We start from the raw sequence: 135321 nt of genomic DNA on the forward strand, positions 1-135321 counted from the left end.
GTGTTTAATTTTCTTTTGAGTTTTTTTTGCAGCTTTTTTTTATACAATTTTTTAATGTTTATTTTGGTGTTTTTTTGAAAGCAAATTGTATGTGTGTGTGTGTTGTTTTAGCAAAACAGCTGAAAAAAGCACGTGTCACACAGCAAACGCGGTTTTTATTGCTGTTTTTTTTTTGTTGTTAACAAAGTTTTTTCTTTGTTTCATATACCAAACGTGTCATCATTTTTGTTTGTTGGTAGAACATTTTCTTTTTTAGTTTAGTTTTTCTTATTGCCAACAACAACAACAAAACAATTACTTATAGCGTTTACAACAACATGTGTAAAGTAAATACTCTGTGTAAGTAAGTAAATTTTACTTGTTTTAAAGAGAGTAGTATAGTAATAAACAGTTAAACATTAATATGTACATAGTTGTTGTTTGTAGTTGTGATTTTTTTGGTTTTGATTTTGTTTGTTTTGTTTTTTATTCCTGTGGCAGACATTCGGTGTCAGTCGTCATTCAGTTAATGTTTGTTTTTATAGTTTTTTTCTTACTTGTTATAACAGTAAAGAAGTATGAGTAAATATCAGCAGACAGGATTAAAATGGTTAAAACCTAATTGTTATACAAGAAATTAATAAAATGTTTAAAAAATTTAATAATTTTTGAAGAAAATTTTTTAAATTTTAATAAAATTTCAAAAAAATCACAAAATTTTATTTATTATTTAAAGATTTTTCAAACATTTTCATCCATATTAGCGTTTTTTGTTTCCTTTCTATTTAGCCATTTAATTCAATTATTCCAAATTAATTGTTATAGATTTTTTCTGCCTTCTCCTGCCTTCCTGGGGCTGCCTTACCAAACTAAATCGCCCATAATGCAAAAGAACAACAACAACAACTAACCCATAATTTCTAATAAAGTCTAAAAACTAACTCAAACCTCTGTTCAGCAAACAAAACAGTTAATACAAATGCATTTTTATTTCAAATAAGGTTTTTCCTCTCTTTGTTTTTTTTTATACAAATTAATTTGTTGCTGTTGTTTTTCTTTTCAATTCTAATCAGTTTGTTTTTGATTTTTTTTTTTAATTTTCTACTCATTATCTTCATACAAATATAATTTCATCATTATTATCTCTAGCCTTTAGTCATTTGCAACATGTTTTACGCGAACATGTTGGTGGTTGTTCAGGCAAGTTGCGTTTAATAATTTTGTGTTTTGGTTTTTTTTTTTTGCTTTGGTTGTGAGTGTGAGTTTTTGATTTTGTTTTTTTGTTTTCTTTTTAGTTGTTTTTGTGTTTTGTTTTGGTTTTCGAGTAGTTTGATTTGTTTCAGAGATTCATCAATATATTTAGAGGTTAAGTTAACCGGAACCGGATATTTAAAAGCGTTGGTGTGTGTGTGTATGTGTGTGTTTAAGTGTAAACTCAAGAGTAGTTGGTTTTTTGCTGCAATAATTATTAGTAAATTGCAGTGTTTTTAAAGGTATTTAGATAGATTTAATAGAAAATTAAATAAAGTTTTAGTTTTGAATTTTTTTATAGAGGGAGAGTATGTATTATGGATTTGTGCAGATTTCCACCTACACAATCTAACAACAAAGATTTTAGTTTTGAATTTTTTATAGAGGGATGCTATTATGGATTTGTGCAGATTTCCACCCACACATTCTTACAGCAGTGTTCGTTGGTCCATATAGTTAAACTAAAGCTCTTTAGTTCCTAATTTAATGAAATTTGGAACCAAAAATGAATCCTATTGAAAAATACACCCTCTTTACAAAAATCGTACTGGTCTAAGGACCTCCGATTCTGCAGATTGGTAATTTGAATGAAACTGTGAAAACTGTTAACATATTGTTACGTCAAAAAATTACGTTGAGAGAAAAGAGATAAAGCATACAATTGAAACCTCAAAGATGAAATCTTTCAGAACTTATGATCTTTTCCCAGATATGGATTCCGAACCAAGAGAACTGCTTATCGTTTGAGGACAAGAACGAATCAAACCAATTGCGAATAACATGATCTTAGTGAAGCCCCTCTCTAGAGAGAGAGAGAGCGTTCTCCAACGATCGAAACAAATGTGATCAGCCGCGACAAAGTCTGGTATATAAGGTGGCTGAGGCAAAACTATTTTTGAAGTATTGAAACTTCTCGGCGAGTGTTATCATGTTGGAATCTAACGCTTTCTTGTCTGATCGGTTTTTCGTCTAATGATCGCTTCAAACGTATCAGTTGCATTTGGTATAAGATCTTCGTGATGATCTGGCCAGATTATTCAGCAACTCATAATAGATCGGACCCTTTTAAAGCTACCAAATACAGAGCATTGCAATAGAACCATAGTGACCATTTGGCTGTTGATCGTACTTTACATACGATCCCTTATGCTCCGGGTTATCGTTTGGTTCAAATATTATTTTCTTTTATAGTGTCTAGGCTGCAATTCGGATATGCAGCATTCTGACATGTTCTTTCAAGTTCTCTCCGCTTCAAATGGTACTCAATTCTCCAGCTTTAGGATGATAATTGACGCTCTCGAACGTTTTGAAATTACTGCTTGAGTAGCTTCCAAAGTTTTTGAAAGTTCTTGTTAAGTTTGACACTCTAATCTTCATGGAGTAATACCGCCAATTCGTGGCTGGGCAATCTTAGAGTTTCCTGTCAAAATCATCACTTATGAATCGTACAAACCATCTCATTCAAGTTGAAACCGATATCGCTTCGTAGAGCGACACTTTAGTGTAAATATTGGTCCTACACCCTTCTTAAAGTATATCAATTGGACTTTAGCCTAATTTTCTATGCTGATTAAGCCATGTCCGTCCATCCATCTGTCTTTCGTACGATGAAATCTGTTACAAGTAATCTTTTTGGTTCAAGGACGAACCCTATTGATTTTGGTTGAAATCTATCATGAAATATTCTGCGAAATTTTAAGTTATTTCTATATGTAAATAGGTATTTGTGTTAATTTACTGGTTCAAGTAAGGTAATTTACCTTTTTGACGTCTTTTTTGTTTCAATTAAGAGGACTTAATCCAGCTAACAAATCACAACGTTACTTTTAACACGTTTTGGTTAAAGCAATATTTTTAAACGCCATAACTAAATGAAATTCTCAGAATTATAATTAAAAGAAATTTTACACAGAAAAAAAAATCACACTAAATTTTAATACAAAATAATAAACAAAAAATTTAATTGAAATGAATAAAAATTGCACAAACACTCGCACATTATATAAACAACAACAACAAAAAATCCAATAATTTCTTTTATTTTGGTGAATCACGTTCAATTACAAGAACACTACTTACTCATTAAAATGAAATAAATAAAAATGTATGAAAAAAAGAGAGCTCAAGTAAAGCCAAGAGAGAGAGGAAAAAATCAACATCATCATTCAGCATCATTTATATAAAACAAAAACAAATCAAATTCAAATAGCAGAAGACAACAACAACATTGAGAAGAAAAAGAAAAACGAATTGATTCCAAAACAGTTTTGAACAACCACAATGATCTTTAAGTAGGTATTAATTCCTCCCAAGTGGTTAAACAGCAACAACAACAACTACCATTTCCTAAGGAATACACAACATCATACATACATACACACACTTACTTACTCATTCATACAACCAAACTAACAAACAAACACACATACTTGTTCTTCATACCACCTTAACATGACTTGTACTTCTTTTTTTTTACATATCCATCCATTCTTGTATTCATTTCAGTCTCACATTCCTTTTTAACGAGAGTGGATGTTCGGTTGTCTTCGTGTTCTTATTGTCGTCAATAAAATTCGAAAAAAAAAAAAATAAACAAGTGCGTAATTCGTGTGTTTGTGTAAATTTTGTTTAATGATTGGAAATATTTCTCTTTTTTACGCATACATGAGTGTAATTAATTAAAACGCGTCAGCTGGAATTCGTTTCGCGTAAATTTAACTTCTTAACCAGTATCAGGTTTTATAGCAAATTGTTTCTTTCTGGTCACATTTCTTAAAGCTTTTACATACAATATAACAAATATTTTGGGTTAGAAGATCTTACTCTTCTGGTGATTTTCTGTTTTGGGTAAGAAAAAGAGTGTAATCAATAAATTAAGCCTGAAAAAAGGGGACACTGTTTTTTTGTTTTTTGACCGATTCTTTGGAAAACTTACATGTAATGCTTTGTTAAGCAGTTATAAAAAATTATTGAAATCAATCAATTTATTAATTTGAATTAAACAAAGTGAAAAAATGCATAAACAATAAAAAAAACTAATAATGACTACTATGTCACATTGAAAATGGACAAGCTAAGAAAAGCTTATTAGTGACAAGTTTGAAAATATTGTCACTAAAACCCCATAAAAAAGTGTTGGTTATCAAGAAAATTAAACAAATTTATCAAAAAAAATATATATATATTATTATTATTAAATAAAAACAAGTCTGATGGAATTGTTCAAGATTTGAATCGCGCAGATTACTAGGGCCTTCGGAAAATTGATTTCAAATTACAGACGGTTATAGCGTAATAGACTGCGCTATATATAAAGACCCACAACATACATTTTAGAGTCGGAAAATAATATTATAGAAATTACAAATCTTCTACTGCAGGTGAAGATTAAAAAAGTCACTAACTGCTGTGACAATTTTGTCATTAATAACTACTTTAAAACAAAAATTTTAACAATTTTCACTTATAAACCACTTTTAAATTCAATCAATCATCTTTGCAAGCAAAAAAATGCAGACATTTTTTAAAATTAAAAAAATGACAATTTTGTCATAAAGTGACAAACTTTCAGAAAATCTAAAAAATTTACAAATTTTCACTAATAATTACTATTAATCCCTATTACCATACTTGTAAGCAAAATTGCTGAAAGTTTAAGAAAATTAAAAATGACAATTTTGTCAAAACGTGACAAATTTTAACAAAATTCTATAAAATTTTACAATTTTTTACTTATAATCTCTACATTTTTACATAATAAGTAAAAAGTTAAAAACTCTAAAAATTAAAAATGTGACAATTTTGTCATTTGTAAGAAATTTTTACTTATCTTTCACTTCAAAAGCGAAAATTCTGAAAAATTTACCAAAATGTTGGCAATTGTAAGCAAAAAGTGTAAAAAAAATCTACAAATTTAAAAAGTGACAAATTTGACATTTGTGACAATTGAAGAAAAAATTTGCTAAATTTAAGAAATTGAAGAAAAAATTTGCTAAATTTAAAAAAGTTTTCAAATAACTACTATTAAAGCCAAAATTCTGTAACATTTACCAATTATCGCTTATAATACCAATTAATGTCAAAGTTTTGACATTGTAAGTAAAAAGTGTAAAAAACCTTAAAATTCAAAAAATAACTTTTGTGACATTTAACAAGTTTCCCAATTGTCACTATTAAAGCCAAAAATCTGTAAAATTTAACAAATTTTACTAATAATCATAATTTAATCGAAATGTTTGACATTGCAAGCAAGAAATTTTAAATCAAATTGAAATGAAAAAAGTGACAATTTTGTAGTTTGTGACAATTTAAAAGAAATTCTACAAAAAAATACTAATAGTCATTATTAAAGACATATTTTTAAATTTTAACAAAAATTTAAAAAATTCTCAAAATGTATATTTTGTCATATGTGACAAGTTAAAAAAACGTAAGATCTTGAAAAAACGAATCTTTTTGGATTAAAACCCATAGTTTTTTTGCTTATAAACTTAATTCTGCTCAAAATAACTTAAAAAATACAAACATTAGTCAACTGACTATGTTGTCATCAAAGTAAAAAAAGTGACAATTTGTAATTGTAATTTGTGACAGTTTTACAGGAATTCTACAAAAATAACTAATACTCACTATAATAGTCATTATTAAAGACAAATTTTTAAATATTAATGAATACAATTTCAAAAATTCCAAAAGTGTCTATTTTGTCATATGTGACATGTTAAAAAAATGCGTCTAGATTAAAGCAAATAAAAAAAAATTAAATATGAATTATAAATTGTTTGGTAATATACATAAATTACAAAAGTAAGACCAAAATCCAAATTTTTTTTTACAATAATGTAATTTTTGTCATCAAGTGACAAGTTTAAGCAGTTAATAAACTATTGGTTTTACAGAAAAATAATGTATATAGGATCTATTCAAGACTTTCTAGGCTTTTAGAAAATATATGTTATAAAACTGTAGCTTGCATACAAAGCCAACAGCAGCTAGTCAAAGTAAAATCTTACAATTGACACATGATTTTTGTGCTCCAAACAAAATGCAATAACATTTAAACTTACTGAAACATTAATTATTTAGTTTTCAATACTTATTTTTCCTTAATTTTTGTTTTGTTTCAGTGTATTAACAATTGTCTTTTAATTTTAACTTCAATATTAATTTTAACTTTACTTAAGTTAAGTTTATTTTATCCAGTTTTTTTTATATGATTTTGTTTTTTTTTCATTCTTATACCGTTCATGTAGTTAATATTGTATAGTTGATTTTGTGTGTAATTGTTTGCCATTAATTACAACAACTATAACAACATTGTATGTTTATATTTGTTGTTGTTGTTGTTGTATAACCATAAAATCACCTTTTATAACAATATGATGACGATTACATTTCGTTTCATTTATTCCTTTTTTCACTCAGTCTACCATACATTCATTGGTCTGGCCTGTTTGTAGTTGTTATTACTGCTGGTTATGGTTAATTTTTATTTATAAGTCCTTTAGCACTTTTTTCTTATGTATGTAGTATATACAGATACTTGGTTGTAGGACCCAGTAGAAATTAAGAAGATATCGAGGAAGATATTACTTTAAAGCCGTAACGGATAATGAGGAGGGCAGGAAGCAGCTAGGAGGGAGAGAGAGTGAAGAGTCTCTTTGCATATTATTGGTCTGGAGCAGGCATCTGCATAAAGTAAAAACGATACAAGAGAATTCTTTGTCTGATAGAGGTCTTTGGCTAAGAAGCTTTTTACCTATTTCTGACCTAAACCAAGCATCAGCAGAGATCTCTTTGCTTATCTCTGGCCTAAACCAGACATTAACTGAGAGTGAAAATGAGCAAAAGAGCTCTTCTCTTTATCGATGCCTGGTATAGGCCAAAGCTGGAAAAAGGGCTCTTTTGCTCATTTTTTGTCTGGTTTAGGTCGGATATAGGCAAGATATCGTTAGTTAGTTTTTCACTCTCTACAGAGGTGTGTGGACTATAGAGAGTGATAAATAAGCTAGAGAGCTCTTTGCCTATCTCTGGCCTAAACCAGACATCAAAAGAGAGCGAAAATTAGCAAAAGAGCTCTTCTCTTTATCGATGCCTGGTTTAGGCCAAAGATGGAAAAATAACTCTTTACTCATATGCTGTGTGGAGTAAATCAAGCATCTAATGAGAGTGATAAATAAGCTAGAGAGCTCTTTGCCTAGCTCTGGCCTAAACTGGTCATATACAGAAAGATTAAATAATGAGCTATCTGGCTGTTTTCGATAGCAAGTCAACTTTGAACAAAAAAAGCTTCTTGTTTAAACAAACTGCAAACTTTAACACCTCTCATAAAGAGAGAGAGAGGGAGAGATTTATGAAACACAAGATCGCGTTATTAATAATGAGTCGTTAAACAGTCTTGTAGATTTTCCATTGGGTAGCTAAGTACCCGAAGATGAGTTGTATATATTGCTGATGATGGAAATGTATAGTGGAATCAGGAGCAGCAGCGACGACGACGACGACGACCAAGTATTGCATTGACACACCTTTTACTTAAACTTAATTTTTTTTATTACTCGCATTATTATTGTTATTCTTAACCAGAATTGAATTTATATTATATTATATACATACATGTAGATGTAAGTAATGTTGAAAGTTCAATACTTCCTTCTTACTTAACTTGAGTTTGCAATACATTTTTTATTATTTTTATAAGAGTATTTTCGCCCAGTGCCTGTTGTTAATGGTTAATGGCCTTTGATTAACAAGCTGGCTGGGATTCATTTTCTTCTTTTATTTCGGTAATGTTTTGTCTGTCTGTCTGTCCAAAACTTTGTACATATATAATGTATATGTATATGGAGTGTGTATGTGTCACCTTAAGTGACTTTAATTCATCGTACTGTGTATGCTTGCACTATAACGTGTCGCCGAAATGTTTTATTATTTGTACAGGTTTGTCTGTCCGTCTGTCAGTCAGTCCGTCTGTCCAACTTAGTAATATGTATAAATTCTTTGTTTTACTTCAACTTTTTTGCGTGTTAATCCTGTGGTGTTTCAGTCCTTAACGTTTTTTTTTTGTTTGTTTTTTTTTAGTTTTGTTTTTATTTAATAAATGGTAAATTTATATCTTAACATTTTCTACAGATTTATTTTAGCTTTTAATATTTTAATGATTTTGTGGGCAAAGGAAAATCATTGTTCAAAACAAATAACATTTTTGAAATAAATTGAAAAGTGTAAATACGAATTTGAAAGGTTTGTCCTTAATTGTAAATTGCAAAAAATTCAAATCTATTAATTTTAAAGAATTTTTAATGTGCTCTTACAGAACTTAAACCTTTCTAAAGACTTTAGGACATTTTTTACTTGAAATGAAATCTAGAAATCTGGAAAAAACTATTTTTGAAATCTGAATGGTTTATGAACCCCCGGGGTTTGGTTTCTTTCAAACACCTTTACACAAATCTATAAGATATTAAATGACATCCAGTCAGCCGTATAGATATGCAAAAAAACTCTTAATATTTTAAAAACAGTATTGTGGTTTAAATACCCCAGGGGTTTAGAAACCATGTTCGGTTTAAAGTTAAGAATCTCGAAACTGTAAAGTTATACATCAGGGTCTTAAAAAAGCTTTAAAAATTAATTAAAAATTATGTTCAATTTGCTAGCACAAGAAAAAGACTTAAGGCCCTCTGGGGTTTAGAAGCCATTTGCACTACTAATCTCTTCTAATGATATTTAACTAATTTTCTGATCTATTTTTTCTCTTTACAGGTAAATATTTTAATAATTGTATGATTTTAATTAAAATTGAACTAAAAAGTAAGTAAGAAAAACTTTAAAGAACTTGACCAGGAGTGGAAGTCACCACTCTTGTCATAATTTAAACCATCATAATTCGAAATTCTATTAGTAATAGGGAGAACAGGTGAACATTTTCTTTGAATTTTATTATTCACATTTTTGCATTTGTTGCCTTTAGATAAAATCACGTTTAAATAATAAAAATATTTAAGCGAATATGCGAAATGGTCATAAAATACAATAAAATGAAAAGGATAAAAAAGCATTCAACAAGGAAGTTAAAAAAAAATACAGCATTTATGAAAACACCCAGAAAAAAATTATAAAAAAAAATGTCCTTTGCAATAATATATAAATTTTAATCAATATTTTTACTTAAAACAACAGCTGCTTAAAAAAAAAAAAATTTTAACAACAAACAAATTTTTCTTTAATTTAAAATAATTTACTACCAAAAAAAACTCCACTTTATGTAAGACTTAATGTCATTTTAAACTTTAATTTAAAATTTTTTTCGAGTGTAGTTTTAAACACTCTTTTCCCCTAACACTGTTTTCCCTCTCTTATCTAACAGTAAAAAATATAACAATTGTTAGCATTTAGTCTCCTATACATGCTTAGCTCACAAAAAAGGGGTTAAATGTTTTCATTTTTCCGCTATTAAAATACAAACAATATGACCAAATATGTAAATAATTCAAAAAAAGGATAATTTCTCGCTTTTTACAAAAACACAACTTTGTTTTACAATACAACATGTTTTAAAAATTATAACAACAACAAAAAAAATTAACATTTAACTAAAACTGAAAAATATTTATGAGTTTCTTAGGAAATTTATTTAACGTATAATAATAATTACACGTATTGTTTAAATTTTTTGGTGAATTATTCCTTAAACATAGTAATAAAAATTGCTGCTACAAATTACAACATGATGAAACATATAAATTTTTGATAAAAAAAAACAGCAGCAGTTAAAGTCTTAACAAAGAAATAATAATAGAATTAGAAAAAAAACACTCTAACATTGTTAAACTAACAATTAATTCAAATTAAAAAAAGGAACAAGTAGCTAAAGTAAAAAAATGCAAATTAAAAAAAATTAAAGCATAAAATATAACTCAGTTGACCCAACTAACGCCTGAATGAAATGGAAATGAGCAATATTGTAAAGGAATATAATTCTAGTACAGTTCCAGATTAGATCTATTTCAGTTCTAGTTCAGTTCTAGTTCAGTTCTAGTTCAGTTCTAGTTCAGTTCTAGTTCAGTTCTAGTTCGTTCTAGTTCAGTTCTAGTTCAGTTCTAGTTCAGTTCTAGTTCAGTTCTAGTTCTAGTTCTGTTCTAGTTCTAGTTCTGTTGCAAGTTCTGTTCTAGTTCTGTTCTAGTTCTGTTCTAGTTCTGTTCTAGTTCTGTTCTAGTTCTGTTCTAGTTCTGTTCTAGTTCTGTTCTAGTTCTGTTCTAGTTCTGTTCTAGTTTGTCTAGTTCTGTTTCTAGTTCTGTTCTAGTTCTGTTCTAGTTCTGTTCTAGTTCTGTTCTAGTTCTGTTCTAGTTCTGTTCTAGTTCTGTTCTAGTTCTGTTCTAGTTCTGTTCTAGTTCTGTTCTAGTTCTGTTCTAGTTCTGTTCTAGTTCTGTTCTAGTTCCTGTTCTAGTTCTGTTCTAGTTCTGTTCTAGTTCTGTTCTAGTTCTGTTCTAGTTCTAGTGTTCTAGTTCTGTTCTATTCTAGTTCTAGTTCTGTTTCTAGTTCTGTTCTAGTTCTGTTTCTAGTTCTGTTCTAGTTCTGTTCTAGTTCTGTTCTAGTTCTGTTCTAGTTCTGTTCTAGTTCTGTTCTATTTCTGTTCTAGTTCTGTTCTAGTTCTGTTCTAGTTCTGTTCTAGTTCTGTTCTGTTCTGTTCTAGTTTCTGTTCTAGTTCTGTTCTAGTTCTGTTCTAGTTCTGTTCTAGTTCTGTCTAGTTCTGTTCTAGTTCTGTTCTAGTTCTGTTCTAGTTCTGTTCTAGTTCTGTTCTAGTTCTGTTCTAGTTCTGTTCTAGTTCTGTTCTAGTTCTGTTCTAGTTCTGTTCTAGTTCTGTTCTAGTTCTGTTCTAGTTCTGTTCTAGTTCTGTTCTAGTTCTGTTCTAGTTCTGTTCGAGGTTCTGTTCTAGTTCTGTTCTAGTTCTGTTCTAGTTCTGTTCTAGTTCTGTTCTAGTTCTGTTCTAGTTCTGTTCTAGTTCTGTTCTTAGTTCTGTTCTAGTTCTGTTCTAGTTCGTTCTAGTTCGTTCTAGTTCTGTTCTAGTTCTGTTCTAGTTCGTTAGTTCTAGTTCTGTTCTAGTTCTGTTCTAGTTCTGTTCTAGTTCTGTTCTAGTTCTGTTCTAGTTCTGTTCTAGTTCTGTTCAGTTCTGTTCTAGTTCTGTTTAGTTCTGTTCTAGTTCTGTTCTAGTTCAGTTCTAGTTCAGTTCTATTTCTGTTCTAGTTCTGTTCTAGTTCTGTTCTAGTTCTAGTTCTGTTCTAGTTCTGTTCTAGTTCTGTTCTAGTTCTGTTCTATTTCTGTTCTAGTTCTGTTCTAGTTCTGTTCTAGTTCTGTTCTAGTTCTGTTCTAGTTCTGTTCTAGTTCTGTTCTAGTTCTGTTCTAGTTCTGTTCTAGTTCTGTTCTAGTTCTGTACTAGTTCTGTTCTAGTTCTGTTCTAGTTCTGTTCTAGTCTGTTCTAGTACTGTTCTAGTTCTGTTCTAGTTCTGTTCTAGTTCTGTTCTAATTCTGTTCTAGTTCTATTCCAGTTCTGTTCTAGTTCTGTTCAAAATCACTTCTAGTTTACTTCAAATCCAAAGTTTCAAGTATTTTCGCAAAAAAATGCAATTAATTCCATTCTGTCGACCACTGTTCACACATACTTTCTGGCAAAAGCTACAGTAGTCCAAACTATGCATGTGTATTTCCATGAATAAGTATATTGTTTATTATTAGGGTTAGTTAAACTTGTTACTTGATGTTTGCATGACAACTAGTTATATCAATTATAATAACAAAAGCTATATTAAAAACCCAGTATGTGAATGTATTATTGTATCCCCATATACAATTTACATACAATAAAATACACACACACACACAAACATTCATACTCATAACAATTTTACACGAAAACAATTTGACTCATATTAACGGGGCAAAAAAAAAACATAGAACGACCTCTACAACTAGTAGTAGTAATACTTATTTGTACAATACAACAATTAACATAAACATAATTTTTACGGTAATAAACATCTAATGAAAATTAACCGAACTACCAGCCATTCAGCCAAACAACCAGTCAGACTCACCCTCCAGCCCCCTCTGTTTAATAACTAACACTAAAGCAACAACAAAATTTTAATAATCTTTCAACAACAATAATAGTAGCAATAATAACAACAACACTCATGACAAGAAGGAACAACAAAAAAACGAAAAGCGTTGACTTGTAACCCTGGCACCTTTTATCACTTATTGTCACTTGTCTGCATATAACCGTGGGTTTTGTAAGACCCAGCAGTTTTGTCTATTTTTAGATGGTAACTATTCCTTTGACTCGCATTATTTTACTCGTAGTAATCAAAGGGGTAGTGGATCGCTACTTATCTTTTTTTTCTGCACCACTCTCTTGAATTTAATAAGTAAGTCCACCTGAAGTATTTAGTAGTTGACCAAAACCGCTATCTTTGACTTTATTCCGAACTACAGGGCATTTAATGTTTTTGTTTGTCAAAACTATTGGTGTTTGTGTATTTTTTATTTAATTTTTAAATACAGAAATTAACATATTAGTACATGATAACTATTATATTCTTTCTTTCGTTTTTTATTATTTTTATTGTTATTACAAAAGGATAGTTTTAATGTTAAGGATTAAAAGAGGTTAGTTCGTAAAGTCCTTCAAAGATACTGAAATGTTCTTGATACCTTTAAATATTCATTGTCTTTTTAAAGCCTAAAGCTAGTTCGAGATCAGTTCTTGTTCAGTTCTAGTTCAGTTCTAGTTTAGTTTTAGTTCAGTTCTAGTTCAGTTCTAGTTCAGTTCTAGTTCAGTTCTAGTTCAGTTCTAGTTCAGTTCTAGTTCAGTTCTAGTTCAGTTCTAGTTCAGTTCTAGTTCAGTTCTAGTTCAGTTCTAGTTCAGTTCTAGTTCAGTTCTAGTTCAGTTCTAGTTCAGTTCTAGTTCAGTTTCTAGTTCAGTTCTAGTTCAGTTCTAGTTCAGTTCTAGTTCAGTTCTAGTTCAGTTCTAGTTCAGTTCTAGTTCAGTTCTAGTTCAGTTCTAGTTCATTCTAGTTCAGTTCTAGTTCAGTTCTAGTTCAGTTCTAGTTCAGTTCTAGTTCAGTTCTAGTTCAGTTCTAGTTCAGTTTAGTTCAGTTCTAGTTCAGTTCTAGTTCAGTTCTAGTTCAGTTCTAGTTCAGTTCTAGTTCAGTTCTAGTTCAGTTCTAGTTCAGTTCTAGTTCAGTTCTAGTTCAGTTCTAGTTCAGTTCAGTTCTTTCAGTTCTAGTTCAGTTCTAGTTCAGTTCTAGTTCAGTTCTAGTTCAGTTCTAGTTCAGTTCTAGTTCAGTTCTAGTTCAGTTCTAGTTCAGTTCTAGTTCAGTTCTAGTTCAGTTTCTAGTTCAGTTCTAGTTCAGTTCTAGTTCAGTTCCAGTTCAGTTCTAGTTCAGTTCTAGTTCAGTTCTAGTTCAGTTCTAGTTCAGTTCTAGTTCAGTTCTAGTTCAGTTCTAGTTCAGTTCTAGTTCAGTTCTAGTTCAGTTCTAGTTCAGTTCTAGTTCAGTTCTAGTTCAGTTTCTAGTTCAGTTCTAGTTCAGTTCTAGTTCAGTTCTAGTTCAGTTCTAGTTCAGTTAGTTCAGTTCTAGTTCAGTTCTAGTTCAGTTCTAGTTCAGTTTAGTTCAGTTCTAGTTCAGTTCTAGTTCAGTTCTAGTTCAGTTCTAGTTCAGTTCTAGTTCAGTTCTAGTTCAGTTCTAGTTCAGTTCTAGTTCAGTTCTAGTTCAGTTCTAGTTCAGTTCTAGTTCAGTTCTAGTTCAGTTCTAGTTCAGTTCTAGTTCAGTTCTAGTTCAGTTCTAGTTCAGTTCTAGTTCAGTTCTAGTTCAGTTCTAGTTCAGTTCTAGTTCAGTTCTAGTTCAGTTTTTTTCTAGTTCAGTTCTAGTTCAGTTCTAGTTCAGTTCTAGTTCAGTTCTAGTTCAGTTCTAGTTCAGTTCTAGTTCAGTTCTAGTTCAGTTCTAGTTCAGTTCTAGTTCAGTTCTAGTTCAGTTCTAGTTCAGTTCTAGTTCATTTTTAGTTCAGTTCTAGTTCAGTTCTAGTTCAGTTCTAGTTCTTCTAGTTCAGTTCTAGTTCAGTTTCTAGTTCAGTTCTAGTTCAGTTCTAGTTCAGTTCTAGTTCAGTTCTAGTTTCAGTTCTAGTTCAGTTCTAGTTCAGTTTCTAGTTCAGTTCTAGTTCAGTTCTAGTTCAGTTCTAGTTCAGTTCTAGTTTCAGTTCTAGTTCAGTTCTAGTTCAGTTCTAGTTCAGTTCTAGTTCAGTTCTATTTAGTTCTAGTTCTTTCCTAGTTCTGTTCTTTTTTAGTTCTAGTTCCTTCCTAGTTCTTTTCTAGTTCTATATTGTTCGACTGAATTTCTAGTTTGGTTTACTTGAGGCATTGAAGTTTTTTTTAGGCTAAAGTCTTTTTGAATTAGCCTCGTTTAGGTCGAGGGCGTTAATAATAATACAAACATATAAATTACATTAAGGCTAAGAATTCCATATCATTTCACTAATAAAATATTCCTATTTTATAACTGACATTAACACATGTTTTTAAACAACATATTTTGAACTATGCGAGCGAACAAAAAAAAAAGAAATTATGAATAATATTCATATTTTCTAAAAAGTTTTGAACTCTATAAACATGAACCCTTTAATTATCCTTCTTGTTTTTTTGTTAGAGTCCCTACAACGATGGACGGACGAATGAATGAATGAATGAGTGTATTTTACAGGTTAAATTATTTTGCTTAGAAAACAGTGGGCGTTTACAGTTCAGAATTCATAATGAAATTAATCGTAATCATAGTTAGTCTGCATGCAAATACTCACTTTTTATTTGTGTTATAGGAAAATGACCTTTTATTATTATTATTTTTTGTGGTTTTAAGAGGAGGTTAAAATGGTAATAATATTATTACTTGTTTTAATTATTTTTTGCTTTTGGTGTAGCTACATTTATATGTATATACATACATGCATACATACATTAATACATAGTATTAAAGATTTGTTTGGGAATGTGTAATTAACATGTAGGTAAATAATAATAAAAGTAGTAATTTTGGGTAATAAAAATTTAGTTACACAAAAGTTGTTGTAATTAATCCTTAAAAGTAGGGATTAACGCGAAAGAAAATATATTAAAAATATGGTAGAGTTGGTTATTTCAGCTTCATTCACAATTTTGAAAAGTAAACATATAAAAGTATTTAGTTTCTAAATAATTTTTTTGTCATATTCCCAGAATCTTTTAATACTTATTTATCTTAAACCTTATTTTTCTTCCTTTCAAAACACATTAACTTGTTTTTAAACCGGACTGAGAGAGAAAAAAGTGAAATCTCTTTTCTAACCATAAATAAAATTTGTTAAAAGTCATGCTTAAGACAATAGGTCTAGTCTATACTAAAAGATAGTTTTAACAATTAAACATTTTCTGTTTTTTTTTTTTTTTTTTCAAAAACCCTAAAAGAACAACTAAAAGTGTGTAACAACAAGTAAAGTAAATAGATTATATTAAGATTAAACAAAAGATTTCTGATCATGAACTTAATTTAGATACGGAATAATTTATTGATCACTAAAAGGTGCTCGCCCGAACGCACACACATACACACATACAGCAGACAATATGAATAAACAATAGTCCTAGAGTTGAACAAAGAAATCTGGGCGGCAACATTTACTAAACACTATTTAGTCTAAAATTCCTACATTTTGTTACCTGTTTTACAACAGATCTTAATAACAGCAGGTAATTTCTTTTAACCCCTAAACAATTTTTGACTTTTGTCACTTTTGTTTTTAAAACTAAAAGATTTTAACAACTGGAACATTTTTACAGAAAAAAAACTATAAGATCACATGTTTGTTTTAATTTCAATTGGCAATAAATTTAATAAAAATCGACAGTTTTATCGCTTTTGGGTATTAGCTAGCTATTGATTACCTCTAAACCTTTTAATAGTAAAAAGGCTGTACTATAAAATTTTAACTAAAACTCTTAGATTTAGTTTTTTACAAAATTTATTAAAAGCAATTGCCGCTCGCTCTTTATTGTATAACTTTTTTGGTTTTAGTTTCCATTTTCATTGTAATTTTAAAAATGAAAATTAGCACCTTTATGCTGTTGCATTCAATTTTAAAATTTTATTTTATTGTGAAGTCTTAAAGGTGATACATAGTTTTATTTTCTCTAATTTATTACAATTGTATAATTTCTGTTAAAATATATACATTTGGTTTAAAAACACAAGGTCAGTGTTTAAACTAAAAAGTTTAAACAATTTAAAACCAAACGGGCAAGTAATTTATTCATATTTTTCAATCGTAAATTTAACCCATTAAAGTCTATTTTTATCAGGGTCAAAAGAATTTTCTGAATACGGGTTCAGTTCTAGTTCTAGTTCAGTTCTAATTCTGTTCTAGTTCTGTTCAAGTTCTGTTTAAGTTCTGTTCAAGTTCTGTTCAAGTTCTATTCTAGTTCAGTTCTATTTCTGTTCAAGTCTGTTCTAGTTCTGTTAGTTCTGTTCTAGTCTGTTCTAGTTCTGTTCTAGTTCTGTTCTAGTTCTGTTCTAGTTCTGTTCTAGTTCTGTTCTAGTTCTGTTCTAGTTCTGTTCTAGTTCTGTTCTAGTTCTGTTCTAGTTCTGTTCTAGTTCTGTTCTAGTTCTGTTCTAGTTCTGTTCTAGTTCTGTTCTAGTTCTGTTCTAGTTCTGTTCTAGTTCTGTTCTAGTTCTGTTCTAGTTCTGTTCTAGTTCTGTTCTAGTTCTGTTCTAGTTTCTGTTCTAGTTCTGTTCTAGTTCTGTTCTAGTTCTGTTCTAGTTCTGTTCTAGTTCTGTTCTAGTTCTGTTCTAGTTCTGTTCTAGTTCTAGTTCTGTTCTAGTTCTGTTCTAGTTCTGTTCTAGTTCTGTTCTAGTTCTGTTCTAGTTCTGTTCTAGTTCTGTTCTAGTTCTGTTCTAGTTCTGTCTAGTTCTGTTCTAGTTCTGTTCTAGTTCTGTTCTAGTTCTGTTCTAGTTCTGTTCTAGTTCTGTTCTAGTTCTGTTCTAGTTCTGTTCTAGTTCTGTTCTAGTTCTGTTCTAGTTCTGTTCTAGTTCTGTTCTGTTCTAGTTCTAGTTCTGTTCTAGTTCTGTTCTAGTTCTGTTCTAGTTCTGTTCTAGTTCTGTTCTAGTTCTGTTCTAGTTCTGTTCTAGTTCTGTTCTAGTTCTGTTCTAGTTCTGTTCTAGTTCTGTTCTAGTTCTGTTCTAGTTCTGTTCTAGTTCTGTTCTAGTTCTGTTCTAGTTCTGTTCTAGTTCTGTTCTAGTTCTGTTCTAGTTCTGTTCTAGTTCTGTTCTAGTTCTGTTCTAGTTCTGTTCTAGTTCTGTTCTAGTTCTGTTCTAGTTCTGTTCTAGTTCTGTTCTAGTTCTGTTCTAGTTCTGTTCTAGTTCTGTTCTAGTTCTGTTCTAGTTCTGTTCTAGTTCTGTTCTAGTTCTGTTCTAGTTCTGTTCTAGTTCTGTTCTAGTTCTGTTCTAGTTCTGTTCTAGTTCTGTTCTAGTTCTGTTCTAGTTCTGTTCTAGTTCTGTTCTAGTTCTGTTCTAGTTCTGTTCTAGTTCTGTTCTAGTTCTGTTCTAGTTCTGTTCTAGTTCTGTTCTAGTTCTGTTCTGTTCTAGTTCTGTTCTAGTTCTGTTCTAGTTCTGTTCTAGTTCTGTTCTAGTTCTGTTCTAGTTCTGTTCTAGTTCTGTTCTAGTTCTGTTCTAGTTCTGTTCTAGTTCTTTCTAGTTCTGTTCTAGTTCTGTTCTAGTTGTTCTAGTTCTGTTCTAGTTCTGTTCTAGTTCTGTTCTAGTTCTGTTCTAGTTCTGTTCTAGTTCTGTTCTAGTTCTGTTCTAGTTCTGTTCTAGTTCTGTTCTAGTTCTGTTCTAGTTCTGTTCTAGTTCTGTTCTAGTTCTGTTCTAGTTTCTAGTTCTGTTCTAGTTCTGTTCTAGTTCTGTTCTAGTTCTGTTCTAGTTCTGTTCTAGTTCTGTTCTAGTTCTGATCTAGTTCTAGTTCTGTTCTAGTTCTGTTTTAGTTCTGTTCTAGTTCTGTTCTAGTTCTGTTCTAGTTCTGTTCTAGTTCTGTTCTAGTTCTGTTCTAGTTCTGTTCTAGTTCTGTTCTAGTTCTGTTCTAGTTCTGTTCTAGTTCTGTTTTAGTTCTGTTCTAGTTCTGTTCTATTTCTGTTCTTATATTGTTCTAGTTCTGTTCTATTTCAGTTCTGTTCTAGGTATGTTCTAGTTGAGTTCTAGATCAGTTCTAGTTCTACATCTAGAGAGGCCAAACTTTTAAGAATCACTGTGGTCAAAGTATGCAAAGCTTTTTAAAACTTTAATTATTTTTGGTATTACCTTATTATTTTTCTTTTTTTTCTGTTATAAAATAAAAAATTATTAATTATTACTATTAAAGCATAAAAATAATTAATAATCAAGGTACCTAAGAAACAAAAACGAACAAAAAGTAATAAATATTATTAATAATGGTATAAAATTTCAACTACAAGTGTTTCTTTCTTGATTCTCTTTTCAAAAAAGTTTCTTAAATAATAAAAATGATAATTTCATACAAAAGGAGAAAGCGTTTTAATTTAGAAAAATTAAAGTTTAATAATAAATACAAAATATATCTATAATTTCTATCTATTAGAAAAAAAATAACAAAAAAAAAATTAAATAAATTTCGTAGTAGTTAAAAAAGATTAAACAATATTAGTCTTAGTATAACATACAGCACAGATGGATTTTTTTAACACACACAGCTGGAGTTGAATTGTATTTATAGGAAAAGCAATGAAGAACAATGTTAAGACAATTTCTCACACAGTTTTCAAAATTATAGTAACATTAACAGGCGGTGCAGTGCAGCCAGCAGCAGTACAAGTAGCACATATGAAATAAATTCCCTACAAAGGCAGGTAGTTAGTTTTTCTGTACAGTAGTTGGGTTAAAGAAAAAAACCTTGATTTTTTACGTAATATTTAGAAGAATCTGTTATATTTGCTTATAAGACATTACTAGTCTATATAAAAGACAGATCTGGGTAAGCGACTTTTGTCTGGCTGTTGTGTGTTTGTTTGAAAGGCGGTAAAAATTGCGTAGACATTTGAAAATAGTCATAAAGCCATAAATCTTTTTTATTACTTCTCATTTTAACAGTGGTTTTTAGTTAAGGTTTTTAGGTCTTTGTAGGCGTAGTTTAGTTTTTATATCAAATGTAGGAAAAAATAACTTTATACTAATTTCTGCTCTATTGTCTTCAACATGTTTTTTTTTGGATTTTTTTCTTTAAATTTTAGTTATTCTGTATTAATTTCAATTTCTCACGTTTGTCCGTTAAGGAAAATTTATTGCCATCTTGGAAAGAGATAATAAAACTTACTTTTAATTACTGGAAATAATTGAACAAACTAATAAACAAGTACAATCTTAAACATAATTTGTTGTAAACAACTACAAGTTTGACAACCTCCAAACACTTACAAACTGTCAAAAAGAAAATACTATACAAAATTTTATGATCGCGGTTTTCTTAAAATAGATCATAACACACACACACACACGCCGTTGCTAGAGAGGGTGTCTTTTTTCTCTTATAAATGTTTCAAGTCATACATTTCTCTAGAAAAATTTTTTTGTGAATGACTGATTTTGAAAGTACTTAAGGGAAAAAAGGTCTAGTATATTTTACAATTAGTTTTGACATACGCATGTCATGTCATAATTATAACGGAATGTTTATTTTTTTCTTCTTTTATTATTTAAAGAGTAGGTAAACTGTCAATCATGTTTTCATTCAGCTTTGCAACTGAATACTATTTTAAATAGCCCCGATAATTAACAAATCAACACATTTTATAAGCAACAGTAACAGTAATAACTTTAGAAATGTAAAAAAAGAGTGACAGCTTGTGGTTTTAATTAAAATTTTAAATAGAAAAATTATTTTAAAAATAAATTTACATGAAATAATAACCAGCGATTAAAATAATTTAGAAAAATTAATTTGAAAATCATGAAATAAAAAATTATTTAACAAATTTATAAAACATTTTGTTAGAAAATTTTTCATTATGATTGCATTACTTGCTGAAGTTTTTAGTGGCTGCTACTGGAATTTGCAACAGCAAATAAAAACAGCTTTTGCAACGAAAGTTTTTCTTACACTTCTGATGATAATTTTGTTTTTAATTAGTGAAAAAGCGTAATATTTGTTAAAAAGCTTTTGCAATTAAAGCTAATTTAGGATGTAAGCAACGTAATATTGTTGAACTTGCTGAAATATTTAGTTGCTGCAACATGAATTTGTAACAGCAAACAATAACGCGGCTTTTGTAAATAAATCAAGCTTTTTTTGCTTAAAAACATTTAAAATCTTCTTAAAAAGCTGTTTGCAATTTACAACAACGATATAGAACGAAAGCAGGCTTTATTAAACGCTATGGTTTTGCTTAATCAATGTGTTTGCCTTAACAATTCTATTGGAAAAGCTACTTGTTTAAAAATCTTCAAAAATGTTTATTTTGTTTTAAGAAAACTTTTAAAAAAGCTTTTTAATTTACAAAAGCTTTCAAAATAACTTTTTATTTTATAAAAGCTTTCACAAAAGCTTTTTATTTTATAAAAGCTTTCACAAAAGCTTTTGTTTTATAAAAGCTTTTTCAAATATTTATAAAGTTCCGAAAAAGCTGTTTGCAATTTTCTACAACGATGTAGAATTAATCAAAGTTTTTACCATAAGAAAAGCTTTTTATTCAAAAATCTTCTTCAAATACTTTTTATTTTTAAGAAAACTTTTTCAAAAGCTTTGTAGAATTAATCAATGTTTTTACCTTAAGAAAAGCTTTTTATTCAAAAATCTTCTTCAATAACTTTTTATTTTTAAGAAAAAAAGCTTTGATAAAATTTTATCAAAGCTTTCACAAAAGCTTTTTGTTTATTAAAGCTTTTACAAAAATATTTTGTTTTATAACAGCTTTTTGATTTTAAAAATCTTTTAGAAAAAATTGTAAAGAAAAACTTTTAGAACAGCGTTTTGTTTTAAAGAAAACTTTTGCAAAAGTATTTTGTTTTAAGAAAGCTTTTATAAAGCTGTTTACACAGTTTTAGTAAAATTTATTAAGAAACTAGTAGTAATGGCTGCATGTTTAATAAAGCTTACGCAACAAACTTTTAAAAAAGTGTTTTGTTAAAAAAACTTTAAGAAAAGCGTTTTATTTTAAAGAAAACCTTAGAAAAATTATTTTATTTTTAGAAAGCTTTTATATAAGCTATTTAAACAATTTAATACAAGAGCTTTATGTTCTAAACAAGTTTTTTTGTTTTTTTACTCAACATGTGTATAATTTTCTAATTGTTTAAAGATAGCTTTAACAGGAAGCTTTTATTAAAATGTTTTGCTTTAAGAAAGTTAAAATCTTTTTGTTTAACGAGAGCTTTCGCAAAGCTTTTTGTTTTAAGAAAGCAAGATACTTAAGACACGCTTTTTGTTTTAGACAAATTATACGAAAGCTTTATGCTTTTATGAAAGCTTTTTTCTTTGTAGAAAGCTTATACAAAAGTAGTTCTTCATTTCAAAAAAGTGCTTAAAAACCTTTAATAAAATTTTAAAAAAGCTTTACCAAAAGCTTACTCTTCTACATAAGTGGCCTCGTATGATTTAAAGATTTAAAGTAATATTTACTTAAAAACTGCTTGCTGCAATCATATTCCGTTTACAATTTCTCAGAATCATTTACAATTCTTCATTAAAATCTATCGTTAAAACAACCACTAAATCCCCCCCTAATAACAATTTTCTGCCAAAGATAACAAAAATTCCCCAAATATAAAATTAAATATTAATAATAATTATAAAATAAAAGACACACTACATCTAACCAATAAATACATAAATAATTTCTTAATAATAAACCAGAAGCAAATGAACTTTCTCAAAGAGGTCAATGAATTTTGTTTCTATCTTTTCTACTAAAGACTAAAAACAACAAGAAAATTGTTTAAAATAAGCAAAAAATACAAAAAAAATGTTAATATATTATTTGTTAACAACAAATACAAGCCCAACATACAGTTAAACTAAACTCCAAAAAAAAAAAAAAAAAGAACAATATCAGCTTTAAGTCATAGCTTAAATTGTTGTTGGATGCTGCTTTTAGAAATTAAAAAAAATGTATATATAGTTAAAAGTTTTAACTTGTGATAGCATTTATTGATACATACCAGCAATTATGTTAACTAATGCTTTTTTTTTTGTTCAGTTAAAATCTATAAAAATTTTTTAAAATGAATATGAAATTAGGAGAAATACTTATTTATTGTGTTTTTTTCTTCTAACTTTTGCTTCAAGAATAAATTAATTACATTTGACAGTTAAAGACAAGTTTGAAGAAAAAAAATATGGTTAAAGATTTAATAATTTTTTATTTAAAACTAATGGCTTTGAGGCTTAGAATGAGGACATTAACTTTAAGTTAAAAGTTTATGGGAAATACGAATGTTTTGAAATGTCTTAATTAATAATTTTAAAAAGAAATTGAACTTATAACTCCTAAAGCTAAAACAAAAAAGCTTTATTAAGCTGTTGTTTAAGCTTTAAAGCTTTTTATATACATATATTTTATACACAACTTTTAATATGAATTAAAAGGTTTTTATAAAGCTTTTTTTATTAAAACTTGTACATTTTTGTAGTATTTAAGCTTATTGTTTTAATTTAGCAAGCTTTCTTTATAATTACAAACAATTTTGAAAACCCCTAGATTTATCTACACTGTTTATCCCCTTTTTTTTACAATTAGTTTTCTTTTGTATTTTAATTTAACATTAATTATACTTCTAGTTATCACAAATAATTAATCTTTAAACTTTCTTTCTAACTAAATTTTTTTTTCGTCTTTTCATATGTCTTTTTACAGATTTATGTTAATATAATATTTTTGGCTTTCGTATATAAAAAAGTTTTTGGAAGAGATATAAATACTACAAGAAACAACAACAACATCTACAAAACGCAGAACATATTGACAGCAAAAACTACAAAGAAAATTACAAATATTTTTTTCTGGCAAGTAAGTACAGTTTAATATATATACTAAATTAGTTAAAAACTAAAAAAATGATTCAAACAAAATTAAAAATTAAGAACTTGCTAAACTTTAGAGGTTTTAACAAGATTTCATGTTCAAAGAAAGCTTTACTGAAACTTAAAAAAACGAAACAAGTCTTAGAAAAAAGTTATTCGTTTAAAGAAAGTTTTTATTTTTGGTAAAATTTTACATAAAGAAATTTTGAGCCGAAAAAGCTTTTTTTATATTTTAGAAAAGTTTCTAGAAAAGCTTTATCAAAATGTTTAAAAACTACTTTTTGTAACAGTTTTTACAAAAGTGTATCGTTTTATAAAAGCCTTTAGTTTTACAAAAGCTTGTGCAAAAGCTCTATTTAAGTAGAAGCTTTTGCAAAAGCTTTACTGAATATTTTTCGAAAATAGTCTTAGAAAACATTTTTTAATACAAAAATGCTTTAGGAAATCGCCCCAAAAGTTATATGTTTAAAGAAAGATTTTAGAAAAGCTTTTTCATAATGCCTTTGCAAAAGCTTTTCTCTGTTTTTTTTAGAGTTTTGCAAAAGTTTTTACATAAAAAAATGTTGCAAAAAAGCTCTATATTTTAATAAAATTTTTCCCAAAAAGATTTTGTCAAAAAGCTTTATATTTTAATAAAGTTTTTGTTAAAAAGCTTCATATTTCAAAAAAGTTTTTTCGAAAGCTTTTTGCTTATAAAAGTTTTTACTAGCTGTTTTTGTTTTAGTTTTTGCAAAAGTTTTTTGCTATATAAAAGCTTTTTCATAAAGATTTGAAAGTTTTTCAAAGAAAATTCTTACAAAACCTTTTATTTTATAAAAGCTTTTACAAGATATTTTTATTTTATAATAGCTTTTACAAAATCTTTTTATTTTTGAAAAGCTTTTACAAAATATTTTCTTTGTATAAAGCTTTACGACAGCATTTTGTTTCACTAAAGTTTTACAAAATGCTTTTATAAAATAATCTTTTAAAGTAGAAGCTTTTTCAAAAGCTTTACTGAACATGTTTCTTTAGAAACTTAAGGCAACTTTTTTGTATTGCAAAAAAATCTGAGAAAACTTGTTTTTGTAAAAAAAACTCGGATGTTTGAAGAAAATTTTACAAAATATTTTTGCAAAAGCTTTTTCTTTTAAAAATGCTTTTCTCATAAAGCTTTTCTTTTTAATGAAGTTTAAAACTTTTAGTTTTAATATAGTTTTGCATAAGTTTTTTCTTTTAAAAAGCTTTTCTCATAAAGCTTTACTTTTTAATGAAGTTTAAAAAAGCTTTTCTCATAAAGCTCTTCTTTCTAATGAAGTTTAAAGCTTCTATTTTTAATATAGTTTTGCAAAAGTTTTTTTCTTTTAAAAAAGCTTTTCTCATAAAGCAATGAAGTTAAAGCTTTTAGTTTCAATATAATTTTACATAAGTTTTTTCCTTAAAAAAAGCTTTTCTCATAAAGCTATTCTTTTTAATTAAGTTTTGTAAAGGCTTTTACATAAAGATAATTTACCAAAAAGCCTTATATGTTAAGAACGTCATTTATAAAGCTTTTAAAACAGCGTTTCGTTTTACAACAGTTTTTATAAAAGCTTTTTCTTATAGCATTTACAAAGTCTTTTGGTTTTAATAAAGCTTTTGCAACATAGTTTTGTTTTAAAAAATGTTTAAAAGAGCTTTTGAAAAACCTTTTTAAACTTAAACATACCCTTTAAGGAAAGTTTTTATAAAAAAAAGCTTTTTGCTTTTTTAAATAAATTTAAAAAAAGCTTTTAAAACCCTTCTACTTAAACACAACTTTTACAAAAAGGCTTTATATTTGAGGAAAGTTTTTTATAAAAAAAGCTTTTTGCTTTTTTTAATACATTTTTAAAACAGCTTTTGAAAAACCTTAAACATACCTTTTACAAAAAAGCTTTATCTTTGAGGAAAGTTTTTATAAAAAAGCTTTTTGCTTGGTGTGTATTACGTTTTTCAGATAGTCAATTTGAACATATTGTTGAAATGAAATGCAATTTGGAGTACTTCATCATTTTGAATAAAACTTAAAAGCTTTTTTAAGTTTTTGCTTAGTGCTTTTAGTTTTCTACTTACTTAGTCTGTACTTTAAAATATTGTTCCTTAATTTATGCTGGAACGCAATTAAATAGTTTTTTTTTGTGTTCCCATCAAATCGCGTAATTTCATTTAATATTTTGCTTTTTGTCTATCTTAACATCTAATAATTGAAAATTTCCTTTAATAAAGTCTACAATTCAATAACAACGAAACGAAAAAAAAAATCAATTAACCAACAAAATATAATAAAAAAAAAATAACACAAGTACATATATAAAAAAATAACAGACATTTGATTAACTTTGCAAAAAAAACTGCTGCTCAAAAAAAAAAGATACTGCTGGACGGACCCCACTTAAATCAACAAAATTGTACAACAACAACACACAGAAAAAAAAGAAGCATGCGCCAGGCTGCCGAAAAAATATCAAAGGGGTACTTGTTTGAATTGTTCTATATAAAAATAAAACTGATTTCTTGTTGTTGTGATTTTTTTCTATAAAAGAACTTTAATTCAATTGTTTGCATCATGCGTGTACTTGAGTTTTTAATTCATATAAAAATTGTTTTTTTGTGATATTTTTTTTTTTGGTAAAGAAATCTCAAATAATAGTTGTATGATGCTGAGGCTGTGGCGCTTATTTTTTTAATTTTTGGAGGAATATTGTCGAGTGTACCACCAGCCTACAAAATAAGTAATAATAATAATGATGATGATGTTGTTATTGTTGTTGTTGTTGGTGTTGAGGATGATACTTTGTATATGGTGTATGTTTTCATTTAGTAGGAAGTCATGGGTTTCAATTTGGTATGATTTTGAATGAGTTCTTTTTTTGGGTAGAATTGGTTGTTGTTCTTTTCTAAAGAGTTTATGAACTTAGAAAGTCATAACTATAAATTTAATTTCTTTATGAAATATTTACATTTTAATGGGAAATTCTCAATATGGGGTCAAATGCAGTACACAGCCAACAACAGCTACAGTAACAAATACATATGTACACACACATATATATAAATTATTATGACATTATTATAAGTATGTAGTTGAGTTCAAAGCTAATTATGTATTATTGTTGTAGTTTTTACTTAGTTTTTTTTTTTTTGTTTTAATTATAAAACATTAAGTCGCTAGCTTCTTCATCAGACATAAAAATTGCCCACCCACTTACTTAAAACTTAAAAGACAAAACAAAACAAAAAAAAACAAACTAAAATTAAAAATTAAATACGTCCTTCAATTAAGCTGCTAGTAAGTAACCCAACCCAAGTGTTTTAAGTCTCTTTTAAATTTTGCTCTAGTAAGTAATTTAGCCAAAACGTTACATCCATACTTCATTAGAAGCTTTTAAATACTGTTTGTGTGTGTTTTTTTTTTAGTTTTTTTTTTTGCATAATAAATTATTATGTTGCTGTTGCTGTTTGCAGTTGCCTTTAATAGACAATTGAACATTTATTAATTTTTCCGGTTTTAATTTTATTTTTCTCCTTATTATCTTTTTGTTTGTTCATACATACAAATCTTAAATGATTATTGTGGAAAAATTTATTATAATTTTTTGTTTTTCTTAGGCTGTGTGTGTGTGTTCTATAGCCATAAACGAATTTCAATTCAAATATCAATTAGCAATTCCAACTACTTGATCAATATTCAATAATATACTAATAATAATCAATAATAACAAAAATTGTATATAGTTTGTTTTATTTGTTATTTTATTATTATTTTTTTCGTATGGCTTGACTTACGAATAAATGAGAAAAAAAAAATAAAATAACCAACAACAAGCAAAAGCATATGTTTAAAAGCTAATGTCATATAATATAAAGGCGTAGTATAGCTGTTACATTTGCTTTCCCCCCAAAACTGTATATTTTGAAATAGTTTTTACAAGATAAGAAACGGTTTTTACAAATCTTTTTGCTTAAAGACAACTTTTTAATAAGAGAAGCTTTTATAAAGCTTTTTCCTTAAAGAAAGCTTTTACTAAACTTTTCAAATAAAGAAAACTTTTACAACGCTTTTTGAATAAGGGAAACCTTTATGAATAAACGGAATTTTAAAATGAGCTTTTACAAAGCTTTTTATTAGTAAATGAAGCCTTTAAGAAGATATTTATAAAGAATGCTTTAACAAAAAGATTTTTGAATAAAGGAAGCTTTTAAGATGCCTTTTGTATAAATAAAGCTTTTTCAGTAAATTGTTTATAAAGCTTTTTGTATAAGTACAGATTTGGCAAAGCTTTTTGATTGAATAACAACTAACAACAATACTTTTCTAATGAATTTATAAGCAAGAATAATTAAAGCTTTATATATAAGTAAAGCTTTTCAAAGACTTTTGAACAAAGTAAAGTTTTTAAATAAATTATACTTTTCTAAAGAATTTTTAATGAATCAAACTTTTCTAAAGCTTTTTGTATAAAATTAGCTTTTTAGCAAGATTTTTAAAGCTTTTTTAAAGCTTTTTATATTGAGCACGCTTTTTTGAAACGTGTTGTATAAAGAAAGCTTTTCTTTCTTTTATTTTTCGTATAAAGCTTTATAAAGCTTTTTGTACCAAGCAAGCTTTTATAAACATTGCACAGACTGCAAGCTTTTTCTATAAAATAATCTTTTTTAAAGCTTCTTTTTATTAATTACTTTGTTTTTAAGCAAGCTTTTGCAAAAGGTGTTGTATAAAGAAAGCTTTATGAATTGTTTCGTTAAAAAAGATTTTTATAGAGAGTTAAGCAAGCTTTTATTAAGCTCTTTGTATAAAACAAACGTTTGTAAAGCTTTTTGTTCGTTTTTAGAGAGTTTTTATAAGCAAGCTTTTTTAAATAAAAAATAAAACTTTTTGAATGATACAGCTTTTAGTAGATTTCCACATAAAACAAAATTTACAATGATAAAAAGATGATTTAACTAAGCTTTTTGAATAAATTAAGCTTCTAAACTGATTTTTGAATAAAAAAAGCTTTAAAAATCCTTTTATATAATTAAAACTTCTAGAAAGCTTTTTTAAATAATGAAAGCTTTCATAATGCATTTTTAATGAAAAAAGTTGATACAAAGCTTTATGTTTAAAAAATGTTTCTGAAAAGCTTTTGGAAAGAATAAAGATGCTATAAAGCTTTTAAATAAAGAAAGCATTCAAAAAGGTATTTAAATAAAGCTTTTTGGACAAATCTGAAAATAAAGCTAATAAACAGCTTTTTTGATAAAGATTCTTTAAAGTTCTCCAAAGAATATTTTACAAAGCTTTTTTTACAAAAAAAAAAAAAATTAAAACATTAAAAAGCTTTTTGTTTCAAAAAGTTTATAGTAAGCTAATTGCTTGCAAAGATTTTAAAAGCTTTTAAAACAATTTTATTGAAAACAAGAAAATTCAGCAATTTTCTTTGAAAATAAAAAGCTTTTGAATTTTCATGAGCTTTTTGCTAAAGGAAAAAGTAAACACAATGCAAAAAAAAAGATGTTAGGCGAAGATTGACTTTTTAAGTTTAAACAAGGGCAAGGTGCCCCTTTTGTGTAATAAAACCCCGCCTCTGCAACTTTCTTCAAATTGCTCGGTACTTGTCTGCCGTCTACTGCCACAATACATACAAAGAATCAATATTAAAATTAAATGAAAATGATGAACTTATATCATATTTATATTCCTTAAGTAATAAAACTCTCGATATAATGAAGTCTTTAATTGAATATTGCGCACTTTATAAAAAAAACAACATTAAAGCACATTAAAACAAAAATTATTTGAACAAAAAAAAAAAAAAAACGTAACATACAACCCCCCCTACACACTCTAAACAGCATTACGACCACCTTCAATAGATTCATATGTGTATTTAAAGAAAATTTGTTTTAAAAAAATCACATCAATAGATAATAAAAATAATATTTTTAGTACAAAATATAAAATTGTGTTAATGAAAATGGTACTAAGGGAAAAAATAACAACACCAGCAACAACAATTTAAGCTAATCGACCATAAACACTCGAAAGAACAATACAGAAGCAACCAGAAATATTCTACATATTGAAAATTATATTAAGAATAAACCACATGTTTTTGGTTGATTTTTTTTTTTTTTTTTTTTGTAAATGAAAATTATTACACATTGTTACATGAACTCATACATGTAGACAATGTGCTCCATATTTACACATACTCACGTAGTCATTCGCCACCTCCACATTTACCGGTTTCTATTGTTTACCGCCTGCAAAGAAAAATATAATTCAAACATAAATAAAGCGGAAAATGTTGATGACAATGTTAAAGGTTTTCATTTTAACAGGAGTTTTAGATTTTTCTTACTAAACGTTTAACCCTTAGCTGCTCCAAGGAGCAATATTATTAAGTTTTTTGAGTAGAAAATTTTAAAATTTTTTCATTTAGTTTAAAAGATTTTTTTGTAAATTTAAAACAAATTTTGTTGAGTTTTTTTGTCAGTTATAGATTTTTGTTTATATTGTTTGTAGCGTTTTAGGGTTAAGAGTTTTCTAGTTAACATTGTAATAAAATCTCTAGCAAATTTACTTTTATTTTTCTAAATCCCTGATTAGCACTAAGTATTCATACTTTCATCTGGTCATTTATAAAAATAAACTTTGTTATTTTTTTAAATAAAATTTTCAACATTTACTCATATGCCATGACATACAGACATACATACATATCTTGGTTAGCTATTTATTAGGGTGGTTACTTTTAGGTCTTCTCAAAATTTCGTTAAAAAGTTTATGTTAAATCGTTGGTTGCTAATCAAGCCTATGGTCTAAAACAATTTTGAATTTTGTTAAGTTTTTTTTAAAACATACAATAACCTTTCCAACAAGTTACAAAAGTTATAAATATTTGGGAAATTCCCCAGCCACATAATGAGGCCTAAAACTATTTCCATTGAAATATTATTTTTCGAAAATGTTTTTAAAGAAATTGTAAAACTTCAAGTAGTACTTCTTGGTATATAATTAGCTATATAACAGAGTTTCAGAATCTAAAAGATTTTCTTCAATAACATTCTTATTCTGGTACTATTTATGTTCTAAATTTTGTGAAAATCGGGAAACGTAAACACTTTTTTCAACAGCTTCAGTAATTGCTTAAGGAAAGGAATTTTACTAAAACAATGTTATAATTTGACAGCTTAAATTAATAAAAATGTGTCCTGAAAATTTCAACTAAATCACATAAGTTTTAACCATATATTAAGCTAGTAGGTCAAAGGTCAAATTTATTTAAGAGTTTCAACAGCAGCTAACTGTCTAATAACGATTGTAATAATTTAGTTTTTGAAAGCAAAATTTTCTTATTTATAAAAACAACAAAATAAAGCAAAATTAACTAATTTTTAAAGTTATAAGGTCAAGGGTCAAATATTTTAAATAATTTTAATTTTTATAAAAAATTAAAGAATTTTTAGTTAAGATTAAACAAAAACTTAAGGTAAAAATTCTATAAAGATTAGAGCTACAAATATAGTCCAAGATATTTATTTAGCTTCGAGGTCAAAGGTCAAATTTGACAATTTAAATTAATAAAAATATATTCTCAAAATTTCAACTAAATAGGACCTTGATTTCCAGGTCAAAGGTCAAATCTGTTAATGAGTTGCAACAACAGCTAACTGTCTAATCATAATTGTAAAAATTTTGATTTTGAAAACAAAATTCAAAATTTTCCAATTTATGAAATCAACAAAATTAGGCAAATTTAACAAATTTTTTAAGTTACAGGGTCAAAGGTCAAATATTTTAAATAACTTTGGATTCTTATAAAAAAATTTAAATAATTTTTAGATATTTTTCAAAGGATTTAAAAAAACTTTGGGTAAAAGTTATATAAGAATTAAAGCTGCAATTATAGTCTAAAATATATATTTAGCTTCCAGGTCAAAGGTCAAATTTGTTAAAAAGTTTTAACAATAGCTAACAGTCTAATAATGATGGTAAAAGCTTAAGTTTTAAAAGCAAAATTTTCTAATTTATGAAATCAACAAAATAAAGCAAACTTTACGAAATTTTTAAGTTACAGGGTCAAAGGTCAAAAATTTAAAATCATTTTGAATTCTTATTAAAAATCAAAAAAGTTTTAGGTATTTTTCATAGGAATTAAAAAAAAAACTTTGGGTAAAAGTTCTATACAGACTAAAGCTAAACTAATAGTCTAAAATATTTATTTAGTTTAGAGGTCAAAGGTTAAATTTGACAACTTAAATTAATAAAAATATATTCTTATGATTCAAAGGTCAAGTTTTTTAAAGAGTTTTTACAATAACTAACAGCCAAATAATGATAGCAAAAACCTAAATTTTAAAAGAAAAATTTTGTAATTAATAAAATAAGGTCAAAGGTCAAATATTATAAATAATTTTAAATTCTTAGAAAAAATGAAAAAAATAGAGATATTTGTTTAAAAGATTAAACAAAACTTTAGGCAAAAGTAATATTAGAGCTAAAATTATAATCTAAGGCATTTGTATAGCTTAGGGGTCAAAGGTCAAATTGCAAATATTTTGAAATTTTAAGCAAAAAATAATTAATTATTAAAAAACTTTTAAAAACTTCACAATTTCAGTAGAATAAATTTCAGTGACAAAAACCTCTTGAGATTCGAACAAATTTTAAAAAATACCACTCTAATACTACCAATACATTACATACATTTTCTAAATAGATTTTTGTTTAGGTTTCAATTTTTAAAAATAAGTACACTGGTCATTTGGATTAGCATCCCTTTTGAACTCTTCTAACTGACGCTCCAAATCAACTCAAGCATGAAGGTCTACTCAACAACAACAGCAGCAGCATGAGAAGTAGCAATAGCTAAAGTTATAGCATATTTTCTAAATGTATGACTATGTATATTTTTGGTAAATTTGTTATTGTTATTTAAGTCTTGTGTATGAAAAGATACTTTTTTTTCAATATATATATACAATTTTTTTCTACTATTCGTGGAAATAAATATTATGACATAATTATTTATTCATTGAATAATTTCATGTGAATTTAATTCCATTTAAGTGACCTGAGAAAACAATATTCGTTTAATATATTTTTATTATTATGTTTGTTTTCCTATGAGTGTCTTCTTTTTATACCCACCATCAAAAAAGATGGGGGGTATATTGATTTTGTCATTCCGTTTGTAACACATCGAAATATTGATCATAGACCCACAAAAGTATATATATTCTGGGTCCTCATTAAATTCTAAGACGATCTAGCCATGTCTGTCCGTCTGTCCGTCCGTCCGTCTGTCTGTCTGTCTGTCTGTCTGTTGAAAGCACGATAGAGTCCGAATGAAAAGAGCTAGAGGGTTGAAATTTCACATAAATATTTCTTATAGGTAAGGTTGTTTGGTATTGAAAATGGGCGATTTCGGTCCACGTTTTCGGATAGCCCCCATACAAGTGGCCCCTCGAAAAGCAGCTTTAACAGCCATAACTTGTTTAAAAATACGAATATAGGGATGAAATTCGACATAAGTAAGTTTCTTATGATCCAAAATCACTATGCAAAATTTTATGAGGATCGGTCCATAATTGACCCTACCCCCCATATAAGGTCCCCTTCAGAAAATGACTTTAACGCTCATTACTGGCTTAAAAATACTAGTATATAGATGAAATTTGACATAAGTAAGTTTCATACGAGTCAAAATCTATCTAAAAAATGTTACGAGGATCGGTCCATGATTGACCCTACCCCCCCATATAAGGTCTCCTTCAGAAAATGACTGCAACGCTCATTAATGGTTTAAAAATACGAGTGTAGCGATGAAATTCGACACAAGTAAATTTAATACGAACCAAATTCTGTCTACTGTCTGTCTGTCAAATTTTATGAGGATCGACCCATAATTGACCCTACCCCCCTATATAAGATCCCCTTCAGAAAATTACTTTAACGCTTATAACTGGCCTAAATATACGAGTATATAGATGAAATTTGACATAAGTACGTTTCGTTCGAGTCAAACGAGGTTTGATGGTGGGTATATAAGATTCGGCATAGCCGAATATAACACTCTTACTTGTTTTTCAATAATTTAGAAGTAAAGTGAGGGGGATGTTTAGAAAAGAGTATTGAAATGTTTGAATGGTTTGTCTGGTGATGATGATGATGTCTTTATGCATAAAATTTTTTCTGTTTTATATGCTTCATTGGCTACAATTAAATTGTGTAAAGTACACCTTTTTTGGGTAAATATTTTTAAGTAACCAAGGGAACGTTTTTGTAGAAAAAATAAACAATTTTGGGAACAAAATTTTAAAAAAGTTCTCCGAAAAAAGTTTAACTTGAAAAAGAGATTAAAATAATTAACAATAATTAACTGCTTAAAAGTTATTAACAAAATCTCTGTGAGAAAAAATTTTTAAGAAATTTAGGTATAAACAAAAAGATTTAGATTATTTATAAAAATTTTTAAACAATTTCTCTTCTAATTCTATACAAAACTTACATATAATTTTCTGAAATTGCTTAAAAATGTTGTAACAACATTAAAGAATTTAATTTCAGGGAAAAAGTAGCAAAAATCGAACTTTTTGAAAAAAAGTACGAAAAAAGTAGTTTTTTAAAAAAATGCTTAAAATAAATGTTAAACAAACAACTGCCCCATAAGCTAGAATTGTGTCTCCAAACTAAGGAATTTAATTTCGGTGAAAACAAAATCAAAAATCCAACTTTTTGAAAAAGTACCAAAAAAGTACTTTTTTAAAAAAATGCTTAAAAATGAGTGTAAAACAAACAAATACGCTATAATTTAAGGCTAGAATTGTGTCCCCAAACTATGGAATTTAATTTCGGTGAAAACAAAATCAAAAATCTTACTTTTTGAAAAAGTACTTTTTTTAAAAATTTCTTAAAAATAAATGTCAAACAAACAACATCGCTATAATTTAAGGCTAGAATTGTGTCCCCAAGCTAAGGAATTTAATTTCTGGGAAAAAGTATCAAAAATCTTAGTTTTAGAAAAAGTACCAAAAAAGTACTTATTTAAAAAATGCTTAAAAATAAATGTTAAACAAACAACAACGCTATAATTTAAGACTAGAATAGTGTCCCCAAGCTAAAGAATTTAATTTCAGGGAAAAAATATCAAAAATCCGACCTTTTGAAAAAGTACCAAAAAAGTACTTTTTTTAAAAAATGCTTAAATATAAATGTAAAACAAACAAAAACGTTACAATTTAAGTTAACAATTGTGTCCCCAAGCTTAAATTTTGTATTTCTCGGAAAAAGTACTTTTTTCCTAACAATCCTGCAGATTTTTTGAACTTTTTTTAAAGTACTTTTTTTATAAATCGTTATAAAATTAACGTTCAAATTTTTAGAAAATTATTTAAAATAAAATAGCAATATTAAAAAATATAACTTAGATCAAAAAGTCTGTTAAAAACTCATTTTTAAAAAAGTACCAAAAAAGTACTTTTTTAAAATAACTTCTAAAATAAGTGTAAATGAAACAACTATGCTTTAATTTAAGGCAAGAATTGTGTCCCTTAAGCTAAAATTTTGTGGAAATGTAATTTCAGGAAAAAATACCAAAAAAAAATACTTTTTAAAAAAACCTCAAAAATTAGTGTAAATCAAAAAACTTTTAGATAATTTAAAGCAAGCATACTGCATGCTAAACTAGAATTTCATATTTCGCCACAAAAAGTACTTTTGCCAAACACTTACTAACTTTTTTTTTAAAAAAAAGTTGCAAAAAAGTACTTTTTTTAAAAAAAGCTTCGAAATAAGAGTAAATTGAATAGAAATTTTATAAATCAAGTTTAGAACTGTGTCCCCAATGTAAAATTTTGTATTCGTGTAAAAAAAGTACTTTTTATCACAAATTTTAGGAAAAAAATAAGATTTTCTTAAACCTCTTTCAAAATATGTCATTATATTTTTTGCTTTTTTGTACTTTAAAACAATTATTTATTTTTACATACACTTAAGTATTTGTTTTATTATTAATGTTTGATTGCTATTTTTTGATAATTCCAGTATTTTTTTTGTAAATATGTAGTTTTTTGTTGTTATGTCTTCGAGTATGGGGGATTATTTTATGTTCAATATCTTTTTACATAAATCTACTAACAAGTACACATACAATTTATCTTTGTTTATATTTTTTAACTTGTTTTTAATGAGGTATTTGTTGTCTTCTACGCTAAATAATACTGGTAATAAAAATAAGTTTTAAATTTATTTTGTTTTAACACAAAACAGTTAAACTAAAGATTTTAAATGCCGATTAAAAGTACACAAATGAAGAGGGCAAAATAATGGAAAAGTTTTAGTCGAATTGAAAATACCCTTTTGCAAAAACTAGACTTGTAATAAATAAGTTAAAGCAAACTATAGACAGAGAAAGCTACCAAATCAGTAGTCGACTCAAAATTTGTTTAGGAAAGCTTTAAAGCTGCTCTTGCTCTTTATACAAACATTTAGTTAAAATTAATTTTTTCTTTAAACTTATATAGAGCACGAAGGTTACAAATCTATAAAATTAAGTTTTAAAATAAATTTAAATCAAAACTAAATTAAACTTAACACCCACCAAGTCATAAAAATAAAACTAACAAAATTGTCTAATTTCAACTAAAGTTTTTTTTTAATACAATTAATTGATTTGCTTGTGTTTATTTTCGGTTTATTTATTTATTTTTTTAATTTTCTTATTTAACACTTTTTTTATTAAAGTTATTTACTTTGGTTTCTTTGAAACTAGTTTCTTTTTTGTGGGTTTTTTTTCGTTGATTTGTTTTAAGTAATAAACAAATATTTAAAACAATTGTTTGGTTTTAATTGTAAAAGATGATAATTGAACTAATTGAATTTAATAAAACAAAAGAAACGCTATAAAATAGACGAAATAAATTGAGAAGATAGCTTTAATCAAGTTTGGTACTTTTCTGAAAAAGTACTTTTTGGAACTCAAGATTTTTTTGGGAAAATGTTATTTATTGTGTATTAAAAATCATGTTTTAAGTTAAATAAATAAATTTTGGTACTTTTTTGACAAAAAGTACCTTTTTGGTTTTAAGTACTTTTTGAAATTTCTCAATTTTTGCTTTATGGGAAAATGTGTCAGTTTAAAAAATACCCTATTTGGTACTTTTTCCTCAAAAGGTACGTTTTTTAAATCTTTGTTTAAGGTTAAGTTCTAAACTAATATTTAGTACTTTCCCAAAAGTACTTTTTTAATTTTTGGGATTCAAAAATTATTACATTTAATGAGATTTATAGGGTAAAATCTAGTTTAATTTAAAAAACTTACTTTTTAGTACTTTTTTTCTAAATGGGTACTTTTTATACCCACCATCAAAAAAGATGGGGGGTATATTGATTTTGTCATTCCGTTTGTAACACATCGAAATATTGATCATAGACCCACAAAAGTATATATATTCTGGGTCCTCATTAAATTCTAAGACGATCTAGCCATGTCTGTCCGTCTGTCCGTCCGTCCGTCTGTCTGTCTGTCTGTCTGTCTGTTGAAAGCACGATAGAGTCCGAATGGAAAGAGCTAGAGGGTTGAAATTTCACATAAATATTTCTTATAGGTAAGGTTTGTTTGGTATTGAAAATGGGCGATTTCGGTCCACGTTTTCGGATAGCCCCCATACAAGTGGCCCCTCGAAAAGCAGCTTTAACAGCCATAACTTGTTTAAAAATACGAATATAGGGATGAAATTCGACATAAGTAAGTTTCTTATGATCCAAAATCACTATGCAAAATTTTATGAGGATCGGTCCATAATTGACCCTACCCCCCATATAAGGTCCCCTTCAGAAAATGACTTTAACGCTCATTACTGGCTTAAAAATACTAGTATATAGATGAAATTTGACATAAGTAAGTTTCATACGAGTCAAAATCTATCTAAAAAATGTTACGAGAATCGGTCCATGATTGACCCTACCCCCCCATATAAGGTCTCCTTCAGAAAATGACTGCAACGCTCATTAATGGTTTAAAAATACGAGTGTAGCGATGAAATTCGACACAAGTAAATTTAATACGAACCAAATTCTGTCTACTGTCTGTCTGTCAAATTTTATGAGGATCGACCCATAATTGACCCTACCCCCCTATATAAGATCCCCTTCAGAAAATTACTTTAACGCTTATAACTGGCCTAAATATACGAGTATATAGATGAAATTTGACATAAGTACGTTTCGTTCGAGTCAAACGAGGTTTGATGGTGGGTATATAAGATTCGGCATAGCCGAATATAACACTCTTACTTGTTTAATATATGGACTTTTTTGGAAATTTAGCACATTTTGAAATTTTAAGATTTTTGGCTTGCAATAATTAAGTTTTATAGAGTAAATTCCAATTTCAATTAAAAAACTTAATTTTTGGTACTTTTTTCTAAAAAAAGTACTTTTTTAATATTTGGTACTTTTTGGAAATTTAGTACAATTTGAAATTTCAGTATTTTTTTTAATTTAATAAGTTTTATAGAGTAAATTCCAATTTCAATTAAAAAACTTAATTTTTGGTACTTTTTTTTCTAAAAAGGTACTTTTTTAATATTTGGTACTTTTAGGAAATTTGGCGCATTTTTAAATGTCAGCATTTTTATTTTCACATTTATAAGTTTTATCGAGTAATTTCAAGTTCCAATTAAAAAAACTTCATTTTTAGTACTTTTATTCTAAAAAAGTACTTTCTTACTATTTGGTACTTTTTGGAAAATTAGCGCATTTTAAAATTTCAGTATTTTTATTCTCATTTAAAAAGTTTTATAGAGTAAATGCAAATTCCAATTGTAAAACTTAAGTTTTGGTAAATTTTGTCTAAAAAAGTACATTTTTATTATATGGTACATTTTGGAAATTTAGCGCATTTTTAAATGTCACCATTTTTATTTACACATTTAATAAGTTTTATGGAGTAAATTCAAGTTCCAATTGCAAAAAACTTAAGTTTTGGTACTATTTTCTAAAAAGGTACTACATATTTTAATATTTGGTACTTTTTTGGCACATTTTGAAATTTTACGATTTTTTATTCTCATTTAATAAGTTTTCAGAGTAAATTGAAGTTCCTATTAAAAGAACTTAATTTTTGGTAAGTTTTTTTTCTGAAAAAGTACTTTTTTCGATTAAGTACTATTTTAAAAAATCTTATGCAAATTTATAAAATTAAATTTTAAAATAAAATGTTGTTACTTTGGTTGTTTTTTAAATTTATTAAATTAATTTAAAGAAACAAATTCTAGTACTTGTAACAAAAAGTACTTTTTTCAATTAAGTACTATTTTTCTAATTTTTTCGAAAATTTTCAGAATTTCATAAATTAAATTTATTTAAGCAAATTGTATATTAAAATAAACTTTTCTTTAGAAAAGGAGTAAAATTTGTTAATTTTTGTTATTGGTACTTATTTTACTTCTTAATGTTATATAAAAAGTACTTTTCCTAATTTAATACTTTTTTTAAATTTGTTGAATTACTGAAAATTAAAGGAACTTTTATCAATTTAAAGAATTTTAAAGCAAAAAAGTTTTAGTATTTTTTTGTGAAAAAAAGTACTTTTTAGTTTTAGTACCTTTTTTCAAATTTCATCAAAGTTGTATTAAAAATTAAGTAAATTTGTTTGTTTAAAAAAATTTTGTTTATAAAAATACTTTTTTTAAAGTAAAATTTTGGTACTTTTTTTTAAAAAAAGTTTTTTTTTTAATTTTACTACCTTTTTTCAAATTTCACCAAATATGTATAAAAAATCCATTAAAATTGTTTTATATAAGAAAATTAATAAAAATAAAGGGATTTTATTTGGTACTTTTTTAGGTAAAATTTTGGTACTTTTTTTAAAAATTTATTTAGTTTAAATTTTGCTATATTTTTAATTATTTTATATGGTTTTTGTATTTAAATTAAGTTTCAAAATAAGTTAAGGTAATTTTAACAAAAAGTACTTTTTTACTGTAAATTACTTTGGTCAGCATTTTAAACAAAAAAAAATTGTTGTAAAACTTCTCTTAAACCTACAATTGTTGTTAATTTCCTATAGATATCTCCATTTAAAGGTATTTTATGACTTAAAAGCTTTATTTTTTTTCTATATTTTAAAAGTTTTTTTTTTTATAATTTTTTAATTAAACAGCTACAAACAGACAATTAATCATTATCTACGAGAGAAAAACTCAATTGCGTGAGGTCGTCTGAATGTTTTCTAAAAGATCAAAGAAGCTCTAGAACAAGTATAACATATATACAATTAATAGTTGAAATCTTTGTTTAAATGGGAAATATTTTGTTTTTTTGTGTTAGGCGCCAATTGCAGGTACATTTTCTTAATGTTCCCCCCAAAAGAAAAACATGACACTCTAGCAGGCAATGATGTTAAAGAGAGAAATCATGTAATAAAAAAATGTAATTACAACGTTTAGAAAAACATCAAGAATGCGTGTTAGTTATAAACTGCCTACTTTTTTTTAGGAAAAAAGTACTTTTTATACCCACCATCAAAAAAGATGGGGGGTATATTGATTTTGTCATTCCGTTTGTAACACATCGAAATATTGATCATAGACCCACAAAAGTATATATATTCTGGGTCCTCATTAAATTCTAAGACGATCTAGCCATGTCTGTCCGTCTGTCCGTCCGTCCGTCTGTCTGTCTGTCTGTCTGTCTGTTGAAAGCACGATAGAGTCCGAATGGAAAGAGCTAGAGGGTTGAAATTTCACATAAATATTTCTTATAGGTAAGGTTTGTTTGGTATTGAAAATGGGCGATTTCGGTCCACGTTTTCGGATAGCCCCCATACAAGTGGCCCCTCGAAAAGCAGCTTTAACAGCCATAACTTGTTTAAAAATACGAATATAGGGATGAAATTCGACATAAGTAAGTTTCTTATGATCCAAAATCACTATGCAAAATTTTATGAGGATCGGTCCATAATTGACCCTACCCCCCATATAAGGTCCCCTTCAGAAAATGACTTTAACGCTCATTACTGGCTTAAAAATACTAGTATATAGATGAAATTTGACATAAGTAAGTTTCATACGAGTCAAAATCTATCTAAAAAATGTTACGAGGATCGGTCCATGATTGACCCTACCCCCCCATATAAGGTCTCCTTCAGAAAATGACTGCAACGCTCATTAATGGTTTAAAAATACGAGTGTAGCGATGAAATTCGACACAAGTAAATTTAATACGAACCAAATTCTGTCTACTGTCTGTCTGTCAAATTTTATGAGGATCGACCCATAATTGACCCTACCCCCCTATATAAGATCCCCTTCAGAAAATTACTTTAACGCTTATAACTGGCCTAAATATACGAGTATATAGATGAAATTTGACATAAGTACGTTTCGTTCGAGTCAAACGAGGTTTGATGGTGGGTATATAAGATTCGGCATAGCCGAATATAACACTCTTACTTGTTTCTTGTATGAGGACAGACAGACGGGTAAGACATTTATGACAAAAAGTGTTTGAAAGATGAATGAGTTTATAAATATTTTGATACTTCTGCTTTGTGATGGTTTAAAGCAAATCTATCATTTCGTATGTGTATTTGTTTATAAAGATAGAAGATCATTTTAAACATTATCGACATCATCATCATTATTAAGTATTAACATAGCATATAGCCCAGAAAAAGGGCTGCTGTTTGTGGAGTTTTGATAAATTAACACACATCAATAATGACAGTAAAATAGGTAGTAACATAAAGAAATCTGTAAAAAATCATGATTTTCAACAAAAAATATTTTTTTGTTGTTTTTTACATGATTTTAAGATCATGATCGCAATCATATAAACATGATAATGATGAAGATGACTACAGCAACTACTCATATTTTTTAAGTTTTTTGGGAGTTTTATTATCTTCTTATGAAATGAATAATAGTTTAATTTGTTAATTTAAGTTGTAAGTTTATAGGATCTTGTATGATTTGTATAATTGATTTGCAGTTTGTTGGTAGTTTTAGCTACTTACATCAAGTGTAACTCTGATTTTGTTTGGTTAGATTTGAACATTATTACAATACAAAGCCCCTCATTTTTTTATTAACCTTTTTTTTTGGGGGGAATTTTATAATTAATGATTTTATTAGGGAAGTATGTAATGTTCAATTTATTTATGTTGTTTTTGGCATATCTTGCTGTGAATGTTAGCCACCAGCGTTGTATGTAATTTTACTTGTTGTTTACTTCTTAAGGCATAAATAATTTTTAATAAATACAAATTATTTTTGAGAAAGATTTCAATGTTTTTGGGTCATTACCAAAGAAGAAAACTACTGTTTAAAGGCAAGGTCATGGGTTAATTTTAAATAAAAAACAAATTTGTATTGAACATCTGTTTGGGGGAAAAATCATTAATTTAATGAATTACATACCTGTAAGTTAGACAGACTTCCTTTTTTAAATTTTTGGACACTTTTTAAAAAAGTACTTTTTTTAATTTTGGTACTTTTGGCAATATTTTCATATAAAAATTCACTTTTAAAGCTTAATTTTAAGTTTAGAACAAAATACTGTTACTAAATTCACTAAATGGTACTTTTACTAAAAAAGTACTTTTCTTAACTTTGGTACTTTTTCATATATAAATACACATGCAAAGCATTACATTAAATTTTTAGAATCTTTTAAAAAGTAACAATTTTCTTAAAAAGTACTTTTCTAAATTTAGTACTTTTTTCTTCTTGTTGCTTTTTCATTAGTTTTGTAAGCAAAATTTAACTTATTTAACTCTACTCACATTGCTTTTTTTGCTATTTGGTACTTTTGTGAAATAGTACTTTTTTCCTTTTGCAACATTTTCCATGGTTTTGTAGCATACTTTTATGTAAGCAAAATTGGGGTTGCTACTGGAACGGCATTGCAGATATCAAGAGCACATAACGTTCTGGCAAGCTCAACTGACTGTTCATTTCCATAATGGTCCCAATGCGCGCAGAGACCCTTATGTCAGTTAGGCGACTCAACCTTGACCTTTTTTGCATTTTCTAACTAAGTGCTAGTATAAAAATTTAGTGAGAGCAGTGCCGCTTGACTATCGACAAAAATTCCTATGTTGCCTCGAACATTGAGGTCATGTTGTACCCTACAAGCTGACTTTATCGCGAATATTTCAGCCAGTTGTTAGGAACTGGGTAAACAAAATAAACTCAAACTATGTTGGGAACCTGGCCATGAAGGTCACTCTGGCAATGAAACAGCAGATTGTCTAGCAAACAGGGGGGCATGGCGCCCATTTATTGGACCATAAGCATTCTTTGGTATCCCCAAAGGTTACATTAAGGAAAAAATGCGATTCATATGTTGAATATACCGGACACTGTGGACTTAGATGCTACCAGCACATTATTTGTAACAATATGACGAGGCTATGTAGATTCTGCGAAATGCTTGATGAAACCTCTGAACATATATTTTGTAACTGTCAGCCATTATGGACTCTCAGAGTGAGTATTCTGGGAGACGTTTTTCTTTCGCCTAATGAAATATTCAAACTTTCACCGCCTAGAACTGCACAGTCTAGAACTTAACTTGGGTCGTAGTGCTTGGTGCCTCCTTAATCAATCAATCATAGATAGGATGTACAATATAGTGTTTAGAGCTCTTAGAGCTGCTGTCTCTACTTGAATGCTGATCTCTAAACTTTGTATAACAGACATTTCTTTCCTTAGTTGAAGTCCACTTTTTTCCTATTTGGTATTTTTGATGCAATTCCATTGAAATAGTTGAACTAATTACGTTATAGAACAAAATTTTAAATTTGGTACTAAACACACTAAGCTAAAAAGTACCTTTTTGCGTTTTTTGACTTTATTTAAGTGTAATTGAAGATTTAAACTAATTTTGGCGGCAAATAGAACTTTAAAGTTAAAAAGTCAGTATTTAATTGTTTCTATACAATTGTCTTTGATGTTTACTATAGAGTCAGAAATATTACTTTTTGTGACATTTTAAATTTTTTTATTCTTGTGACAAGTATTGTATCACTGGTAGTATTTGAAAAGTTCAATTGAACCAGAGACCAGAGAACATTTACATAAATCATTAATACAATTAGCTGTGTACTAATTACTTCAAATTATTCAATTTATATTTGTAGGAAATCTATTGCAATAATTTGCAAGTACACCATGTACTAAAGACCATAGAAGAAGACATTTGATAAGCATAGACGTTGGTGTTTTGTTTTATATGTATGTGTAAATGAAAATTTTGTTAGAGCAATAAATAAATTAGCAAATGTACTTAAAAGGAGGAGAGAGAGGAAGAGGGAGGTAGTAGTTATTGAATTTTTTTAAAGCCTATTTTAGGGGTTAGTGTAAATGGCTAAAGTGTAGTATAATTTTAGGCTTTTTTTTTTAATTTTAAAATTTAATTAAAATTTCTATTTTATTTTTATAGGGAAAGGTTTAACATTTAGCTGACCCATGACCTGCTGTTTTATTTTAATGTGGTTTTAGCCTGCCTATGAAATCTAATTAATTATTTCATTAAAATTTGTTTTCTATATTGACATTTTAATTGTTTTTTTTAGAAATTAAGCTAAAAAAATCTGGTCTCTTCTTTTGGTATTATTTTATTTATATAAAAAATTTATTTTCTATATTTTTATAGAAATTTTTTTATTTACATATGTTTTATGTTATATTTATTACCATATAAGTATAGATTTAGTTTAGTTTTTATTTCAATAACGTCTATTATGTATTTTGTAAATTGATATTTAACTTAATACACCGGCAAACGTTTCAGCAGTCGCAACCCCTTCGTGCTTACGTATAACACAACTTATTCTTAGGTTTATGAGGCCAAATTGTTGGGATTTTTCTTAAGCTAAATAAATACTTTATAAGAAGACAGGTGGTAGCCAAATTTCTATGAACAGTAAAAGAAACTGATTTAAAACTTTTGTAAGTTGTAAAATAATTTTAAAAAATTGTTAATTATTGTTTATAACTTTTTACAAAAAGTAATTTCTTTTAACCAGATTAATGTGGGTCACCCCTGTTGTAGACTCATTGGTATTAAAAGAAACTTAGGGATTTGATTTTTTCCACTTTTCATTTCTTTGCCTTTTTTGGCAGAAGTATGTTTGTTTTTCCCCCATCCATATATATAAAGTACTTTTATTTCGCCTGTTGTCTTTATAAAAAATTCATATTTTGTGATGTGTTTATGTTGGGTACTGTCTTTTTTGACTACGTCTTCATGTAGCCTTGTTTATTTGTAATATATTTATAAATATTTTTTTTCCATACATATATATTTTATGTAGTTGTTTATGTCTTAATATCTTAGCGACATAATAAAAATAAATACGCGTTGAAATAATCGTAAAATAAATGTGTGGTAAATGTTTATTATGTTAAACTAAAGGAGCAACAAAAAAAAAAAACAAAAATAACAAATTGCTCAATTGTTTTTATACATCAGTTTACACACTCAGTTTTTGGTTAAAAACAACAAAAAAAAATTCAAGAAAAATGTGCAGATTTTTTTTTTAAAAAGGGGGAGGAAGTGATTGAATTGTTTGTTAAAACGAAATGAGTCATTACAATACAAAAATTCAAAGGAAATTGTCTAAAAAAGTAACAAAAAAGTATGAAAGTTTTTAGGAAAATAAACAATATGAATTAAAAGTGAAGTACAGCTTAATTTAAGAAAATTTTAAATAAACAAATTGTTAAAAGTACCACAAAATTTGCCATAACTTTTTGAAACAGGTCATAAATAGAAAAAAAAAAAAACAATTTTATTAAGGAATTTTATAATTATCTACAGTTTTTAGCTTAAAACAATATTTCAAAAATTTTTGAAAAAAGTACTTTTTTAAAAAAATTTTTTTTGATACTTTTTCAATAATATTATATAGAAATTTATAATTCAACAATAATATGAAGGTTTAAAATAAAAATTTGTTACTTTTAATACGTTTTAGAAAAAAAAGTACTATTTTGAAAAAGTACTTTTTCTAAATAAAAAACGTACTTTTTCGAACGTTTTTCATATAAATTCATATGTAAACTACAATTTCATATTTAAATTATATTTTTTAAGTTTTTGTTACATTTTCCCTAATTTGGTACCTTTTTGAAAAAGTACTTTAAAAAAAAACGTACTTTTTACAACTTCTTTTAAATTATTTTCGTATAAATTCATATTTAAACTATAATTTTTAAGTTTTTGTACTTTTTCCCCAATTTGGTACTTTATCGGAAAAGTACTTTTTACAAAAAAAAAAAAAAAACTATATTTGTACTTTTTTATATAGAAATTTATGCTTAAACAATTATATAAAGGTTTAATATAAAAATTTAATACTTTTGATACGTTTTTGGAAAAAAGTACTATTTTGAAAAAAAGTACTTTCGCAAAAAAATTAACTTTGTATAACTCATTTTATAATAATTGTCACATAAATTCATATTCAAACTATAGTTTTTGGTACTTTTTCGGAAAAGTACTTTTTACAAAAAAACCTATATTTGTACTTTTTTTATATAGAAATTTATGCTTAAACAATTATATAAAGGTTCATAATCAAACTATTGCTTTTAAGTTTTAATTACTTTTTCCCCATTTTAGTACTTTTTCGAAAATGGTACTTTTTGTAAAAAACTTGTTGTGGTACTTTTTTTTTATAATTTTGTATAGAAATTTAGGCTTAAACAATAATATAAAGATTTAACATAAAAATTTTACACTTTTTTTTAAAGTACTATTTTGAAAAAAAGTACTTTCGCGAAAAATTTACTTTTTTGAAGTTTTCTTTTAATAATTTTCTCATAATTTCCTATCTAAACAATTTTGAAGTTTTTATTACTTTTTACCCAATTTGATACTTTTTAGAAAAAGTACTTTTTATAAAAAAAAAGGTATTTTTTGTACTTTTTCGAAAAAAACGTGTTTTTTAAATAATTTCCTCATAAATTCATATTTAAACCATAACTTTTAAGTTATTGTTACATTTTCCCTAATTTAGTACTTTTTCGAAAAAGGTACTTTTTGTAAAAAAAACATGTTTTGCTACTTTTAGTAATTTTATATAGAAATATTTACTTAAACAAAAATTTTTAAATTGAAAATAAAATTTTATTACTTTTTAAAATTTTGAAACTATTTTGAAAAAAAGTACTTTTTGCAGCTTTTTTTAAATAAAACTGTAATTTTAATACTTCCTCCAAAATTTTGTACTTTTTTTAAAAAAAAAGTACTTTTTAACACATTAGCAATCGTTTTACAACTAAATATTACTTTAGTCTAAGTCTTAGACTTTAAACTATAAACTAGTCTTAGTCTAGACTGCAGATCTGTTGATATGACGAAACATTTTAAGTTTTATAAAATTTATTCTTTTATTTTTCCCAAATATGTATGTATTTATAATTTTAATAAAATTATATTTTTTAACTAAAATTAATTTATTATTTTTATTTCAAATTTAACAAAAATACAAAAAACTTGTTTCTAACTCCAATTGAATTTTAAACTTTCTTTAAGCGCAACAAAAAAAAATTGTTAAAAAAACATCAACCTTTTACTAAATTCCACTACTAATTTAAGTATTAAACTTCATATTAGTTGATTTTATTGCCACAAACCAATATTGAAAAAGTAAAATAAAAAAAATAAATGTCAATGAACTTTGAGACAAAAGACATTAAAAATTGTTATCCAGAAAGAAAAGAAACAAATATTCTAAAATAAAACACACACGTTAAAAAAATCCTAAATAGCTACAAAAATACATGAATTTATTGTCATCAACAACATCGTCATCGGCAGCATCATCGATTGGTGGTACATAAAATAATATAAAAAGTATTTAATGAAAAAAAAAAAAAAACGAAGAAAACAACTAAAACTTAAGAAGAAACTAAAGTAGAAGTAAGAAAAAAAAAACCAAAATTTACATAAATCAGCCATAAATTAAATTAGGTAAAAATACTTTAACAAAAAATGTTGAGGTTTTTTTCTTTATATGTTTTGGTTTAGTTATAGAAGTAGTATCTAACATGTTGTTGTATTTAATTTAATTCCACTACAACAACAACATTTACCAAAATAATAAAACAGCTATTTTGTTTCTTAAAATACCCACACATAGATATTTGAGTTTTATATAAAGAAATTAAAAACCAGCATCATTTACAATAGAAGTGATGGACACGATGAAAAAAAAAATAAAAAATATTTATTGAAGACTTTTTTTTAAGTTTAAAAAAAGTTTTGATATCTTTTTGCTGTTAAGAGAGACAATTAATAAGTATTCAAACTTATAATAAAATAAAAAAATTAGAAACAACTATTCAAAAAAAAAGGAGAAAGCCAGAAATATTTTAAGAAATTTGTTTCTATTTGAAAAAAGAGAGAAAATAATAATGTCATTGCATGTTAGTGAAGAATAATAGTGTTGATTGTGGTGGTTTCTTTAAGAAAAAGTACCGTTTGGGTAAATTTTAAAATGAAATTTTTGTTTAGTGGGGACTAAAGTCTAGTCTATAGTCTGGACTATAGTGGACCCCTAGACTATAGTCAATAGTCTGGACTTCTAGTCAAATCTATAATCTGGACTATAGCCTGGACTATAGTTTAGTCTATAGTCTGGACTATAGTTTAGTCTATAGTCTGGACTATAGTTTAGTCTATAGTCTGGACTATAGTTTAGTCTATAATCTGGACTATAGTTTAGTCTATAGTCTGGAGTATAGTTTAGTCTATAGCATGCACTATAGTTTAGTCTATAGTCAAGTCTACAGTCTGGACTATAGTTTAGTTTATAGTCTGGACTCAAATTTATTCTATAGTCTGGACTATAGTTTAGTCTATAGTCTGGACTATAGTTTAGTCTATAGTCTGGACTATAGTTTTATCTATAGTCTGGACTATAGTTTAGTCAATAGTCTGGACTATAGTCTAATCTAGTCTATAGTCTAGTCTACAGTCTGGACTATACTCTAGTCTATTGCCTTGACTATAGACTAAACTATAGTCTGGACTATGGAGTAGTCTATAGTCTGGACTATAGTCCAGACTATAGTATGGACTATAGTCTAGACTATAGTTTGGACTATAGTCTGGACTATAGTTTGGACTATAGTCTGGACTATAGTCTGGACTATAGTTTGGACTATAGTCTGGACTATAGTCTGGACTATAGTTTGGACTATAGTTTGGACTATAGTCTGGACTATAGTCTAGTCTATAGTCTGAACTATAGTCTAGTCTATAGTCTGGACTACAGTCTAATTTATAGTCTGGACTATAGTCTAGTCTATAGTCTGGACTATACTCTATAGTCTGGACTATAGTCTAGTCTATAGTCTGGACTATACTTTATAGTCTGGACTATAGTCTATAGTCTGGACTATAGTCTAGTCTATAGTCTGAACTATGGTCTAGTCTATAGTCTGGACTATAGTCTAGTCTATAGTCTGGACTATAGTTTAGTCTGTAGTCTGGACTATAGTATAGTCTATAGTGTGGACTATAGTGTGGACTATAATCTGGACAATAGTTTGGAGTATAGTCTGGACAAAAGTTTGGACTTTACTCTGGACTATAGTCTGGACTATAGTTTGGACTATAGTTTGGACTATAGGTTGGACTATAGTATGGATTATAGTTTGGACTATAGTATGGATTATAGTTTGAACTATAGTCTGGACTATAGTTTCGACTATAGTCTGGACTATAGTTTGGACTATAGTTTGGACTATAGTATGGACTATAGTTTGGTCTATAGTCTGGACTATAGTTTGAACTATAGAATGGATTATAGTTTGGACTATAGTCTAGACTATAATTTCGACTATAGTCTGGAATAAAGTTTGGACTTTAGTCTGGACTATTGTCTGGACTATAGTCTGAACTATTGTTTGGACTATGATCTGGACTATATTCTGAACTATAGTCTGAACTATAATCTAGTTTATAGACTTAACTATAGTCTAGTCTATAGTCTGGACATAAATCTAGTTTATAGTCTAGTTTAAAGTATGAACTATAGTTTGGACTATTGTCTAGTCTATAATATGTACTATAGTCTAGTCCATAGTCTGGACTATAGTCTAGTCTAGTTTATTGTCTAATCTATAGTCTGGACTATAGTCTATTCTATAGTCAAGTTTACAGTCTAGTCTATAGTCTGTCTAGACTCGACTATAGTCTGGACTCCTAGTTTAGATGATAGTCTGGACTATTGTCTTCTCTATAGTCTAGTCTTAAGTCTAATTTATAGTATATAGTCTAGTTTCTAGCCTAGTCTATAATCTAGTCTATAGTCTAATCTATTATCTGAAATCTAGTCTATTCCTTTAATTTTTATATTAATTCTAATTTTAATTATTTTTTGTTGTAATTAGTTGCTATTTATAAAAAAACAACATGACATTTTATTTTTTAATTATTTTTTCTTTAAATGTTCAAAAACCTTTTAAAAAATTAGCATTTTTTGTCTTCATTACAATTTTCAATTAATTTAGCTTGAAAAAAAAACTAGTCACAAAAATAGAAACCGTTACAACAATTTAAAAGTATTTGAAATTTAACTAACTGAAAAAAAAAAACAAAATTAATGTGTGTATTTAAATTTTAAAATGCGTTGGTTTTTTTTAACGAAAATTTAAAATAATCTACAACTATGTAAGTGTATTGACGTCATATGTATTTATTTTATAACATTAACTATTTTAAGGTTTTTTTCCATCAGCTTCTTTCCAATAATACAAAAAAAAAAGAAACAATAAAATTAGTTTTTTTTCTAACTTTGAGCCTCATCTTTAAAATTATTGAAATTGTATAGAAAACTAAATTATTGTAACCTGCTTTATGTAATAAAAAAATAAAGAAACAGATTTTTAAAGTATGGGTGAGAGAGTAGTATTTAATACAATGACAATAAATAGAGATCTCTTACCACACACTAACATGTTGTTGTTGTTGTTATTATTATTAGTACTACAACTACAATATATGGAAAAAAATAAAATATAATTTTTAGGTTGTTGTTTGTGTGTATTTTTGTATTTTTTTTTATTATTTTAATCTCTCTTATTGGCCAACATGTACATTTATGTATTTATTTTTGTTGTTGGTATTTAATGTGCGTGTAGTTTTCATTGGTTAAAATTATTGTGTTGTTTTTGTTTTTATTATTGTATATAATTTTTTTTTTTTTGTTTTGTACATTTTTTTCTTGTTCATTGTATGTATTTGTTTTTAATGTATAGTTTATTTTTTTTTTCTTCTTTTTATTGTAGGTTTATTATTTTAAGTTTGTGTAGTTGTCGTTGTTGTTGTAGTTGAATTGAGTTTGATTGTTTTTTTTTTTTGTGTTGTTTTCTTTACAATTTAGTTGTGTACGTACAATAAATAAAACATTTGATTACTTTGGTTGTTGTTTTTTTGTTGTAGAGGTGAGTGAGTAGTTGCGAGTGTAAGTTATACTAGAGCGGTAATATTTTTTTATTAATACAATGATTAAATCTACGCAAGTTTACGCCCCTTAATAATGACAATTTAAGTTTTTTTTTCTACTTTTTTTTTCTGTCACTTACTAGTGTTGATGGTTTTAGTTTCTTTTTTTTTCTCCTTTCTCATTTAATAAGTTTTTGTGCCTGTTTGTAAGAAGAAATCTTGTTTAAATCTTAATTTACATTTTATTAACATTATTTAGGAATTTCAAATCAATTTTAAAGTTCTTTTGTTTCTTTTGGAGTTGAAGCAAGAAAAAAAAGGTCAATTCCGGTCATATGATAATTTCCAAAAAAAGTCTTTGTTTAATCATTTTTCTTGTATTGTTTATGTTGTTTTATGGGGTTATTAACAAATAATCATAAAAAAAATAATATTCTAAAAATAGTTATAAACAATTTTAATTGACATAAAGGCGTTAACTTAAGCTGTAGCCTAGAAAAAGTACAGTTTGTTCGTAAACAATTTAAACTATTTTGATATTATAACTCTACAAGGTAAGACAAATTCTTAAAAAAAAAAACTACAGTCTAGACTATAGAGCAATTGCTCTATATATGAAATGAGTTTTAGAGCGTGATGTAGAAGAAGATTAAAATTTAAAAATATCGCATACAGCTGTATGGCTAAAGCTTTAAATTATGCACTAAAAGTTTAAAATAAACGAAATAAAGCTCTACGTCAGAACTTTAAAAAGTAGCATATAAATCTCTACAACTAAAGCTTAAAATGGGCTACAAAAAGCTTATTAGAAACAAAAGCTTTAGAATTAAAGTTTAAAAAGCTTAAAGTAGCATATAAATCTCTACAACTAAAGCTTTAAATGGACTATAAAAAGCTTATTGAATTAGAAATAAAAGCTTAAGAATTAAAGTTTAAAAAGCTCAATGAAAAAGCTTAAAGAATTCTACATAAAACTCAACGACAAAAGCTTAAAAGGAACCACATGTACCTCTATGATTGAAGCACGTAAAGCTCTACATTTTCAGCTTAAATTGTATTAAACAAAGCTCTACTATTGAAACTTCAAATGGATTACTCAAAGCTTTTAATTAAAGCTTATAATAAACTTTAAAATTAACTACTATCACAGCTAAAACTAAACTAAAATTGCTTTAAATGGATCAAGTAATGTTCCACGACAGAAGCTTAAGATAAACCAAATAAAGCTCTAGAATTGAAAGTAATAATGAAATACATAAAGCGCTACTGATAGAGCTTAAATTGGACGAAATAAAGCTTTTTGATTTAAATTTAAAGTTAGTAAACACAAAGCTTTCTATTAAAACATATAATGAATTTGAAGATGATATGTACTCAGAGCTGAAACTGGTTTAAATATACCATATAAAGCTTTACAATTAATGAAGCACATAACTATCTCTAACTGATACAAAAAAATGTGCTTTATAAAGCTCTAAGATGGAAGCTTATAATAAAGCATATAAAGATCTACAATTGAAGTTTAAAATTATGTACATAAAGCTCAACGATTGAAGCATAACATTGACTACACAAAGCTTTTCAATTAAAACTTATAGTAAACTTTAGAAAGGTCTTCCGAAAAAGCTAAAGCTGGACTACAAAACGACTTGCTACTAAAGCTTAAAAAGGCCCATAAAGCTTTAAATTGGGCTATGCAGAGATCAAAAGTTGAGCTGTATACGGATCTACAAATTAGTCTCAAACTGAACTATATAATGCTGTGAAATCAAAGCAAAAGTGGGGCAGCATAAGTTCCCACGATTGTAGTTCAAATTATACTACAATCAAAGCTTTAAATGGTCTGAATGAGGACCTACATTTAAAGTTAAAAGTGGACTATTATTCAAGCTTAAAATGAACTATAAAGAAAACTTGCATAATGATACACGATTACTTTTTAAATTGGACAATAATTAAATCATAAATGAATTACTGTCTCACAAAGCTTAAAAAGCTCTTGAAATATTACAAAAAAGCTCTTAAATAGCAAAGCTTTAGAACACAATATTAGCATTTAAATCAAACTTAACTTTTGAAATAAAAATTGCAAATACATTTTGCTAACAGACCAAAACAATAAATGTTTACAAACCCTTGCTTTAGCAATAGTTTCTTAAGTGATTTCATTTTTCAACAATTAAATATTTATTAAAAACTTAAAATTCATATTTACTTATAAACAAATTTTTATTAAAACAAACAATTTTTTTCTCTATTTACTTACAGAATTCCGTCCACTTATTGAAATTTAATAGCTAAACTAAACAAGACAAACGAACAAAACTAATGTTGGGGTCACTGCGTTAAAAAGACAAAAGAAATCCTTTTTTTTAGAAACATTAAACTCAACAATAGAAAAAATGGAACTTTAGCTAAACTCAAAAAATCTAAAAAAAATTTTATAAAAGACAGACAAAAAAACCCTTAATGGCCTAGTTTGCATACTCAAAAAGGAAAACTATTAATAATTTAAACAATATAAAAAATAACAAACTAAAAGGATTGCATTAATTCCCTATTAAAAATAATAAACAAATAGAAATTTTTCAAAGAAAACACACAAATTGTCTTCATATAACAAAACGATATCAAAACAAAACATAACTGATTTCCCTTAAAATTCAAACAAAAAACAAACACTACGACGCAAATGACTGAATCAACACAATTACAAACAGCAGAGAATAATAACGCAGGGGTTGTTAAAATGGAACCATTACCGCCTGCCGCCACCACAGCCTCAACAGCCAATACAAATTTGGCCACTTCGCCAGCACCATCATCCGTTATGGAACAACAGACACAACAACAGCAAACGGCTGCTATAATAAGTGCAACATTACAACAGCAGCAGTTGCAACAGCAGCAACAACAACAACAACAATATGCTTTAAAATGGAATGATTATCAAACCTCTATGTTGAGTTCATTTCGTCATTTGAGAGATGAAGAAGATTTTGTCGATGTTACTTTGGCCTGTGATGAACGTTCCTTTACCGCTCACAAGGTCGTACTGAGCGCTTGTAGTCCTTACTTTCGTAAATTGTTAAAGGCAAATCCATGCGAACATCCCATTGTTATATTGAGAGATGTGCCGGCCGATGATGTGGAGAATTTATTGAGGTGAGTGTTAATGCTTTGTTGTTTTTGTTGAAAGAACTTTTTTATAAACTTTTTTATAAAAAATAGTGAAAAAGCTTTAATATAAAAAAAGATTTTTAAAGAAAAAAATTGTGAAAAGCTTTTATATGAGAAAGCTTTTTTAAAGAAGCTTTTAAAAAAAGCTTTTATATGAGAAGCTTTTTTTATACCTAAAAACTTTTATATAAAAGCTTTTTTGTACAAAAACTTTAATATAAAAAAGCTTTTTATGAAAAGAATTTTTGGAAAAAAGCTTATATTGTAAAAACTTTATACTTTTTTATACAAAAACTTTCAAACTTTATACAAAAACGTTTATATAAGAAAGCTTTTTATGAAAAAGATTTTTAGAAAAAAATCTTATATCGTAAAAACTTTATGCTTTTTTATACAAAAACTTTAATATAAAAAAGCTTTTTTATACAAAAACGTTTATGTAAAAAAGCTTTTAATGAAAAAGATTTTTGAAAAAAGCTTATATTGTAAAAACAATTTTAGGTGAACATTAGTTTATAAAAAAAATTGTGAAAAAAGCTTTTTCTGGAAAAAAAAACTTTTATATAAAAAAGCTTTCTATGGAAAAACTTTTCTATAAAACAATGACTAAAAAAGAACTTTTATTAACGTTTATAATTGACCCCCAATTCCTTCACCCCTTTCCAGCTTTATGTACAACGGCGAAGTCAATGTGGGTCATGAACATTTGCCGGAATTCCTAAAAACCGCCCATTTACTACAAATACGAGGTCTAGCCGATGTCAACAATGGCTCTTCGGCCTCCTTCACACCTACACTCGCTTCCTCAACGCCCTCCAATAAATTGAATAATACAGCGCTAAACAGTCAACTATCGGGCAGTACGAACAAATTGAATTTCTTGACAGCTGCTACCCAAGCTTTAAGCAATTCCTCCAACTCACCATTCACAACACCATCTCTAGGATCGACTACACCTTTAAATAATTTATTAAATAATAGCAGCAGCAATCTAAATAATAATAGCAGCAATAATAATAACAACAGCAACAGTAACAATAATAACAGCAGTAGCAACAACAATAATAATAACAAAAATAACAATTCGAATAGTGGAAATACCCCTGCCATACAGGAATTGAAGGCCTCGTCAGCGTCTCCCGTAAGAAAATCAAACATTAACAATAAAGTAATGTAGACACTTCCCCAAAAAATCAAACGGAAAAAAGATTTGTCGCGAAATGAAAGAGTTTTTTATGTAATTTTTGTTTCTTTTTCTTTTCATTTGCATATTATATAGGCTAATCATTGGGACTTATCGGATTCGGATAGCAATCGTAATAATCATTTGACGCCTCCTCCTCAGAAAAGAATAAAAAGTGCTGATTTGTTTCGTGCCCAACATGGTATCAGTCCCGAACGTTTGCTAATCGATCGTGAATTCCCAGTAGCTGGTCAACATCCTTTAACACGTAATCGTGATCGTAGCCGTGAAACCTCACGTGATCGGGATCGCGAAATGCGTGAATCTTTGTTGGGCCAGGCTTTGGAAAATACAAATGGTTTGCAGGTAAGTATTATATAAAAACTACAATAACCTTGAGATATTTATATAAAACTTACAAGATTTAACAGATCAGACAGATGTAAAAAAAAAATTTCAAAACTCTTTACTCATTTGTTTTTTTGTTGTTGTTATTTTATCTTTCTCAGAAACAACATCCCGATATGGCCTCTCTACATGCCCAAAGCGCTGGTGAAGACTCAAATAGTTCCGATACTGAACCCTCTGATCGCGGTGATGCCCAACATGATGGCACTATGGACTCTATGGACAATCAACGTTCTCATTCCTTCCCCAATGCCTTTTTAGGTTTACAAGGTATACCCGGCCTATTGCCAGGTCCTTCCGGTATGGCTGCTAATGATTTCGGTAAGTCCACAAGTTTTCTATTTTCTTTTCTAATATCAACTTAATTAAATATTTGAAACTATATACATACTATATATTTGCCTCTTGTTGTTATGTTGACAAAATTTGCTCATCTCGATTTGTAATCAGAAAAAGATATATAAAAAAAAAATCATGTATTAAAAAATACCAAAATCAAAAATTAAAACCAATTGGATCTACTTAATTTTTATTTTGCATATTTTTTTTTAATTTTTCAATTAAAGTAAACCATATCAAAGAAAAAGCATGTAGTATTCTTTATTTATTTTGAATAATGGCAAATCGGAGTATATAGAGTAAAACTAATCAGATAAGAAAACGAATTGGAACAAATTGGCTTAAGCTAAATTAGTTATGTAAGTGTTACAAAAAAAAATTATCAAAATTTTATATAAAATTTATAAAGTTTATAAGATATTTGCCATTATAATTTAAAACAACAATATAGTTTTAAAACACCCAGCATCTGCTTAAATCCTAAAGGATTTGAACTGAAAATTATTAAAAAAAAATGTAATACTGGTCCGTTTTTAACTATTAACAGCTTTACAAAAAAGTCTTTTAAATAATTTCAAGCTTTTTTAGTTAAAACATGTTTATGCTAACTTTTAGTTTAACTAAACTCAGTTTAACTTGCCAGGAGCTTTTAAATAAAAGCTTTTCTCGGATTATTTAAACTTGTTTTTAAAGTAGCTCTGCAAAATAAGCTTAATTTGTCAAAAGCTTTTTCTACAAGCTATATTTGAAGTTTTTAGCGAAATTTTTGTGGATTATGAAAGTTTATTTTTGTTAAAGCTCTTCTGAAGCTTTGTTGCTTGGAAAGTTGTAAAACTCTTTTTTAAAATTGAAAGAGTTGAGAGAAAATATTTTAACAACGAAAACTTTTAATGTAATTAATGACTTATTGAAAGCTATTAAGCTTTTCCGAAAGCTTTATTTAAAGCTTTTAAAGATATACTCTTGAATCTACAATATTTCAAACTAGTTTTCTTAAAGAGAAAACTGTTCAAAAACTTATTCATTTAAATTAAGTTTAGTTTGCTAAAAGTTTTTATAAAAGCTTTTAAAAGATTTTTTGAAATTTTTGAAAAACCTTTATAAATTAAAGCTAAACCAGACAAAAGCTTTTGGGAAAGTTTATCTGTTGTTAAACTTTAAAAAGTTTTATTAAACAAGGTTTAGTTATCCGCCAAAAGCTTTTTGACTGATAATATAAAACTTTTATATTAATGTTTTTTTTTTTTTAAGTATTTTATTAAAGCTTTATTATCAGCCAAATGCTTTTTGGGAAACTAATTTATTCAAATTATATTAAAGCTTTTATATGAATGCTTTTTTTAAGTTTTGTATTAAAGCTTTTATACAAAAGCTTTTATAGCATTTATATAAAGTTTTTTTCTAAGTTTTTTATTAAGGCTGTTAAAAAGCTTTTATTTTAAAGCTTTTTTATATAAAAAGCTTTTATTTTAAATTATATTATAAAAAGGAAAATGAAAAAATTGGATTGATCTCTTTCAAATTTGCAGCCAAAAGCTTTTTGGGAAACTAGTTTATTCAAATTATATTAGAGCTTTTATATGAATACTTTTTTAAAAAAGTTTTTTATTAAAGCTTTTATATAATAGCTGTTTAATATAACATTTATATAATGTTTTTTTCGTTTAAAAAGTTTTTTATTAAGGCTGTTAAAAAGCTTTTATTATAAAGCTTTTTTATATAAAAAGTAAGATGAAAAATTGGATGCAACTGTTTTAAATTTACTCTGGTTTAAAAAGTAAAGAACTACACAAAAATCCCTATATAAAGCTTTTTAAATTGTGGACACTTTTATAATTATAGAGATTTTTCTTTATAGTTAATCGAAAGAGCTTTTTTGAGAGCTTTTAAGCTATTAAATTGCTAAGGAACTTAATGAAACAGCAATTAATTAAACCGTAAATGTAACAAAACAAAAGTTTACTCAAAAGCTTTTGTCTTTGGGATATAAAGCAATTAAAATATAATTAAAGCTTTTCTTTAATTAAAACGGCTGCTGGGTTGTTTTATAAAAAACGGTTGCAAACCGTTTGAATTTTATTTAAATGTCATTAAAAACAAAACTATATTGCTTGCCCTTAACTTTATTATAAACAATTATTTAAAAACTATAAATATTTATTATAATTTTTGTATTATTTAATAATATTTAAAACTTAAAACAAAATGAAAGGTGAAAATTCTTGCTAAGTTTCCCCCTCCAACTAAAAATTCTTAAGCTAATATGCTTTATTTTAACAACAATTACCAGGATATTATAGCCAAAACGTGTTTCAATTTAACACTTAATATGTTTTAATATATATTTATTTCTACTATATTTTTTTTGTTCTTTTGTGCTACAGATTTTATTTGCACATTTTGTGTCATCGAAAAATACTTGAAAACAATAACTAAAAATTATTTTTATGATTATTGTGCTTTACCATAAAAATAATAATAATCAAAGACATTTAGTCAATGTGTTTTATACCCTCTCAAAAAAACAAAATCATTTGATGACCCATCTTTAGAGGATTGTGTGAAATGTATTTGATATTTACCATTAAATTATCTATTTCTATGCACATATACAAATAAAATATTATTATTTTTGAACATTTGTTCAATATTAACAATATGTATGAAATAATATTGCATATAAAAAGGCGCTGCTTCAATATATGTATATTTTTTTAATATTCAATACACATCTATTTAAACTGACCATACGTTTTATGTGTGTGTAATAAGTTAAATACAGGGTGTGGTGGTGTTTAATAGGAAATTGTAGAAATGTTTATATGTGTGTACATCTATAGTTAAGGGTTGCCAAGCAATGACTTGGTTCGTTTTTTTTGTTATATTTGTTTTTATTTAAGGATGTTGTTTTATTCCTTTAAGCCATGCATGTGTTTTTTTGTATGTATATTTCTTTTATTATGATTATAATAATCTATAAACATTCAATATCTATGCTTATGTCCTGTTAACGACCATTAACATGTATCTGTGTATGTATATGTTGTATTACGAGGATATTTATAATGTATGTATACTTATGTAGATTATTTAATACATTTAACATATACACATGCTTAATATAAATAGTCCTGGTGTTATGTTATTCTTATGACATCTAATAAAGAACAACTACTCATCATTGGGCAAAAAAAAAAACAAGCTCATGAAAACAATGGGATACTATTATTTGTAATTCAAATCGTTAATACATGATTTTTTTTGGGTTCATTATAGGTGAAAAACTATTGTCCTGTTTTTATTGAGAGGTGTAGTAAAATTTAAACAGCTAATAGGTTTATTTTCTTTAGGATTTGGTTAGAGAATTTTGCTTAAAATCTAGTTTTTTAAAAAATGTTAGCCTAAAAGTATACTCCTAAATTTAAATACATTATTTTATTGGATTCATTATAGGTGAAAAACTATTGTCCTGTTTTTATTAGGAGGTGTATTTTATTTAAGAAGCTAATGGGTTTATTTTCTTTAGTATTTGGTTCGAAAACGTATTTAAAATCGTATAAAAAGAAGTTTTCTTAAAATTTAAGCCTAAAAGTATACTCCAAAATTTAAATAGTTGAGATTTTAAAGCCTAAAAGTATGCTAAATTTTAATTAAACTTTCATTTAACTCTCAACAACTAAAGTGAAGATTTAGTTTTTAAACGTAAGTTTTTTTAAGAATATAAGCCTAAAAGTATACTACATTTTTAAATAATATTATACTTAATTTAAAGAAATGTTTAATCTTTTTTAAAAATTTCAAAAATATCTTCAAAATCAAGAAAGTCTTCTTAATATTTCCCCTCAAACGAACAACAATTACTGCTCATTCTAAATCTTTAACAAAAAAACAAAAGTTTAAAAGCATCAGCTCTCAAAAGTATGCTACATATTTTCAGTGTTTTAGGCAATACTTTTGTGAGTTATTTCGTTTTGATTTTGATTAAATCTAAACCATTCGCCTTAGTTGAGTGAAATTTTCCCTACATCAATCTTAACAAAGGTCTAGACTATCAGGCGGGCGAGGTAAAACCTTCCCACCAATTCTTTCTGAATAATTTTTACAGCTTTTGAAATATGGCCCTACATTGACCTAATGTAGGACCATGTATTCGTTACAGATGCCTTGTGATAGTTCGGCCACACTTCATAATAAAACGGACTCCATCGGTCCCGCCATTAGCAATTATTCCTAATGTATATTTAACTTTTAGGTCGATTTAACTTCATGGACGAGCTTTACATACGATCTGGTATGTCAAGCTCTAAAATCCGAACGTAGAAGGTTAAGCGTCCTAAGATTTTAGTAAGAAAAATGGCTTAAAACTTCGTTTAACACCTAAAAACACACATCGTTTAAGGGCACTTTTAATCCTTGTAGATATGCCTTAAGTTTTTAGAATTAAAAACCAATGTTAGCATTTGCTAAGCCGCCTAAAAGTGTACTACAATACTTGATTCATATTAAAAACGTAGCAGACTTACTATAAACCAATGTTATTTAGATTAAAGAAAACTTTAACATTTTCTGAAATTAAGTTTAAAAGCACATGCAGATTTTGTAAAAAGTAGTTTTAAGCCTACAGGATATGCTATAGTTTCCCAAATACTTAATAATTGCTATTTTTATAGCAATTATATTGAGCAACTAATCAATATTTAGCGATAAAAAAAATAAGCATAAAAATATGTATGCATGTATGTGTTTCTAATTCGATTCTTAAAACTATATAAAGAGATAAACCTTTGCTTTTCCTTCTTTTTCTAGTTATTAAACACAATTTATTTATTTATACCGACATTCGTGTAAGTAATATTGTACTTGAAACATTGCGTGTTTAATTGTATTGAAAATACATTAGGTTGAGTTCTTGTTTTTACCACTTCTTCTGAGAAAAAAAAGTAGCAAATTTATTAAAAAGAAATACAACATGTAATATTTAGCTTAAAAAATACTTACTTAGGTACATATATACATACATATGTATATACATATGTATAAAAGTAGGAGAGTTATTAGAAAAAGATGTTCCTAAGAAGAAAAATGGAATCGGGGGTGAGGCAGCAGCAGACATTTATACAAATGTTTACCTATAGTTAAATAATTTCTAAGAATAAAAACCATTAATATTATTAGACCACAATGTAAAGAATAAATAACAACGATAGGGGAGTTTTTAATTAGAAATATGCATGTAATGCTAAAAATCAACATAAAGAAAATCTATATTTTATTAAAAAGCTTTTTTTTAACAAATAAACTTGGTAAAGAGTTTTATAATAAACTTCCAGCACCAACACTTTCATAAGCATCATGTGCTTTGTTACTTTTAGTTTAAAGAAAATTTCAATAAATAAACTTATTTAGCCAAAATGAAAGAAAGAAGGAAATAAAAAACTGAAGTATACATTTAGGGTGGTTATGTCTTTATTTGTTAAAATCAAAAACCAAAGTATTGGTAAAAAAACAACAACAGAGAACTTTTAACATATGAAATTGAAAACTTTGTTATTTGAAAAATAAACCATTATAATGAAAACAGTGGTCAGTGTTTATAGTAGGTAGTTTATAAAATGAAAGGAAACAGGATATAAGGGCGTTTAGAAAATAAAGTATTTTAAACAAAAAGCTACAGAGATACTAACACAGAGAGAGTAGAGGAGGAGGGGGGAAAGACTATATAAATAAACTTTACAAATTTTAAATGTTTTTCTTTTCATAAGAAAGGTCCAGCCAGGCTGTACAGTTTTCCCTTTTTTCTTACTATTTCATCATTTTTTTTTTTTTTTTGTTTTCCTCGAACTAGTCGTAGTCTTTGTTGTGGTTTGTGTCTCACATGTTATTTTCTTTTAACAAATTATATAGTAAAAAACATAGGAAAAAGCAGAAAAAAATAAGAAAAACTTATTAAATATACGGGCTTTTTTTTTGATAATGTGGTATTTTTGTTTTTTTGCTAAAGAAATAATATAATACTATGTAGCATACATTTAGGCTGCATACCTCTAGATTTCTTTTTATAGGGTAAAATTGTAGAGTAATACCTATATGTGATGTTTGCCAAAAGTAGTAAAAAAAAGAAGAAAATAAATAAATAGAAATGATATTTGTCTTATTGTACAAAAAGAAAAGGAAAAGAAGTTTTGTTTATTTTTGTCTGTTGTGGCCTTTTAAATGGTTTTGTTTTTTATAAAAATTTTAAAGTAAACTGTAAAATCGAGTAGAGTAGGTTTATCTACTGATTTGCAATAGAAAGAAAATTTTGAAGGAAAACCATAAAAGCAAGAAAATTTGATCAAAATTTTAATTATTTTGGAAAAAGTTTTATTGAAATTTTTGACACTAATGGAATTTGTCAAAAAATTTCCAAATTCATATGCATATGTAAATCTTTCATTTAAAACATAATAGAAAATCTGTTAAATTATAACACTTTAAATGACCACGCCTCGTTAAAGTGGGCGTAGCAAAGTCTGTCCATATTTTCCTCCAATTAACTATCCTATTAAGGATACTTTATGTAGAATAAAATGGAGGAAATTGAAAGGAACACATATGTAGATCTGTTAAATTATAATAACCACACCTTTTTAAAGTGGGCGTGACAAGGTCCGTCCATCTTTCCCTCCAATCCAATGTTCTTTTAAGGATTCTTTAGGTAGGATCGAATGGAAGAAGTTACAAGGATAAGAAAATCTGTAAAATTAGAATAATTTAAATAACCACGCCTTCTTAAAGTGGGCGTTACCATATTCGTCCATCTTTCCTTCTAATCAAGTGTCATTTTAAGGATTCTTTTTGTGATCGTAAAAACGTTAAACTTGTGCATCCGTCTTTCCAAATCTTTCATTCTTCCCACGAATTTAATTTAAAGGACCTCATGTTATCAAATATTGTCTAAATAATCTCAGAATATCAAGAATAACTACAACTAGACAAAATCCATCCTTCCAAATCAACAGTTTTCGACAAACTTGTCCATCCGTCGCTCTCTCCCTTTAAAACTTAAATGTAAAGACCTTCTTATCCTTGTTATTTGTAGGGAAACTATAAAATTCGTCTTAGCTTTTCGCACATTTTTTTAATATTTATTTCATTTTATTTTTCTTATTTATATACTGTCAATCTTGTTTTCATTTTTTTTGTAATTTTGTGGCCAGCAAAAATACAACAAATCTCAACCTTTAGTTTAAAGTTTTATCATGTGTTTGTTTAGTTTTTGTTTTTCTATACTCGTTTAACAATTTATTTTAATTTTAAAAATGTTCATGACTTATGTGTTTGGTCCTTTTCTTATACAATAAATGAAAAATTTTATCTTAGTCGTTTTACCATCCCAGTACTTAAGATGCTTTATAAGAAAACATATTAAAATGCAAAAGAAAATATTAGCTTTTTTAACATTTGCTCTTAAAAAAATAGTAAAAGAGGAAAAAAAACTGGAAAATGTCCTTTAACACATATGTGCATTATTACATTTCTTTTGCCATAATATAGAAATATTATACAATATTTACTCTTTCTTGGCTTTCGAAAAGTAATAAAATGTTAATTTTTAAGTAAAAAAATAATATTAAAGAAAATACTTTTAGCTTTAAAGAAAACTTAATAAGACTTTTACAAGAATTATTTTCCAATTTTATAGCTAATAGTTTGTATACAAAGTAATCAATTTATTTTATTTGATAGCCTACTTTTAGGCTTTAAAATTTTATCGTTATTCAGAGCAATTAAATTGCCATAAAATTTTGATTTGTGTGTATCTTCATACAATATTTAATTTGTATAACAAAACTTTACATAGTTTATTAAGCTCTGGTGTAATCAAAGAAATTAAATACGTGTAAGAGACACACAGCAAAAGAAAAATTAAGGTAAACTACCGGAAAAGCAGGAAACAGGCGGAAACATTATATTCGCGCGCATTACTTTAACATTTTAACAGCAATAACAACCATAAATAAATACACATACGTTTAATTTAACTGTTTTTAATGTTAAAAATAGCTTGAGCAAAAAAAAACTATACTACACCTAAAAGTAGACTAAACAAAATTGTACACTAAGAAAAAAACAATAAAAATAATCGCAATAACAACATGAAATTGTAAGTGCGTGTCGTGTTTGTATTTAATATATTAAATACAAATACATATAGCAGTTTTTCTACTCTACACACACTGTAGCAAAAAAAAAATTGTACGTGAAAATATATATATAAAAATAATGAAAAACTTTTGTTAAACGTTTATACTTAATGTAATGTTAATATCAACATTTCTAGTTGTTTACTACACATACTTTGATTGTAGCATAGCACTGTAGTTTTTTTAATACATAAATAAATATGTACAAATATATCTGGTAATAGTTAAAGTAAACGCACCCATTAAATTGTAGTAAATAAACCTTGTTTTATTTTTTTCTTTAGCCCCCTAACATATGCCATAGTTTTAGTTAGGTAAAACTTTTTATTATTTTGCTAGACAACAGCGGCAACAACATGACATGAACTGCCACTTAAGTAACGGAATAGAAAAAGTAACATATGAAGCAAAGGAATATTTGTTTTAAATTGAAAGGTTTTTGTTTAATTGTTAAAAATGGTCTTAAAAACTATTAATCATTTTAAATTTATAGTGTCTTCTTTAAGGCGTTTTTTAAACAAACAGTGTTTACTTTAGGGATTGTTGATGAACTGTGTTTGAGCCTAAAAGTAGGCAATGTTTAATTTTGATAACCTTAGCTACTTTTAAGAATTTTGTGTAAAATTTGCTAAACTTGTGTAAACTACTTTCAGGCAATATCAGCTTTATTTCTAAAGTTCACTTCTAGTTCAGTTCTAGTTCAGTTCTAGTTCAGTTCTAGTTCAGTTCTAGTTCAGTTCTAGTTCAGTTCTAGTTCAGTTCTAGTTCAGTTCTAGTTCAGTTCTAGTTCAGTTCTAGCTCAGTTCTAGCTCAGTTCTAGTTCAGTTCTAGTTCAGTTCTAGTTCAGTTCTAGTTCAGTTCTAGTTCAGTTCTAGTTCAGTTCTAGTTCAGTTCTAGTTCAGTTCTAGTTCAGTTCTAGTTCAGTTCTAGTTCAGTTCTAGTTCAGTTCTAGTTCAGTTCTAGTTCAGTTCTAGTTCAGTTCTAGTTCAGTTCTAGTTCAGTTCTAGTTCAGTTCTAGTTCAGTTCTAGTTCAGTTCTAGTTCAGTTCTAGTTCAGTTCTAGTTCAGTTCTAGTTCAGTTCTAGTTCAGTTCTAGTTCAGTTCTAGTTCAGTCAGTTCCAGTTCTAGTTCAGTTCTAGTTCAGTTCTAGTTCAGTTCAGTATATCAGTTCTAGTTCAGTTCTAGTTCAGTTCTAGTTCAGTTCTAGTTCAGTTCTAGTTCAGTTCTAGTTCAGTTCTAGTTCAGTTCTAGTTCAGTTTCGTTCAGTTCTAGTTCAGTTCTAGTTCAGTTCTAGTTCAGTTCTAGTTCAGTTCTAGTTCAGTTCTAGTTCAGTTCTAGTTCAGTTCTAGTTCAGTTCTAGTTCAGTTCTAGTTCAGTTCTAGTTCAGTTCTAGTTCAGTTCTAGTTCAGTTCTAGTTCAGTTCTAGTTCAGTTCTAGTTCAGTTCTAGTTCAGTTCTAGTTCAGTTCTAGTTCAGTTCTAGTTCAGTTCTAGTTCAGTTCTAGTTCAGTTCTAGTTCAGTTCTAGTTCAGTTCTAGTTCAGTTCTAGTTCAGTTCTAGTTCAGTTCTAGTTCAGTTCTAGTTCAGTTCTAGTTCAGTTCTAGTTCAGTTCTAGTTCAGTTCGTTCAGTTCAGTTCAGTTCTAGTTCAGTTCTAGTTCAGTTCTAGTTCAGTTCTAGTTCAGTTCTAGTTCAGTTCTAGTTCAGTTCTAGTTCAGTTCTAGTTCAGTTCTAGTTCAGTTCTAGTTCAGTTCCAGTTCAGTATTAGTTCAGTTCTAGTTCAGTGTTAGTTCAGTTTTAGTTCAGTTTTAGTTCAGTTTTAGTTCAGTTCTAGTTCAGTTCTAATTCAGTTCTAGTTCAGTTCAGATATTCCCATCAAACGTACAGTCATAGAAGGCTGAGCACTATCTTCTTCGTCCTCCGTGTGATTCAGATTCAGTCTTCTAGCTTTTATCTGGCAATCAGGCCTTTGCTCATCCTTGATGTCGAGCAGCAGGTCAGTGATGACCATCTGATCTAAGCAGATCTATTAAGCTCATATTCCCAGACTTATTATTTACTATTGCCTAATTTCAGGCTTAAACATGTATAACACCAATTACTATTGCCTACTTTTAGGACTAAAATTGTTACTTTAAGGCTTAGGAATATTTTAATCATTTCTTAATTCACATTTTGAAAGCATCTTCTCTTAGACATCATAATAAATTATAAAATATTGATTTTCATAAAAAACCTTTTTCACATAAAACTCAAATCTAACATTACATACAGTATAAATTACATCTACTTACAAACACATTACTTACAAAATAAAACTTTTTTTTGCTATCATACACATTGACATTTGAAACTTCAACTCACGTATATCATCTCAATAACGCCAGGTTTTTGTTAGTGTATGTATGTCTATGTAAGCTAAACTTTTTTAAGGCAAAATAATATATTATACAATACATTGATATATGTATGTATACACACATACTTAAAGTTGTATTAAACAACAACACCAACAAATAACTACATGTATAGTACGTTAAATAATTGCTAATGCACGCACTTTTACTTTTTTTCTCTTAACAATTTCATCGATACTTCTTTGCCAACAATTTAGATATAAAATTGAAAATATAATAACGAGAGTGAATTAAAAATTTAGTAGAAAATGAAATAAAACTAGTATCACTTTAGAAAAACTACAATTAAGCTTGCATAACTCCTTAAAGTAGGCCATAGTAATGGTAGTTAGAAATTTTGAATTAATTTTCTTAACTCTAAATACTTAACAAAATAACCTCACTTAATTTGAAATCCTGCTACTCCTTTTAGCTTTTTCTACTCCCTCAATACATATGCTTTCTCAATTTTTTCCTCGTTTTGCGTTTGGTAACATTTTTCTAGGTATTTCACTTTTATATATTAATATCTTTCGATCATTTAGGTTTATTTATTTTCTATACCATACGTCTACTACTACTACTATTGCAAACATTTTGATGAATATACATTATCCTTTAACACGCATGGGGCAGGCGGCATATAGTGTAATCTTTGAAGGATTTTGTAGGTGTATGTGTGTGTGTGTGTGTAACTTATACAACTGCCTATATTAAGAAAAATTTCTTTGAAAAGATACCTATAGTTATTAAGACAAGTGTATGTGTGTGCGTTTGTTCATGTGAAATCATATGGGTGTGTGTTTTCTTTTTTTTATAAACGATCAAATGATGGGTTTTACACATATAAATGGACATTGCCAGCAGGCGAAACTACTTTATATGTACAATCAAGCGTATAAATAATAAAATTTATTTATTTTTATAAAGAAAACACTTAAATGCTAATACCCATTTGTTTTTTTCATGTTGTTGTTGTTTTCGTTTATTTAAATCAAATGTTTTAGAGTGTAATGTATAAAAAGTATGAAAGACAAAGATAAATTTGTTTTTTAAGAATATTTCAACAAAACATGACAAATTTTTAGGTTAATGTGAAGAAATAGTTTGCGTTTTTAAGGCGTTTTGTTTGAAGAGAGTTAACTTAAGCCTAAAAGTATACTAGATACATATTTGTTTTGAATAATCTAGGCAAAAGCCTAGAACGATTGAAGTCTATTTAAGATAGCCTGTTCTGAAATAAAATCTATTCCAAAGATAGCGTTCTCATTGGATCAAAACAAATAGATGTCGTATGGGATAAGGGTGGACTAAAAGAGGCAGTGTTGAGACCTAGGCAAAAGCCAAGAACAATTAAAGTCAATTTAATATAGTCTGTTCTGAAATAAAACGTATCACAAAGATAGCTTTCTCGATGGATCGAAACAAATAGAAGTCGCATGGAACAAGGTCTGAACTTTGAACGCGGCGATCTTTGTCTTCCATAGCGCAATCAGCACTTGTTGGTCGCACAAAATCATATCTCGCTTATTAATTGCCTAATTTTAGGCGAAATTTAACAAATTTTCAAAATTAAATTCAACTCTTTGAAATTTTCTCAAACTATTCTTAATATTGGTTTAAGGTTTAAATAAATTGCAAAAATTTAATCAAAATTCATAGTAGAGTTCTGTAAGTTGTGACTCAGGTTAAGAAACATTTCTTTTTTGCCTACTTTTAGGCTATTTTAAGTATTTTACAAATTTAATTGCCTATTTTAGGGGATTTTTAGTTATTTCTATAAAATGTTAGTGTTTTCTGCATAACACTGCCTACAAGCAGTTTATTTTTACACATTTTAAACTTAATATTGCTTACTTACAGATTTTTTAATAAGCAAAGCCTACTTTTAGGGATATTTTTAGTATTAGTACCCTTTAAGGACTTTAATAGGTGATTTTGTTGAATAATAAGGACTTCTATCGAAAGCCAAATATATAAAAAAAGTCTTAAGCTAAAAATCAAATTAAAGTTTCACTATTATTGTTTAGCAATGGCTACACAATTGAAATTCTAATTTTCTACTTAAACTTCAAATTTAAATTATATTTTCATACAGAACGTAAAGAAAATACACATTTGTTAAGGGAAAATAAAGAAAGGATAATTTGAATTTTAATGTAAAAAGTAAGGGGTTCAACTTCTAAACACACACACACACACATGAACAACTGCCTTGATTATAAAATATAGAAAATACATTAAATTTAAACTAACACACACATACTTATGCTTGATTTGTTTGTATTTGAAAAACAACAATATACATTTTATAGAAAAGCAACAGCAAAATGTAGAAATAAATTTTTGAGTAAAAAAAAGACAAATGGACGGACAGACAGACTTATGTTGAATGTCCTTTACTCATACATGTATATTTCGTTAGATATTAGTTTTTTTTTTTTTTTTTTTTGAACAAATATGAATGAATATAACATAAAAATGGACGTGCTTATACAAATAAATGTATAATATACCAAAAAATGGAAAAAAAAAACAAAAAGTTAAGAAAAAGGAATGCTCTATAGCCTACACTTTAACAAACATTTCCATAATACATTTGCAATTACCATATGTAAGTTTATATAAATATGTATGTATAGAGAAATATGTACATATGTAGATGTATTACTGCTTAAACAAGAAATGGACACAGACCCAAAGTACTTAAGGTAGAAAATTTAGAAAATTTTCTAAACAAAAAAGTTTTTTTTTTAATATTATTTCTATATTGGTTAAAATGTAGTTTATGTACACACACATATACACACACAACACAAAACTTCTATTACACATTTATTTATTTTTTTTTACAAAAAAAAAGGGATAAAATTTTGAAATTATTCACAAGTGTTGTAAGTATGTGTTTATGTAAGTTCTAAGTATTTGTTTGTATGAGTTGGCTTGTATAACTGTATAAGTAACTATGTGTCCTTTTTTATCCCAAAGAACAAAAAAAAAAAACAAATCATCTATGTTTATATATGTGTGTATGTGTATAGTTGTTACCAGAAAGAAAATAAAATATAATTTGAATTGTTCATTCGTATAGGATTTCAATTCATTTTTGAAATCCATTTCAAATTGTATAAATTTTATATTGTCGAAGTTTATGTTGTTGCAGTAGTAGTTGTTGTTAAACGAGGTTTGGTATGAAAAGGTAATAAAGGACTTTTTTACTAAATGTTGCTGATACTTGGATTTTCTTGTTAATTTTCCATAAAGGAAAACTCTATGATATCCTGAGGTTGGTTACCTTTGAGTGACTATATTGTCTGCAATTTGATGTCCATAATCCTGATCATTTTAAGACATTTGAATAAGTATAATGAGATTTCTATGAGAAAAATTATTTCTCATTTAAATACAGTTTTCTGTTAAGACATCCATTTCTTGGAATGTTCTATCAAACAACTTCGCCTTCAAACCTCGTTTTGCACACATAAAATATATTTGCTTTAAAATATTATAAAAGTCAAAGTAAAATTGAGAGAGAGCAGCCTTAGAAAACAACAACAAAAAAACGAAAAACTATGCAAACATTTAAACACTTCTACATTTATATATTCCTACACACAGACATACATACATTAAGACTAACCAGTTTTTTTGTAGTTTAAGAAAAAGGACCTTTTTCCTAAATGCTGCTGATACTTTGCTCCAAGTGTTGGCATATGTGTATGTATATAAGTGTGGGTGTCTGTCTTTATGCATATAAGTGTGTAAGTAGAAAAAGGATATTTGTTTAAAGAATGATTTGATATTTTATTTTTTTTTTTATATGCAAGGAGTGGGGGGTAAAGAAAAGTTTGGGGTTTTTCTGTAAAGTATAAAGTAAACTATACAGTACTATAGAGTGGAATAGGTTATTGTAAAGATGGTTGGCATAGATTTACATAAATCCATATGCAATGTACATTTATTTATATCGGCAGCATACTTCTCTCTTATACATATATTTACAAAAGAAAAAAAAAACAGAAAAACCCATCAGTTTTACTTATATTATTTTGAAATATCTAACAGCAACAAAAAAATATGTATTTTTATAAGACAAGAAACAGTTGGGTTTGTATTTGAAATGGACTCGTCGCCAAACTACTTACACTCTCACACACTTTTCATACATACATATAAATAATGTTTGTTTAACTCCCTCAATTTATGCAGAAACTGGGTCCGGCATCAGGATTGACCAACAACAAAAACAACAACCACCTCTTTTTCAAGTAACTCATGCTTTTAGATTTTATTTTATATTTATATTGTATATTTGATGTATGTGTTTAGTGTAGTTGTTTTTCTATATATACATACATATGTGTGTGTGTGTTTTTTAAGGAAAAATACATCTTATTACCATATTTGTATGATGAGGGGATAAAGTAAAATAAAATAGATATTTCTTTTTAGTGTTTTAATATAAATTCAAAGTACGAGGCTTAATTATGTAGATACAAATTATCAGAATAAAACCCCAACTATCCGAAATTGCAGGGAAATTTTAAACATTTTAAAGGCTGAAATTACTTTACGTTTTTATGGCTGTCGCTTAACTCTAGCTCTGAAATTGTTCCAAATTATGACTCGCTAATGTCGCAAATCTAAGTTGTAATATTGTACTAAAGTTTAATAGTTTTTGTAGCACTGCAATACCGCTCAGTTGAACATCCTTGACCCACAACAAGCTTCCTTAGTTTGGCACTTAAGTTTTAATACTTTTGAGACACCATAATGCCTTAAAGTAGACTATTCTTAAAGCTTTATAAGGCTCCAAAGTTGGCCACTTTTGAACATTGTAATGTACCAAAATGGATTAACCGTAAGACACTGTATTGTTCTAGAATAGAACGCACTTACAAAATTCCGATGTCCCAAAATTTGTCACCCTTTAGACACTGTAAAGGTATTCCGAATTATGACTCGGTAATGTCGCAAATCTAAGTTGCAATATTGTCCTAAAGCTTAGCATACGTAAGGAACTGCATTACCCTAAAGTTAATAGTTCTTGTAGCACTGCAATACCGCTCAGTTCAACATCCTTGACCCACCACAAGCTCCCTTAGTTTGGCTCTTTAGTGTTGATACTTTTGAGACACCATAATGCCTCAAAGAAGACTATTCTTAAAGCTTTATAAGGCTCCAAAGTTGGCCACTTTTGAACATTGTAATGTACCAAAATGGATCAACCTTAAGCACTGTATTGTTCTAGAATAGCCATTAAATCATTAGTAAATCTATAGTTAATCATCCTTTAATCCTACCAACATCGATCTTGTCAAGACACAGCAATACCCAAGAGCTAATCCAATTCCATGCTAATCATTTTAGGACATTTCAAGGCCACAAAGGAGATCAGCCTTATTCCAAAGAATATCACATTGACACGGAAATTCTCCTTAAGGAATTACAACGTTAATTATGCTTGGGACTCCCAATACTGATCTCTCTTATGGCACTGTAGTGATCCGTAGTTGGTCTCCATTAATACACGAAGTTGATTGTCACAATCTGGATCATTTTATGACACTTAAATCACTATAATGTCCCCAATTAATCAATCTCAAAAAACACTTTAATGGCGCATAGCTAACATTAAATCACTATTATATCTCACTATTGTGACACCCTAACCTAGATCATTCAGATCCACTATAATGTTCCAAAGTGGATCATCCTTAAGGCACTGTAATATCCTGAATTCTGGTTATATTTTAGACGCTATATAGTCCCGATGTTTACTGCTTAAACCTTGATCAATTTGAGAGTCTTAGATCATCTTTCCCACACCCTTAATGCCCCTTAATTATCCGAAATTAATCACCCTTGATGATTATAACTTACAGCTGCTGATCACTTTTGAAGCACTCCAATCTGAGGCACAGTAGTGGTCCAAGTTGGATCATTTTTAAACCCGATAATTATTTATCTCTGAGACACTAATATACTCAAGTAGATCGGTACAACCTTAAAGCGCTATAGTGTTTCAAAGTTGATCGCTATTCTCCCGAATTTGATCACTTTTAAAGCACATAAAGAGTGATAACATTTGAGACACTGCAGTAACTCAAAGTGAATCACGCTTAAAACAATCTAATGTTCCAAAGTGGATTCATTTTTAAACAAACTTGATTCCCTTAAGATACTGCAATGCTTAAAAATTTGCTAATTTCTTCTCAACCAATTGTGGCTGGAAGCACAACCCTCGCATTTTCATACAAATAAGTATTTTCTACAAGTGCAAAAATAACTAAATATGTATGTGTATAAGCATAACTATTCTACATTATTATTTTATTTTATTCTACATTTTTCCTTATCACTTGAAACCTTCGTCTTTTTGTATACAATGCCGCCCAAACTACATCTCCTAAGACTTAGTCTTAGAGTTTTTTAACCAACCACCCATTTGAAATTTTCTAAAAAGTACAGACAAACCTAGAACACAGTAAAACTACACTCTAGAGTAAAAGTAATACTTCATCCTTTATTTTTGCATTGATATCCTTTAAGTATATGTGTATGTATGACTTAATGTATGTGAAAGTGAGTTGTATGTACAAATACTTGTTTCTATAAAATAAAGAAAAACCTTCTTCTTCTTCCTCCTACTACTACTTTTAATAATTCTTTTTTGTTTTGAATTTTACTTGACCCTGTCTTAAGGCTCACATACACATCTGCCAAACAACTTGCCCCCACCTCCCAACTCCTTACATTTTCTACAAACTTACACAGACATTAATTCATACACAAGTGTGTTAGAGCAAAATTACTATATGAATTTGTTTGTCTCTTTGTTAGAGTGAGTGTGTGTGTATGTGTGTGGCATTTGTAATATCCCTTTTAATGGATGAGTTATTGCCCAACATTCGTAAGTAATGTAAGTAGGTGCGTAGTGTTAAAATTTATTTTATTTCTTACTTATTTTTATTCTTTATCCTTTTTCTTATATCCTTTTCAATATATGTATATATGTGTATAAGTGCGTGTGAGTGTATATGTATGTATTTTTTTTTTTTTGTTCTATTTGTGCGTTCAAATCGATTGTTGTTTGCATTTCATTTGCTCAATACTCAAAGTGTATTTTTCTTATTTTGAAATATGCGTAGTTTTTCTTATTTTATATTCATTTTCACATACATACACATATGTGTATAAATGTATATTTTTTCCACTTTTGCTGCCCAATCTTAAGTGTTACACTTATATATGTATATGTTGGCCATCTAATGTTTGCTCGCATGAAGTGGGACCGGGGCTTTGCTAACGGGGGTTAGAGTTTTTAAGATTTAAATAAAAAGATTTAAAGTAATGAAGAATAAATAAATAGAAGTAGATTTGGGCGTTGGTTATTTTGAATTTTTTTCTTTCGAAATATATAAAAAACTGTATTTTAAATAAATAAAAAAAATATATTGATTGATTTATTAAGGCATTTTTTTAAAGTACAGTTTTATTTTGAAAAATTTGAGAAATGTTAAGATATATTGAAAATAATAAGAAAATAATAATGTTAGTAATAGTTAAAATGTTTAGATTTGGTACTATTTATAAGCACAAAGTACCAGGATACTTTTTAAAACAGTTACAAGAGTAAATTTCTTCAAGTTAGAAAAAAGTACCTTCTTAAACAATCTTAAACTTGTACTTCTTCAATTTATATATCTAGTTACTATTTTTAAGCGAAAAGTACCAAGTTACTTTTTAAAACACCCCTAAAATATTGATCTTGTCAAGACACAGCATATCCAGGAGCTAACCCAATTTCGCCCTATGCCTTTGGTGCGTTGAAATGTTCCAAGGAATATCACATTGACACCATTACAACGTAGATCACTCTTGCGACTCCCAATGTTAATCTCCCTTAAGACTCTGTATTGTTTCGTAATCGATCTCATTTAAGAAACTATTGTGACACTTAAATCACTATAATGTTCCAAATTGATCAATCTCTGAAAACGCTGTAAAGTAAGTCAACCTTGATGGACTATTATATCTGACGATTGTGACACCCCAACCTTGATCATTCTGACCCACTATAATGTTCCAAAGTGGATCATCCTTAAGGCACTGTAATATCCTGGAGCTAATCCAATTCCGCCCTATGCCTTTGGGGCGTTGTAATCTTCCTCTTCCTCTATCCTCTTCCTCTATTGTAACATTTAAATCCCTATAATCTTCCAAATTGATCACTCTCTGAAAACACTGCTATACTGTAAAGTAAGTCGACCTTGAAAGACTATTATATTTGACTATTGTGAATCCTCAACCTTGATCATTCTGACGCACTATAATGTTCCAAAGTGGATCATCCTTAAGGCATCTTGAATTCTGGTTATATTTCTGTCGCTATAAAGTTCCGATGTTTACTGGTCAAACCTTGATCAATTTGGGAGTCTTTGATCATCTTTCCCACAGATGATCACCCTTAATAGACTTTAATTATCCAAAATTAATCACCCTTGATGATCATAATTTTCAGATGTCGATTACTTTTAAAGCGCCCCAACGTTGCTCCCTACACTTTCCAACAGTTAAATTTAGTACCAAATTTGGTACTTTTTGTTTACCCAAGAATATTAAGATTCTCTTTATGAAATATAGCTGCATATTAATTGCTAAATCAAAAGTACTTTGGTACTTTTTAGACAATGTAGTACTTTTCGAAAAAAGCGCCTAATTTGTTAAGTTTCCTTGAAAAAACATTTTAAACCCAGATTTTTACAAAAAGTACCAATTTTAGTACTATTTGACCTATTTTGTACCCATTTGTCATAGTCTATTTAAAAAAAGTATAAAGTACTTGGGTACTTTCTGTACATTATGCCGCTTTAACAAAAAGGTCGCAAAATATAGTTTCTCTTATTTAAAAAATCCTTTAAAAAAGTACTTTTTTATGCCAAGAGTTCTTGTTCTCTTCTCTTAACTATTTTAATGGCTTTAATTATAATAATTAATCAATTTTTTTTTAATAATATTCTACAATTATCAAATTTATCTAATGTTAGATTTATTTTAGTTTGGCGTTGTCTATTTTTAGGAGGGTCCACCAAAAATTGCAAACAAATGCCACAAATAGTTCCATTTTAAACACCCGCACTTGTGTATGTGTGTGTGTGTGCGAGTGTCTGTTAATGTTTAGGCATTAGTAAGTGTTTTTATTTTAACACACATACACACACATACTAACAAACGCATATATCATGCGATTGTATACTGATCAAGTGTGTAGAGATGTGTTTATAAAGACCTTTACATGAATGAATGAAAAATTGGTTCTTTACGCGTTTTAACAAATAATTTGTTCTTGCTGTTGTTGTTGCTGTAGTTGTTCATTGTTGAGGAAATATTTGCAATAAATTTAGTTAAGTTTTTTTTTTTTGTTTTAGCTATAGAACTTTAGTTGGTTGTTGTTGGCAGGACGACGCGTATATTGAACATTGAACATATATACACATAGAAATATATTCTAAAACCTAAAACTTATTATATGTATGTACATTGTTAATGTGTGTGTATGTTCAAAAATAAATAGATGTGTGGAATTTATTGTATGTATGTAAGTATGTACATGATGTATCTGAACAATACTATATAATAGATATATATATGTGTGTACGTTGAAAAGGACCATCATGACATGACCCATCATCATAATCATACTACTATTTATTTCACTACCAATACCATTTACCTCCCATCATTCCCGTACACCCCTTTTAACCTTAATGTCATTGTATATTCACATATTCATACAATAAACATACGCATATAGATGTATACTATCTATGTTTGTGTGTTTGTATGTGTGTGTATGTTTAAGTATAAGCACTAGAAAGCTGTCATTGCCTAAATTATATGCGAAATGTGCGTGAATAAGTATTGAACATATAATAAATAAACGTAATGCTAAACATAGCTCTTAAACAACGAGGGCTGAAGAAAAAGTCTTTTCGAAAATCTTACTTACTAGTTCCAGAGGTAACTGGTTATCATTTCTTTAAACATTTTCACTTTCTAAATCAAATCAATGTCATGCTCAACTAAAGCTTCTATTATGTAAAGGATTTTGATCCCGGTTTCTTATAGAGATCTTAAGCTAGAGAGAGATCTGTTTAAATTCATACAAATTTCAAAATTACTTTTCATACAACCTGCTCCTTAGTTCATACACCCGATACTACATATTTTACCTATCTACAAGCCTAATGCCAATTCTTCTTCATCTTTTTTTTTACCATCTATATATAATATGCCAAAAATATGTACATATATGTATGTATGTAAATTGTTTGTATAGGCATTTGTAAATATTTTCGAAATATTGAACCCAACCTTTTTTATTACTTTATCAATTGTATAACAATATGTAAGCATTACTCTATAGAACTGAATTATATTTTATTTTATTATTTATTATTTCTCTATTGCACTCTCTTTCGCTTGGTCGTTCCAACACACAAACACACAATCTCCCATTTCCTCTTCGCTGTTCTCTCTCTCTAGTTGTCTAAAACTCTATACAACTAATACAAGTGTTTTAACACAGTGTCTGCTTTTAGGCTTTTTATTTTTATTGATGAAATATCCTTCAATTATTATAAAATATTTAGCGCATATATTTACACACATACAAATCTACAATATTATTTTGATATATCATTAGAAATACACTCAAACCTCAACATTTACTGTAGTATGTATGTATGTATCTACAATTTTATAGATAATATTATTGTTTTTCTATGCACAATGAGTGAAAAAATAGTGTGAGTTTGTGGTGGAAAAACCAGCTTTATTTTGTTATAATACAGGATATTATTGCTTTGTTTTAAGCGGGTTAATATTAAATAAAAAAAAGGGGAGAGTCCTTGTTGTCTGTATGCAAAATTTATTTTTTGAGGTGTGTGTTGCCATCATCATCATCATTTATTTTCATATATATTCAAATATAAAGTTTGATTATTTATTGCGTTTATACGTTTCGTTATAGATTTGTTTATGTAGATAGTGGTATATTGATGGAAAATAATAATAATAATTAGTTGTTTTTTCTTTTGGTCTTTTGTATTGTGTATACAAAATTTAGAAAGTCTAACAAAAATATCGCATAACCTGGTTGTATATACTAATATACATACATATGTATGTTTAAACAACTGTTTATAATTAATTAACTAATTATGTTTGATAATAAAGTTTGTTTAAGGCAAGTGCAAAATTTTAAAGTTTGTTAAACATAATATCCTGAATTCTACTTATATTTCAGACGCTATAAAGTTCCGATGTTTACTGCTCAAACCTTGATCAATTTGGGAGTCTTTGATCATCTTTAATTATCTAAAATTAATCACCCTTGATGATCGTAATTTTCAGGTGTCAATCACTTTTGAAGCGATCCAATGTTGCTCCCTACACTTTACAACAGTTAAATTTAGTACCAAATTTGGTACTTTTTGTTTACCAAGAATATTAAGATTCTCTTTATGAAATATAGCAGCATATTAATTGCTAAATTAAAAGTACTTTGGTACTTTTTAGACAATGTGGTACTTTTCAAAAAAAAAAAAAAGCGCCTAAAAAGTTTCCCTGAAACATAAAGAAACGATTTTTATCATAAAAAGCATATTTTGGCATATTTTAATTTGAAGTTAGATTAAGTTCAAAATTATCTAAACGAAATATTTAAATAAAACCCAAATTGTTTATTCTTATATAACTTAAAGTTAAAAAAGCATATTTTTGCATATTTTTCATTAAAAGCATATATATTGAGAGTATAGGCTTAAAAATGCGAGATAAAACTTTAAGTTTTTTTTTGCTAGATTTGTGCTCAAGTCTGTCAAACCGGAGGTCGTGGGTTCGATTACTATCATAGGCACAGGTAAAAGCACAGGAATAGGTCCTATGTAGTCCAAATTGTATTTCTTCGATTTGTTTATGCTTATATAACTTAAAGTTAAAAAAGCATATTTTTCATTAAAAGGATATTTTGTAATTTGTTACTTTATATATTGAGAGTTTAAGCTTTAAAATGCAAGATTTTTGAAAAACTTTAAGTTTTCCTTTCTTAGGTTTGTGTTCAAATCTGTCAAACCGGAGGTTGTGGGTTCGATTCCTACCACGGGCACGGGTAAAGGAATGTGCAATAGGTCCTATGTAGTCTTAATTGTATTTCTTTGGCTTAGATGTAACAAACATCCTTCCTTTCCTAACTTTCTGGCAACATAGGTATTCTGAGTCAAAAGAACTGCTCATATTTTGAGGCCAAAACCGTATCAAGCTAATTTCAAAAAACTTGTCTTGAAGTGAAGCCTATCTCAAAGGGAGAGATATGTATCGAACAAAACAATTAGTAGTCGAACGGGGTGAAATGGGGAAACAGCTTATTCTGTCAGTCCTTCCTTGTCAAAATCACCACTTTTGAACCGCAGCAAGCAGCTGTTGCCGTTTGAAACCGATAGAACACATTCAGCATAAGCTTAAGGGAACAAACGGTTTGCTTCAGCGGCACTTTTTCTCTAAATTAAAGATGTAAATCAAAACTTCTATATATGAACTTTTGATGGCTCAGAATATGACTCTTTAAATGACAAACAAAATCGCTTTCAAAAGCTACGCCTGCCTGACTGCTGCATTTTTTGAAGTTAGTTTAGTAAAGTATTTAAAATCTTTAAAGTAATTTACATGCTGCAAGTATTGATTTATTATATTTATGATTTTATTTCTCTATTCCTTTTCATTCTAAATTTAAAACAACAACAACAACAAAAACACATAAAACAACATATAACAATTTGTATTTAATATAAATGTATGTATAAGCATAAACTAACGACATGTATGTACATATGTGTAAAATACTTTATACTGCAAAACAACAACAATAACAACCAAAATAGAAAAAAAAACTTTGAAATAAGTATTATTTTTACACCCCCTTTACAGAATTTAAAATTTTGTATGCTATAAAAATAAGCAAAAATAATAGCCTTTACTTATTTATACACATAGTATAACACATACACTTACATACTCACAAACAGCCTCTCGTTATTATTATTATTATACACAAACTCCCATTACACAGGACATCATACTAACACTTAAATATTTCGTAAATAACCGCATATAGTTTTTTAGTTTGTTTGTTAGCCAACAAATAACTCACCCACATACAACAAATTGTATACAATTGTATAAAGGATATTTTAGTTAGTTGCACACACACTTATTTACAGGCATACACTCACTCACACACATTTATATAAACAAATGTTGTTAATGTGAAATTTTAGAATTTTTTTTCTTTTCATTTTGCTCTCCATTTACTCTCTAACCCTTTTTCTATATGTTTTAATACTATTTTTGGTAATGTTTGTTAACCATTTAAACTACCCAGCCAAACTATAGTTTTTTGCCTCCACTATTTTTGAATTTTCTAAAACAAATTTTATCAACAAAACCGCCCGCCCCCCTCTCACTCTCCTGTTCATCAAACTAAATCTATTGAACACTCTAACCTATTAAACTACAACAAGTTGTATATGTATTTGTTTGAAGTTTTATATAGTATAAATATATCTGGCCAGCCAAAATAATATAACAACAAAAATAAAGAAAAAACTTGAAAATTTTTAAATAAATTACAACGTCATCACTAACCAAACATTCTTACATACAAAACAAAACAGACAGGCAACAGCAGCATTATCATCATCATCATTATTATGTTGATGATGAAAAAATACAACTAAATCATGTTGTTATTTGAATAGTTTCTCTCAGTACTTTATACAATATATAATAAAAAATAATACAAATTTTGAAATATTAATGTTAGAAATACCACAAATAAAGCATTACTATATTTTAAAAGGGGTTTTATTAGAAAAAGAGCGTTAAAAAGTTTGAGCGTAATGTAAAGAGCTAAAGAGTAAGAAGAGTTGAAGCTAAAGAAGGAAAAAGAGTAATATAGTATGAAGTGTGAAAACTAAACGAATATTGAAAAGCCCTATAACAGGCAGTGGATTTTATAAAAATCGAGCTCCAAAAAGTAGGCTTTAGTTTTTGAAAATTGTTAGATCTGAACTTAAAGAGCTAAAAAGAAAGAAGAATTTAAGCTTATGAATGGAGAAGAGAAATGTAGTAACAAATGTGAAAACTAAATGTATATTTAAAAGCCCTATTTCACGCTATGGACCTTATAAGGATCAAATTCCTAAAAGTAGACTTTAGTTTTTGAAATGTTATTTGGAAGAAGGAAAAATTAAATAAAGTTCAAATGTAAATTACAAGGCCCTAGTCCACACCTTGAACCTTATAAAGACCAAATACCTATAAGTAGACTTTAGTTTTTGAAAAATGTGAAATCTGAACTTAAAGAGCTAAAAAGAAAGAAGAGTTTAAGCTCATGACTGGAAATGAGAAATGTAGTGACAAATGTGAAAAGTAAAGGCCCTATTTCACGCTATGGACCTTATAAGCATTAAATTCCTAAAAGTAGGTTTTTTAGGTTTTGAAAAATAAAAGAAATGTTATTTGACAAAAAGTAATGTTTGCAATTTGAAAAATGAGAGAAATTAATTTTTGCTAAAATTAAAAATTTTTAAATTTTCAACACTTTTTGCAAAAAAATATCAAGGAAATATTTTTAATTATTTTAGCATATTTTTTGCTTGGAAAGCATATTTTGGGAAAATTACATTTAAAGCAAAATATTTATTGTTAATAATCAAGAGATTTGCAGTAAACAAACCCTACTGAATGCTCTTAAGGGCTATGCAAATTATGTTCCTAAAAGTAGACTGCACATTTTATATATTAAGCGAAAACGTATCTGTTAAAGTTATCTTAAAGAAAATCATTGATTTTTCTATATTTTTAGTTAAATATCAAGTTGAAGGTTACTATTTTAGTTAAAATGAACTTAATTTGCAAAAAGCATATTTTAGCATATTTTACTTAGAGAGCATATTGTTGCAAAATAGCATTTAAAACCAAATATTGTTAATAATAAAGAGATATGTAGTAAACAAGCCCCTTTGAATACTTTAAATTATTATTTAAAAATAGCTCCTAAAAGTAGGCTTTAGATTTTGGATATTAAGCGAAAAAGTGTTAGCTGAAGTCTAGTTAAAGAAAATTTTTGATTTTTCCTCAATTTTAGGTTAATATCAAGACTAATGTTAAGATTTTAATAGAAATATGTTGAATTTCAAAAAAGCATATTTTAGCATATTTCGCTTAAAAAGCATATTTTCGTATATTTTAACCAAAACTTTTAAAACAAAAAATTTTGAAAACTTTTCAACCATATTATAACACAAACTAGTCTAAAATTTATTATTCTTAAACATATTTCAAAGATCTTATATACCAAATCCCTCATAACCCTTACAATATCTCATTAATGTTCACAAAACCCTTGACAAACTAATTTTCTTTTTAAAAATGCAAAATTTTTGCTACAGCATTCTCTCTTATAGAATTTATGTTTTTTCCGCTTTCATCTCTGTTAAATTACAAAACTATTTCATAACAACAAAAACAAAGTAAAAGAATTAAATATATTTATACAAACATACATACATACGTACAATTTCAATACAATTCAAAGTTTTTGGCACATTGTACAAATACAAACAACACATTGCCCAAATTGCAAAATATGCTATTGTGGTATGATATGGTTTTATACTATTTTTTTAACTTTTTTCTGTTAGAAAACTAAGCTTTACAACAACACACATACATATAGATATACCCTAGACACATTCATAGAACAACAAAAACAACATCAACGACAAACTACTGTCTATATGGCCTTAAATAAGAGAAAAAAAAACTATATCAAATGTTTTGTAGGGAAGTGTATGAATGTATGTGTAGCAAATATAAATGTGTGCAATGATGTTATAAAATCTTTTTTGTTGTTGTTGGTGTTCATACCGTTACAAACATATCTAATGCCAACAACTACAAGAACAATAATAATAGTAATAATAACAATTACAACAACGACAACAACAACAAAATACTCCCAAATACCACAACCGCAATGCTGTCACTCTCACTTGCTGCCGAGCTCCCGCTAACACTCTTCATGGTTTATACTCAATACACAGGCAAACACAAGCAACTCGCATTTACACACAAATCCATACATACATATAAACATACACCCTAAATGTATGCAGCGTTTTTTTTTTTTTTTTGGGTATGAAATTTTGTTCTGTCTGTTCATTCATACTAGTAGACATATTTAACCAAATAAATAAACAGCAACAATAATAACGACAAGTAGCAACTAAAGCAACAACAACAACAAGAACTACAACACCAACATGAAAACTATCAGTATTTTGGCAAATGTTAAATCCCCGCTTTAGCCGCGCATATCAAAAACTAATATATATATAGAGAAACTGTTAGTAAATGTTGAAATATATCTTCTTATTCATATATAGACAACAAATGCCCGTGTGCTTTTTATTTGTGGCAGGCAGTCAGCAACAGCAGCATCTTCATCCTTCCTCATCATGGCCATTATAGTCGTCGCCATACTTTAACTGTGTTCTGTTTAATGGCAGTTAACTATTGTAAAGATCTTTGTTTCTATTTTTTGCGTTTTTTTTTTTGGTGTTTTAGCCCTTAACTAATAGAGGGTTTTGTGATTTTTAATCCTTTGGGAGATCAATGGGGTTTTTGTTTAAGCTCAAAGGAAATTTTAATAAATTACTTAAGTCATGTAAAGTTCAAAGTTTATGAAAGGAAAGGGGGACACAGATAACAAAACTTAAAATTACTTATAGAATCGTATCTTTAGATTTTTTCCTACACGACCATTAATTACATCCTTTACACAAGGACTTTTAAGTAAAATTCTATTTTTCTTTTATTTACATAGTGTCAATTATGTAAAAACTTATTTTCATTTTAAACAGTTTTATATTTTTTAATAAAATTATGATTTTTTATGTAAAAAAGTAATTTTTTACATTATTTACTCCATGTCAAAAATGTAAAATTTATATTTTGATGTAATTATGAAATAATTGGATAGAGTATATTAAGTTTTTTGTAGATTAACTAAAATTTTACATTGTTTACATGATGTCAAAAATGTAAAATATCCAAAGTTTTCTTAAAATTTCTTAAATTTTATAATAAAATGTAATATTTTACACAAATTTAAAGTAATTTACCTATTTTGTATTTTCTATAGAAAATTTTAAAAAATTCCTTAAAAATTTGGTTAATTTTACTTTACATAACAGCAAAATATTGTTTACGTAATGTCATTTATGTAAAATAACAAAATTTTGTGTAAAATATTATAAATTTTACCTAAAAATCTTATTATTTTTACTCAAATTCAAGTAATTTACATATTTTACATTATGTCAACAATGTAAAATTTTGTATTTTGTTATAAAATTATAAGAAATGTAGTTAAAAATCAGTTAGCTTTTAGTTTTACACTAAAATATTATTGGTTACATAATGTCAACAATGTAAAAAATTGAAAAAAACTTAAATTTTTTAAATTTTTTTAAAAATTTGGTCCTTTAACTAAAATCCAAGAAATTTACATACTTTACATTGTGTCAACAATGCAACATTTCATATTATTAACTCGAAATTAAAGAAGTATTATATGTTTTTTTAAATTTGTATTGTCACATGTCAATAATGTTAAATAGAGTATTTTTATATAAAATTACAGTCTTTACCTTATGTCAATAATGTAAAATTGTTTATTTTTATACACAATTATTAGAAAAGTTCTATGTAACAAGTTTTTTCTTAAATTGAAGCAAATATTTCATTGTTTACATAATGTCAACAATGTAATATTAAGTATTTTTTTATTTTTATATAAAATTATAAGAAGAGAGGTGTATAATAAGTTATCTTTTCTTAAATTTAAGCAAATATTTCATTGTTTACATAATGTCAACAATGTAAAATACTAATAAAATCTTTAATTTGTTGAAAAATGTATAACAAACTCATACTTTTAAGTAAAATTTATAAAATTTACATTCTTTACATCATGTCAACAATGTAATATTACGAATTTTTTAACTTTAAATTAAAGAAAAGTTTAAGATTTTATATTATTTTATTTTCTTTTAGAAAATTACATTGTTTACATTAGATTACTAATGTATTTTTATTCCAAATTATATTCCTCTTATACAAAAAGGGTTTTCACTTTGTTTTTCCATACATTTTTGTATTTACCTTCTAATGTATTTGTCTTGTCTGTTTGTATATGTATGAGTAAAAGTTTGTCGTAGCAACTTACCCAAAAATTACCACGAAAACTATCTGTATTATTACTTTACTGCTGTATATTTTAAATACTAATTTCTGTTTTTTTTTTTCTCAATACATTTATAACTAACAATTACAAAACATCAACAACGACCCATATTATAGTAAAAACCAAACACACACACAAACATAGACATTTATTCAAAAATAATAATACGTCCTTCATATCAAAAGGAAAGCAAAGAAACCACTTTAATCCCTGCAAAATTCACTCAACCATATGCCGCCCATATACAACGAAAAACTACTAACATCAGTAGTAGTGATGGTAGTTGTTGTTGTAGTTGTGTAAAAAACAACAACTACAAAAAAAAAATAGCAAAACCACAACTAAAACTTCATTTCACTTTATTTTAACAACAAATAACCATTCATATGATACGTTTAGAAATTTTGAGCTGCAAAACACAAACCTTTACATTGCCACTACTACAACTACTCACTCCTTTTAGCTTCTTCTAGCCACCAGGCAGTAAGGTCTAAATAATAAGCAATATTTGAAAGATGTTGTTTAAGAAAAACTGAACAATTTCTTGTTCATAGACTTGAGATTTTCTTTAAGAACTTTTGCTTTTGTTGAAGTTTGTACTGTGTAAAGTACTTTAGTTATACATATAAACGTTTACCAGTAAACTATGCTTAAAATGTATTGAAATCTTGAGAATGGCGTGTAAAAAGATGGATTGTAGTAGTTATATGCTTACCAAAAACAAAAAAAAGTAATAAATCTATTTACACTCAAAACTCTGTTAACAGTTAACTAAGGTTTGTGTTTTATTACAAGAAAAACCTAAACAACTAACATTTTCTTTAGAGGTTTTAATAAAGGACCAAAGGACTTTTACACACACATGTTACATACATATATAAGAAAACCCTTAACATTTTAACACTCCACCCCTGGCTTTAATGAAAATTTTATCTACATTTATTTTCGTTTACAAAACGTCCGTCAATTGTATTTTACATGCTTGAAATTATACCACATACTTACTTACTTGCTTACTTACTCACAAAGTCTAACTAACTAACACACATATGTATAACAAGTAGATGTGTGTTTGTATGAGTATTAAGCATACGCTTGAAAGGACAATTATACCCTTAGCTTATGAACATCTTAGAATAGCAAAAAAAAAAAAGGTTTTATAAAAACAAAAGCAACAACATCATTAGCGTGCATACTTACTCACTTTTACAACAACTACAAAGCTTTGATTTTACTTGCACACACAACCTACATGGTTTTTTATTAAGCATTTTCCTTTTTTATTTTTCACTTTCATACCCCTTTTTTGGATCCTTTATTCTGTTGAAAGTCAACAGCGAGGACAAGTAGAAAGTAATTTAACTACTTTTGTTAAAAAAAAATCGAAAAATTTTTACTTTAGCACGTTTTCTCTACAAAACATACAAGTTTTTTGTCTTAAACTTTATTTGGAATTTGTCTAAAGGACATAACTTATATACATACATATGTATGTATATGTGAAGGCCTGTAACATTGTACATGTACATAAAGATACATTAGAAAATTAAGTTTCATTTTTTGTTCAACACATATTTGTTTGCTTGTTATTCCGGTTTTTTCCTCTATTGTAACAGTTTTTCTAATGTTTGTTACATTAAGGATAAGGATTTAAAGGATGCTAATTGTTAAGATTAATTAGAAGATTTATAATGTTAGAGACAGAGAAAAGGAAAATGTTTTGCTTTAATAAATGAGTAACATGTGTCAAAAATTAATAGATAAATGATATGTTAAGATCTTAATTCACATACATAGTTATTGTATGTGTTTAATATAAAGTTTTTTTTGTTTTTTGTGTCAGCCAGAAAAGATACATATTAGATAAGAGAGTAATAAACAAATGACCTTTGTAAGAAAGAAAAGCGTTAGTGATAGAGGGGAAGGGGGAGAAAAATAAATAAATGATGTGGTAACTGTTTTATACATAAAAAGAAAAGAAATCCTTTTCTTTTTAAAAAAGTGATTAAATCTAAAGAATTTTACATTATTTACTTAAAGTAAAAATTTACTTTATATTTTAAATATAAAAAATAAACAAAATCAAAATTTCATGAATTTTTTACGTTCTCTACATTGTGTCAACAATATAATTTAGCACAATTTGAAGTTAGATTTTCTTAAAAAAATGTTTAAAAACCATTTTAAACAATAATTTACATTCTTTAGACTATGTAAAACTTATGTCAACAATGAAATTTAAACTTTTCAAAGACAGATTTTTATTTAAATTGTTTTACAATCAAGTTAAACATATAAAACGTATGTCAACAATGAAATTTTGTAAATTTTTTATAGAAAACATTCATTAAATTTCTTTTAAAATCATATTTTTTCTATAAATTACATTCTATACATCAGGTAAAGTATAAAATTTGCATATTTTTGTTTAACAAAAATTTTTACATAATGTCAACAATGTAAAATTTCAAAATTTAAAATAAAATGTTCTGACAACTTAATGCCAAGAGAACTTATTATTTAAATAATGTAAAGCAAGTAAATTCAGCTGTTTTTAGAAATATTAAAATTTTGGATTTTACATATTTGACATAATGTCAACAATGTAAAATTTTCAAATTTAAAACAAAATAAACAAATTTCTATAAAAAAGTTGTAGCAATGCATTTTAAGCTAAAAAATCGCATTGTTTACCTTATGTAAATAATGTAAATTTAGCAAAATTTGCTTAAAATATTAAAAATTGCCTTCAAATATATTGTTTTTTGCCATAACAACAAAATTTGTCATAGTTTACCTAATGTCAACAATGTAAATTTACATAATTTTCCATAAAAATTAAGTAATATTGTTTAAAAGTTAAAAATTTTAACTAAAACGGACAAAATACTATTATTTACACCATGTCAACAATGTAAAATTGTATAATTTTTCACAAAATTTAAGTAAAATTATTTAAATGTTAGAAATTTTAACTAAAACGGACAAAATTCAATTGTTTACACAATGTCAACAATGTAAAATTGTATAATTTTTCACAAATTTTAAGCAAAATTGTTTAAATGTTAATAATTTGAACTAAAACAAACAAAATTCAATTGTTTACACCATGTCAACAATGTAAAATTGTATAACTTTTCACCAAATTAAAGGAAAATTCTTCAAATGTTAGAAATTACAATTGTTTACTTAAAGTCAACAAAAAAAAATTTAACATTTTTTCAAGAAAATTTAAGTTTTTCTAGAAAACTAACAAATTTTATTATTTTCTATACTTTTTTATGCAAATTTTTTATTATTTCCATTAATGTTTTAATAATTTGTTTACTTTGTATTACTAAATTATACAATTTTTTCCAACTTTAATCACTGACACAACCCTTTTGTTTAGAACACCCATAACATTTAGATAATGAAGAAAAAATTTAATTTATTTTTTTTTTTTGTTGTTGTTAAACCTAAAATTATACAATCTATTGATAATTTTATAGTTTAATTTATACAATTTTATTTCTAATGAAAATAACACACAAACAATATCCCCTAAAGTTACCCAGAATCACCACATCATAGCCGACTCCCCCCCCACCCCCTCTCCCCCCTCTAAAACGTAAATTATGCGTATGTATTGGACTAATACCGGTACATTTCAGAACGAAATGAAAAACTAAAACATATCCTGTTTAAATGTTATAAAAAGCATCCCTTTTTTCTATTTATTTGTACTTAGTTGTGCTGTTGCTATATTTAAAAAGCAACAACAACAACAAGAAAAAGTCCCTGATATGTGTATTGTATATAAATAAATATACAATTTTATACTAGAAATATAAAACTAACCACATTACACATCATTCATCATTCCTGGCTGTGTTTGGTAGAGAGTGTACTGAAGAGAAAGAAAAAAAGATGCCCACTACCGCATACCGCCTAAACTAATGAATTACGCAATTCTAATATTGTTTATGAACATACATACATGTATGCAGACAAATATGTATGTATTTGTTTGTATTTGATATGTCATATATACAGACATATTTATTTTATAGATATCACTGTAAAATTTACGCCAACTAAATATAATTTTGTATTTTTTGTTGTTGTTCACCAACAACAATTTCATACCACTACTTCTAAACAAAAACCTTCTGGCCCGTTTGGTTGCTGTAGATGTGTATGTGTGTGTTAAAGTCCCTTTAAATATAATCCCTATTTATTTTAAAATTTTACTTATTTTAGTTTTTGTGTGAATAGTACGGCTATGATGTTGAAAGTTTTGCTTTTACCCCCTTTATTTTTTGATAAATAGTATAAATAAAACTAAAAATCTAAACAAAAATTTGAAACCCCTTCCCCCCACTACCCCCCAACATACACACACACACACATTTGCCTAACATACCTTATTTACCCCCTTTAGTGATGTGATGTCCTGTTTTGTCTTCCTTTAGACCATGTGATGCGAATACAACAACAATATAACCATAACAAAGCAACAACAACAACAAAAACAAATTAATGTTAAAACTTACAACAATCAGACACATCATAAGCATAAACATTACTAGCACCATTACGATTATTGTATACACTCTCTATGCTCTTTTAACTAACCAACTCTCTTTCTCATACTCATTACACATCCTCTCAAAATATCATCATCATCATCAGCATTGTCAGTAACATAATAATGTTGTTATACAAATACACATAAATAAAGCACAGTTAGATTCATTGAACATTTAACATGTCCTTGCAATTGTTTAGTTTTAGTTATGTGGGTGGTTAATAGTTTGGGGGGTGGGGAGGTGGAATTGGGTGGTTGGTAGGACATGTGCTTAGAGCATCACCGAGTGTGTGTTGCAAATAAAAAAGGCTTTATATAAAAATAATATGCTATGTCTATAACTAACAGTTGGGAAAAAATATTTTATTTTCTAGACCAACATGTTTGTCGATGATGTATTATACAAAATAACCGTAAAACATTTACACGCATATATTTTCTAAACACCCTGCAGTTTTGGGGGTATTTGTGTGGATCTAGTAGTTATATTTATGATTTCGTTTTAACTGTTGGATTAATGTCTGTGTTCTCAGATCAGACCATTAATGGACCTTTTTTGCGCTCCTTCATCATTTCCTTTATCACAGTCTCTAATGAGAATCGAACCCACTACCTTGTACGGACTGCTAAGAACATCTGTCCGATCCATTTATGAAATCAATGATCGTCCAATGTTTACTGGATGTAATTCCTTAGAACTTTCCAATCAGTGTTTTTATACTACTACGCAAACACCTTTAAAGATTAGTCCTCAAAGGATTATGACTGGTCCAGAACTAATCCAAATATATTATCCATGACTATATTACATGAACGGATCATATACTCCAAACATTTTTACAGGGCAGTAGTTTTAGGATGACCTAAATGGCTCTTTTTGTCCAATAATTTTTGTAGGGTTATGTCTGGACTGCATAGCTCACAAGATCTTAGGATCTTATTCCAGCAAGTCTTACATTCATCTGAAACTGTTTGTACGATTTTGTACAGTTGTGCCGTGTTTCCTCTTGGAAGCTCGGATATCATTCTAAGAAGTAATCTCATCATAAACAAAGGTCGCATGCGATTCTCTTGACTTAGTTTTTAATTGATAAATTGACGAGTCCCATGATCAAAAAATGTTCTTAAAACGATGCCTTAACTTCTTTCCTGTCTTGGGAACTATTAAATGCATTACTCTCTGCATTACTAGGGGCGCTTAAGTGGTGCTTATCTTTAAAGAGTACAATCGTGATAAACGATCCTATTCTTACGACTAACAGTTAACCAATTAAAAAGAACTTAGAGAAACTCGTTACCTCTAATGAAAACATTGACTCCTTGCCGAACTAATGGGCATTAATTCACATTTACACACACACACATTCAAGTCTGATGATGCTTTAACCAAAAACTATCATTATTTCCATCAGTACGTTCATTTCAAACCTAATAATGATGTTTTATTGTATTGTTGTTTACTATTGACCATAAAAAAGCAGTTAGTTAAAAGGGTTAGTATGAAAAGGTCCTTATTTCACAAAATTAAAGAATTTTCTTAAAATTATTTTGATTTACAAACTGAAATCTTAAAAGCAAAGTATACTAGTTTGTTTCGGAAATTTTAAATCCTTTTATGTTTAACCACTTTTTTAAGATAAATCTAACTCAAAAAAAAGGACTGCACATACACACACACACACACTCACTCCTCACACACATATTTACCCAAACAAAAGTTTATTACACTACAAATAATAAATGCCATTTTGATTGTGTCTCTTTTAGTTTTATTCATTCCTTTTATATGCTCCATATCAAAATATCAACAAAATAAATAAAAAAAAACGAAACAAAAAAGTACCCGAAAAAAAAAACTATAATAAATTATATAGTTAAAACTTAGCGACAGTTTGATATGGGTTAGAAATGTCTATAAACATTATCTTCAGCGTCAAGCCTCAACTAACATTAAGCTCCATAGAAACGTCAAACCACTACCACTAACCCACACATTTGTTGGGTAATTCATCTCTCTTCAAAGACAAAGGCCTTATTACAACAATAACAAACATAAACAAAACTACAACAACTACAAAAACTTTATTACACAAGTACTCGTTGTCCTTATTATCATCATTCGTATGATTTCGTTTCTTATTACTCGTTTCAAACGATTTGTTTGTGTGTATGTATGTTTGATAGTTATTTATTTTTTATGGGGTGCAAAATGTTTTTACTAGTTGTTGTTATTGTTATTACTATTATTATTGTTTTTGTTGCTGCTGTTGTCTGTTAAGACAAAATTGAGTTGAATTTTTGAGAAATTGTGAGAAATTCCTTAAGGTTTTTTGGTTGTTTTTTTAACATTTTGTTTTGATTTTTTTTTCGGTGTATGTGTGTGTGTGTTTATAAGATGAAAAATTATTATACTCTCTAGAAAACGGAAGTTAACGAAGTATGTTGTAGTTTTACTTATAAATTCTACACACAATCAACTTCAATGTCTTGTACCGTATGGGGATTTGAATTGAGAGTGTTGCCAGATTGTTTATAAGGTTTGTAATTAAAGTGGGAAAGTAGAATTCATACTAAGAAGCAAAACATCTTTTACATTTCTCGCAGCTGGCCAAAGTCAAGTCAGTCAACCCTTTCCTTAAAGATATTACATTAAACTCTTCTGCTGTATTCAAGTGGCATCATTCCTACTCTTAAAAGCCAAAAACAAAATAAAACTTAAGAAACTGCTTGTTGTTACTCATGTTCCATATAATAATAATAATAATGAAGATGATCATCATAATGATAATGATTAAAATAATAACAATGACTATAATAATGATATTGTTATTGTTGTAAACTGTAAGGATAAGGATGTAATGAAGAACACACACATACACACATGCAGGCAGGCAGGCAAGTAAGCAAGCAAATAAACAAACAGACAAACTATATAAGGAAACGGAAGTGACAGACGTAATGACCATTACAACTGACACTGAGTGTGTGACAACACTTGGGTAAGAGTTTTGCCAAAACAAGAGAAGCACCAAGAAGAGGAGAGTAAAGTAAAAGGAATATAAATATATTTGCAATACAAACAACATAGACATATGAAAAACGAGAAAGAGTTTGTGCAGTATGTGTGTATAAGGACTAGACATTTACTTACACATATGTATGTAGTCCATGAAAATAAGAAGAAAAAAACACAAGTACTCATTGTACTCGTAAGAAGAAGAAGAAGTAAAGCAAGCATGTCCTTTTTTTGCTGCTTATAGTTAAGACTAAAGGAAAGGGGTTTCTTTTTGGCGCTAAGACGCCATAACATATAAATGTTGTAGTAGTCCTGGCTACAAGTGTGTGTGTGTGTGAATGTGTATGGGTAAGTTATATGAAAAGTGAGAATTGATAGATGAGTTATGGTCGTTTACTTTTTTGTTTTTATTTCACAAAAATAAGTAGGAGTAAACTGGAAGATATCTTCAAATACTTTTATAATAAGAGTGTAAGTAAGTAGAAGTGGGAGTAAAAGGTTGAGAACCATAGTGGGTTGAAAATACAAGAAAAAGGGTATCATATCATATGAACAAAGTATAAACTTACATGCACAAGTACTTACACACAAACACACACATATTAACGTACACACATTTGTATGTGGGTACGTATGTATATATAAATATTATAAGAAAAAGGCAAGAAAGTTATAAGAAAATAACTCATGTGCTTTTTTTGGTTTTGTGATGATGTATGTATGTATTTGTGCTTTTTCTTAATGATGTATTTCTATGTGTGTTTGTTAAAATATCTGTCTATCAGTTTGTTTGTCTGTCTGGCCCAACTGTGTTTGTCCGTTTGGTTTTTGTATTATATTAAATGTTTGTCTGTTTGAATGAAGTTTGTAATTCTTTTTTATTTCTATTTACCGGGGGTGTTGGAAAGATTTTAATGATGGCGGGCGTAAGATAGATAAAGGAAATACTTTAACGCTTTAAAACTGGTATGAAAACGGAATTTCACTTTTAAACTAAAGTACTATACATAGTTGATTTGGTTGCCATATTTTAATTAATAACTTTGAATTATAAAATGATTAAGACTTAAAAAAGATTTAACATTATCAGTCAGATTATCAGTTTACACTCAAGCAAAAAATACACTTTTGTTTCCATTTGACACTTAGAATAGATCCATGAAAGGATTCACGATTAGTTTGACTAATTAGAAAAGTCCAAGGCTTGTGGGAAATTTCCATAATAAAACGATTTGTGATTAAAGTATGATCGTGATCGTTTGAACGTAAATCTACACAGAGGGAAGAAAGAACTATACACGACTGGTACCAAATTGACACCAAAGAGTTTATAATTATTCAATACCATCCGTTGTCAAAGTATATACATACATACGACAAACAATCCGTTGCCAATAGTGAGCTTACCACGTTTATTAACATTTAGACAACGGATGTGTATAAAATTTAGATTTCGACAACGAATTGTTGCAATGTTGACAACGTTGCGTTGTCAACATTACGTAGTGTTACCGTACGTATGTATATACTTTGACAACGAATGATATTGAAAAATTATAAACTCTTTGGTGTCAATTTGGTACCAGGCGTGTATATTTCTTTTTCCCTCTGTATACACGTCTTTTTAAAAGCAGCTTTTTTCTCTTTATTTCTATTTACTGGCCAATGGCCTTGTAAGAGTTAGAATTTGGTAATACTTAACTGTTTAAAGCTGTTAAGACTGTTTGAAATAGTATTCCTCAAATGGGTTAATTCCATATTTGTTGTTTTTGCTGTCATTTCTATCCCTACCTAATATATATGTACATATGTATATATATTTGTACTGTTTGCCGGTTAAAACATTAAAATCTTTTTTGCACTTTTTTATTGTAGTTATTGTTGGCTACACACTGGCCCTGAAGCTTTTTCTTCAGACATACACACACATAAACATGCTTTACATATATACAATCAAATAAGTTAATATGTGTTTCGTAAGTTTGTAAATTTTCCTCTACATCCTTTAACTCCAAAAACTCTTGTGTAGTTTGTTGTTGTTGTTATTGCTCAAGTCCACATTTGTGTTGGCTTGCAATGTAGCAAAAAAATGTATTTGAATAGTTGTTGTTTTTATGATAGAAATAATGGTTAAAACTCTTCCTTTTTTTCTGTTGCCCATATTGTATCCTTGTGTGTTTGGATGTATGTGTGTGTATTCGTTTTGAGTATAGTGTAATACATCAATTGCAAAAAGTTATCCTTTTTATAACATCTTTTCGACAAAACTTTCTTATTTATTTATACATACATTCATACACACTTCACATTATATTATATGTTCATGTACACACTCTCACAATTTATACTTCATCTTTGGGGTTTTCTTTACTCGTTCTTGTTTTTTTTTTTTTTTTTGTTTTTGCCTCGTGTGTATCTTATTCTTGTTACTTTTTGTTGTTGTTGTTTTTGATGAAACGTGTACGAGGTTTTTTTATACTCGTTTTTTGTTTTTGGGATGCATGATAGGGGCAGACGTAAAAGGACATTTAAAAGGAAACCCTAGTACTGTGTTTACTTTACTGCTTCGAAATAAGCAGTTTTTTAAGCTGTTCTTGGCAGTAGTTAATTCTCCAAACGAACAGGAGACAAATTCTGGCTTTCGATATCAATCGAAACCTCAATAGAATTTAAAAAAATTTTATTAGAAATTTCGTTCGCTTTCGAATGCCAGAATTTGGCCCCAGAATCTTGAAATTTTAAAAGTGAAAAATAATCCAAAGGATCTATTACTTTGTTACTTAAAATTATTTCTAAACTTAACCTCGTAAATACTTTTACATTTAATGATATTGTAAGTTTTCTATGAGTTATATACTATAGAATGTCCTTAACCGTTACACTCAAATACAGGCATACATACACATACATATGTATGTATCCTCATAGTTACATACTTATATTAATATAAAACGTATAAGACATACATCATTGAAACATGTTAAATATTATACAATTGTTTCTTATAACACACGCATACTTTTACAATTTCACACACTTACATACATACATATTTTACTTTATTACATATTTTACATTTGTATAAGTGTATATTAAAACAATAAGTAAACTAGTATTGGTATTTTATAAGTTTTCTTGGTTAGTTTACGTCTATTTTGAATCAGTGTATATGTTTGTATATATGTATGTATACTGGATCCCTACATTGAACGATTTATCCTTTTTTTTAAGTTTATATTTTAGTACAAGTTAATATTATTTTGTTGTTGTTGTTTTTATCTTGTATTGTTTTATTTCATTTTTATTTCCACTCAACTATTTTATCTACTAAGAAAAATAAGTTGGAAGCTAAAGGAAGCTTGTGTGGGAGAGTTGTCGGCGGCGGATTGTAGGAGATTTTTTGTGCAGCACATGTTTTTGTATAATTTGAAAACGGTATGGTGTTTTTGGCTAGTTTTTGTTCATCTATATTTCGAATTAGAGCTAGATTTATATCTATACAACAGGATACTTTTGAACATTAATAATAGGAAACATGTTTTTGTGTTTAACTATATATGTTGTTTTCTCCACTTTGGAAGAGTAAATGTTTGTATGTAATGTGTTTTGGGGCGTTAAAAGGGGTGGATTTTAATTTTTGGTCATTAAAAAAAATATTCAAAAAATTTAACAGTTAAATATGTATATTTTTATAAAGTTTAAAATAAAAAACTACAAATAAAGCAAGTAATAAAGAAATTAATGTTTTAACATCAATAAGATAATTTTGTTTTTGGAACATTATAATAGAGATTTTAACTCGGTCCACTACACAATGGGAAAAAGAAATATACACGCCTGGTACCAAATTGACAGCAAAGAGTTTATAATTTTTCAATAACATCCGTTGTCTAAGTATATACATTCGTACGATAATACTATGTAATGTTGACAACGCAACGTTGTCAACATGGTAAGCTCACTATTGGCAACGGATTGTTTGTCAATAGTGAGCTTACCAAGTTTGTTAACATTTAGACAACGGATGTGTATAAAATTTAGATTTTGACAACGAATTGTTGCAATGTTGTCAACATTACATAGTGTTGTGTACGTACGTATGTATATACTTTGACAACGGATGGTATTAAACAATTATAAACAGTTGGTTGTCAATTTGGTACCAGGCGTGTATGTTTCTTTTTCCCTCTGTGTATATTCAACAAGGCATTAAGTGGAGAGACTTTTAAAACTTTTGAAACTTTTCAAACTTACCTGAGCTTTTTTGGTTTTAAACTTTTTAATAAGTATGAGCTTTGAGCTTTTTTTAAAAAAAAACTTTGTTTTGAAATGTAATGAAGCACATTGAGAGAAGCTTTTGAACGCTCCAAACATTACACTTTCTAAGTATTTTTTCAAAATTATTCATAATATACAAATTTTGAAACTTAAATAAGCTTTAAAAAAATTTTAAGCTTTTTAATCTTTTTAACAATTATGAGCTTTTTATAAAAAAAAACTTTGTTTTCAAATTTAAGTCAAACTTTTTACTCAAAATTAAGCTTAAAAAGCTCCATCCCGATATCAGCTAACTTAATGCTTTGTAAGGTCTCTTTACTTTAAGTTTAAAGACACTAACTTCAAACTAAAGAGTTAAAGCTTAACTTTACCTTTTAATGGCATCTATGAATTTTAAATTCATTCAAAAAGCTCTGAAAGCTTTTAAAATAATATCTAATAGCTTATAAGTATGCAATTCAAATAAATCAAATAAGTGTTTGACTTGTATCCACAATTTTCTTGTTTTTTTTCTTCCTCCAAACTACCAAAATCTTGGTCAATCTTTAGACACATTGTCATTAAAATAAACAAATTTTGAGATTTTATTTGCTTATAAATTTTGTTGTTTTTGTTGTTAAATTTTAAGAGGGTGTCAGTTTATATATACATTTTTTTTTTATAACAAAACAATAGGAGGTGTTTCTTAAGATATTTTTTTTGTCATCTGTTTCATTCAACTTCCTTTTTCATATATTATTCCTTAGAAAATATATAATATATGAAAGGTTAAAGTTAAAACAATTCGGCACATGTCATGATATATACGAGGGCGCAATCTATCTTTTGATAGTACATATTTCTTTGTAAAAGCAAAAAAACAAACAACAAAACTGCCAAACTGAATAATGTAAAAATTCACGTTTGCAAAAAGTCTGAGCAAAGAAAAACATTACTATGCCTCCCACCAATATGTGTTTAAAATCGAGAAAAAAAAAACGTCAGGCTATGTAGGATGTGTGTGTGTTGGTGTGTATAAAGAATAATCTTAAAAACATTAAACAGGCAGTCTAACTGACCCCAAACGAGAAAAGTTTATATTTTTTTTGCAATTTTTCCTTTTCTTTATGCTTCCTTTTCTTAACACTGAGACATTTACAAACAAATGTTGTTGCTGTTAAAGACACTATTTTTAAGGCAACGATGGACCAACGAAAAGTCCTTGTGAAGTTAAAAGCAGTTTGACAAAGAGTCTATGCAAAAGACAAAAAAGACATTTCTATTAAGGTCTAATCACTCGGTTGACTCTAATTCGTCTTTCATTAGAAATGAACTCTTTGTAAACGAGAGCGAAAACAGTTGTCACTTTGTAGTCCCCAAGTAATCTAGAGAGTGGACACTTAAAAAACAAACATAAGCAAAAATGTTCATTGCCGAGCATTGACTCCTTTGAATTAGATTTCTGACAGTATTAAGTGATCCTTAATGGAGCCTAAAACAGGATATGAAAGTTATCACTAAAAAAGCTTTTCTAAATATTCGTCCTTAAAAAAATTTTTAACAAACTGCTTCGCCTAACTTCCTTTTAAGACAAAGCTACAGCAACAACAAAACTTTTTACATATTTGCTTGTATGTCAAAGTTACAACAACAGCAACAAAAACGCTAGAGACTTTTGTTACAATTTTTCCCCAAAAAAAGCTAAAAGAAAAAAATATTTCTTATTTTAAGTTTTGTAAACAAACTTTTTTCCAATAATCGCTTTTTTTTTTCTTCAAACAAACACACACTAGCATGCATAAACATGCATGGATATATACACACAAACCTATATATTCATTTGGTAACATCTTTTCACATGTCTTAAGGTTTATTTAAAATTGAAAGCGAATTTTTCTCTTTTCAAAAAGAAGTTTATTTTTTTTATTTTACACAACTAATACGAATGCCTAAAAATATGCAACACACACACACACACATGGACACATAATCATCTAAAACATATGCGACCAAGAAAAAAAGTGTTGGCTTTTATAAAATGTAGTATACTTTTAGGTGATATATGAACTTTTGAGTATGTTAAAAGTATAAAAGTTTTCAAAAAAAAAAAGAAAAAAATAACCATCTTGGCTAAAAGACCATTAGGCCATTTTAGTGTAGCATTTAGACAACGTTGTTGTAGTTAAAGGTAGGCGTCTTTTATACTTAGACGTTTTCCTTCTTAAAACTTTGACGCCAGTTTATATAACGCATTTGTCGGATAAGAGGCAAACATACAAAAAATGCAAGTTTACAAGTCATGCACTTGTCATGCAAGAAAAAAAAAAACATGAACGTGTAAATACCCTAATGTGATGAAAGGACATGTGTAAGAATTATGTGTTTTTTTTATTGCTGCTGTTGCTGTTTGCGGGAGGTTAAAGTGCACAATCTAGATATTTTGTTTTTATTGTGAAATCTCATTTATATTATGATTTTTTGGCTAACGCTATGATATTTGTTTGTCTAAAGTTGTGTTATTAGATAATATTTTGTGGTAAATTGGAAAAGTTTTCGAAATACTATTGTGGCCGCCATTGTTGGAGTTTTAAATAATTTGAAGTGGTTTCTTTTTGTTTAAGATTTTGACAACTGCTTGGATGTGGAGGTTATATTTGAAAATGTAGAGCCAATTGATAAAGGATAAATACCAAAAGATTATAAAAGAGATTTCTTCAATACAGATAGATAGATAGATAGATAGATAGATAGATAGATAGATAGATAGATAGATAGATAGATAGATAGAAAGATAGATAGATAGATAGATAGATAGATAGATAGATAGATAGATAGATAGATAGATAGATAGATAGATAGATAGATAGATAGATAGATAGATAGATAGATAGATAGATAGATAGATAGATAGATAGATAGATAGATAGATAGATAGATAGATAGATAGATAGATAGATAGATAGATAGATAGATAGATAGATAGATAGATAGATAGATAGATAGATAGATAGATAGATAGATAGATAGATAGATAGATAGATAGATAGATAGATAGATAGATATATAGATAGATAGATAGATAGATAGATAGATAGATAGATAGATAGATAGATAGATAGATAGATAGATAGATAGATAGATAGATAGATAGATAGATAGATAGATAGATAGATAGATAGATAGATAGATAGATAGATAGATAGATAGATAGATAGATAGATAGATAGCCAATAATGTGAAATTAATGAAGTCTAGTTTTAGGCTGCACTAAAGAGATCTTTTAATTTAATGGAGACTACTTTTGGGCTGCAACTCAATCTTTTACAAGTTTTTCTCTCTTAAATTTAAGACAAAATTGAACACAGAAAATATGTCACTTTTGACCACATTTCAAAATCAAGTATACTTTTAGGATATACGAAAAAATGGCTTATATCTCTTAAATTTTTTCAGTACATTCAGTCTAGTTTTAGGCGGCAATAAAACACTCTACTATTGATTTAATTTCATAAAATTTATAAGTTTTTTTTTTAATGGAGTCCACTCTCGGACTTAAGCCTTAAGCTTAATCTGTCAAACACACAAATTGTTTACAACACACTATAACCATGCTATAAAAATGTTGAGAAAATAAAGTAGACTTTTAGGATATACGAGAAAATGGCTAATATCTCTTAAAGATCTAAAAAAAACTCGCTCTCTCAACACTTTCAGAAAATATCAAACAAATTTTTAAGTTTTTCAAACAAAAGTTATAGTAAACAGAAGATTAGTTTTATGGCTTTTATTTAAGGCGTAATAACTCTTCAAATACTACACATATTAATGGCCTAAAAACATTCTATATCTTTGAAATTGATTAACAAAAAAACACTCATAAATATTATGCATTTCATTTAGATTAACTAACAGTTAGTTAATTTAACTAATCAAAGATAATAAATAATAAATATTTTATGGCCTTTTTTAGGCTTGACCCAACAGAAAAAAACAGTAATAAAATAATAAAAAAAATTTTGAAAATTCCATTAAAAATGTACAAAATAAAAGAAACCCTTTTAAGGAAATTCAAAATATATTAAACCATAAAATTGTATAATGCAACAACACCTACCAACAGATATTATTAACAAAAGTAATAACTCCACCCAGTTTTTTTAGAAATATTTATATATAACACCTTTACAATTATTGCCTTCGAATAAAGAAAGAAACCAAAATAATAATATAAATACAAATTAAGAAATATTATATAGAGATTTCAATAAGAAGAAGGCGTAAAAAAACAGTATTTTTGTTGGTGGCATGTATTGTTTTTTTTTTTTTTTTTTTGAGATTGCATGTCATAAAACTGTTAACTGAGTGTTACCAACAAATCCATTGAAGGATGTCTTCGAAAAAGGATAAAAGATAGTGCTTACAATATAAAGAAGAAAAAAGGTGTTTTGTTATTATTAGCATATTTATCGCTTTCCTTTTTTAAAAAAAGAAGAACAAAAAACTGGACATTATTGGCCTGAAATAATAATTATAGTTGGATTTTTTTATTTTTTGAGGTTTAAATAAATCATTTATATGTATTTTTTCGCCAACTGACCCCTTTCATGGTTGTTAAGGGCTACGTGTTTGAAAATACTTAGATTTCTATACATTCCTTTTAGTTTTTTTTTTTTTCTAAAATAGAAGGGGAGGTTGGGATTTTTCTTTTAATGTTTTCTTTAGCTTATAAAAAGGGTTGTTGTTATTAGTAATAAAGTAGTTTTATTTAGTTTTCTTTTTTGTTTAAAAGATTAAAATAAACTTGTGTTTGTTAAGAAAATATTATAAATTTAATTAAAGTTAAGGAGTGTTTGTTATCGATAAAAAAACAAGTTAATCTAAACAGAAAAATAATCGAGACATTAAAATATAAATGTAAAGATTTAGAATATTTTCACAATACAGACATTTTAATCTAAATATAGTCTACTTTTAGGCAGCACTAACAAAATTCTATAATTTCTTTAAAACTCTATTTAAAATCAGTTCTACTTCTAGCACGTTAATAGGATCTTATGTATATTATAACATTAAAACACATTTAACAAATTCTATATTAAATGAGGTGTACTTTTAGGCTGCATTAAGAAAAATTTTTTAACTCTTTATTTAATAAAATTTATATTATTTTTATTTTAAATAAAGTCTAGAATTGGAATAGTCTCTTTATAACTTTGGAAATTTCGACTTTTTAAATTAAAAGTGAAGCCTACTTTTAGGCTGTATTCTGAAAATACGTATATTACTAAATACGTAAACTACTAGTTTCTTTAGTTAACTTTATAAAATTTTTCACTTTTCCATTAAAATATAGTCTACTTTAAGAAAAAGATACAAATTGCTGTTATCTAGGTAACTTTAAATAATTTGTAACTTTTTTTGTGTTAAATGAAGTCTACTTTTGGACTGTAGTTAGCAAATATACATTTTTTTTTAATTTTATAAAATGCTTCAATATCAATTGAATATCTTGCTTATTTAAAGGCTGTCTTTAGGTTCTTTTGTTAAAATTTTTCACTTTTACTTTAAAATGTTGTCTACTTTTAGGAAAGAAAATACAAATTTCTGTTTAAAGTCTACTTTTAGTTTGTATTTATAAAATGGATGTGTATGTAATAAAATTACTAAATTTTCTTATAATATATAGCCTACTTAGAGGCTTTACTGAGAAAATTGAAATAAATAGTATTAACTTTAAACAATACTTCATTTTGCACTTAAAATTTAGTATATTTTAAGGTTATACAAAAGATAAACTAATTATTCTTTAAATTTTGTGAAATTTATTTCTTGAATTAAACGAAGTCTACTTTTAGGCGGTACTGTTAAACTACCTGCTAAACTTAATCTTTGACATTAAAATGTTGTCTACTTTTAGGAAAGAATTACATAAATACAACCTACTTTTAGTTAGTATTTATAAAATACAAATATCTCTTTCAGAATTCTTTAAAATTCCTCAATTTTTTGTAATACATAGCCTACATAGAGGCTTAACTAAGAAAATTCCATTATCTAGTTTTAGCTTTATAAAATTCTTAATTTTTCACTTAAAATTTAGTCTATTTTTAGGCTATACAAAAGACAAACTCTCATAACTCTTTAAATTTAGCAAAATCCACTGTTTTTATATTAAACAAAGTCTACTTTTAGGTGAAACTAGAAAAATATAAACTAGCTTTATAAATTTGTGAAATTCATTTCTTTTTTCTAATGGAGTCTACTTTTAGGCGGTACTAAACTTAATGAAATCTATCTATGACATCTAAAACGAGTCTTATTTTAGGAGATATCACAAAAATATGAAACCATGTCTTTAACCATACATTATTGCAAACTTTTTAAACGAACACTACTTTTAGGCTGTTCACTTCATACAATTTATTACTTTTTCTTTTAAAATACTTAAAAGTTTATGTATAAATTTTATAGTTAAAACTTTATTTACTTTATTTTATTACAGCTGTAATTCCTTTTTTTTTTTTGTAGCCCCACTACTTCATTGACTTTAACAAATTGCAATTCTTAGTGCTCCCTTAAAAAGTTTTCTACGTTTTCAGTTCTGCTCTCAATTTGCCTTAAAAGTCTATAAAAATTATACTTTTACTTGAAATCATTAAAATTATGATAGTTTGATTTTTATATATATATTTTTTTTAGTATAAATTTCATGTCTCTGTAAAGTGTTTGCAAAAATTACATATTCATTTTATAGCTCGCTTGTTTTTCGAGATCATAAAAATGAAGTTATAACTTTTTTTCTTTATTTATATATTTGTTTTATAAAGTGTTTTATTAATTTTTATTATCAAGTATGTATGAACAATAAATAACTACACTTTTGTCTAATAAAATATATATACATATAGGAAGAAGTCATAAAAAAATATGTCATACATTTTATTTTAAGAGCGACAGCAAACGGCTATAAATAACACAAAATCAAAACTAACAAATACTATGTTAGCAAAGTTATGCGTATAAGAGAAATCTGCACATCAGTGATGGTAGCAAGGGGACGAAAGGGTATTTAAGTTTCTGAACTTTAACAAAATGTTGCAAAATTGTGGTTAAATTAAGTGTCAGCTTAAGATTTTACTTATAAGTAAAGAGAAGTTATTATAAAATAGTTTTTTTGCTTACCTTGTTAGTAAATGTTTATGCCGAGTCCAGGAAGAGCAAAGCTGTAAAGAGAAAAAGTATTACCAAAATGTTTATTTCAAAAAAGTACTTTTCTGTAAGAAGAAGAATTGTAAACAAGTTTAAATTTCCCCTAATAAATTGTACTTTTTATTGTCCAGCGTTCTCACAATCACCCCCTTAATTTAATGTTTCAATTTAAGCATTTGTTTCAATTTCAATTTTTACGATCTTTGATATCTATTTGTATAAATCAGGGTCAATTTTAGTTTTTCATTTTATTTATTTGCATTAATCTTTTATACAAAACAAACTACAGAAAATTTTATTATCTTTGACCACTATTTGAAGACATAAAAATCTTAATGAATTAATTTTTGTCAAAAAAAACAAGAATCCAATTAAAATCCCATAAATTTTATTACACAGCAAAATGCTCAAGTTAAGCAGTTTTCTTTTATAAGTGATCATAAAATTAAAAATGGAATTGGTCAAAGATTTGGAAAAAAATGCAAAATAATAAAAATAATTTCAATCAGAAAAAATTCGTATCTAAGAAATCAAATAACACATATAATGAAGTCATAAAATTAAGAAAGCTGCTGAAAATTAAACAAAATTTGAAGTATTAGACATAAAAATATTTAACAAGTTATTGTATTCATCTGTGAAGGATAATACCACCCTTGTTAGGAGTTGGAGAAAGATTAATGTTGTTAATAAATTGGTCAATCAAGGGCCAAAAAGTATTAGTTTATTTAATTTAATGAAATTTATCTTTTTATATTTTATAAAGTCTACTTTTAGGCGTTTCTAAGATAATATTTTTTAACTTTATGAAAATTCAAGCTAAATGAAGTCTACTTTTGGGCTGCCTTAAAACAATTTTAAACTAACTGAAGTCTACTTTTAGACTGTATAGAAAATTTTATTTAACTTCAGACAATTTAAGATTTTTTAGTTGAAATTAAGTCTATTTTTAGGCGGTTCTAAGACAAAGCCAATATTTACCTTTTTAGCTTAGTAAAAATTAAACTAAATGAAATCTGCTTTTAGGCTGTAATAGTTAAATATTAAAACTTCATAAAAATTATTACTTTTAATGCTAAATAAAGTCTACTTTTAGGCGGTTCGAGAACAATGTTAATATCTCTTGAACTTAATACAATTTTGAAGCCAAATGAAGTTTAGTTTTGGTCTGTAGTACGGAGATATTAAAACTTCTTAAATTAAGCATACTTTTAGGCAAAATAATGCTAAATAAAGTCTACTTTTAGGCGGTTCGAGGACAATATTAATATCTCTTAAATTTAATATAATTCTAAAGCCAAATGGAGTTTAGATTTGGTCTGTAGTAAGGAGATATTAAAACTTCTTACCATTAATAAAATGCTGCTTTAAATGAAGCCTACTTTTAGGCAAAATAATGGTAAATAAAGTATACTTTTAGGCGCTACTAAAGCTTCTGACAATTAATAACCATTTTATTTGAAAAAAAAACTACTTTTAGGCTGCACTAAGAGAATATATAAATAAAACGTTTGGGAAATTGTACAATTTGTACAAAATTACTATAACAATCAAATAGTTTGGTGAAAATTTAACTTAAATGCTAATCAATTTAAGCTACAAATTTAAATTTCTTTAAATTTTCTATAATAGTTTGAAAATTTTAAATATTTTTTTAATATATATAAAATCATTTTAACAACTTGTAAATCCTTTGTTTCCTTATTATTTTTTTTTAGCAAATTTATTTTGCACTTTTGTTTTTTTATGTTTTGTTGCCACTCATTTGCTTATAATATTCAACTATGAACACACACACACTTGATTCATTCGTTTATTCATTCATTATAAAATGCTTTAGATGAATATTAAAAGAAAAATTGTGCATATATGCGTAATTATTGGGTTTTCTAATATTGTATCTTCTGCTTAAATAAATACAGCTATATATCTTTATAATATATGTAAAATGCATCATTTTCAATTGGTTCTTTTGTTCTAAAAACAAGGAGCAATAGAAAATATTTATCACAAGCTTTTTAAAACAAAACAAAACAAAAAAACAACAACTTCCAAATGATTTGACTTTGGTAACAAACAAGACTGCTAACTAATACTACTAGTAGTTAGCAGTAGAAGTAGTAGTATCCTATAACAGGATATTGCTAGATAATCATAACAATGATAGACAGAGTAAGATAAAAAGCTTTAGTTTTATATTTAAGAGAATAGTAGGAGTTTGAATGCGTGTGCAAATATGCAGAAAATATATATATATATATGTATAAAGTTGTTGCTACAAAAAGAAAAAAAACTAAGCAAGAATTTAGAAAGAGAAAAATATTGAAAACTACAAAAGTGTAAATGTGCATAATTAATTAAATATAAAATTCATTATACTCAAAACCCCCACCTCTGCCCCTGTAAATATGCTGAGAAATAAATCTTAATATTTAAATTTTTGCTAAAATTTTCTTTTTTTCAAATCTACTTTGCATGTATCAAACCATAACATGACAGGTATCTATTTTATATAGAGAGAAAAAAAGATTTTTTTAAAATTTTTTTATATATTTTAAGAGTTAAAATATATAAACACACACTTGTATACATTTGTATGTGAATATTGTGATACATACATACATATGTATGTATGTAAAATATATATTTGATTTTATCTTGTGGCTATTCTTTACGTATACACTTATAAACTCGAGTATATCCCGTCAGTTCGTGATGTTTGTTAAAAAAATCTAAAAAATTAAGCCTACTTTTAGGAGTATTGAAAAAATACTAATAACTCTTTAATTTTTTGTGATTGTGAAGACATTTCTTCTTGTTTTCCTAATACTTTCTTAAATTACAATAATTTATGTTTAATTATTGTGATTACAATTCACTATAACTATTTACTGCAAATATGAACTAAATGTTGTCTGCTTCTAGGCAGTAAAGGAAAAATATTAACTAATTACCTTTTCCTAGAACAAAATTTAGTTTTAGTGGCCTTTATAGGCTTTAGGCCTTAAAAAAGTTTTCAAATGAAAAATGAAGCATACTTTTAGGCAGTACAATATTTTTATATGAAGTAAGTAACGCTGGAATTTTACTTTTTATAACAAATATTTACTTCACAACGAGTCCTTTAAATGGTTAGAAATTTAAGGGAAAATATTGTTTTAAAAAGGACACTTAAATTCCTTTGAAAACTGCTGGGTATTAGTATATAACTATTACTAGTTATATACATACATTCATATATAAAAAAGAGCTCATAAAATATTTATCAAATGCATTTTATGCGTCTATCAATCAAAAGAAAGGACATCCTTATGGAGTATGTATACATCTACATGCATACATATATAAATATATACAATTTGATGTATATAAACAAACATATCCTATATAGGTATATACATACTTATAGTATGAGTTCTTTTTTAATTTAAAATGCATTTTATTTATAATATTGTATGTATGTACAACACACACAAACAAAAAAAAAACTATGTTAATTGAAGTGTAAAATTAAATTAGTTTTTACACACACACATACAATAAAACTCCTAAACACAAAAAACTATTGTGTTCATATGCAAAATATTTAAAAAATATATATAAATTTTTTGTTATATATAAAAAATTTTTTTATATAAAATTCTAAACTCAATATTTTTTAAGCTTGTCAAAAACTAAATATGTAATAATATTTAGTACAGTTGCTAAGGGTTTTTATAGTTTTATTTATACATATATAAACACCACACTCAAACATACATTAATTTCATAAGAACCTTAGACAAAATAATAAATAAAATATTTATTTGATTAGAAAATATTCTTTTTTTTTTTCAAATTTTATAATAAAATTTAATTTGATTAGTTAGTAATTGAAAAAATATAAATTGTTTAATTTAAAAAGTTCATTTGCTAGAGTTTTACATAAGTAATGAAGGATTTAAAATAAAAATTTGCCTTAAGGTAGGCTTTATTTTGTAGGCCAGCTGAAAGTATACATTATTTTGTTTTGTTTAGCAGTAAAGCTATGCTTAAGTGTTAGTATATAATTATAGGGAATTTTTAGCTTTATTTCTGTAGCTTTTAAAATGACTTGCATTTTCATTAAAAAATCTATCAATTTTCTGTCTTAAAAAAGACAATTTTTTAAAAGGATTCCTATAATATGTCAAAATAATAAAAATACTTTTCTAATTAAGTGTTTTAAAAAAAAAGTACATATTTAATTTACACACCTTCATTACATTCCTTACTAATGGCATATGTTACTATTCAACTTTAACTGCTGCTGTCTGTCTGTCTGTCTAAACTATCTATATATTTATTTCATATATCAGTTGTTTTTAACCTCATCAAATTGTTATTATATACCTTGATAGGATAATATATTTAAATTTATATATTTTTATTATTATTGAATTGTTTCTTATTTAATATATATATTTATCAAACGGGAGGGTTGCGTTAGTTTTCACTAATCATAATAACAATTTCAGTTTTGTTTTCCATTGCCATAATAAATAGTTAGTTATCGTTCAACAAAAAAAAACTATTATATTCAATACGAACTGAAAATTAAGAATTAGTTTTAAGGCATTTAATGCACGCCGATATTTATGTATGTGTGTAAGTTGTGCATACATACATATATTCTCAATAATAGTAAATAATTTACACATAATATTCGTTACTTTTTTTGTTTATTATACTAAATAGATATTTTGTTATAGGAAAATGATTATTACTATTAGTTGTATATTACTTATAAACATAAACAAATTGGCACCCTTTGGAATTGGAAGTAATATTACACCCAGTTTTAAAAGGAAAAAAAGTTATCAATATTTGCTTAGCATATATATAAAAAAGGGAGTTGAAAGTGTTAATATATTATAACACACCTAAAGTTATATAATTTATAGTAAACTCCTTTAATTTTAATGTAGAAAGTAAAGGATTTTTAAAAATTTTATAATATTAGCAGCCTAAAAGTAGGCACTAAAAACCGTTTTAAAGAAATAAAACAAAAAACTGCTTTTGGTTTTTATTATCTTGCTAAAAATATTAACTTTAATATAAACTTACTTTTAGGAACTTTTAAAAGGCACATCCCTAAAAGTAGGCAATACAGTTTTAAAAAAATTTCATCATATATTGAAATTTTTTATAAAAATTTAAATTTTTGTTATGATAAACAGTTAAAAGCAGTTTAAATTAAAGTACTTATAAAATATGATAGTTTTTGTAGAATTTAAGAAAATACTGCATACTTTTAGGGGTTTTTTACATATTTTAGGAGCTACACAAGCAATTTTCTTAAAATTTAAACTTATAGATCTCGCTAAATAAAAACCATGATATTTTATATTAACATTCCCAAACAACATAATTTTAGCGGATTTTCCTATAAATAGGCAACATATTTTGTTATCAAATCTCTTAAAAAAAGAAAATTTCTCAAATGTTAAACAACATAATAAATTAAGAAAAATTTTTAGCTTTAAATATCCTTAAATAGTTAATAGTTTACTTAAAGTAAACATTACCTACATTACGATTCTACCCGTAGGTTTGTCTCTGTCTGACGTATCCTTGTGCGACACCAAAGACCCTTCGTTGCCAGAATGACATTCATGGCCTTTTTAGCAGTTAAATACTTAACTAAATATCTTTGCCATTGAAAAATTTCAAGATATTTAAATAACAATCATGAGTTTTTATATTCCAAACTTCAAACATTATATTTTAAGTTAATTTTCCTAAAAGTAGGGCAGTTAGTTTTAGTGGGAAACTTTCTTAAATACTAATTATGTTTACAATATTGAATAACTTGAAAGTCGTTTGTTAATATATAAACCCAAAACTATACAATAGTTCAAGCATATTTCTTAAATTAAGAAAAATACTGCATACTTTTAGGTGTTTCAAAGAAATGTTGGTAAAAATATAGAGTTTCTTTTGAAATTATTAAAAACTAAACTAAAAAAAGTCTGTACAAGAAATTAGGCAATATATTTCTTTAAAGTTAAAGAAAATGTTGCATACTTTTAGGCGTTTCAAACATAATTTAGTAAAAATTAGAATTTTACGTACTAAAAATATTTTTTTTAATTTATAAAGAAATGTAGCTAAATTTAGTCTATACATTTTTAAAATAATAAAATTTTTTGTATACAGCAAGATTTTTCACCTTTTTTACATAAAAAAATAAATTAAAATAGATTAAATTATGAAATATTTAACAATTTTTATTTGTATGCATTTTTGATGTAATTATTTTATTTTTTTAATATAAATATTGTATATAATTGAATGTTTTTTTATTTTATTTTACCAATAAGCACTTTATGCTAAAGACCCTGATCTTTAATTTACTATTATAACAAATTGGCAAAAATTATTTTAAGTTTACACCAAAAAAACAAAATTGGCTAAGAATCCAGCAATTTTAAAACCTTAGAACTGAATGTTAAAAATTCCCTCCCAAAACCCTTAAAAAGTATATAATCGGCTAAAATCTAAAGAACCTATAAAACAATTGGCTTTCATACAAAAAAAATCTAAGTAAAACTTTTTAAGTAAGTATTCAGTTCTGCTGTTGTTGCTGTTGCTGCTGTAAAAAAAAAACAATATCAAAATTTTTAAAACCACAAAGATCTAGGTCTAAAATCATAATATTTAGACTTGCTCGTGTTATTTAGAACAAGCATTTTGCATATTTATTACACAAATAATAATTTCTCATTATTATTCCCCCCCCAAAAAAAAAACAAACAAAAAATTTACCTTAAACCTTATATTACCTAAACGGCAGCTGCAGATGTACAGCAAATCTGGGCAAATTTTTAAGTACCACACAAATTAAAGAGGAACTTAAAGAAGATGAAGATATTAAAGAGCTAGACTCAATACAACACAATAAAGATACTTTAAGCGAACACTCGGCAACAATGGCTGATAAAAGAGAAACAATGGAAACGAATTCACCGTCCCATAGACCCACTGCAGCTCATTTAAGCCCAGAACAAAATCATTTGTTAGTTTCTCATTTAAACAATAATATAATTAAACATCGTTCTGCCAATTCATCGCCAGCACGTTCTATACGTTCGTGGCATGATAGTGATGATGAGAATTTTATAGATGATGATGGTGCCTCCTCGATATCATCGGCCATATCGTTGACTATGAAAACCTCTAGGCATAATAGTGAATCGACTTTGTATCAGGCTTTACTCAAGAAACAACAACAGCAGCAACATCAACAACAACATCAGCAACATATGATAACAGATGCTACAGAACAAATGCCTACACATCAAAGACATCGAACAGAACATGCAGCACAGCAACATCAGCATTCACATCAACAGCAGCAGCAGCAACAACAACAGGAGCATCAACAGCACAAACATCAACAACATCAGCAGCAACAACAACAACAATATCTAGATGAATTACAACAATCCGCTGTAACACATCAACAACAATTAACCGCCAATCTTTTGATGGCCCGTACAATAGCCTTTTAGTCGTTCCCGCGACTTTCCCGAACTTTTTCAAAATCCCGCAGCCGTAGCAGCAGCAGCCGCTGCAGCTGCCACCGCCTCTGCCGCTTCAGCCAATGCTGCGGCAGCTGCTGCTTCCAGTAGCAACTACATGTTACCTTGTCCTCTTTGCGAAACTCCCCTAGAGCAGCGTGTCTTTCGCCAACATCTCGATCGTCATTATCCGCGTGATAGTCCTGTCTGTCCGGTCATCGAATGTGGTCGTCGTTTTGCCCATCCCAATTCGGTGCGTAATCATATGCGCATTAAGCATACACTCCAATGGGCGAAAATGAAAGCAATGCGTTCTTCGGGTGGACCATTTGCGGGTGGGCCGGATTTTAAATGAAACTGTGAGGGTGATTAGTTTGAAATCGTGTAACGTAAAAAAATAACATTCCAAGATAAAAGTGAAACCAAAGAACGTATACGTTTAACGTTTAGTTTTATATTGTAGACCAAAAAAAAGGCTTAATTAAAAACAAAAGAATTCAGTTTGATAAACAAATAATCAAAATGCTTCCTTAAGGTAAAATTTAAGAAAAATAAGATATTTACAAAGATATAACAACACCGTAAATAAGTGTAAAGCAAAAAAGATATGTAGAAATATCGCCAATATGGTGATTATATAGACGAAAGTTTAGGGTAATTTAATAAAAAATTTAAACATATTTTAAAAGAGTTTCAAAATTGTATTTCAAAACATCTCTGGCTAGCGTGTGATAACTTTAAGAACTCTTCAGCATATGGTGTTCTATAAAGCTCTTTCCCTCTTAAGCGTTCTTTTCCAAAACTTCTAGTGTTCTCTTTCGCTATTAAAAGTTTTATAAACTCTGTCTCGATTCTATTCGAGTGTTAAAAGAATTTGGTCTTTTTTTAAGAGCTCTTTAGTAACTCTATCCATAGTTCTAGTGTTCTCTTTTCCAAGGTTTATATCTCTCTCTCTCTGGCTGGTTTAAGTGTTCGAAATAACACGATGCTATTCGAGAAAGTTAAATGAATGTTCTCTTCGATAGAAATCTTTATAAAATCTTGTTTAATAACTCTCTTGCCGGCTTAATGCTTCAGTGTTCTAATTCTCCCATTACATATTGAAAATTCTATATGAGAAAGTTTAAAAATAATGTGTAGAGAATTTGTATGTAGATTAGGGTACAAGCTTAAAAGCTAGTGTCCTTTTCAACAACACTCTCTTATGCTTAGTTGTCTCTGAAAGAACACTTTCGTTAGTTAATCGATTCTAATGTCTATATGCTTTATAATTTGTGAATTATATCTCTCACAAACTCTCTCTCTTCTGTATAGATTTATGTTCTCTCTGCTTAACAGAGCAAGATTTCTTGTTGTTAAGTAGATTTTTTAACTTCTGCTTTATAATTTTTAATTATTTCTCTCACAAACTTTCTCTCTCTCTCTTTTCTGTACAGATTTATGTTCTCTCTTGCTTAACAGAGAGCTTTTATCTTATGCTTAGTTGTCTTTGAAGGAACTTTTGATATATTTTAAGTTATTTAGTAGATTGCATAACTTCTGCTAACTAGAGTGCTATTTAAGATTACGGTCTTATGCTTAGTAGTCTCTAAAGGAACTCTTTCGTTAATTGAAGGCTTTTTTGCTGTTAGGCATATTTGAACGAGATGTTTAGGTGATTTATAACTTCATAAAAATATATCCAGCTTAAGACGCGACCAGTGAATAATTCTCTCACTAGCTTAAAGGTTTTTAAATAATTTTCTATCCTTTTTAAAGGGTTTCCAAAGAACTTATGCGTTAGATTTAAATAATTTAAAACAAACTTTGACACTCTAAAGATTTCTAAGGAAATCTCTTTTAAAATTTCAACATTTTAAAGAATTCTTCATAATGATAATGAAAAGAAACCATTTCCAAAACAAGTTTTTAAAAAACTTTCCTAAAAATGAAAAAAAGCGTTAGAAAACTAAACTAAATAAATTTTGTAATTTATTCCTAAAAAAAAAACAATAATAAAAATAACAATTAATTAATTAACTGTCTATTAAATAGACAAAAACTTTTGAAATCTATACATAACTAATATTTATATATATTAACAAAAAAAAATGAAATGAAATATATACACAAAATTATACGTTCCTATACAATAATGTATTATGCAAATATATATAAAAAAATTAAATAACATAAAAAAATTTGTAATTTAGTAAAGTAAAGAAAATAATTATAAAAATGAAAGAAGAAAAAAAAACTATTTAAAACAAATCCTATAGTTAGTAAGTTAAATAAAGAAATTAAATAAAACGCATATAAATAGTAAATTAAAACAAATATAAACAGTATTATAATAAAAAGAAAAAAACTGTAGATAAAATCAACTAAAAAAAAGAAAATTTCATTAAAAAATAAAAATAATTTACAAGAAAAAAGATATTTAAAAAAAAATTCTATAACAATTTTTCATGATCGTGTTAAACTTAAATTTTTTTTGGGAAAAATTTTAAATTTCTTTTTTCCTGTAAATTATTTTTTTATTTCAAATGTAAACTTTTATATACTAAACTCTAAAAATTAAAAGAAAAAGTATTATAAATTATACTGAAACAAAATAGAATGTGCCTGCGTAAATATATTTTTAGCCAAAAAAAAAAATTAAAAAAATACAAAAAAAAATTGATAAATAATCTTTAAAATATTAAGTAAAAATATAAATAATATAAAAAAATAACTAAATAATTAAAAAAAAGATAACAAATGTATAGTTTAGTAAATAAACTTAGTAAATAATTAAAAAAAAATAATATTGCTACTATTCATAAAAGAAAAACAGAATAAAAACTATAATAAAACAGAGCTCAAATTTCCATAAAACTATAATTTTACAAAAAAAATTAGTTTTTAATTAAAAACTTTTAAGTTAAATTACATTGAAAAGTAAAAAAATGTTTTTAAAAATTTTACAAAAATTATAACAATTTCGAATATTTAAAAAAAAAAATCGGGTAAAAAACTGCTTTCTTTGTACTCAAAGCGAAACTTTCCCGATCGACCAGGTCCATGTGATAATCCTGTCAAATGTGGTCGCCATTTTGTTTATGCCAATTCAAATGTCTATAATCTTTAATGGATGATAATTAAAGAAAGAACAATATTCTCTCTAACTTAAGTGTTATTTAAGAAACTTTCACTCAAAAGCTCGTTTGCTTAACAAGTGTTATTGAAAAGTCTTTTAGCAGCAAAGAAATCTCTATTAAATTGCTCTCTGCTTCTATTAATTGAAGTTTTTTTTAAAAAACTTTGACTTAAATCTCCTTTCTCTTTTGCTCAAGTGCTATTTAAAAGTTAATCGCTTGAGAAGAAAGCTCAATCTTTCGGTTTATTAAGTTACAATGAGAGTTATATGAGTTATATTATACATATAAACCTTCATGACAAAGTTTTCCCCACTTCAAGAATTATTTAAAACCTTTAACTGTTATTTAAAAGTTTATCGATTGAGAAAAGCCTTAATCTTTCGGTTTATTAAGTTACAATGAAAGTTATGAGATATATTATACATATAAAACTTCATGACAAAGCTTTCTCCACTTCAAATTTTATTTAAAACCTTTAACTCAAAATTTCTTTCTCTCTCTCTTGCTTAAGTGTTATTTAAAAGTTTGCCATGTGAGAAAAAGCTCAATCTTACGGTTTATTAAGTAAAATGAGAGTTATGAGATATATTATACATATAAAACTTCATAAGAAAGCTTGCATTACTTCAAAAACCTTTATCTCAAAATTTCTTTCTCTTGCTTAAGTGTTATTCAAAAGTTTATTGGTTGAGAAGAAAGCTCTATAATTCTTTTTATTAACTTATGATGAGTGTTATGAGATATTTTATAAATAAAGGCTCACGAGAAAGCTTTTTGCCGATTGTATTAAACTCATAAAGAGCACTCTGGTTTTCTAAAGATGAAGATAGTAATCTTGTAGTAATTAAATAAAGCTCTCATTAAAGAAAATTTTGTTTAAGAAGTTTCACTTAAAATCCCCAGAGTTTGCTTAATAGTTGTTCACAAATTCATAAGTTCTTAAAATTATCTCTCTCCAGAGAGCAACAATGCAGCTCTCTATCAATTTTGTCTGCTTTTTATACATGTATAAGCACAAGAAAGAGCTTTTAGCGTTTAACTGTTATAAAACCACTAGTACTGTTATAATCATGTAAAAGCTTTCTTTGGCGGCTGCTGAAGTGCTATTTAACTATTTAAAAAGATCTTGAAATATTTCTTTTAAATTCTCTAAAGAAAAATTTTAAAATTTTCAAACTACTTTTCTGTGCAATGGAAATTTTTTTTTTTATAATTTAAACTTATTAATATTAAACCTTTAGTCCCAAATTAAAAACAACCAAATGCATAAAAATACAACAATGTTTAATACGTAAAAAAACAGGTTCCTATTAAATTAATCAAAAAAAAAACATTTAAAAAAAAATTAAGTAAAATAATTAACAATTTTTGAAAGAATTTTTTTACAAAAAGAAGAAAATGTTTAAAATTCCTAAAAATATATATTATTTAAACAATTTTAGGAAGTACCTACAAAAACAACAGCAACAAGAAAAAGAGAAAAATTCCTTTAAAAAACACATAAAAAATTCCTATTTAGTTAAAAGTTATATAAGTTATTAATTTAGTTGATTTAAAAACCCCAAAAGAAAACCTTAAGTATTATTAACTGAAAAAAGGAAAACTATATAGTAAATATTAAAAAAAGAAAACAACAACTAAGACAAAGAAAAGGCAAATATATACAATATATTTTCAAATAAAAATTAAAAAAAAAATGAAGAGAAAAATAAAAAATTAAAAAAAAAAAATAATAAAAAAAAAACAAAAATGAATTTTTATTAAAGAAAACAAAAAAATTATTAATTAACAATATAAAATAAAAAATTAATAATATTTTTACTTTTTTCTCTACTCTAGTTACACGTCGCTCTTTGGAAATGCGTGTACGTGCCACCGATCCCCGTCCTTGCCCTAAATGTGGCAAAATCTATCGTTCAGCCCATACTTTGCGTACTCATTTGGAAGATAAACATACTGTCTGTCCCGGTTATCGTTGCGTTTTGTGCGGTACTGTAGCCAAATCCCGCAATTCCTTACACTCTCATATGTCTCGTCAACATCGTGGTATTTCCACCAAAGATTTACCCGTTTTACCCATGCCCAGCGCTTTTGATCCCGAATTAGCTTCACGTCTTTTGGCCAAGGCTGGTGTTAAAATTTCAGCTGCTGAATTGAGAGCTCGGGCCTCTCCCACCAATAGTACGGGTGCTAATGGTCAGAAACTTGATATTAATATGGGTGTAGGCATGAAAGATGAAATGGATGATTCCGATGATGATCCCGAAGATTTGACTACTGGTGCTGGTTTTGGTGGCAGTACGAACAGTAATGATTTGAGCCGTTATCATGAGAGTTTGTTGAGTAATTTTGGTCATGCTAATACAACCATATCGCGTATACGTAATGAGGCTGCAGCGGCTGCAGCAGCAGCTGCTTTGGGCCAACAGAAGGATTTGGCTGGAGGACAAATACCCACTAGTAATGCTGCTGGTCAATCGCTATTGGATACATATTTGCAGTTTATAACAGAGAATACATTTGGTAAGTAGAGTTTAGGTTTAAAATCAAAATTGCAATGAGCAATAGACTAGTATATGCCCTTCTCCATAGACTTATTAATTGATCAGTCTATATACTAGTCAATAGGCTAGTCAATAGCCTAGTCAATAGACTAGTCAATCCATTGGCTAGTCAATTGACTAGTATATATGCTAATTTATATGCTAGTCGATAGACTAGTTAATAGACTTCTCATGGATCAGACTATATACTAGACTAGTCCATATACTAGTCAATAGACTAATCTATATACTAATCAATAGACTAGTCTATATACTAGTCAATAGACTAGTCTATATACTAGTCAATAGACTAGTCTATGTACTAGTCAATAGACTAGTCTATATACCAGTCAATAGACTAGTCTATATACTAGTCAATAGACTAGTCTATATACTAGTCAATAGACTAGTCTATAGACTAGTCAATAGACTGCTTTATTTACTAGTCAATAGACTAGTCTATAGGCTAGCCTAGTCCATAAGCTAAGCCGTATATTAGACCATAGGCTAGTCAATAGCCCAGGGATAGTCAAATATTAGTCGATTGACTAGCCCTTAGAAAAGTCAATAGACTGTTCTATAGACTAATCCATAAACTAATCAATAGGCTAGTCAATATACTAATCCATTCGCTAGTCAATGGGCTAGTCTATATGCTAGTCAAAAGACTAGTTAATAGACTTCTCACGTATCAGTCCATTGACTAGTCAATGAAACAGACTGTATACTAGACAATAGACTAGTCTATATGCTAATCAGTAGACTAGTCCATATCCTAGCCTATAACCTAGGCCATGTATTAGTCCATAGGCTAGTCAATAGCCCTAGTCCATGGGCTAGTCAAAGATTAGTCTATTGACTAGTCCATAGAAAAGTCAATAGACTGTTCTATAGACTAGTCCGTAGACTAGTTAGTACACTGGATCGTAGACTAGTCCAGACTTAAGTCAATTAACTAGTTTAGAGGCTAGTTTATAAACTAGACAGGTCCATATACTAGTTGGTAAACTTGATTATAGACTAAAATATAGAACTAGTCCATCGGCTTCTTAATACGCCAGTACATAGACTAGTTCAGACATTGGCCTCTGGCCTGACCTCTTTCAAAAACCATTTCTTAAAATCAAACTTTTTACTCTTCTAAAGTTGATTTACCTACGAATTTACTAATTACCCCTTTTCCTCTTTTTAGGCATGGGTATGTCGCAAGAACATGCTGCCGCCGCTGCTTTACATGCCGCCAAAATGGCCCAACTAAATGCCATGGGTCATAGTTTAGATAAAATACCACCCGGTCTAATACCACCCCAATTCGATTTGAGTAAATTGGCAGGCACTGCCGCTGGTACAGCGTTTTCAACAGCAGCAGCTAATAATTCAGGACTTACTATTGAACCCATTATGAGACGTGAACAGGCTAGTACACCCAATAATGAGAATACTACCTCAACCAATAATAATACACCTGCCACACATAATAATGACTTAAGAAGAGATCCCTCAGAACCTATGGATTTGGGTTTAGATGGTAATAATCAATCGGGTTCACATCATGAACAACAGGGTTCGGATAATGAGGATAATTATTCCGAAGATGAAGGAGTGCATAATACATAAATTTTTTTTGGTGGAAAAAATTTTAATAAAAATTAAATTTTTTTAGTTAAAAACATATATTTATATGGAGATATATATACATATATATAATAATTAGTTTAATATATGGTAGAGTTAAAAAAAGAAATTAGTAATGCAATCAATATAATGCAAAGAATGGGTATTGAATTGTTTATTTTAAAAGTTAGTTTAAAAAAAATTATTTCAAAAAAATTAAGAAATTTGAATTCAAAATTGAAACTAAAGAAGCCTTAAAAATGTATACCAGTTTATTGAAAAAAGAATTTTATTAAGGAAAATTTATAACAGGGAAATCGCTAATGTATACGATTTACCTTGAAATTAAAAAAAAAAAATCTTGAAAAAATTAATTTAAATTTTTTGAAAAAGAAAAGAAAATATTTTTAAGATAAATTTAAAGAAAAAGCTATTAAATATTGTATATATGGAAAAATAAAATAAGTATTTGAAAATGCAATATTATTAAAAAAAAATCAAACAAAATTAAGGCAAAAATATATACCTCTATAACGGTTAACGGCAAAGAATGAGAGGGAGAGAGATGTTTAAGGGAAAGAAGAGAACTTAAGGCAAAACAGCTGGCAAGCTTTTTCATGAGAACTGTTAGAAGTTAGCAAGAGATTTTTGAAGAAGTTTTGAAGAAGAGAGCTGAAAGCTGGTTAAAAGAACTCTTTGCCGTTAGCTGTTTTATATTAAAATTACCCCACGCAAAACCAATTTAAAGCAATTTTTAGATTTAAACTTTTTTAGTAGTAGAGTTTATTTTATAATTTCTTTTTTATTTTTATTTTTTTTATTATTAGTAGTAATATTAGAAATTTTGTAAATATTTATATTAAATGTTTAAATTTTAAACTAAAAGTAGCAGAGTGTTTTTTTTTAGAAAAAAAAACTTGTTTTTTAAGTTTTAACATGCTTTTCTTTACTAAATGAAATTTGAAGTTATTACTTTTTAAAGGAATTAGTTGAAATATTTGCTTTTAGTATAATTTTTTTTTATTAAAAAATAAAATTTAATTTCAAGTGCCTTTTTGAGTTGAATTAAAACACAGTGAATTGAAATTTTGTAACTCTGCTTTAATAATTTAATTTTAAAAAATTTGTTTACTAAGTTTTTAGGTTTTTTCAAGAAAAAAGAAAAAATAATTTTATATTTTATTTAAATTATTATATAAAAAAAACACTGGCTTTTTTTAATAACAACAACATCACTTATTTAAAAACTAACTCAAGAATTTTAAAAAAAATATACAGTAATTCAAATGTGCCATTTAATAGAAACTGGGATTGAAACCTTAAAAACACCAAACACCTCAGCAACTTTCCTAACACAACTGACTTCCTTATAAATAAAAAAAAAAATAATATTTTTATTAAAAAACATAAACTCAGGAACAAATAAAAAACTAAAAAAAAAGACATTCCTTTTTAATGATTAAACAAAATACATTTTATATTACAAAAAAAACCTTAAAACTACCTCAATTTTTTTATAATTTTTTTTTTTTTTAACAAACAACAACTCAAGTCAGTGAAAACACATAAATTTGTTTACCTCAAAAAACTTAAAATATAAAAAAACCTAAAAAAATAACATAAAAAACCCTGTAAATATTTATATTAATTAAATTTAAAAATAATAAAAAAACTCTACTTACTACTAACCCCACAAAATGCAATAATTTATTATAAAAAATTAAATTTAATTAATAAAAAAATAAAAAAAATACATTATTATTAAAAATAAAATTAAAACATAAATCTTGCCAATTTATATAAAACTAAATTAATTAATAAGTATTTAAATACAACCCCCCTCACCCCCTTACATACACCCCCACTAAAAGCACGTAAAATCCACAAACTACACTCAAAACTAAAATTAAAACACCAGCTGTTGCTTAAAACCCTAAATCTAAAAATTAATCCAGTAGTACTTAATAAATATGTTTAAAAAAGCAAAACAAAACTTATAAAAAATTGTCATAATAATAATAAAAAAATAAAAATAAATAAAATTATGCATTTAATAACTTAAACAAAAAAAATTAAAGCATTTAAATTATTTCTCTTTAACTTGGCAATTAATTATTACCTCAAATATACTCAGCATTTAGTTTTTTTTTTTTTTTAATTTAAGACTTTTTTCAACACAAATGACACAATTTAAAAAATTAATTATTATTTAATTTTCTTTAAGCTTTACTTATTAAATAAATAATTTAATTTTATAATTTCTATTATTATTATCATTTTAGTAACTCCTATAAGCTTTCTTTATAATTAACTCTTTAAGAGTTAAATTTTAAATTAATATTATAATTTACTGTTTAATATATAAGTTCTACCCTCAATTTAAAAACTTTGCGATATTTCTTTGTAAGTTTTTTTTTATATAATTTCAAAAAATGTATTGATTTTCTATATAAATATTATAATTTTAAGTTAATTTTATAATTTTTGTATAAAATCTTAATTAAAAAAAAAAAAAAACAAACTGCAAACACTTGGAATAATTTTTAAATAAATTTTAGTTGAAATATTTTATAAAAAAAAATAATTGTTTTTTTACTTTATAATTTGCAAAAATTTTTTCTTAATGACTAAGGACAGAAGTTAAAAAGAAGGTTTGATGATCACTGACGGGTCAATTACCCAGGCCAACAAAATTTGAAAAAAAGTCGAAACTCTGAGACCAAGTTATACTTTCTAAAGGAATTTTTGATACCTTATAACAGCGCCAAGATAACATTTTTTGTATAATGTTGTATGTCATCTGTAAGTCCACTGACATCTCTTCATTCTTTTTCGAGATATCTTTAGTTAAATAAAGTTGTCTTGGAGCAGTTATAATGTCTCAAAAGTGGCCCAAAATGGCCTTTATTCAAATGTCAGGACACGAATCTCAGAGTGGATGGAGAATTGCTGATGCAAGAGGTTTGTTGAAACTCTAGCGCAACTTTTGTTGAAAAATTTTAGTGATTACTGATCCTCACGTTATTACCACTATAAGTTCTTTCTGGTTAAGAAGCGCCTAATCGGAATTGGCCTCAGTCGAAAATAGATAGATAGATAGATAGATAGATAGATAGATAGATAGATAGATAGATAGATAGATATAGATAGATCGATAGATAATCGATAGATAGATCAGATCGAGAGATATCTCGATCGCTACTCGCTCGCTCTCGCTCGCTAGCTCCGCTCGCTCGCTCGCTCGCTCCTATGCTCGCTCGCTAGCTGCTCGCTCGCTAGCTCGATCGCTCGATCGTCGCTCGCTCGCTCGCTCGCTCGCTCGTCGCTCGCTCCTCGCTCGCTCGCTACTCGCTCGCTCGCTCGTCGCTCGCTCCGCTCGCTCGCTCGCTCGATCGCTCGCTCGCTCGCTGCTCGCTCGCTCGCCGCTCGCTCGATCGCTCGCTCGCTCGCCTAGCTCGCTCGCTCGCTCGCTCGCTCGCTCGCTCGCTCTCTCGCTCGCTCGCTCGCTCTCTCGCTCCTCGCTCGCTCGCTCGCTCGCTCGCTCGCTCGCTCGCTCGCGCTCGCTCGCTCGCTCGCTCGCTCGCTCGCTCGCTCGCTCGCTCTCTCGCTCGCTCGCTCGCTCGCTCGCTCGCTCGCTCGCTCGCTCGCTCGCTCGCTCGCTCGCTCCCTCGCTCCTGCTCGCTCGCTCCTCGCTCGCTCGCTCGCTCGCTCGCTCTCGCTCTCGCTCGCTCGCTCGATCTCGCTCGCTCGCTCGCTCGCTCGCTCGCTCGCTCGCTCGCTCGCTCGCTCCTCGCTCGCTCGCTCGCTCGCTCGCTCGCTCGCTCCGGTCTCTCTGCCGCTAGTTGCACTTGTTTCCTGAACATATCAACGTTCTGTTCACAAGAGACACCAGCTATAAGTCGCGAGACAATACCGGCAGTAACGGAGGAAGAGCTGGTTCAAATGGCAATGCTGTTATCTGACAAAAAAGCCCCAGGACCAGATTGTATTCCAAATAGAGCAGTGAAAATAGCGATATTATGCGCTCCAAACCTATTCGCTAAAGTGTTCAATAGTTGTTTGGAAGAAGGTATATTCCCAGAAAGGTGGAAGAAACAAACATTAGTTCTAATTCCGAAACCTAATAAACCCTTGGGAGAGCCTTCATCCTACAGACCTATATGTCTTCTTGATTCCATTGGCAAGACCTTGGAAAGCGTTATATACAAACGACTACTTCCTGCTGTGGAAGCAAAGGGTGGACTCTCCGACCGTCAATACGGATTCAGGAAGTCAAGATCCACGATCGATGCAATAAACATTGTAGTGAATACAGCTAAAAAAGGCGATTGAAGGACAAGGAGTGGACAGAAAATATTGTTGCAATAATAACCCTCGACGTGAAAAACGCATTTAATACTGCGGATTGGGGACGTATCATGGATACCCTATGCAGACTTGGAGTACCCGAGTACTTGACAAGGATTATTGGGAGCTACTTCTCCAACAGAGAGCTTTACTACAACACTGACGATGGCAAGAGTACATACACCATAACCGCAGGTGTTCCCACAGGGTTCGGTCTTAGGTCCACTACTGTGGAATTCATGTACAATGATGTATTAAACCTTAAAATTCCAGATGAAGCTAACACAGTATGTTTCGCGGACGACATCGTTATAGTCGTCACTGCTAGATATATTGAAGAAATCGAGCTACTAGCAAATGAAACAGTGAACGCTATTAGAGTATGGATGAAAACAAGCGGATTGGAATTAGCCGAACACAAAACAGAAGCTGTGCTAATAAGCAGTCGTCGGAAACGGGAGAAAATAAATATACAAATTGGAAACCACACCATCTCATCTCAGCAGCATCTTACATATCTAGGAGTAGTTATAGACGATAAGCTAAATTTCAAACCACATATTGAAAAAAATAAGCTCGAAAGCATCTAATATTGCGGCTGCATTATCTAGAATGATGCCTAACGTCGGAGGACCCAAACAGTGCAAAAGAAGACTAATCTCAACAGTAGTAAAATCGACGATCCTATACGCAGCCCCTATTTGGTCGGAAGCCCTCAAAGTCAAGTCAGCTGCAAAAAAAGCTGAAATCCGTGTACAGATTATGTGCTTTAAGAGTTTGCAGCTCATATAGAACAAATTCTGAAGAAAGCAGCTTATGTTGTAGCCGGAATGATCCCTATCGAGATATTAGCGGACGAAGCAAGACGGGTATATGAGCAAAAAAAAATCAAACCCATCAAATGCAAAGGAAATAGCGAAAATGGAAAGATTAAAATCCATGCAAATATGGCAGAAGAGTTGGGAAGAAAGCCTAAAAGGGAGATGGACGTTTAGACTGATTCCAAAAATAGAACCATGGGTACTCAGATGTCACGGCGAAGTAAACTACTACCTGACGCAATTCCTCACTGGGCACGGAGGGTACAGGTCCTATCTGTACAAATTTGGTCTGGATACGACTCCAAATTGTCCGTATTGCAAAACCCAAACTGAAGATGCTGAGCATGTTATGTTCTGCTGTCCAAGATTTGAAAATGCGCGTTTGTCAATTGAAGTAGTCATAGGACGGGTTATTAACGTCGCAAACATAATAGATGTGGCAATGGAAAAGAAGAAAATTGGGACATCGTTTGTAGCTTCATTAAAGAAGTCCACGAAAAGTTACGAGTGGAAGAAAAGCAGAGAAAGCTATTGTTGCAGTTAGAAGCAGAGACTAATTAAGTCTATCCGGTCCTGCGAAGTAATATCGTAATAGACAGTCCCGCAGGGCTCATGGAAGAGAAAGGAGGTGTTTTTAGTCGGTAGAAATCCGACATAACCCACCAACACCTGGGTATCTAATGCAAGATTTTCACCTACCTATCGAAAAAAAAAAAAAAAAAAAAAAAAAAGACTAGACTATAGACTAGACTATAGACTAGACTATAGACTAGACTATAGACTAGACTATAGACTAGACTATAGACTAGACTATAGACTAGACTATAGACTAGACTATAGACTAGACTATAGACTAGACTATGACTAGACTATCTAGACTATAGACTAGACTATAGACTAGACTATAGACTAGACTATAGACTAGACTATAGACTAGACTATAGACTAGACTATAGACTAGACTATAGACTAGACTATAGACTAGACTATAGACTTATAGACTAGACTATAGACTAGACTATAGACTAGACTATAGACTAGACTATAGACTAGACTATAGACTAGACTATAGACTAGACTATAGACTAGACTATAGACTAGACTATAGACTAGACTATAGACTAGACTATAGACTAGACTATAGACTAGACTATAGACTAGACTATAGACTAGACTATAGACTAGACTATAGACTAGACTATAGACTAGACTATAGACTAGACTATAGACTAGACTATAGACTAGACTATAGACTAGACTATAGACTAGACTATAGACTAGACTATAGACTAGACTATAGTCTAGACTATAGACTAGACTATAGACTAGACTATAGACTAGACTATAGACTAGACTATAGTCTAGACTATAGACTAGACTATAGACTAGACTATAGACTAGACTATAGACTAGACTATAGACTAGACTATGACTAGACTTAGACTAGACTATAGACTAGACTATAGACTAGACTATAGACTAGACTATAGACTAGACTATAGACTAGACTATAGACTAGACTATAGACTAGACTATAGACTAGACTATAGACTAGACTATAGACTAGACTATAGACTAGACTATAGACTAGACTATAGACTAGACTATAGACTAGACTATAGACTAGACTATAGACTAGACTATAGACTAGACTATAGACTAGACTATAGACTAGACTATACTAGACTATAGACTAGACTATAGACTAGACTATAGACTAGACTATAGACTAGACTATAGACTAGACTATAGACTAGACTATAGACTAGACTATAGACTAGACTATAGACTAGACTATAGACTAGACTATAGACTAGACTATAGACTAGACTATAGACTAGACTATAGACTATACTATAGACTAGACTATAGACTAGACTATAGACTAGACTATAGACTAGACTATAGACTAGACTATAGACTAGACTATAGACTAGACTATAGACTAGACTATAGACTAGACTATAGACTAGACTATAGACTAGACTATAGACTAGACTATAGACTAGACTATAGACTAGACTATAGACTAGACTATAGACTAGACTATAGACTAGACTATAGACTAGACTATAGACTAGACTATAGACTAGACTATAGACTAGACTATAGACTAGACTATAGACTAGACTATAGACCAGACTATAGACTAGACTATAGACTAGACTATAGACTAGACTATAGACCGACTATAGACTAGACTATAGACTAGACTATAGACTAGACTATAGACTAGACTATAGACTAGACTATAGACTAACTATAGACTAACTATAGACTAGACTATAGACTAGCCTATAGACAGACTATAGACTAGACTATAGACTAGACTATAGACTAGACTATAGATTAGACTATAGACTAGACTATAGACTAGACTATGACTAGACTATAGACTAGACTATAACTAGACTATAGACTAGACTATAGACTAGACTATAGACTAGACTATAGACTAGACCATAGATTAGACTATAGACTAGACTATAGACTAGACTATAGACTAGACTATAGACTAGACTATAGACTAGACTATAGACTAGACTATAGACTATAGACCATAGACTAGACTATAGACCATAGACTAGACTATAGACTATAGACTAGACTATAGAGACTATATACTAGACTATAGACTAGACTATAGACTAGACTATAGACTATAGACTAGACTATAGACTAGACTATAGACTAGCCTATAGACTAGACTAGACTATAGACTAGACTATAGAATAGACTATAGACTAGACTATAGACTAGACTATAGACTAGACTATAGACTAGACTATAACTAGACTGTAGACTAGACTATAGACCAGACTATAGACTAGACTATAGACTAGACTATAGACTAGACTATAGACTAAACTATAGACTAAACTATAGACTATAGACTAGCCTATAGACAAGACTATAGACTAGACTATAGACTAGACTATAGACTAGACTATAGACTAGACTATAGATTAGACTATAGACTAGACTATAGACTAGACTATAGACTAGACTATGGACTAGACTATAGACTAGACTATAAACTAGACTATAGACTAGACTATAGACTAGACTATAGACTAGACCATAGATTAGACTATAGACTAGACTATATACTAGACTATAGACTAGACTAGACTAGACTATAGACTAGACTATAGACTAGACTATAGACTAGACTATAGACTAGACTATAGACTAGACTATAGACTAGACTATAGACTAGACTATAGACTAGACTATAGACTATAGACTAGACTATAGACTAGACTATAGACTAGACTATAGACTAGACTATAGACTAGACTATAGACTAGACTATAGACTAGACTATAGACTATAGACTAGACTATAGACTAGACTATAGACTAGCCTATAGACTAGACTATAGACTAGACTATAGACTAGACTATAGACTAGACTATAGACTAGACTATAGACTAGACTGTAGACTAGACTATAGACTAGACTATAGACTAGACTATAGACTAGACTATAGACTAGACTATAGACTAGACTATAGACTAGACTATAGACTAGACTATAGACTAGACTATAGACTAGACTATAGACTAGACTATAGACTAGACTATAGACTAGACTATAGACTAGACTATAGACTAGACTATAGACTAGACTATAGACTAGACTATAGACTAGACTATAGACTAGACTATAGACTAGACTATAGACTAGACTATAGACTAGACTATATACTAGACTATAGACTAGACTATAGACTAGACTATAGACTAGACTATAGACTAGACTATAAACTAGACTATAGACTAGACTATAGACTAGACTATAGACTAGACTATAGACTAGACTATAGACTAGACTATAGACTAGACTATAGACTAGACTATAGACTAGACTATAGACTAGACTATAGGCTAGACCATAGACTAGACTATAGACTAGACTAGACTATAGACTAGACTAGACTAGACTATAGACTAGACTATAGACTAGACTATAGACTGGACTATAGACTAGACTATAGACTAGACTATAGACTGGACTATAGACTAGACTATAGACTAGACTATAGACTAGACTATAGACTAGACTATAGACTAGACTATAGACTAGACTATAGACTAGACTATAGACTAGACTATAGACTAGACTATAGACTAGATTATAGACTAGATTATAGACTAGACTATAGACTAGACTATAGACTAGACTATAGACTAGACTATAGTCTAGATTATAGACTAGACTATAGACTAGACTATAGACTAGACTATAGACTAGACTATAGACTAGACTATAGACTAGACTATAGACTAGACTATAGACTAGACTATAGACTAGACTATAGACTAGACTATAGACTAGACTATAGACTAGACTAGACTAGACTATAGACTAGACTATAGACTAGACTATAGACTAGACTATAGACTAGACTATAGACTAGACTATAGACTAGACTATAGACTAGACTATAGACTAGACTATAGACTAGACTATAGACTAGACTATAGACTAGACTATAGACTAGACTATAGACTAGACTATAGACTAGACTATAGACTAGACTATAGACTAGACTATAGACTAGACTATAGACAGACTATAGACTAGACTATAGACTAGACTATAGACTAGACTATAGACTAGACTATAGACTAGACTATAGACTAGACTATAGACTAGACTAGACTATAGACTAGACTATAGACTAGACTATAGACTAGACTATAGACTAGACTATAGACTAGACTATAGACTAGACTATAGACTAGACTATAGACTAGACTATAGACTAGACTATAGACTAGACTATAGACTAGACTATAGACTAGACTATAGACTAGACTATAGACTAGACTATAGACTAGACTATAGACTAGACTATAGACTAGACTATAGACTAGACTATAGACTAGACTATAGACTAGACTATAGACTAGACTATAGACTAGACTATAGACTAGACTATAGACTAGACTATAGACTAGACTATAGACTAGACTATAGACTAGACTAGACTAGACTATAGACTAGACTATAGACTAGACTATAGACTAGACTATAGACTAGACTATAGACTAGACTATAGACTAGACTATAGACTAGACTATAGACTAGACTATAGACTAGACTATAGACTAGACTATAGACTATAGACTAGACTATAGACATAGACTAGACTATAGACTAGACTATAGACTAGACTATAGACTAGACTATAGACTAGACTATAGACTAGACTATAGACTAGACTATAGACTAGACTATAGACTAGACTATAGACTAGACTATAGACTAGACTATAGACTAGACTATAGACTAGACTATAGACTAGACTATAGACTAGACTATAGACTAGACTATAGACTAGACTATAGACTAGACTATAGACTAGACTATAGACTAGACTATAGACTAGACTATAGACTAGACTATAGACTAGACTATAGACTAGACTATAGACTAGACTATAGACTAGACTATAGACTAGACTATAGACTAGACTAGAGACTAGACTATAGACTAGACTATAGACTAGACTATAGACTAGACTATAGACTAGACTATAGACTAGACTATAGACTAGACTATAGACTAGACTATAGACTAGACTATAGACTAGACTATAGACTAGACTATAGACTAGACTATAGACTAGACTATAGACTAGACTATAGACTAGACTATAGACTAGACTATAGACTAGACTATAGACTAGACTATAGACTAGACTATAGACTAGACTATAGACTAGACTATAGACTGGACTATAGACTAGACTATTGACTGGACTATAGACTAGACTATAGACTAGACTATAGACTAGACTATAGACTAGGCTATAGACTAGACTATAGACTAGACTAGAGACAAGACTATTGACTAGGCTGTATACTAGACTATAGACTACTTTGTATTCTAGACTATAGACAATATATACTAGACTAGAGACTAGATTAGAGACTAGACTATAGCTATAGGCTGGACTCCCGATTAGACTATAGACAAGACTATAGACGAGACTACAGTCCAGATTATTGTCCTGGTTATGGACGAGACTATAGACTAGACTATAGACAAGACTATAGACTAGACTATAGACTAGACTATAGACTAGACTATAGACTAGACTATAGACTAGACTATAGACTAGACTATAGACTAGACTATAGACTGGACTATAGACTAGACTATAGACTGGACTATAGACTAGACTATAGACTAGACTATAGACTAGACTATAGACTAGACTATAGACTAGGCTATAGGCTAGACTATAGACTAGACTATAGACAAGACTATTGACTAGGCTGTATACTAGACTATAGACTACTTTGTAGACTAGACTATAGACAATATATACTAGACTAGAGACTAGATTAGAGTTATGGACGAGACTATAGACTAGAATAAAGTCCAGATTAAAAACTATATTGTAGACTATAAAGTCTCTATTTATAGATATCATGCACATATTTAGTTGTAAAAATAAATTAATGTCTATTATAATCTAATTTTTGCAACGAGTTTATTAAATTATTTATTACTACAACCCCATAGTGCCTTAAACTAAATAGTTGCTGATCGTCATCGATAAAAAAATTACTGTTGTTAGAGAAATTGTTTTTCAGTCGTTTACTAAACGTTGAGCGGACAAGTGTAGTTTATTGCTTTATTATATTACACATTTTTTGTTATTTATTATTCTACCAGTTATTATCAAACTAAATTAATAAACAAAAAAAGTTTAGAAGAAATTAGTCATTATGACAAGTGAAATAAAAATATTGAATGAAAAACTGGAACATTTAAAACAATGGTTTAAAGAAAATCCCAAGTTACCCAATGAAATTAGTATGTAAATTAAAGATTATTCTAAAACTATGTATATAATAAGTATAGGAAATAAATATTATTTATCAGTTGTGTACATTGCCAAAGGTCAGTGTTAGAATTGCAAAATAATCTTTGTTATCCAAATGATTGATTCAGATGTGTGAGCTCCCCCTTATAGAGCTGAAACGTAGTTGGTGTTGATTTCTATTACTTTTTTGTTGTAATAGAAATATAATATAACAAAATTTCTAATCAGATGTTTCAGTTTATTTGTACTTAGAACCCGTAGATAACAGTACGAGGTGTGTACTCAAGATTTCATGATAATGTATTGTTCCCTAATGAAATGAAATAAATATAAGGAAACTAACTACTAACTAACTAACTAACTAACTAACTAACTAACTAACTAACTAACTCTAACTAACTACTAACTAACTAACTAACTACTAACTAACTAACTAACTAACTAACTAACTAACTAACTAACTACTACTAACTAACTAACTAACTAACTACTACTCTAACTAACTAACTAACTACTAACTAACTAACTAACTAACTAACTAACTAACTAACTACTAACTAACTACTAACTAACTAACTAACTAACTAACTAACTAACTAACTAACTACTAACTAACTAACTAACTAACTAACTAACTAACTAACTACTACTAACTAACTACTAACTAACTAACTAACTAACTAACTACTAACTAACTAACTAACTAACTAACTAACTACTACTAACTAACTACTAACTAACTAACTAACTAACTAACTAACTAACTAACTACTAACTACTAACTAACTAACTAACTAACTAACTAACTAACTAACTACTAACTACTACTAACTAACTAACTAACTACTAACTAACTACTAACTAACTAACTAACTAACTAACTAACTACTAACTAACTAACTACTAACTAACTACTAACTAACTAACTAACTAACTAACTAACTACTACTAACTAACTAACTAACTAACTACTACAACTAACTAACTAACTAACTAACTAACTAACTAACTACTAACTACTAACTACTAACTAACTAACTAACTACTAACTAACTAACTAACTAACTACGAATACTAACTAACTAACTAACTAACTAACTAACTACTAACTAACTAACTACTAACTAACTAACTACTAACTAACTAACTAACTAACTAACTACTAACTACTAACTAACTAACTAACTAACTAACTAACTAACTAACTACTACTAACTAACTAACTAACTAACTAACTAACTAACTAACTAACTACTACTAACTAACTAACTAACTAACTAACTAACTAACTAACTAACTAACTAACTAACTAACTAACTAACTAACTACTAACTAACTAACTAACTAACTAACTAACTAACTAACTAACTACTAACTAACTAACTACTAACTAACTAACTAACTACTAACTAACTAACTAACTACTTACTAACTACTAACTAACTAACTAACTACTAACTAACTAACTAACTAACTAACTAACTACTACTAACTAACTAACTACAACTAACTAACTAACTAACTAACTAACTACTAACTACTAACTAACTACTAACTAACTAACTAACTAACTAACTACTAACTAACTACTACTAACTAACTAACTAACTACTAACTAACTAACTAACTAACTACTAACTAACTAACTAACTAACTAACTACTAACTAACTAACTAACTAACTACTAACTAACTAACTACTAACTAACTAACTACTACTAACTAACTAACTAACTACTAACTAACTAACTAACTACTAACTAACTAACTAACTAACTAACTACTACTAACTAACTACTAACTAACTAACTAACTAACTAACTAACTAACTAACTAACTACTAACTAACTACTACTAACTACTACTAACTACTAACTAACTACTAACTAACTAACTAACTAACTACTACTAACTAACTAACTACTAACTACTACTAACTAACTAACTAACTAACTAACTAACTAACTACTAACTAACACTAACTACTACTAACTAACTAAACTAACTAACTAACTAACTAACTAACTAACTAACTAACTAACACTAACTAACTACTAACTAACTAACTACTAACTAACTAACTAACTAACTACTAACTAACTAACTAACTAACTAACTAACTACTAACTAACTACTAACTAACTAACTAACTAACTAACTACTAACTAACTAACTAACTAACTAACTAACTAACTACTAACTAACTAACTAACTAACTAGCTAACTAACTATCTAACTAACTAACTACTAACTACTACTATTGTAAGCAGAGTTTTTTATTGAAGTAAAAATATTTGTTCACAAAACAATATTACTTGATACATATAGTTAAGTTTAAACAAGTACAAAATTAAAAACATAACTTCAAACTTCCCCTTGTTTTAAATAACTACTTAATGTTTAAACGATCACATAAGAGTTTCAAACGAATTTTTGGTAACGGCTTAGTCAACATATCGGCTGCTTGATCTACAGTTGAAACTTGTTGCACCGACAAATAGCCATCAGTAACCATCTCGCGAATGAAAAAATGTTTAATTGCGATGTGTTTTGTTCTCTTGTGAATTCAGGATTTTGAGCCAAACGAATTGCTGCCCAGCAAAAATCTGAAATTTTTGGTAATAGCCAGTAGTTATTTCATACATTACTTGGTAATGATGTTCATTATCATCCACATTATTTTATTTAGCTGAATAGGTTATTACTGGTAAAGAACAAAACAATTTGGATTTGTTATGGCTCAATTGTCTAGGTCGTTTATTAACAACAGGGGGTTCGTGGTTCGAGCCCTGCTGGATACTGTTTATTTTTTTTCAAATGACATTCATTTATTATTTTTGTAAAATGCCGTCTCAAATTACAAAAAGCAACATGTTAATGGAGCATCGAGTAAGCGGCTGGAGTGAGAAACACAGAAACACTGAATGCCTGGGTTCAAATCCCGGCCGAGAATTTTTTTATTTTTTGTTTCTACATACAAAGTTGGCCCAAAATAACTAGCTATCACATAACATATTTGTAGGTTTTATTTGTACTAGTTATTTCGCAAAGTTTTGGTAATCAAATTAGTAACCATTTATTAATTTGTTTAAGGTAGGTACATATTATTTGAACCTCGTCGAACAAAAATAATTAGTTATTCACCCCAAAGTAATTAGTTTCCACGTGATTCCAATATTACTTTCTAGATTACTAGTAATGAAAATTTTTGCTGGGTGCTGTATTATCTATTTGAATACATGGTGTTTGATTGAAGTTAATTATGTCTTTAAAAAGTTTTGACAACCAACTAACTTCCTTTGCAGCTTCGTTAGCAGCAACAATTTCAGCTTCGGTAGTAGATGTTGATACCATTGCTTGCCTCTGACTTAACCATGATATGGTACCACCAGCTAATCACCACTACACCTGAAGTTGATCGACCAGTATGAATGCATCCGCCAAAATCAGCATCACTAAAGCATTCTAGTTTCTTAGGACCTTCTTTATTATAGATAATTCCAACATCTAAAGTTCCAGCTATATATCTAAATACTCTTTTTAGACGTTGTACATCTTCTTTTGTTGGCTTCTCTAAGATCTTGACAAATAACCGACACTGTATGCTAGGTCTGGTCTTGTTCCCAGCATTAAGTACATCAAGCACCAACTGCTTGTCTGTAGGAAATTCAACTTCTTCTTCGTCTTTTTCTTGTCATTTGTATTTTCTCCATTGGTGTAGCAACTGGACGGCATTCAGAAAAGTTAAATTTACTTAATATTTTCTTGGCATATGCTTTTGGTGAATCTTTATATATTCCTCCTTCTTCACTATCTCCAAACCAAGAAAATATGATGCATCTTTATGGACATTTTAAATTCCTTTTCTTTTCTTTAATAAAATCATTTAATTCATTTATTTAGTAGCTGCTATTAAGCCATCGTCCACATATAAAGCAGTATAAGTTTATTTCCATTCTTCTCCCTCACGTACAAACAAGTGTCAGCTGAACTATTTTTAAAACCAAGTTGTTTATATAATTTCCTATTCTTTTATTCCAGCACCGTGGAGCTTTTTAAGACCATATAAACTTCGTTTTAAATGACATACTCGATTCGTTCCGTCATCAAAACCTTCCGGTTGCTTCATATAGATATTTTCTTCTAACTCACCATACAAAATGCTGTAGACACGTCAAATTGGGCCAGTGTAAACCTCAGTTGCGGCAATACTTAAAATTGAGCGAATAGTCCGACATCTTTGCCACTGGACTAAATGTTTGATCGTAGTCGACACCCTTCATTTGTTTAAAACCTTTTATTACCAATCTAGCTTTGTACTTATCTATTGTACCATCTGCATTTGTTTTAATTTTATATACCCACTTTGCAGGAAGAGCTTTGTGACCATTTGGTAATTTGAAAGTTCCCAAGTCTGGTTTTCCTTAAGCGTTCATTTCTGCATTCATAGCTTGTTTCCAATTTTCCTTTTCATCACTTCCAACAGCTTCTTTGTAGGTATTTGGGGTTTGGATTTTGTTTACATATTCCATAGACGTAAGTACAATATCATTTATATTATCAATGATAACTGTACGATTTCTTAAGCGT

The 135321-nt window shown here is 28.1% G+C and overlaps 1 protein-coding gene across 2 annotated transcripts; it reads left to right on the top strand.

The window, feature by feature from the left end:
- The first annotated feature begins 23236 nt into the window (after window positions 1–23236).
- Window positions 23237–119205, top strand: LOC119609482 (protein abrupt-like). 2 transcript variants are annotated; one of them, XM_037964299.1, is made up of 7 exons: window positions 23237–23326; window positions 53060–53956; window positions 54638–55112; window positions 55251–55520; window positions 55664–55883; window positions 116403–117086; window positions 118299–119205. In XM_037964299.1, the coding sequence occupies exons 2-7, from the start codon at window positions 53484–53486 to the stop codon at window positions 118721–118723; spliced, it is 2547 nt and encodes an 848-aa protein (XP_037820227.1). In that variant the 5' UTR covers window positions 23237–23326; window positions 53060–53483; the 3' UTR covers window positions 118724–119205. The 2 variants fall into 2 exon arrangements, with proteins under 2 accessions (XP_037820227.1, XP_037820226.1); XM_037964298.1 differs by having other exon boundaries at window positions 54638–55139; window positions 118299–118733.
- The last annotated feature ends 16116 nt before the right edge of the window (window positions 119206–135321 follow it).

The sequence above is a fragment of the Lucilia sericata genome, unplaced genomic scaffold (genome assembly GCF_015586225.1).
Source record: "Lucilia sericata isolate MDLA Ls3-8-SP2 unplaced genomic scaffold, ASM1558622v1 Contig000989F_arrow, whole genome shotgun sequence".
In the NCBI taxonomy this organism is placed as follows: Eukaryota; Metazoa; Arthropoda; class Insecta; order Diptera; family Calliphoridae; genus Lucilia; species Lucilia sericata.

Coding starts and splice junctions, on each gene's coding strand:
- LOC119609482 (XM_037964298.1), top strand. CDS start 53,484: ATGACTGAATCAACACAATTACAAACAGCAGAGAATAATAACGCAGGG. Junction 55,521..55,663: donor AAAATACAAATGGTTTGCAG/GTAAGTATTATA, acceptor TATCTTTCTCAG/AAACAACATCCCGATATGGC. Junction 117,087..118,298: donor TATAACAGAGAATACATTTG/GTAAGTAGAGTT, acceptor TCCTCTTTTTAG/GCATGGGTATGTCGCAAGAA.